This window comes from Anopheles nili, chromosome 2 (genome assembly GCF_943737925.1).
Source record: "Anopheles nili chromosome 2, idAnoNiliSN_F5_01, whole genome shotgun sequence".
Lineage (NCBI taxonomy): Eukaryota > Metazoa > Arthropoda > Insecta > Diptera > Culicidae > Anopheles > Anopheles nili.
This window is the reverse complement of record NC_071291.1, coordinates 14323698-14467876: the sequence shown is the minus strand read 5'-3', so window position 1 is coordinate 14467876 and position 144179 is coordinate 14323698. Positions and strand designations below refer to the sequence as shown.

Sequence of the window (144179 nt, the reverse complement as noted above, 5' to 3'; positions counted from 1 at the left end):
TCCGCGGATCGGCCCGTTTGCAATTTGTACAAGCCTCGGTAAAATTCACAATTTGTTTCACTGTCTTTGTAGTTGTTTTTTTTTTCTTCTCTATCCTCCCCATCCCCCCCCCCCAATTTCAATCTTCCCTTTCCTCCTCTCCCCTCACTCCTCCCGTCTTCTCTTATCCCTCATCCCTTGGGAAATCGATCCCTGTTTCCGGTGGCGAATACCGTGGTTCGAACCCGGCTTCGTTACGTTTCATTGCGACAAATCGCCAATAAAGTTGTTACGGGTGCTCGGGTAAAGCTGTCAAACTGGTGTGGATGTATGTGAGTGTGTGTGTGTGTGTGGACGGGAAAATGGAATGGGGTTTTCCAGCCGGATGTTGGTAAAATATGTACACAATAGAGAGAGAGAGAGAGAGAAAGTGTGAGATTGCAAACAGAAATGGATGAAAGGGAGCAAGACCCATAGCGAGCGTGAAAGCTGAAGGAACGGGAAGAACAGGTCCGGCGTGGAAAGTGAAGAAGATCCAGGGGAACTGAAAACGGTGGAAAAGGAGGCCGCGCTCAGAGGCACACCAATAAGGTTTAAAATGCCGCACGATAAACTATCGCGCAGGTCGATCTTGACAGCTTTACCCTACAGCTTTACATCAGCGCGATTTTCAAGCCCAGCCATAAAAAAGGATGCGCCTGTGCGAGGGTGGGTCCTGGGCCCGCTTTCCCCGGCGCGATACCGCGTGTCCGTTCCTCCTCACCACTGGGGCCAGTTTCTGCCTCACCAGCGAACGGTTTTAATGATTGATTGCGATGATACGAGAGTGACGTCGGGCCGGTGGTAGCACCGGAGATGGCCGGATTTTCCAGTGCCAGCAGCTTTCCACCATACATGGCGCTTGGCCCTCCAACGGCCTGCCACCCAAGCACGGTGCACTGGTTGCAGGAGGTACCAAACGGTGCGTTATGGTGTTGGTGGTGCTGCTGTTGCTGTTGAGACTGTAGATGGGGTGCGTAGTAGGCCGGCATAGTCGATTCCACCTTGCAGATGGTACCAGGACCTGGCCCAGATCCGCTACCGGACGGGATGCCATCGCTGGTGGCGAGAGTGATGGTGAGATTGTCACCCGGTGGCATCGACGGGATGGTGTCCTTAGGGCGCCGGTTAGACAGGGTACCCGCAACTGGACCCGCCATTAGGTAGTTCGGCAGAATGAACATGGTGGTCGAGATCTGGGACAGACTGCCGCGTGGTTCGGCAAATTTGAACGCCGGCAGGATGGCGCTGGTCGGCAGAGTTGAGCCAGTCGCGCCAACTGATTGCACGTACGTTTGTGGTGGCGGTGGTGGTGACGATTGCTGCTTCTGTGTGGTGAGTGATAGGAAAGAAGAAACAAAAAAGCATAGGAAACACACATAAAGAATGGTTGGCTGGAAGGCAGACAACGGCCGATAAGTCGGGAATTGGAAAAGCCTTTCCAGTTGACGGTACTAAGACTTGCAGGCGAACGAACACAGGCGATGGCACTGACAACGTGTCGCTGGTAAAAGTATGATTGCGATGCGTCTCAGGTGCTCGGTTGGGTCGAACAATCGGACAACCATGATGAACGGCCGTCGCGACAAGCGCTCGGAAATACGTAAACCTGATTTATGCTTGCGTAAACGCCACTTCGCCCATGCGCCATGTGCTGCAGCACGTGTCGGTGGAAATGAGCTTTCCCTAGGCATCGGTCGACACCGATTGTAATGTAAATTTGAACGCCTATCTGAGAGACGCATTCCACGATGCTGAACACGATGGCTACACATGCTCCAGTGGATGGGGACTATAAATTGCGGTGGACGATAGAATTAACGTCGAAGGTTGTGCTGTTTGCGCAAACACGTTTGTTTGTGGATTCGAAGGGTCCCATTTTGCATACATCGATTCTGGTACGTTCGCATTCGCCCACTATTTGTCCAACAAACAGCAAGCAAGGCTCAAAATTATGAAAAATGCAGATATGAACATGCTTCAACTAACGCGACCGATGGAGCGAACTTTTCGTTGTTTAATCACTCGTGCTCAGCCGTCAGCCGTCAGCTGAAGCAATCAACGAGAGTGCTAGCCAGCGGGCGTGACGCGGTCGAAATTAAATCCTGAACACCAGAGCAAAACCCTATTGGGACCAAATGGAGCCCAACGTGATGCAACACAATCACACCACGCTTACCTCGGCGGCCTTCTCGGCCATAGTGGCCGTGTCCGGGATGCATTCGACCAGATCGAAGTCCTCGCTCGTCGCTCGGTAGCTGGACGGTGTCGAGTGACTGTCCGACGATTCGGAGGCCTTGATGCAACGGTTGCTTCCCACCGGGAACAGCTTCATCTTGTACGCCACCAGTGCACCGGCTGACAGACAGAGGCAGCAGAAGATCAGCACCGCAACGCCAACTATCAGCAGGTGGTCGTCGGAAAGCAACGACGAGTAGTCACCTCCCGAAGGACCTTCACCGGCTGTCGTGGGTAAATCCGGAAGCCACCATGGGGCGAGCGTTAATTTGTGACAGAATGATCCGCGGTCGAGACTCGCCGGTACTGGCGGCCGTTTGAACTTACCGTCCTTGTTGAATGTGACTACATTTTCCGCCTTAACCGCGGACTCACCGGCGTACTTGTTGGTAACGACGGTGCTCTTGCCTACGGCCGAACCCTCGATCTGGTTTGGAGCAGGCGTCAACTCTTCGTCGTACAGCTCGTTTGACTCGTATGGCCGCTCGTCTAGCTCGTCCTCTTCCAACGGCGTGATGTAGCGCTCTCGGAACACGTTCCGCGAAACTGATTCCACGAGCCGGTGTTGAGGGTTTGAGTTTTGTTTGAGTTTGTGACCGGACGACGGCGTGCGAGAAAGTTGAGCAAAGTTAGTTTGAAACCGGCCCGCGAGCGAAGGTCCTTTCTCCGTTTCTCGACTTACCGCAGGCGTAGATCACTTTCAGATAGACGCGAGTGTTCTCCGGACACGGGTTGCCGAACGTCGAGCTTTCGACTGCCACCGTGCACTTACGCCGTCCCTGGCAGATCTCCGTCAGTGTGTGGCTCGTGTGCTCCGACAGGCAGGCTTTCGGAAATGGAAGCATCAACGTGAAAATGAAACCGGGCCCGACGGTTCGACGCGCTGATTGATATGGGGAAAAAAGCCCTACCACGCCGGTACTGCTTGGGGACTGATCTGCTTTCGGGGACCACTTACTTTGCTCCTGCGAGGCGGCTGTCTGCGTGCAGTGTGTGCTTTCGTATGCCGTGCGTCCGTATGTGGCACTGTAGATGGCTATCCGAGTGTACTGACCGCACGTCAACCGGACGATGTCCTTCTCGCATGAAATCAGGCTACGAAACTCGACTGCACCCGTGGAGAGAGATTCGAAGAAGCAAATGAAAGAAGATAAAAACACACACGCCCACACAAACACAAACGTGCACGGAGGTTAGTTGCAGCTTTTTTGCAACGCTAAAGAGCGCCACAACGGTCGACTTACATGGGCGACATTTGTGATTGACCTCCACGAGGCGGTGTATGCCCGCACAAGGCGCTGCTGGAAAGTTCTTCGGTGTGGCCTGTATCCGACAGCGGCGTTTTTTCTGGCACGCCTCGACAACCGTCTGCAGGATGGAGTACTGAAAGAGTGCGCCGAAGTGAGGGAAAGCATGTTTAATCGCGGAAAATGGCAGCCCTCAAAAGACGTACCTGCAGCACGTAGAGTGGGGTGCACTGGTCGTCCTTGGAGCGTTCCACCGGCGCCAGCGTGTCGTTTGTGGTCGGTTCCGTGGAAGCCGCGGGCGTAACGCGTGTGGTCGCATTCGGCAGGATGGCTAACGAGAAGTCGACGGTGCTGAGAGCGGGACCGGTGGGTTCCGGAGCGTGGTAGTGTGTGTCCGGCTCGCTGTACGCGCATTGGATCGTATCGTTGCCTTCTGCAGCTGCCATGAAAGAATCGCATCGAAACAAACATTGGCAGTGTGTGATTAAAGCGAGCGATTTTCTGGATTTTTTTTCGTTCTCTTTTTTCTCCGGCCCCGAATCCTACATACCCTTGGCGCCATACTGAACGAGCTCGACGGAAATGCTGGTACCGATGGGGCAGGACAAGCTGAGCTGCTCGTCGTCACAGCAAACGGTGCGAAATGCGCGCAGCGTGCTCGAGAGAAGTCCTGGAAAACGAGAATCAATGGATGGACGGTGAGCGCCAAATGGATTGGGTGGTTGGGCTTTTATTTCAAAGCTCAACGAAAGCGTCCTTTGTGACGTGCACGATGCGTCGACATTGTAACAATGGAAGGGAGAGACTTTTGCTTCATTCAAAGGACACACTTGATTGGTCAGTGATAGTGATGCTGCTAGCGAGATTTAAAAACAAATTAAATTAGAAAGAGAGACGGCGATTTCACGTTCAAAGAAAGCTTAATTCGTAAGCTCACTTTGCCAATCGACTTCGACCTGATTGCACATGAGCGTTTTGTTTGTGCTTAATTCTTTCTACACCGCACAACGCAACCGCACGAATGGTCATTTATCGTCCCGGCAGCTGCAAAACAATGAACAATTGAAAAAGTTTTGTCCCATTTCCGGGAACCAGGTCTCGGGTGCGCGCCCAGCCAGATTGAACCGCCTGCGCCTACTCGCCATCCATCAAGCCTGCCCTAACGATGCCGAGCGGTGGCAAATGGTGGGCTATGAAATTTTCATCCTTCTTCAAATTATTTCTTTCCGAGAGTACGCATATTTTACAGCCAGCCCTGCCCGCCGGCTAGTGGATGGCGATGGTGGTAATATATTATATTTATTTTGCCACCCGCGTGGTGGCCATCGCCAGAGCAATTCCGCAACTTTCCTGTGGCCCGAGACGGTCCCAACCGTGCGGCGGCGAACAGGGCTGCGAGCTGGATGGAAAACTTTTCAAATATTTACATTTTTTCCTCCCCACCCACCCAACTGTCGCCTCACGGTTTACCCTCGCGATTGCTTCACCCTGACGCGGAACAAGTTGGATGAATATATTATTATGCAATCAAGACCACTGTAAATGACATTAGGCTTGCGGCTTGCGCGTGGCGGGTGGCGATGATCAAATGCCGCGATGATGATTTATTATCGCTTGAGTTGCGAAGTTTTCCACGCGGCTTGGTTGGGAAAAATCAAACCCACTCGCACACCCACTGGTGAACGACGCGTCGCCGGCCGATTCTAATGAGCAAAATGTGTTTCTCCCACGATTCGGGTCGCGCGCGCACATTAACGAGCCGGGCTAGATGTCGCGCTATTAGCCGGTAGAATGGCGTAATTGAATAATGACCCTGCGCACGGTCGAGGGAATCGTTCGCTTTCCCTCGATTCCATCGATGCCGAATCACCATTTCATGGGATGGACAACCCATTGGAATGGTGCCGGAAAAACCACACCATCACGCGGATGATTCGCAAGAGGAAATGCGACAAATTAACAACCTTCTCCCTGGAGATTCGTTGTCGTATTCAATTACGATGCTGTAAAATTAGCTCTCCTTCTCGGAAGCACCCACGCCCCTAGTCAATTTGTTTTCACCACACACCAGACCCGTCCCGGGGCGTAACCTGATCGCAATGCTGGCTCGTTTCGGTAGGACTTACTTCGCTTCCCCATCGGTGCTACGACTACGGTGGGCACGCTGAGTAGCTACATTTTGATTGATATTTTGATATGATGCTTGTCACCACGATCCATCAGCGGACGAACGATACCATCATCCGAACATTACCTATACCGTGTCGTATCGTGTTCAAAGCCCACCATCCCACCACGGCCATTGTCAGTTTGGTTGGCCACGCGAGAGCGACGGTCCGGTTTTGTTGTGCCGTATCTGACAGGCAGGGTTTTTATTTAACCCTCACAGCTCAGCTCGGTGCTTTGGAAGGCTAGAAAGGACCTTCCATTTTCACTCGTCCCAATCGGTGCGCTTGTTGGTTGACTCCGCAACCGACTCGGGGCTCGGAACCTAACAAACCGTGACGAGGCAGAGGAAGCGCAAACAAACAAACAAGCGCTAAGTAAAGATACACCACGTGCGGAAATGGCAACTGTAAATGTGGCGAATCCCATCCCCATGGCACACACGGACCTACGGTGGGCTTTTCTCGCTCAACCCCATTCGGATCCAACGTGAGTGCCATAAACGTATCCTGTTTGTTGTTTTATTGCCACCCAACGAGCGCCCTAAAACGGATCTGGCTTTTCCGGCTGGTTCTGCTACCGATTGTTTCCGACCTGTTAATCGCGCGTTATCATCATCGTCACCCGTCTAAATGCGACCGGTTTCAGGTCCTGCGAAATGTGACCTCGTCGTGAAAGCTGCTCCGGTGGGTGTTTGTGTTGCGTTCCTTTTTGCGGTGGACGGAGGTTTTTCGCAACGCGCGTAAGTGTTTCTGAAAAATGCCCTAACGAGCTTCGATACATCATCAATAATGCAATTGCGTCCGGAGCTGGCGTGCCGATCGTGCCTTTCGTGCTTTTTGGCCGAGGTGAGCGGGCTGTTTGCGGTGTAAGATTCAATCTTTCAACCGTTTCAACTCGAGCTCGAGCGCCATTTCGTTGGCACAAAGCGTAATAACTCATGTGGGGCTGCGCTGCCAGCTGGGTGGGTCGAAAAGCGAAAGAGCACCAAGCAGGGAAAAAGGAAAAATCCAGCCACTCCATCATGATTCATTGAATGCGCCCATGAGCAAGACGATATCGATGGCTGGGAAAAGGCAGATTGGGCCATGCGAAGGATGGTGAGCCGTCGGTCGTTGGTAAACGATATCCTATCTTTCATTTCCGATACTCTTTGGGATTCGGCTGTTGTCGTTCGTTATTATGATTAACGAGGCAGGGAAAGGACACGAACGCCAGCCAAAGCCATAATGTTGCCTCTCGGGCTCAATGTTTCAATGCCGGTTGCCATTGATCGATCAAAAGCGCAGATGTTTGTGGTGAAACCGAACGGAGGCATATTTAGGCGGCTTTAGCAGAAGGTTGATTCTATTCCGAAATCTGATTCGCAGACAATTCGCAGACGTGTGGATAGGCGGGCGGGAGAATTATCGTCCTTGGCACGTTTTGGTTGATAATCCAATCGCATGCCGACGATGACGAATTCTCAGGCGTTTCTTGCACGAGGTTTCGCAAAGATTATTTCGCCTTTTTCTCAGCGATATGATACGCAATGCGTGAATCTTACCTAAATCGTCACCAGCGGCCCGTTGGACGAGAACCATAAATCCAATAAAAAGGTGAAACGTTTTGATATCCATCTTTGTACTCCTTCTGCTCGTCAATCCACATTCACGCCTCATTGGAGCTTTATATCACCTCCCGCGGAACACACTTGCCGGGCAGGGGATGTAAAACCAACCACCACTTATCAAAACTCATCACCAGCTAGCACCTGTTTTAGGGGCAATTTTTTAACCCACAAAGCAAGGGAAGTAAATCGTCACCCCGTCCAGTGCCTGTTTTTCTTTTCGTTTTTCTTCACTCGCTATCTTCTCCACATATCCTTCCGATGCCAGGGATGGGACGATCAAAGCATGCTTTAAAACACGTCTCACAACCGCCCTGAATGTCACGACGAAAGCACAACGTCCTGCACGGGCACACAGGAAGTCAACTTTAATTTACGACACTCCACACACCAGAATCGACTTCTCGAGCGCGCGTTTTGGCCCTTCGGTCTCGGGCCATCCGACGGAAACGATGCGACACTTTCGCCTTCTGCGTGCATCTCACTTCATCACCTCCGCCCGGGTTCGGGGTGTGGGTGTGAAACTGCGGCTGAAGCGGCTCCAAATGGCCATGCTGTTTTATTTTTCATAAGTCGTAAGGTGGGCCCGCTCTATGCGGGGCGTGAATAATCCATTACAGCCATAACTTGCCCGTTCCGGGGCGCATAAAGCTGGGCTCTTTTATTTTCTGTGCTTTATCGCACCACAAACGTCACTTCGTTCGAAGCCCTCGCAAAGCGGCCTCGCTGCGGCAGAACTTTCCGCACAATTTGACGCCTTATGGCAGGAAAGCTGAAAACTCATCAATCACTCCGGGCACGGATCGAGAATCTTGTGCACTTTCCGCATTCCGGCTGCTGGCTGATGAACCAAGCGTCGGTTCATCGCGTCTTTGGTGAGCCGGGATTCGGAAGAGGTTAAAACACTTGATACGACCCATAAAAGCGACGCACGTGTGAAACGTTCGATTCCAGCCGCGAGCCCCATCCGCTGGAGCGCGAGCGATCTATTCACCGAGTGCACGCATCACTTCCCAGCGTGGGGTCACTGTCACGAGAACTTTATTGCACCTTTTACTGTCTTCGCTAAAACGTTTGCGCGACGTGACACGACCCAGTGTCCCAGATTCCACCGTGACCCAGGATCCGGTTCCAGCACGACCGTTTGACACCGAACACTTCGCACGACTGCAGTCACAGGCAATGTCCTTCGATATGGACCACTGGGTGTTTCTCGTACGTCGGTTAGTCGTTCGATTCAGGCTCCGTGTTCACCCGGCACTCAGTCACTCACTCTCGACAAGATGCGCTCTCTGTGGAAAATTCGCTAGTAGAACTCACCGAAATGAACTCACACTGGGTGGGATGAACAAATTGCAGCTTCCGGTGCAACCGCGCGAAGCAAAAACGAGTGAAAACTGATTTATTTTTGGGCGATTTGCTGTATGGAGGTTGGAAAAAAAAAGATTCAAAAGCGCTCATGGCTTCACGACTATGTAACGGTGCGAAAACGAATGAACAGAGTTTTAAATGCAGCTTCCCAGCAGCTTTGTAGCGAATTAGGCAAACTATGTTGGTGAAGTTAATTTGTTCTGGTAAAAAGCATCGTCGCTCCTCGAGGTTTTTGTAAAGCGAACATATTACGTTCGCAACCGTTGGGTTTGTTTGCACAATATCAGTATAATTACACCGGCGCTGGGGAGAGTGCACAAATAAAACATTTCCAAGCAGGTTGCACGAGTGCGGGCCTGCATGAGTACAACCGATCAACTTACACCAACATCAAACCGGCGTGCGAATTTCCCCGTTCGATGGAACGATCCCATCTGAGGGACATCATAAAGCACGTGCACGTTAATTGCAGCTGCATCGATGGCGCAAAGTAATTGCTGCCGCCTCAGATTACACAGCGCTATCGATGATGCAATCGTTGAGTAGCGCAGCGCGGTAGAAAATGGAACACGGGGAAACGTTCGCCGTGCTCCGGTTCGCAGCGGGAGCTGAGCATTTAGCATAAACCGTTCTGCATGCAGCGTTCCACACCACCCGACAGGATATTCCGCCGGGAGCGAAAGGGAATACGGTAACGAAAGGAATAGGTCTGGGATTCGGGGTGTCGTTTCTTCCGTACCGTCGTGTCCCGACGAGCAGCGTAAGCCTCGGATGAGTGTCGAATTTTGGGGGGCAATATTTTATGTTTGCATCATTAAATTACAATCACGCGAAGCAATGGCACTACTGCCGCTGGGTGGCCGTACGTAGTAATGCTTATGCCCCAACGAGCGAGAGGTAAACGAAAAACTCGCTGCTGAAGAAGACGGACAGAGAGGAAAACCAACCCAACACCATGAAACAGGCTACGGTTGCGAGGCAGGATCACACAAATCTCGCAAACCCAGTGGCCCCGGCACGGCTGCAAGCCGTTCTTTTCCCGGTTCAAATGTGGGATGAACTGACGAGCAGTAAATCCGGGGTTGTATGCTCGGATACAATAATACGCCGGATAGTCGGATCGGAACGGATCTGAGCTGTCGCATGGCGCAAAGGCATGGCGAGAGCTTTGCGGGAGGCGAAAAAAGCACCGACACCGGGCGACAGTTCCGTTGCCAAACGTGCGAAGCATTAAAGCCAACTACGTGATGTGATCACCGGAAAATGAATATTGCTGCCATTGCGGGCACACAAAAGAGCGAATGGCGCGAGTAAAGCCGAAAGGCTGTGGCGTGGAAGTGGGAAAATCTCGAATCAGGTGTACGGCGTGGAAATAGTCTCGAAGACGGGGAGTATTATTTATGCGCTCTGAGGGCTCGTCTGTGACACGGTGGTCATGCTCGAGGCTGAGATTAAATTTGTTCGTGAAAATGTTCCTGCTTGCGTAGACGCCGCCGACAAAAAAAACCATCAAAAATTCGGAACAAAACCGACGCGGTTAAATCTTTACAGCAGCCCATCGCACGCGCCCTCGCGCTAGAAAATTTAGAATTTTCAATTTTCCCATGGCAAGCCTTAAAACCGAAGCTGAGCGGAAGCTAATCTTGTACTTGGTATTCCGGGAGAAAGCGGTCTATTTGGTGTGATTTACCTTTCGGCTAGCGACGGAGCGTCACCCAACGCCCTTCCAATCGGTTTCTCATCGGTGTGGGGGTGAATTTGGGGAATTTAATATCACAGCGTAGATTGGGAAACATGTAGCAACCGCCCCTAGAACCGCGCGTTACATGTCAGCGCCTCTCCAGGTCCTGAGACAAGCGAAATGAAAAGCCCCGTGCATCGTCCTTCGCTCGCGGTTCTTCAAACAGGCATTCCAGCTTTGGCGTGGCGTTCAATATTCGCGTTTTCTAAAATTTCCATGTCAATCAGAACAACCGCGTGATGCGCTGGGGGGGGGGGGGGGCGTAAAACCACCAAACATTACAGCACGAAACACTACTCGCTCGAGCGTTCGCCGGAAGAACTGTGAAACTTGTTGAATCCTGTTGGCGATGACGTGGGAAATAAACGCGTGGTAAACACGTTTACAACCGCGTAAGTGCTGGTGGCTGAAACGGACTAATGACTACGATAGTTGTCAAATTTTATCCCACGCTGTCGCTTTTCCGATGGGGAGGGCCAGAACTGACAAACACCATCGGAAATTGAGCCCACGAGCGGCTGGATGCGAAGGAAAGGCTTCAAACACATCATATATCATTGAATACCTCAAAACACGAACATGGATGGTGGGAACACATCCGAACGTTTATTAAAATGTTTCCCTGCGAGGCAAATGAACGAAACATAACACAAATTCTCCCGCTATCTGTTGGTCTGGCTGTTATTGAGTTGATGCGAGTGAACATGGAATTAATTCTCCTGAATTTCAATTGTATTGTTTTAAAATTCCGCGCATTTCATACGCCACGCTGTTGTTCTCGTAATAATTGAAACTATACACAGAATCGAACGAAAAATCGTCAATATCGCAACATAAGTCACTAAGATTCATTACATATGTTTATTTGGTATGGATATTCTAAGAACCAATATCCGCGGACCGAGTGATTTCGGTTCGGAAATCGATAATTGATCACTGCTGGTTTTCTAATGCAATAATCGCGACGCTACAAATATGCAGCAATACGCATACGCACCAAACAAGGGAATAAACATTAGGCACAATGGGATCAGAGCCACCACCAAACCACAGGGAAATCAGTGGCTAAAGTCATAAAGCTTTTTAAATTACTACGCCGCCCGCGCCATCCTCATTGCGGTGGAAGCGAAATGCTGTCAAGGGAAATGTGATCTATTCATATATTTTTTTTTTGTTTCCTATCCCAACGCTCCATTCACTCCCATCCGCATCCCGGCGGTGGAAAATCCCCTTTGCCACCAAAGCACCCGACCGAAACAGGGGGCGGTGGTCCCGATTGGTTCAATCGCTGGTTCGGCCGGAATCCCGGGCACACCACAATGTGATTGGAAAAGCCGGCTTACGGTTGGTTGGACTAATGTAATCTCTAGGCAAAATTATACGAACCGAGAGGTGCAGGCCTAACGAACCTGTACCAGGCAGGCATGCAGCCAGTGGAAACTACGCCAGCGTGCCGGTGCGGTTATAAGCGGTGTGCGTGGGAAAATCGAGGAAATGAGACGCTAAGTGGTAAGTGTATTTGAAAGTAGACGCACTATGCCACCGTCTGGCGCGCGTCGTCCTCCCAGGAGCAAATCCTCATTTCCCGCACGGCCACAGAAGCCGAACACAATTACAGACGTGGAAAGCGTTCGAAAGCAACACCACGCCAGCGGGTGCTTGAGTTGGTAGGTGGTTAGGTCTGTGTTTGTGTGTGTGTGTGTGGGTGAACGAGAAAGCGAGAAGAAGCTCGATGGAACCGAAGTGCTTAGGATTTTCAGCCACTCTTTGTGGAGCCCCGGGATGAACATGCAAACACGCCGACAGGGTGCCATTGAATGCGTATTAATTTTTCATCTCGTGTTAATTGAAACCAAATACGCTGAGCTCGTGCCATCGTGTCTCTTTTATGGTAAGCCGGCAAAAGTGTGAGCAAGAAACGAGCCCGGGCCCGAATATACCCAGCCAATAACGTTTGGTGGCCCTTGACTGATAGGGCTGTTTCGAGAAAAGCGAACATTGCTTAGAGCTTGAACCATCGTTTAACCTGCTTTGACTTGGTGAATTGTGATTGAAAATTGCAAATGGTATTGCTGTCCGGAATGCGACAGTTAGACATGTTTCTGTTTCATCTCCATGAAATCACTCGGAGCACTGGACTGCATTTAAAAACATCCCATGGCGAACGTTTCGTGCCGCTGCGTGTCCAGTTAAGCGTTGAATGCAATTTAAATTGTTCCGCATGCTCGTCGCACGTTGATGAATGCGCCGGATGGAAAATGATACAGACTCATAATTTATGTTCCACCGAACAACAGGCTCCGGCTCAATTAATCGGTTGCACTTTTCGCCGAGCATATTTTTGTCACTGCCACATAAAGGATAAATTGCTGCCCGCGTAGACCCGTTTCCCATTTTCAATAACTCTTAAGCTGAAAATTAATTAAAAACTGAATGAAAATTATGATCTATATCGTGTGAGTTAAGGCCAAGGCTATCACTGGTTAGCTAGCAGGGTGTACATGGTGCGTTTTCACGTGCGCACGCAGGATCGGCTTTGCTCGATGCATATGTAAAATGAGTGGCACCAACGTATAATAAAAGAAGCATCATAATAATCACAACGGTGCGGTAAGCACCGACGTGAATAAATTGATTAAACAGTGCGGCGATGAATGGATGCAGTGTGATCAATTGATAAAATAAGGTCAACCGCGCTGACAAATGATTACGAGGTACAAATGTGAGATGCTGCAACGCGGTGTGTGAAAGTTTTCGTTGTTAATAATTTTTAAACAAATTTTCATCCATACAATTTTCATCCATCCGTTACAATAAATGAAGTCTAGCTATCTTAAAGCAAACATTTTTGATTTGAAAACCGCTCTTTAAAAACTCCATTATTATTAAACTCATCCCTTCCACACGGTTGATTTAATAAATGTGTTGTCATCTTATTTATGATTTGTCATAAACAAAGCCTCGCAACGTACGAGCCGCGCACGATACTGTGGCCTGTAAAACCGCTTTCAAATGTATTTCAACAAAATCTTAGCCGCACATCAGCAATATGAGGCGTACGAATGAAGCATAATTCATGTCGTGTCATGGTAACCAGCTCGTGGTGGCCCAGGCAATTGCTGAACACGCGCTTGATTTGATATTGCTTTCGCTTAGCATTTGCCTCGAATCCTTCAGCATACTCCCATAATTGAATATCGGATTTTATTGCACAGTATCTGTTTATCTAGAGTATGTGCCTTTCCTGCCACGAGCGTGTTGTCTTCGAGACGTTGCTCTTGCGGCTCGTTTTTGCGTAAAATCTTTCGTCGATCAGCAGACCGATCGCGCTAAAAGCGCGAGCCCGCACCGAATGAAAAAGTCATAAAATTACCAAAAATAAATAGCAAATAAACAGGGCCCGAGTAAACCGAAACACGCTGCTATAAAGTATTTTCCCGAACGACGATGAAAGCTGACGTACGGGTCGGCGGCGCGCCGACAGAGCGATGGTGTCAATAAATTTTACTCTACCCTGTCGTTCGTGAAGGTCTTCGTTGCCGGCAACCTCGAACTGTCGAATGTTCGAAACTGCCACCCAAGTGCCGTCCCGTGCGAGCCAGATCACGGACAGAGTCTTCCAAAAATCGAGAAATCAACGCGCCCCGAAGCATTTCCATTCAAATCGTCACATTTTATGCACGGTTCGATGGAAATTGAAGCCCAAAATGGGGCATATTTTATTTACGCTGCACCATCTACCACACAGAGGAAACAGACCCAACTCCGACCCATGGGACTCATCGATGTCGAGCCGGTTAGTGACGAGTGATGGTTCCGAACAGTCGCCTGCCTTTTACGTCAATTAATGGGGGTTAACGAACGCACGGGAAAGCCGCGTAGCGAAGGCGGGAGAAAAATCAATTCCCGCGTCGTACGCTGACGGATGGACGGGCAGGATGGATTAATTCATAAAAGGACATGTGCTCAAATGTGCGTTGACTGTGCGGTACTGTCGTTCAAAGGAATCGATCAAACACCGTCCTCTGCGAGGGATGAAATCGGTTCCGAGAGCTACTCCAACGGCGACGGGATCCCACTCGTTTATCCCCGTTCGAGAGCTTTGAGCCTGGTAACGGCGTTCGAAATTGATTTCACCTGTTCCTCCAGACCAGCTGAATGGCAAGCTTGGTTTTCGATAGGCAAGCTACCATGGCCCGGACGTTAAACGATGATAATTTATGTTCCGAGCATCAGATTTAACGGACCGAGCACCGGACCGACCTTCGGTGCGATATGGGAGCCGCATTGTGAAAGTGATTTCGAGCCGTACAAATGGCTCCGTTGGACAGTCATTTCTTACGGTGCGAGTGGAATGATTTCTTAGGCGAAACATCGCCCTCTGTGTGCGAAATCAATCAGTTCGGCCGGCCGCTAAGCCGCTTTCATTTGCATAATCAATAATTTGGCCAGCATCGAAGGAAGATTCGGTCCGTGTGGGACTGTAAGTTTTTTGATTGCATGACGTACGATGTGGAGCAGCGGTATGGTAGCCTTTCAGCATGGATTGGCCATCAGTTATCATTCACAGTCGTAGTCCCGTCGGAGAGTCCCTTAGCTGCAAATTCCAGCATGCGCTGTCGCTGGACAGCTCTGCTCCAGGGAATTTCCCTGAGTGAGCTTTTGCTCATAAATATTTATGATGCCGGAAATGTGCTGATAATACCAATAATCGGTCAGCTTGGGTAATTTTGCTCCGAAGCTTACACGCGACTCCCGGATTATCATCCCACCGGTGAAATATGATTATTCGACCGAAGTAAATGTCACTTCGGACAGATGTTGCCCTTAGACGACCGGACAGATGTTGGCACCTAGCGAAGCCTAAAACCTCCGGTCGAAGCAGGGATCCAACGCAGTCCCATTTCCCAAATATCGTCTTACCGAATTTCTGCTTTACGATCAAACCATGCAGCATAATTTGAAGAAACGTGATTGAATGATTGATTAACTAAGTCATGTAAATATTTGATAGTCACCGAACGCATGTCAAAACGCTGCAATGTAGCCAAAATTCAGTAAAAGAGATGAACCTCCTCAACAAGTACTGATGCATCCTTTTTCTTCTACGTTCTCTTCATTTCCACAATAATGGGCTGTATTCTCAGCTTCAGTTTTTTTCAAAAGATATGTGACTAAACAAAATAGCTTTCACATCTTTAAAATTGAAAGCTCCCCAGCCAACATTACTGCATCATGAACAAGGACCTTTGAACTTTGGGCTGTCCTTATGCCGTCTCTTGGCCACTGACCGTGATCGAACAGTAAAAGGGTTCACTTAATCTTTGATGAAAAGCATACGGTTGCACCCCGGGTTGGTTGGGGTTTCGGCAACCCACATTCAAGGGCCCGACCTCGAACAATATCGGTAATTATATGAGTCTTGTATCAAACTTTGATAAAAATAATATTATTGCATATTTTATGCGCCTGCCAAACATCGACACAACATCAACAATCGCCACCGAGCGCCCTGGTAAAAGAAGTTGCACAAGTTTTTAGCCATATCGGCCCGGTATCGGCAGGCGTTCGATATGAATTGTAACACCCGCGCACGGTCGAACGAAGAAAGTTTTCGTGGATGCCGTACCGTACCGTTTAGCTCGCCGAAGGATTTCCCAATCCGGGCTTTGTGGCCTCGAGAAAAGGCGCCTAGCGCCCCGGAAAGCAAAAAATAAATAAATACAGCCGACCGCATGTCAAACTTTCGCTGGGTCGGAATAATCGTGGTCGGGTAATACCACGCCTGCAAATCTCTAATGCCACACCATATCGAAACAAACATTACGAACCGAGACGCTGGCAGGACACCCGACGGCCACCCGCGCCGGTACACAATCTGAATGACGAAAGTTTGACCGTTTCGGATATGACTTCGGTCATGGCAACGGCAGCATAAACCGTCACGGCAACGGTATCAACCTCGGCTAAGCAGCTTACCGTTTCAGGATTCCCAGTTGACGCTCGTCCTTGTCCTCGCGGCAAGGGCTACCAAACAGGGAACCATGGGACGAATCTTACGGCAATTTGATGTATCGGTGAAGTTGTACTCAGCAGTAACGCTGCAGGATTTTGGGCTCTTTACTTGGAGCGAGCCCAAAACCGGACGCCCGAGGGCTCGGTAATGGTGGTAAAACAGAAAGCAAATTTATCTTCTTTCTCAGTTCATTTAGTCGACGCTCTGGCTCGCCAAATGGAGGCAATAAAAACTCCAATCTAAATACGTGCCACTCTGCAACATACTACGCTGGTTGCGCGTGGTGAAGGAACGATCGAATCGTACCTAGCTCAAACCGAAGGAGAAGGATATATGGTTGCAGGTCGTTGAGCGCACGCCGGTTCGGAATGGAATGTTAAAAAAAGAAAAGGTTAAAACAAGTACCCAAGGGAACGGAGCTGAAACTGAGCAGAACCGCGTGGGATATGCCGGCGGGTGAATCAATATTTTATTACGGATTCATTTCAAACATTTAACTCCGAGCGCTCGAGCGGTCTCGGGTCACCTGTGTCACGTGTACGTGCCTCGGGCCAGTTTCAAGGAGAATCCCCGTGCTTTATTGGTCCCCACCAGAAAGTCACACCGTTCGAGAGACTCGCCCGTGTTCGAGTGGCGCGTGGCATGCGTGCCACGAGCGAAAGGATGTGGCGCCTTTTTCACTTGACAAACGTCACCCCTTAGTCATGCATGATAAAAACTCAATGATGCTGAAGCGAAGACCTCACGGCTCCCAGTAAGTGGCCCGAAATGGGTCCCGATTCCTTCGGGCGAATGGTGAAGCCAACCAACCCGAGTGCCAATAAGAGATCAATAATCCGTTGCTGCTCGGACCAGCGAGAAACCGGGGGCTGATTGAGTTGCTCGAATGAGCCAGCTGAAGGGCACCCTGCGATGCCTTCATTTTCATCATCTCATCCCATCGTCAAACCATGGTGCGACCGGACGGAAATTTGTGTGCCCACTCGTTCCCGCACAATAGCAAGAACCGCCCTCGAAGATGTGAAAGCACAATCCTCTTCCCACCCCAAAACAGGTCCGCTTCTCTGGGGAGCGCTCTCGGCGGAGATGAAGTTGGAAAAATTGCAAATACACAGACACAGCACGTGACCATAGAATTATCATAACACCAGGAGCCTGCGTTCGTGCAGCCTGGGAAGGATGCCATACGAAAGGATCCCAGTTAGTGGCGTTCGGGATGCTCGTTGTGTGCTGAAATATTCAACGGGTGATTACGGGCACGGTCGGTTGGAAGCCGAGGACGGGCAACGACGGGACCAAATAAACATAATTTTTCATTGTCACACTACATGGTCTCGCAAGCACGCGCACGTACGAGCGACCAGTAGGTCTGCTGGTGTAGGTGAAACGTGGCACACACTTTAATTTCCGCTCACAGTTTAATCCGTTTGCGGGATTTAAACTCCCTTTTTGTTATCGTTGGGGAAATTCATTTTTTAATCCATGTTTTCTTTCACAATTCGAACTCACGCTGAAGACACTTCATGTAGATGGTATGAATTAAAATGTGCGCCAATTATTAACGAGCACAATAGATTTCACCTTGCAAGTCATTTTGTACCATTCACTGCACCGGCCTTTCAGGGAAAAGCAGCTCGATTTTCCCACCCATGCAGTACGAGCGCGTCTTTAAGCTGGTCGCTTGCTGAAGAATCTCATAAACCGCCCAAATCGCTGACTCGAGCATTATGATTTTGACCACATTATGTTTGCCAACTGACCCAAAACGATAAGATGCGCGCCAAAACCGAGCAAACGAGCCTCGACGGTGCTGACAGCTCGAAAGCCTTCATTTCCCTACCACAGCTCGGTGCTAGAAAAAGGGGTCGCACTAATTCCCCAGCAACCACAACGGCTGCCGCAAGATAAAACACAACCGAACGGAACCGTTTGGCCGACACAATCATCTTAACTTATCGATTTGGAAGCATCCCATTGGCGTGGGGAAAGTTTCCGGGTTTTCTTTTAAAGTGCGACCCATCGAACCGGAAGCTCGGCCGCTCGGCCGCTCGGTTCAGCCAATCGTGCACGTTCGGACGGAAGGATTACAAAACAGTTTTGGCATGCACTTGTGTTTTCGCCTGTCGTTGCAATTTTTCTTCCGCAATAATCCAATTGCTTCCTTCTTTTTTTTTTTTATTTCTGTTTTAGCTTACGATCTGGCCTGACCACGGTCGGTCGGGGAGAAGAGTGGCCAGAAGGTTCCGGCAGTTGGCCACTCGCCAGCCGACTCAAGAGCTTTAAGAAGTGAAATTAATCACGGCGAAGGAAAAACGTAGATCGTACATAAAACTGTCAAGTTCAGTCAGCTACCGGTACGATGTTGAGTATGGCGGGCAGATTGGACGAGTGAATTTTGCTTACCGAAGGGAGCGGTTCAAAATGGACACCGTAAATTATACCGTTCGTTCTTGTGGTTTACAATGGCCGCCACAGGACCATGAACGAAACGGGCAGAAAAACACGCTTTACACGATCGACATACGGAGGAGATGAATAATTTAATTATGCTTTGAATTAACTACGGCAGCGCAAAGGACACCAACCGAGAAAAGCTCCGTCATCTAAGCGCACCGCACGTTAATGTCACGCAGCGTGCCGGAGCAGGTGTATAACAAGCCCGTTATTCATAGCCAGGCTGCGACACAAAGCATTCCCCGAAGGACAATCATCTTGCGGACTGCGGCGAGACTCCGGACGACCAGAAGTGTGAGTGGTTGGCTTCAAATACGTGACCTCATAAATCCCCCAGCGACCGTTTACGGTTATAATTAGTGTTTAAATGGTCCATCGACACACTCGACCTCGGCTGCGTACCTCTTCGCACTGGTGAGCTAATTGCCTCGGTGAAATTTTAATACAATCTTAATAAGAAGCTTTACTGCACGGGTCGCGTGGTGTTGCAGCAACGATAGAAGGAGTTTTTAGCACTTCATTTCCTTCCAGCCGGATGCCTTTCGCTTCGAAATATCGGAAAAACTTCCCCATTGTGACCATGCGACCAGGATCGGTTTTGGTATTAGATGATGCGAACTAAATCTGCGCCCCAGCCCGAGCACGCGTTGCGACTGCTGCTACTGCTAATGAGAAGTGGCACTTTACATCGCAGAGGGAGCTAATTGTTACGATCGGTGTATCAACTACCGCGAAGCTTCGTGGTAGGGCAAGCGCATCGAAAATAGATTAGAAAAGTTTGTTTTTTCCCTCGCCAAACCAGGCGCGTGTAAATGGCCACTGTTTTAAATGCCATCCAACACGATGGGAATCTCTTCTCCGGTTCGCTTTCCCGCACAGTTTGCAAACCTTATCGGCAGGTTGGGCCGGTTCGGTTCGGTAGGATTCTATTAACTACGGCACCTTGTCCGCGAGCGACACCGTTTCTAGCAAGGATCGGGTCGTGCCCACCGTTGGTAAAGTTTGTGCATTCGACCAGAATAGTATTTGTCGGTTTTTCATCCAACCGACCACCAGTTGGGTGAACCGAGCGAACAATGCCCCGCACATACACAACGCATCTACGCCGTACAAAAGGACCGACTGTGGTGGCAAAAGTTGTGGAAAAGTCATTAGTAAGTGCAAGGTTCAACGTGTTAATGCCAGGTGACATAACCATATTACGTTCTGTGCTACCGGCCCTGCCGGTCTTGCCAAGACTTCATTAGTCATTGACGTTAATTGCTAGTGACATTGTCCCTCCATCGGGGGGTTTGCCGACAATGAAATAATTAAGGTTTAAATTAAATTCTTCCATGAAACTATCATCCGCAAGGTATGATGTGGACCATGGTGCTACGAGGCGGCTTAGCTAATGGATTGGTTAATGATTGTTCTGCATGTTTGCATTAGCAATTGCAAAACCAGCTCTGGAAACAGATCGATATAGAATAATCAGCTCCGAGCGAGATCAGCACTGTCGAATACTTATTGTATATTCTCTAAAACTTCTTAGTTTGGAATAAATTTGTATTTCAAAACTGCAACATCAAAACATTAAAACTTCAGATTATAAACTACGGCACAGAAACATCGTATTTCCGGGTTCTGAAATACTGCCGGAAATATCTGCCCATGACTCAAAACAGGATATTACGGCACTCAGAGAGCAGGTCTGAATGTGTTGGACCTACAACGAGAGAGTGAGTGCAAATACGAAGAAAATGAACTCGACATCGATTTAACCAGAGAGGCTAAAGTAAAAGATGTAAAATGTGCACGAACTTCAGGAAAGCTGTGGTTTTTTTTTTGCCTTCATTAATTAACAACTTTAAAATGTTGTGATTTTGTTAACGTACAGGAGAGTTTTTCTAACCTTATTTACACTTTTCCAGACGCAATTTCATGTTGTATTCGATTCGATTCAGATTCGTGAGTCTTAAAGTTCAATTGGATTATTTATTTTGGTTAAGCTTCAACTTTGTATATTTTTGCTATGTTCGAATAAATTTTGATTCATCGTTGATTCCACGCGTACGCTTAGGTTCACTAGGGAGGTCTTGTTTGTCAGTCAAATTTCAACCTCCCATAAAACGGGGATGTTTGAACTTTTATTGCAACCGGAAGCAAAAATTAACGGACGACGTACGATTTCGTACGATGGTCGTAAAAAATCTTCATCAAACACGTCCGCATGAGAAAGGATTATTCATCACGTCGTGCTACGATGACAGGATAAACTAAGCGTTGGAAGATGCCAAGCAACTGATTAAGCTCGATTCCGTAGATTTTCCCTTTCGAAAACTCGGATTCAAAGCATTATTGTATGGGTGTCAAGAGCCACCCAAGCATTACTAGCTAACGATGGTAGGCCTTCATGATGTCTTTAATATTTTACAACCGCAATGTTCTTCTTATGATGGATATTTATGAAATTGTGTCAGGCATTAGATCAATTTGTCGGGTGATGATAATTATTTTATGACACACACAGCGTCCCATTTTTTGTCACATACATACTCTTGCACGTGGGAGGAATATGCGGGTTTTCCGTTGCGATTCGTTGTATCGGACCCCGTTCTAGGTGGAAAAGCCGGATTAACGTGTCATAAAAACAATCATCAGTTTTCATGGTTTCGACAAGCATGCCGTATATGACTATTAAAATGATTCATTAATAACCCTTCATTAGATTTGTGGTAGAATAGCATTACAATGGTGGATCATGACTTGATGTCAATGAGATTAAAGAAGTGGAACGAGGGTTACGTATATTAATTGATCATAGCAGATATGGTCTGAAAACAATGGACATACCCCAAACATTTGATAATAAACATTTATGAAAAGTTTACTTAAATTCGAGCCATTTAGCGACCAAACAGCGAGGTGCTTTGCAAACTGTATTGCAGATCCGGTAGGGTTCGGGCCAAATGGTTCATGACTGTTTGAGACATTGTGTGAGCAAAGCAATCAATCAATCTCGATATGAAAAACTTTTATTCCAAAACACGGTATGGCTAGCAAGTTGACGTTAACTGAACGTCTTACCTAGTCAAAACTTGTTTGATTGAAGTCCTGTCATGGTCAATAGCATTTTTCAACTATTTAAGACTTGGTATATGAGTTGGCGTTGTTTTTTTGTTTGATATTTTACATTTGCATTACCAACACTTAGCTAATAAAAACAAATATATGTTAAGTAGTAAAGAAACCACATAAAAATGCTTATACATTAAATACATTGTATTTGTGATCATGAGCTCAAGCCTATTTGTGCTTTAAATTTGTCCACAACAACTTGAACACACATCAAAAACGTTTGAAGATTCCACAACAAGTGCAACAATGATGCCAATGAACATTGCTCGAAACGCCTTATCCTTATCACATCCCTTTAAGGAGCACTTTTGTGGTGTAATATTTTCATTAGGTACATCGATCCGAACAATAGACACTTGCTTTATGCTCGAAAGACAGTGAGAGCTTTGTTTTGTAGCGAAACCGCTTGAAAAGTTGCTCCCTTCTTTCAAAACATTTGCCTATGAATGGGCTTACTTACGCGCAAACTTCGGCCAACTCCTTTCGTTTTTCGTCGAAAACCACTGAGGGAAATATCAATTCCCTCTTGAACGTTCACGCCCAAAATACGTTTCGGTTTCCCGGACCCTCGCCTTTGAAGTATGCCCACGATCTCTGGGAGATGATTTTACACTTCTTGCGATTGTGGCTTATCGGGGTGCTTCTTTGTGGGCAGCACTTTCGGCAGATACCCGAGCCTTTGTTGGGCTGGTTTGTCTGTTTACGTTACCATTGCGAAAAATTTGCATCAAAAAATGCTTTCAGGCGACCTTTTAGAACTGATGAGTGAACATTTCGTGCTGGTGAAATTGATTTTGGTTTCCCAGTTGGCATAGTTTTTAGGGGTAACAGTTAAGCGAAGGCAAAACGTCAAATGTTCATCTCTAGGGTAAACTAACCAAGAAAGCTTCTATTATCTGAGCTACTATCAGTTTGTATGTTTTGATTTCTAAATTTTACTATTACGACTACTATACTATTTCGATTTTAAATTTAACATTCACTTTACTAGTATAAAAAAAGATACACAAATATGATACAAAATATGATAACTTTTTTTACAGTTAAGACAGAAAAACAAGATTATATTGAATATGTTTGAAGCTTTCTATGTTCTACTCTTCTTCTTGAATTCACAGAAATATCTTGTTTATTTATTGTGGTCAAAATTTTATTTTATTCGATCTACTCTATATATTATTCATTCTTTCTCTTTCACATTCTATTTATAAAATCCAAATGTGTTCAATGCTAAATTCTCTTGGGTTGGTTTATAATTCAATTTCATAGCACGAAAATTACTTCCGTGTTTGTTGGTTCCCGAGCGAAGTAAAGCAAAAAGCTAACTACATAATTAACGCACGATACGAAAAATAAGCTATGCTACCTGCCAATTTGAAGCAAAATACCCTATTTACGCATGCAGGACAACGAGACGAAACCTCACGAGGGTGTACCCAATGAAACATGTAGACAGGATGCCCAAAAAAAAAGGTTCACTCATCGTACATCGCACATTGGTACATCCTGCGAGTATATGTGGTTGGAACAGGATGAACAAGAGTATATATAATAGCTCGTTTGATAATACCTGTCATGTTGCATAGAAAGAAGCATCCCAAGACAGAAATGGATAAATTTTCATCTACTCCATTTAAAGCTCATTGGTCCAGATAAATAAAAGTCAATTTCTAAAACACTAAAGGAAATTTAAATGTACATTTAAATTGTAATTTTAAATGTAAAAATTCTAGAAATGTATATTATACAAATACAACTTTTTTCATATTTACGCAAGCAGGTGATATTGATGTCGGACTTGCGCTGCATACGCGTGAAATCATCTTCTGCTAACATATCAAAATAGGTCATTGTGCATGCTTGTACTATTGGACAAAATTGACTGTAGCTGCACGTTTTTAGTACTGAACATGAGAAACAGAATTTTGAATGTATACCTATACATGGCTCATAGCAAACGCTGGCGTAAGAAAATAGAAAAAAACTGAATAGCACAGACTAGATGGAGCATCAAAGCTATTGCGTGGCAGCGTTGTTTTGTTTCAAACTCAAATAAACGAATTATAGTCAATTCACATCAATGTTCTCGTACATTTTTGGGTTCGACTAAAGCCGATACTGTTTGTCATCCTTCGCATGTGGCATGTTTTTTTTATATTTCCGGACTAATCTGCTCGCTACTAATTTTTTCTTCATGAATTGTTTCAAAAACTTGCATTCGTACGCGAACCTGATACAAGGAAAAAACCAACATTACGTTTTTCCTAACGTTAACAAAAGTTTTGCTTAGAATGTGCATAAAAGGGTACAAGCACTTTAGCATATGCACCAAACAAACCATCAATATTGTGGAATGATCGTACATAAAGATCCGAGGAAGCTTTGAATTCAGCTTTGAATAAGTTATTATAAAGAAAACTTCCCTCTCGGCTACATGCACAAACAAGAAAGCAGAAGCAATGCCAGAGCAACGAGCACAGTTGATGATTAATGTTAAGAAAACGAGCAAATCGTACCGACCACCATCGTCCGTGACGCAGTTCTCCAGCTGAAGACAAATGTAACGAAAAGTTTACCGTTGGTGATCGTGGCTTGGCTAAGCGCAAGGAAAAGCCACCCGAAAGAGGACGAGATGAAAACGATGCGAGGAAAGCAAAACGAACCACTGGACCACTTCGATCATTAGTTCTTTTTTTTTCTTCATCATCAAGGCATCGTAAGGCGTATGCCGTCGTGGAAGACAATTGGATTTTGTGGAAATTTTTCACCAAGGCTATTAATCATGCAGAAAATCACACCCAGAAGGTTAGTCGGTCGGCGATGAATTGGCAAACTGTGGCAACCGGTTCCAGCCATGGTGACAAACGCACCATACGTCACGTCATCGGCATCATCATCATCATCTCCATCTTGATCGCCGTCTTCATAATCATCGGCTTTCGTAATCGTCATTATTTGGCGTTCGTTTGAAATTTCGGTTTTGGGGCCACGGAGTTCGTGACGTTTGTGACGTTGACACATTCTGGAGGATTTCATTAATCACGGACAATCACCGTTAGTTTTTAAATTTCCTACTCCACTCGGCTCTGGCCGTTCCACGAAAGAGTTAACGTGCATTGCAACAACTAAAGCAAACTTAAAACTGCGGTTTAAGTAATCTTTTTCAATCATCAATGCTTCTGTATACCTTTTCCATGCTATAGCAAGAAAAAATCTTCATTAAACATTTTCAATCGTTTGTTCAGCTTTTGGCTTACATTGAAACGCGTGTAATTTAGTCTGTCATGGTTGATAATAAATTGCAAGCGCGTAATTCAATCTGACAATATCAAAAATATGCACGGATTTTCATTCAGTTCTCATTCTATCATCGCCACAAACAAACGAGCAGTAATTGTATTGTAATCTGCAATCGATGTTCTGGGTTCAACCGCTTCATATTCGAATTATGACAACTATGGTAACAATGGCTTACTGCCTGATGGTCATAAACGCGACAAAATTCCTCGCCTGTCAGCTGTGCGGTTATTTGTGTGGAATATTTAGTGGTTGCCGTATGAATGGGAAGCTTATGCAGGAGTGCAGGATGTGCTATGCAAATCCCATGATACTTTACTGCACATATTGAGTTGACGCCATTACAACTTCATATGGGTAATCATTGATGTGGTCAATGTACATTGAGCGTTTAGCCCATCACGGGAATCAGCCAGTTGCCACTAATGGTATTGCTATTTTGATGCTAAATAGAATTAATTGGAAGGTAATGGGAAAAAATCATACATTATGCCGAAAGGATTTTAAAATGAACTAACTGATAGATAATTAAAGTTAGTAAAAAACACAAAAGTTGCTTGTACGGGATTAACTTTTTATGTATTTACGAGCGAAAAAAAGCAGGTTATGTTACAATAAATTGGCATATTATATTTGCATGCATTTCATTTCATTTTCACTGGATGAACATGTTAACACGTGATGTAAACATTTACATCAATCAGCGCACATATAAGCGGCTGCTTCGAATAGAACCAATATACAGACTACATTGTGAAACAATTTATAAATCATGCATGTTTATGAACCTATTTGCTTACCCTCCTTACTAGCTAATCCTTTATCGTTCCTCAGCTGTCCATGAGAACTTCATTTACTCACCTATCCACCAACCCAACGCAATTGTGAGCATGTTAACCGCTCTATCAGTTTGCACCGTGATCCTTTCAAGGTTGGCCCATGTCTCGGTGGTTCATAACCAGATCTCTAGCGTCCGGTAATATTTTACACCGCAAACGATTGTATGATGAAATATTCCCCGCGCCTCGCAGTGGGCAGCTCTTCTGGCCCGGTGGGATGTGAGAGAGAGCATTTTCCGACGGGCGTAGGAAAGGCCATAAATCTGATCGAAGGTCGAAGGTCCGTACCTTCGAAGATGCTGTGGTTTAATTTGCAACATTTGCTTCAACTCTGGCGGGTTATCTCGGTTGACCGCCGAGTACGCAAATGTGAGCCAATCGAAGCAGGGTCGAGATAGCAGAGGTGTGGGTCTGAGAACTGGCTAACCGGAATTTCCGCACGGCCAGCATCGACCAGCGCACGATGGCAGCTTTGGTGAAAGGAGCATAATTCTATGGCGATGGAGCGTGCCATATTTGTTCCGGATGCGTCGATAAAACATTCCACATCATTCTTCAGACGTCATTATTTATGACCTGCAATGATTCCGGGATGTTTAAGGCTCAAATCTCGTGCGTGCACTGTTGGACGTTCCCTAATGCAAGACTGAATTCATGCAATGATTTATTTCGAAGAAAACTTCAGTTGATAAATGCAGAGTTATCTTGAATATCGATGGTTTCTGAAACGAACTCACTTTTCTCTCAACTATTCGACCAACAGAACAGAACAGAGTGTTTGTGCAAATGTGAAATGCTTGGAATTTGTCAAAGCAAAGCGATGCTGCCTCATGCAAAACATGAACGAAGGCTCTCCAGTTTCTTTTAATTACACGTTCGGCACAGAAAATTAATAGTTCCTCATGGTGAAACTTTTTCCATTTGCTTTTAATTTTAGCAATTACCTTTTGACCGGCTGCTGCCGTCTGGTAGTGGCCTTTGCCAACCGACCAGGATGGCAGGATGGACGAAGAAGAAAGAAAAAACATAAGACGAGACTTTCCAACAAAATTCAGTATAATGCATTTGTAATTAGCGCTGCGAAGAAACGATCGAAGCTAACTATGAACCGGAGCTAGTGCCGCATGGTGAAGCGCATGGCGACCAGACGAAAAATAAAAGCTAGAAAATGGACACACCGCTCCGCGTAGTAATTCAGTGTAGCCCACAGGAACTGCACCGGTCTACAATCTCGTACCGATATAGCATGCCCAGGGTTCTGAGGGTTGAGGCGCTGACATGAAACGAACACCACGAGCGGATCGTGCAGTTTGTTATACTTTTCCTCGCCGATGTTGGCTACGGTATAACATTTCAAGTAACAAGAACCGGCCTCAGACCCTACCTCGTTCGATGGCTAGCCGCATCGTCCTTTAGACTCTGATTCCGCATCATTACCCGTGGCTTGCCATTTTTTTTTTCTGTGTACTCGGTTCCTCATTTGGCCCTTTTCACTCCTTCTTCTTTTTTTGAGCGCGTACGATCATGGCGCACCAACACGGGGTCGTACCGGGGAAGCAAGCATTTCGCATTTATTACGAAACGTAGACCCCAAAATGACCCAATCTGTAACGCTGTCAGGAACGTTGAAACAAAAGGTTTTGTAATGCAAAGTGAACGTTCATCGATCGGGTTACGGGTAAAAAGTGTTTTATTTTGTATCGCCACAAGATGGAGGTTCAAGCGTTGTCGAGCAGTGTTTTTCATTTAGGTTTTATTTTTATTTTACAAAAAATGTGCATCGAAATACCCATAAACAATGTTGGAGCTGACAAACCTGAGATTTTTCAAAAGGGTAACACTGAAAATAAATAAATTGTTTAGAGAAAAATTCATCGTTCATCAAAGTGTTTCCGAAACGGAACGAATAATACGTCATCCGATAAAGAGGTTGATCATAGAGCATATAACAGAGCTTGTAACATTGAAAATGAATTTTGCATCAATTCATACATATTTTTGTGGCAATGGTGAATTATTCTCCAAAATTTGTTGAATTTCTTTTCAAGATATATTCTCCACAAAAATACCCTAAAAAGCTAATCTTTGCTCTGTAGTGTTTAGGTTATGCGAGAAAAACCCCCAAGTTTTCAATATTCATTAGGTTTTCATAAACGTGTGGCAACATGAAAGTATAAACTGGAATATGCATTTTGAAACATTATGGTTGTTGTTGATGTCGTGCATTTTACGCCGAGAATTTCCGAACGGTGACGATGGAAAGTTTTCTTCTGCTCTGCAAAGCCTTTCTTCATGCCACGAAAGGACCCTGTTTCCACGGTCTTCTTGGGTTCAAAAATATCAAATATTTCATTCTCCGTCTCCTGCTAGGGACAAACGGGTGGAACGCTTTGTTTGAAGATTATTTAGGTCTTATGTTGATAAATGGGAGCCCTCCACCGTCACCGGTTTGCTTGAAACCCGTTCCTATCTCGTAACCGTGCCAAGTTTTCAAAAGAAACCACATTTCACAGTGCTTGCGGTGGTGTGAGTGTCAGTACAATTTTTACAACGTCAAAAGAATGTTTTTATTAGAATTTTCGCCTGGTACTGAGCTTTCGCATCGTAATTAGTTTACGGAGCAAAATCAAAATAGTTAGCTCAAACTTGGTGCTGCATCTTCTTCCCACATTGTATGGTCGTACGCTGATTTTTCGTATGCTTTGCAAAGTCTAACTCTGGTTTGATTTACTACAGAAGGAATATGACAGTGCTCATGACAAAACAAATCTCTGGCTAAATGATAAACTTTGGAAGATTGTATTAACACTCCTTACTATAGTTTGTTTAGCAAACATCCATGTGCATGTGTGACCGATGTTTTCACATACGTTGGGCTGTAAACTTGTACGTTGTGGCCAACAATGGAGCAAAGTTCACATGCTCAACGCAGCTTCACATCAGCCATGACTGAAAAACTTTTTGCAAAAAGCATGCACAGGCGTTCAAGCTCATTTTAAAGTAAACATCTCAGATCATACCCGCTTGAAAAGTCCTTCAGCTCGAGAAGAACGAGCGCTGTGGGCTTAGAAATGATGAAGCAAGTGTGATAAGTATACAAAGACTGTTTAGCTAGGTTTCTGGTCAGTCTTCAGGTCGGCTTTATTATTAAATTTTTCAACAAGCCTCTACACAGCCATACGGAAGTACCACTGAGGGCACATACGGGATTAACAGCAAGAATGAATTGCTAGGCTTGTTATACGGATGGCTCATTGATGTTCTGAAAAATGTTAGCTTCCATTAGAGCATTCATGCTAATCATGATTCTGCCCTCATTGGAATGTTCCCTAATAAAAGTCTTTAAAATGTCATTGACATTCTATTTCACAGCTGACGCGTTCACGGATTTCAGAGTCCTTACCCCAAATCGATTTTAACAACCTCGAAGGCCATTAGCTTTACTCCACTCTCCGTACAAGCCACCCGGCGTCCACTGATGCTTTCTGCAGTGGAAAAACAAAAACTCACTTAGTAAAAATTCTAAGCCGATAAAAATACTTCAATTAGACCATAATCAGCAAGTTAGCGTGAAGCCTACGGCATGGTAGTACTGCCCCTCCCGATGGTGCCGGCCAGATGCTAAACCACGGGTTTGTCTGTTATTCCAACGCTCCAACGCCACTCACGAACGTCCTGGCAAAGAAGCCGTATTAAGAAGTTTAACTTTATGCTACAACGAGGGAATACTTAGGCCGATCCCTTCGTTGCCCGTTGGCAGCTCCGGTCGAAAAGAATCTTAACGTGAGTCCAAAACAGGCAGCTCATTGAAGCGGACTGGATTGTGTTTCGAGAGGATTATTTAATTGCCATATTTACGAGCTCGGCGAGGGCTTACGATCGCGGCAGAAGTTTCGGCACATTTTATGTGCAAATGAACCACCAACTGTCGGCAAGGGAATACTTACTGTGGTAACACTACTGAGCTGGGTTGGGTTCTGTTTTTCATGAACCTTAAGTTAGGTTTTGAGCAGCATCTCATCGGAAGACATGTGAAAACCTTTCACATAGCCGGAGAAAGAACTTTACGATGGTTTAAGTGCGACAATGGAATAACAATAGCTAGTCCTGTCGTTAAGTGTAGCACGTTATATTGAGGAGTTTCAAATGACAGTGAGCTGGCATGGTATCTCAATGTTCGTTGCGATGTGGGTTCTTTTTCCGACAGTCTTCTCTACACTTTAAATCATTAGATAATGCCTTCAGCTATGAATAATAGATGAGTATGGCATGCGGACAAATAGTGCAACTGCATTCGTTAAGTGTCCATGCTTACTGATGCTGAGTTAAAGTATAAACGCCAGTGAGTGTCCGATTGTCGTGATGATCTGCATGTTTTTTTTTTGTTTTATCATAGATCCGTTCCCACCCGTGCTAGCAGTAGCCCCGGGAGATTTCTGTTTTTAATTTTCCTGCACTAACAATAAAATTACTTATTTAAAGGCGGAAAGTCGTATCCTCCAAGGGCCATAATCCATCTCCCATCACCAAAAGGAACACCTGTTCCACGGTGACGAAAGGCTAGTGAAAGCATTCGCTTCCATCCGTGCCAAGCCGGCTGATGGTCACCATTCTTTCACCTTTTACCGGTGGCTCTGGCTGCCGCTTGTCACTGCATCGCTCAAAGGAATTCAGCCCATGTGCCATCGTTGCCGACCAAACCGGGCCATTTGCGACCGTGCTTAGCTTTGTGTTTTTATTCCGCTGCAGCTGGATAACTGTGATCATTGTGATGCTCTAGACGGCGCTTACAGCTGTAAAACGTTGGCCGTCGCCATTCGCCGTACGGGTTCACATCAGCACTGGGGTGTTATTTTCAGACCTTCGTGGCCCGAATGTATTTTTTCAGCTACATCCACCGGCGGCCGCTAGGAAGCCCCCTTTGATCCAGCCGGGTTGAGCGCTGGAAAATGGTGGGCAGCCTGTTTGTCGCTGGCTCCCCCATAAAAGTCCCATTAGAGAGCAAACCGTGGGAAAACCGAACACCGGATCTTTCTTTGCTCGCTACACCCACGGTCGAGTGCGGTCGACGTAGTGTAGTAGTTATAAATCTTCTCATCCCGAAGATATATGGCGCACAGTTTGCTGACGATTGGAGATTATTTCTTTCTGCTCGCGCGCACGACAAGCAGCTCACCGGTGAAGGGATGCATTTTGTGGCGAGTTCTTTGGACAGTGTACATATTGTCTGAGCAAGGGACACGATCATCAGGGAGGTTTTCAGTGCTGATTTTCTCCTCTTTCGTTTGGTGTTTTGCTCGCATTTAAACTGTGCAGTAATAGGCGTGCAATCGCGCGTGGCAAATGGACGTACGTTTTGATATCGTTTTTTCCGATGCGCAATGTTAGTAATACTTGGCTAAATTTTTATTGGAATTCAGTTGAAACACAACCATTCGTTTGAAAAGGTGCTGGAAGTAACTAGAAGATTCTTTTTGAAATACATTCCAGGAACGTACCACGTAGAGATCCTTCCAGCTAGATATAATACAAGAAGATTAATCATGATGGTTAGTAGATCGATGGATATTGATTAGAGAATTTTCTTTTCTTGGAAATCGTCGAGTGAGCTGTAGTGGAGATTAATTTTGGACTCAATAAGTGGGCACATTTCCCTCGAAACCAACATGCGCATTAGCGAATGCTCTTAAAAATATTGCTATCTAGCAATTACTCTCGATGTTTGCTCACAAATCAACAAACAACACAAGTATTTAGCAATCCCCGTACAACCGATGTTTGTTATTTTCATAATTTTGCTTTCATTTTCCTAGAACCGAGCTGCGGCAGTCATTTTTTATTTTGATTTCTGACTATTGACCGTACGCCTTAGCGTTTTTCACTTCGTTTGCTGTGCTCTGGTTGGAACTGAATACCGTGCGATCAGAAGGTTTATGTTTGCACTAGTCTCATGTTTGCTCAGACCCCATCGCGTTGGTATTTGGGGCAGTGCCGAACGAAATGCAAATCTGTTTTTCTTCCCTGAGGGAAGACTCAGGGCAGTAAGTTGTTAGAATCGGGTGGATATAATTTGGATTTGTGGAAAAGTTCTGCCGTAAAGATGAAGTACCCTAGCACCGATGCATCGTAATGTCAAGATGGTTTCCCCCGAATTGGGGCGCAGTTTGCTAAAGTACCGCTTGAAAATAAAACGATTTCATGGGTCAAAGTAACGAGACCAGCAATTAGAGACTGCTGAACGACGAAACTAGTCGAAAGCTGAATGAAGTTGCTTAAGCCGGGGGCTTAAGATCCCAAAAACATCGAACTTCAATTTGATTAACACGTTTCTGTTATTGAATATCGTGCTCGGCGAACTGTGCGTTAATTCAATTACAAAGTTAGATGCTTAAGAAAATCATCAGAAATTAAGCTGCTCACTATCAGGCAGTTCGTGAACTTAATGTTGAAACCCAGCGGCACTCGCTTAAAGCTGCCCGAAGGATCACATCATTTCCATAAGCCAGTCAGGAGTGCACAAAAACCGTCTCGAAATGCTGATTTTTCTCTCGTTTTCTCGTGTGTCGCTACCAAGGGAACGCTTATAGTTCGTTGATTTTGGAAACACGCTCACTTGTCATGCTTCGAGTATTTCGAATGGATGCTGCTTAAGCTTCCACCGAACCCGCCTCGTTCGATAAGGGATGACTCCGTTCATATTTTCTGTTTATGTTTTTAACCAATTCGCAACCGTTTCGAAACCGAATCGGACGTACCTCACACCAACCGTCGGTACGGCTTTCCCGCAGCTATAACTTTGCCTCGCACCATTCTGTGCGAATTGGGCAAGGAAATAAACGCACACAAGGCCACCAACATGAGCCAAAGCTGGCTTCTTATCTGTTCACTTCAGCGCATAAATACACAAGACGAGTTTATTGATACTGTTTCCAAAACTCGATGGGAAAGTCGATGCTTTTCAATCGGAAACTGTGCTATTTTGTGGAGTGAGGACTTTTGTTTCTAAGCAAAAGTGTATGAAGTTTTCCTGCGACTATAAAAAAGTTCAACATTGCACAAAAATATAGGTGAGTAGATACATAATTACACTTCTGATTAAAGTGCTTTTTTATCGATAAATGTGGCTGTTGGGGTCAACTCAGTAACACAAAGATACTTCTGGAAAATAATGTCACATTTAACAATGTATTTAAAGCGCTTTTATCAGCCGATCTGATCAAACGAGTAGGCGTATATCAATGTGCCAGTAATTAAGCGTATGGATAAATTCAAATGCTGTGCAAATCGAGATTCTGTTTTGTGGAATTTATTAACAATAGCGTGACGAACAAGCATGGATACAAATTGTAAAGAAACCATTACATCTATTGCAACGACGCTTTACAGCTAATTGTGGCAACGTGTATTTGCAAGGCACTCTTCTGAGCATTGAATAAACAAAAACCCCAATTTAATGCGGCACCTTCATTGAGAAAAAAATGTGGTGCAAAAACAAAACTGCTCTAGCACGCCCCATAGCCACGGGGGTTACGGTGAAAACATTTTGCCTGAGTAGGTAATTATCGTCCTTTTTTGCGGTCGAGCGCCGAGTCCTCAATCAAGCAAACACTTTTTGGGGCAGTTTTCGCTGCTGTACCTTCGGTGAAAGCGTGATGTCTTACCTGAACGCAGTGCTGGTGCGAAGTGGTTCTAAATTAAATTGAACCATCGAGTGAACCCACAGCGAACCGACGAGTCGTCCGATCTGTGCCCTTCGACCATGGCGTGATGAGGCTCACCGCAGAACGGCGGCTTGGTTTGCATCCCTTCGCAATCCTTTGATCGCAGCTGGGTCTAACTGGCTCACTCCCTCAACGACACGCTGAAAATGATGATTTAATTAAGCACAATCACGAATGCTAGCAATGGGAAACATTCCACAAATTGATTCCTTGTTTGTTCCGGCGTTCGTTGCTAGTAATTTTCCCCATTAACCCGTTTCGTGGTCACATGGTACGCGTTCGTCTTCGACCACAGCCAGGCCCCAATCAGGCAATCGGTAAATTGATTCATTCCATCGAAGAGCGATTTGGCAGGTTTTAAAGAGTGTGGGATTTACAACCGTCGGTCACTTCGGATCGATGGGATTGGGGTGCTTTTCCTCGTGCTCCATTTCTCGTGCTGGTAGTCTTTTCTGAGAGAAAGAGAGAAAATGAAAGCGCATTCACGAACATCACAGGTTAGAGTGGATGTCCAGCTGAACAATAGAACGGACAGGCGAACGGTGCATAAACCAGTGATGAGACGTAAAATCGAAAGTCCCATCTTCGCTTGGAATTCCGGTTCACTTTGGGCGCAATAAAGAAACTAATGTCGCTGAGCCATTTTATATCAACCGTCCACTCACGGGCACAATCTGCTTCAACCGATAGCCTAAAGTTTCCACCGTTTGACCACAACAATAGGGTTATTTCGACTTTATCGCTTTCGATGGTCTAGTGCGTTCTTTTCTATCTCACTCTTTCTCTCACTTTCTCTCTCAATCGTATAACTTCGATCCATTATCGTTCTCCATCTTCCCGTGCTTGGTCGAGGAATTCTCCATTAGAGGAAAATTAAGTTAATCAACGAAGTATACTAACCCACCACTTCCATTCCAAATAGATTCCTGCATCTCTAGCCAGGGCATGGAACGGATAGAGGACTTCAATTTGCACCCCCTTGTTTATCGATCATCTAAATTCGGCTCTAGTAGATTGATCGTGTTCTCTACACATGAGCAGGGTTTGGGATGTGGGCCATTCTTGAATTCGACAGTTTAGGTTCATCATCGTTGGAAAATAGACCAAAACTTCAACAACGAACAAATCCCCGTTGAAGCACACTCCACATTCACGCATATTTCCACATTCACGCTCGTTTTCTTTTCTCTCTCTCATCTTAAGAGTCCCGTTTAGGGTTAAGCGACTGCAAGTCGACGAAAACCCGTTGGTGGTTCCAGCATGAGCCAAAAGGTTAAAGCAATCGATAAAAAGCAGTAATTTATGGGTCAGATAAGCGCAAACTTTTGTAGTAGGCACTCCATTTTCCATTTTGCAAAATACATAAAGCTTACCTTTTTACAACGCGGTGTAGAAACAATGCGGTCAAGGGCCCTCCCCCAATCCAATGGGGATTCGCCTTGGGGGGAGAAAAAAATCTCTTACAACACGAAGCGTTCCATTGCTCACGCGGATTACGAGCGTCTGAAAATTTGCAAGATACTCAGAGGGTGAGCGCAAAACAACCAAAAAACCTCGCACCATCCCGGCAGGGCAAAATATTTTCTTTACGAATGAATTACGGATGGTCGTGAACATGGCAAAGCCCCGTTCTTACTGACACCTGGATGAATTAGGCCAAATAAAATGACGCTTCTTTGAAGGACACTTTACTAGCTCTCGCTTGTAAGCGAAAGGTAATCCAATATTGCCAACCAGAGCTGGATGAGTGTTCAGTTATGCATCCTGTAGGTGCCCATTCACCATACCCATCTGGTGTCGTTGGCGGGTGGTAAAAGAGTGATTTAATTTATGAAAATTCCCTCTAATCTTAGGTTACATTAAGAGTGTTTTCAGCCAGCTCGTCACACGCGTCCCCTCGGTAGCTGCACGCGCATGTGAACACACCGAGCACCACTCCGAACGGCTCAACCACAAAGATCCAATGACCCTCAGGATTGAGGAGAATTTTTTTTGCTGCTTATTTTCCCCAGTACCACGACCGCGCCGAGTGCTGACACAAGCGGTTGCTTTTATCCACTCCAATCCTTAATCTAAATTTTTCATTCCAACCCGACGGACGGGGCCGAGGGTAACAATCTAGGAGCGAAACCGCACGAGCAGGAAAAAAAAGGGGAACAACAACATCACCATGCGCCTCCACCATACGAGCGTATTCACACATGAGCCATAGGTCGGGGTAGATTCGGACGCCACCACCAGAGAAACGGCATTCCACCGTCAAGCCTGGCCGACCAATTCACAGGACTCTTTTGCTCCAAAAGCTTCACGCTTCACCGGCAAGGGGCTCACAGTTTCTTGTTCTTATCTAGCATCTTTTAATTAAAGGGCCAGACGGGGAATTCGCTTTCATCATCGGTTCCCTGTAAAACGCGTCCGCATTCGCCCGGCGTTGGCAAAACCCGTGGCGGGAAGGTTTTCAGGGCTTATTTCTGCTAAAACCCACCGTTCCTGGCGTTTGACGCCCTCACGGGAACGACGGGTGGTAGATGATTTTCATCATGATGATGATGATGATGATGATGATGATGATGATGAAGAAGGTGACGCTCGTTTGGAGCCCGGCATGCGTTAGATACTCATTAAGCGGCTTCGACAAGAGCGAATAAAGCACGGACGCGGCACAGTCGCCGCCGGAGCTTGTTAACGGCCTCGTGCATGTCTTATAAATCATGTATTGCTGCCAGAAAAAGCAGTAAAACGGCGGGTGAATGCGTGTATTTGCTGGGAAATGGTTAATCACCGCTCCGGTTTCATTTTGCTTCAACCGAGGGAAGCACGAAAAGCCTTGCGAAGAGCAGCGCACTTGCGTGAAGTGTAATTGGGGTGAGAATAAATGTACAAAAGAATGCTCATACGGTTGTAACTTTTCGTCCAATTGTTTCGTATTTATCAAAGCTGACTGTGCGAAGGATGCGCTGGAATGTTTCCCAGCACTTATTGACGTGCGATACTTTCCATTTTGACATCAGGCACAAACGAGTACGCTGAGACACATCAATGCTTTTATTACACCGTTGGTTGGGGCTGACGATGAGTGGAAAGGACTCTCTCACTCCCTGTAAGGATCTCACGTAACTCAGTTAAGAGCTTTTCGGCCACTGAAAGCTCTCAGTTCACTCACTCTCACTCTCACTCTCCAGTCGATTGTTGGTTAAAATGTTGCGTGAGATCCGAGCAGGCCATGCGTTCATTAGATTGTGGAAATTGTTTGAGCTGCGTAGCTGCGTTGTAATGCAGCATCTTGTATTTTTGCAAACATAAAGCCACAAAACACCCTTTGGTGAGACAAAATATTAGCATAGTATTAAACCCATCGGCTGCCGTGCGTGTCTAAGACGTGTTGGAAAATGTTGAAAAACCCCTTCGTCATTGACTGGTGACCGACACATCGAGAGCATCGGTATCATTTCGCCAATTGTCATGGGTTTTGAATGAAGGGATGATAAATTTCTCTACCCCGAAGCCTTTTACCGGGAGGGCTGCATATCATCACGTCCACAAACGCTGCTAACAAAGGGTCAGCATACCGGGTCCGTTCCGTGAAACTACTCGAACGTCAGAGCCGTAGGATGGTGAACCGGATTTATGGTACCGTTGCGAGTTTGGGAATTGATGAGTATATAGCTGAAGCTGGGAGAAATCGAGCGATAGCCCACGCAAAGAAAATAAGAAATAACTTGCGAATGGCTCTCTGGCACTATCAAAAAGGCGAACACACACGCAACGTATCCAGTTGCGTTTCATCAGTTGCTTACATAAGCACTATGCTCGAGACGTGTGCATGAATGTGGAGCATTATGTGATGTATGCATCGAAAGCATCCAAATTGTCCAATTTCTAATCACGAATACTAATGATTTGTAGTTGAGGTTTGTTGGGCACTGTTGCGTTATGTTTTTAATTATGCACCATGCCGTTTTAAACATGCAGCCCAGCTACATTGAAACGCTTCTGTATGATTTCAGCATGAAAATGGAAAGAATCATTTTTTTATGCACGCATAAAAGCTGAATCCACTTGGCCGTTCCCTTTTCGTGCCAGTGAAATGACGAGCTCCAGAATGGTTGGCTCGTAGCCTTGACATAATGCCAAACTGATGACTCATATTCGAATCTGCAGGACGAAATCCCTCCCCCAAATGGACGTAAAAAGCAAACAACCAGGTCATATATTGTATCTCCTCTCATGTGGTCATCGTTCGGGTGCCATTGAAGCACGAAATAGTGTCATTCAAGCATCAAATGTACCCCGATTGTAGTCCCTTTTTGGAATCATTTTTATTGAGCTTTTTTGCTTTCTTTTGGCCCATAACGACTGAGCTGCATTATCCGGCCAGCGGTTGCATCGAAAGCAACGAAAAATAAATCCAAATCCATTTCGAGTGATACAATGCACTCACATGCGATCCTCGATTTGAAAGCGTGCAAATGGATTTTTTTTGAACTCCATACTGATCCAATTCGTCAAATCGCAAGCCAAAGTAGCTCCTTATGCTAGAAATGTGTTAGAAGAAAGTTGCTGACTGACAAGTATGCTGTTGCAATAATTGAATAATAATTTCAAATGGTTCTGTGAATCAGACGCATGAGGAATTATCATTAACAAAATTTTAACATTCAATATTTACATTCCGCGAATGTTTCAACTCTAATACACCCAACTGATTGATCGCAAATGTGATTTCTATATTGCATAATTTTGTTTATATCATTCTGTTTGATTTGAGATGCTATTTTAACATAACGCATCGTGTTTTCATCGCAATCAGCTGCAACCCTTGCGCCCAAGCGCCTATTGAGTCCGTTCATTCATCCATTTACGTTCATAAGCAATTTAAGAAATGAGCACAAACAAACATTCACCTTTCCAGCTGAAAACCCCCCATTCCCAGCATTTATCGCGTTTACCCAGTGCAATATGGGAATATCGAAAAGTTGATCAAAATGAGCCTATTTAAACAACGGTCCCCGTCCCCGTGAGGGTGTAGCATGAGCAAAATATAGTGCACCGTGATAAAATCGAATACCAATGGAAAATAAAACTCACGATCGCGTTTACCTGACCGGCATAGAAACACAGATAATAAGCCCAACGAAATGCCAACCCTCCAGTGCTCCAGTGGGCACCTTCCACATATTACTCCCATCCCATCCCGAACCAGTTCACGAGAACGGTGCGGTCCTAACGAAAACCCGTACATACTGGTGAATACGTTAATCACAAGCGAACTGCTGGGTTGCACTGCTGGCTACTCCGATTTTAATGAGTACATATTTTATGCAATTCACAGGCCAAAGCCCACGCAAACCGAATGGTGTGGTGCAGAATTCGAGGCGAATAAAAACACACACAAAAAGTGTTCTGTGACTCACATAAGCCACCACCGACTGATTGAGTTTGAATGTGGCCAGCATAACAATAATCGAGCGGACGTTACCAAACGCGAGTAATCCATAAAAATTAAAAACCAAAATCGGATGAGTTCGCAGTTAAATGCATTCGCAACGCGGCGCCATTTTAATGCCGTTGAAATTCGAGCTGCACACAAATTCCTTTTCGCAGTTTGTTGACTATTTTTTTTTCTGTGTGTGTGTGGCTCTGCGCTCAGTTTCCAATGGTGTGAAGTGCTGTTAACGCTTCGTTAGTGTTGTTTGCCAATTAATGAAGATTGCTCATGATCTGATGCAAGCGCAAACGATCGAGCACTGGCGGACTTATCTCGCCTGGTTTGAGTGCGTACTTCTGGCGCCTGTTTGAAGTGGCGGACAGTAATGAGCTTTATAATGTTTCATATCACACAGCCTCGCGTTGTGTCAGGCAACGATTACATGTGTTCACGTAGAATAGTGACTTTATGGTGCTGTTTAAAATTATCCAAGCGTTCCATCCAAACTCCCTTGCTTGAAAAGCTGTTCGACATCGCATGCCGAAGTAACCTGCCACGTCTCGGTCTTTGTAACAAGTACCCGAACAGGCACCTTTTGGAACCGTTTCTCCTTCGCGAGTACCGCTCAAGTTGATACCGAATTAATTATAGTTTCTAATTCTAATCACACATTTACCACACATGCCACGTATCCATTAGAAAGTTTAAGGTAATATACCAAGTTTCGCTCGATGCAAGACACTCCATACACCTAATGACTGCCTCTGTTTGGCCGGGGCAACAAACTGCCTGCTGTCGTGGTGAAATACACATTCTCAAGTGTGTGGAACTGGTAGCGTACGTTTTGCTAGACGCGGGCTGAACCATCGCAGGGTGGAAAGTTTTAATAACCCTCTTCCGCAAAGCGATAAAAAATGCAACAACGAAATGGCGCTGGTTGAAGAGGAAGCGAAAAACCCCCCAAAAGAAAAAAACGAAGAGAAACAATTCTCCCCATCACGGAAACCAAAACGCGAGTGAACGCGGAAAAAAGGAAACCTTCCAACGTGGAGCTTGCCGGGAAATCTAAGGAATATTTAACTGCTTTTCATTTTCGGGTAGTGACGGGGTTTCTTTTCTTCAGACTCAACCCCTCAGTTTTTTTCAGTTTAATTTCTCATTCACGTGGGCAAAACCTGTGGTGAGCATCACTATGTTGCGTACCTTCGTAGGTTGGTGGTAAAAATGGGAAAATTCCATAAAAAGCGTCCCAGTCAAACCGCCTTTATTTACCATGGGTTGACTCGATAAGCCGATTATGGGAACCCTTCACTTTGGCTAAATTTACAATTTAGACGCGTCATGCGAACATTTAAAACATCCCGAATCACCTCCACGCCAGTGGCGTATCATAAAAATAGATCAGTTTTACTTACCCACCCACCGGGGGGGCAGAAATTCGCTCTACTTTGGCGCTGAAATATTCCACCCATTCATTCTTCATTTCATCGCCCAGCAATGCAGAAGCGAGTGTTCGTGTTATTCCTGCACTCAAACTCGTGCTCACTGCTTTAGTTTAGCAATTTATATTAATTACACGAACAAGATGGAAAATACCATGCCGGGTTTCCGTGCGCCACCAGGCGCCTCCATCGGACACCGGGTGCCGATGGTTTTAAGCTCGTTTTCGCTCTCAAAGCTTCACCACCTTCGTTTGGCTCATGCTCATGTGCTCATGGGCACCCCTCGAGAAACAATTTTGAGGTTATGCTTAAGCGCCGAGGGGTTTACAATTCCTCTCAACGAGCTGTGGCTAGCAAAAAGGAGAAAAACAAAACTCCCAAACCACCAGGAACAAGAACGCTGGTGTAAAACGAAATCTTGTTAAATCCGGTATAATGTATTTGTAATTAGCAAAAAAAAAAAAGCTCCCCAAAAGCTCACCAGCCAAGGTTTTCCCAAGCGTCTTGGCGAAACTATTTGACCGATCCCGCGTGGCCACTGCTTTTCTGCTTTTCTCGGCAGCATCGAAAATGCGTGCTCTCCCTGCTTCCATCAGAAAGGACACGCGAGAGCCTTACGAGAGCCTTCAGCCCATTACACTGGACGGTGTCGGAACGGTGGCGCTTGGTACGGTGCAAAAGGCAAATTGTTCGCAGCTCCAGAAAAGAAAAGCCAAACGAAAAGCAGAACGCAAGCAGACGAACGCGGAAATGGAGCGCTATTAAGGCGCCTGGGGGCACGGGAAAAACGACGATATTTTGTATTGAAAGCTGCGCCAGAGTACTTATTCTCTGTGTGTGAGTGTGTGTGGGTGTGCGCCGTTGGCAGAGGGAAAACTCCCGCCCCCGGAAGTGGCCGGTTTCACCCAACAAAACCGAGGAGTTTCCTTCAGCCAAACGACGACGACGACGACGACTAATTCCCAGTTCGGACTCGGAATGGTTTGTCGCTGTTTCCTGCCACGTTGAGTGGTGTTTGCCTATTTGCGATGACGTATGTGTGTGGGTGGGTGTGTGGGGGAGTACAAGAAACGCATCCTTAAGAAGGGAGTCACCGGGAGTCAGTGCGGGTTTTTGCATACTTTTGCATACTTGAACCTGTGCGCCTTGCGTTGGGAATGGGTTTTGTGCATTAAAAGTGCTTCCGATGGCTGGAGCTGGCGAAAGGAAGATGATATTCTCGCACAAGGACACGAACCAGCCAGCCGGAGAGTGAGGGAGTCAAAATTACAAGAAACCATACCGATTGATGTGGTTTGTGTTTGGCCAAACGACGGTTGGCTGGGTGTGGGTGAGCATTTTGACGACTCCGATAACAATTATGGCTGCAGCCGAACTCTGCGCCACTCGTGAAGGACTATGTTGTTTATGATTTACTGCACCGGAAGCAGCAGAAACAGGATTGTGTTGAGATGCACGGAGAAACAGGGCGCGTATGTAAATGATATTCTCGACTGCAAGGACATTTGTCGCAAAGGACAAGCATCGTAGCGCAATAACAACAGGAAAACAGAAAAAAGGAAAAAGAAAGGAAGCTCCTTCCGGTCGACGAGAACATCGCTAATAGGAAAATGTTGGTGGTGAAAGTTTTGCTCGAGACAGCGCGATTCGGGCGTTTTACTAAACGAAACACACATAAAGTGTGCGTTAAATGCTCGCGGTTATCCGTACGCACGAGCGAGTGGACCGGAAGCAGTGCTGGCGTAGTCAAATCGAAGAAGTTTCGCCCTTCAAAAGTTGTGCCACACGAGATTTCTGGTACGTACTGCATGGTACGAGAATTTATTGGCTAAATATTCTACCCTCAAATTGGTGCGGCATAGTCCAATGCACGGTGGCAGGAACGTGCCCGGTTAATGAAGTGTATCGTCAGCCAGTTCAGTCTGTATGTGAGGCTAATCGGAGGTTTAAACTAAGGCGAAATCGTTGGAACAGCGAGAAGAAGCGAGCGCTTTTTTTGCATCAAAAGCATCCGAAGCAAATCATACGCTGGCATTGTTGGGAAATGTTACCTCGTGGTTGTAATTTGGTAAGGACCTTGCGAGTAAAACGGGAAGCGCAACGTTATTCTGCAACGTTCATATGCGTTTTTATTTCTGCTCACGCTTTGGAAAGCTTCTCGTACTAAGCGAGCACGCTCAAGCGATCACGCTGGATGATTTGGAAAAATAAAGTACGATTGACAAAATCATTGCCTTTTGTCCAGATAATCAGCGTACAAAACATGTACATTATCAGCGAATACATCAAAGTGAGCAAAAACGGCGAAAAAAAATAATTGGGAGCAAAATATTTCCGCTCACGAAACCAGCAAAATCGACAAAATTTTTAGCAAAAGTAACAGGAGAGCATACCAGCTAGGAGGTGACAATTTTGTCGAAAATTTTTTTAATCGCCACCGAAAATAAAGTTGAAATATTTCATAAATAGAAATATTTCACATCAGCGCCATCTATGAGTGAAATGATCTTTTCATGCGAAACGTTTCAATAGTTGAAAAGTTTCAACTAGTGAAACATTTCACGGATGAACGCCATCTATTGGATGATAGACAAACTTATTTTAGTACTTTTGAAACTTTTCCGTACATGAAACGTTTCAACCGATTTATTTTTTAAATATTTCAATGTTTTGAAATATTTTGAAAAATTTCAACCATGAATTTTTCATGCGCTCCTGTTACTTTTGCGACAAATTTTTGTGTTTGGCCCGTACGGCAAGCGGGAAATTTTTATTTTTCAATAATTTTTCCGTTACTTACGCTGTTGTTCGGAATAAAAGTGCGAATCCGTCTATCGATTTTAATGCTTGTTAACATCTTTTTGATTTAAATCGTACGATGTATTTTCACGTGCTGAAACTTCATCGATAAGAAGTCTGACGCGCAGTTATAGTTTACAATTTTAAATGAATTATCAAAGGATTGACACATTAGCCGAAAATACCGGTGTTTTACTCTATTATTACTCCATAAATTAAACACCTGCGGCATTCTTTTGCGCACATAACGCTTGATGCACATAAAACCTCCTTTTTCGTGGTTTCATTGTTCGAAGGCAAAGAAAAGCGAAGGAAACAATGCAAAGTATAATTGAGCCACTCGCACATCAACTGACAGAGCTATAACATATATTTATCTGCCTCTATGCTTCTAATATTTACTTTTGGAGCTTTGGTGTCACACGTAGGCAAATAAAAGAAACCAAAAAACGATAGTTAAGCCAACACGAGTTTTTTGAGCACTAGTGCAAGAATTTTACTATTAGATCCTTCCGAATCTGACGCGGGAAAGCAGGCTTTTAAGCCACCGTGGAAAACTATTGCAGCAACGACAAAACGTCACTAACGTCAGCTGCACGCAACCATCCAAGCAACCTGGAAAACGGTTTGAATTTCAAAAAAACACGCGCGTGTCACCGTTTCCGTTTGCACGCTTCAATTCTCAACCAAAATCACATTCTACCAGCAATCTTAGTGGCGCAAGAAAGTGCGTTAGTTGGCGCATAACAACAGAACATGCCATCTACACCGATTTAGCCCAACAAACCTTGGGCTTCTAATCGAGTTCAACGCGTTCACTAATCAAGCCATCGCGACGGCACGACCTAAAGCGCCACAAAACAGGGTAGGCTCAATAAAAAGGGACCAACGAAATTTGTCCCTCGCCGCTCATTCTCGTGAATCATCAACGAAAAACACAGTTGTCACCGTGCCCTTTGTCATGTGTGCGCTTTTCCTTTTTCCGCTAAAACCAAGGGTGCCCCTAAACAAAAAAAAACAATACATTGAAGGGAAAAAAAGGCTCGCACCCACCCACCCAAGGGGTGGGAAATCTGCAAGCCAGCCAGCCGGACTAACGGCCACACGTTCATTAGCAAAGCATAAACATCGAGCACGAAACACACGCTAACATGCCGTGACACTTTCGCCACGAGGACGAATCGTCCCCGTGCGAAAGGATGAAAAATTAACGGACACAGCGAGGACACGGCGAGGAACATCATTACATTAGAGGAGGACGGGACGAAGCGACCATTTTTAATCACTTTCCTGCGCTGTTGCCACGTCCACGAGCCGCTTCCAATTCGCGCCGTTTTTTTTTTTTTTTTGGGGGAGCCCAGGAACACGCGAACACACTATGGGCTATTTAAAATGGCGTCAGAAAGGGCGTGCAATTATGGCGAAAAATAGCACCGACCCCGGTGTTAAACTGTAAGTAAAAAGGGGAAAACGAATATGGGAAGGGTTGGAAAAGGATGAGCCTTTCAAACAAAAAAAAATGGGGGGGAAAGCTTTCAAAGGCGATCGTGCCCACTGTGCGACACAAGGATACAGGCAGGAGCACAAGGATACTGACAGTATCGTAAATTATGATACGCCATACATGTCACCAGGTGCATCGGTGTTAGCTGCGTTGGCTGGAATGCTGATGAGCTAATGGTGCGCGTACATGAGTGTGCGATGTTGGTGCGTAATCTGGTTATTTTGCATTTTCGAGTGCTTTTTTTTTCATGCAGGTCCTTCCATCGTGGGTGTGATTGTTTGTTATGCCAAGGATATGGCGAACTTTAAGCGATGATGCTTTAATAGTGCTCATTCAAGGCACTGACGAAGATCGAAACGTACATAGTTCAGAGGAGTATTAAACATGGTTATTTTTGTGAAATATGTCGACACTTTTTTAAACGCATAACATTGACATTTTCTCTTCTGCTCACCTCAAAACGCGAGCGAAACGAGTTGACTAATAACGATGTAAACCCCAAAAGCAAACCGAAGAAATGGCGAAACCCATCGGTCTTGAAATGAATTTTAATTAGCAGATATTTGATCGCTCGCAGCTCCCTCGGTTCCATTCGCGAATCTTCTTTCCATAATCATCCCCACCCAGGACCCCCGGGTTTTGGGGTTGGTTTTTCTCCCGAGAATCCTTGAGCCCATTGCCCATTGCACCGTCCGGACACAATAACGCTTGGGGGGTTTTGAGTTTTTGTCAAGAAATTAAACCACGCTCGAGTGAAGGAGCCCCGAAAAAGGGAAAAAGGGTGAGAAAAACCATCCCCCACTGGGCTGGGGAAAGGAGCCATTATGGAGCTTAAAACTGTGCCCAAACTATTTTCCCCCGACAAGGACGATGAGCCGAATCAACAGCCCGGATGGTCCGTGACTCGAATCCCTTGCCCCGACTCGACACCGGAAGGACATCTCAGAGGCCAGTTGGTTTGGCTTACAAGTTCATTTTCGTGGCACTCCGAGAACACTCGAGATTGAATGTTTATTTTTCATTCTCACTAAACAAACTCCCTGTCGACGGGCGACTGGGCGAAAACGGGAAGATTAAGACGGTAGTTTTGCTGTGAGCACCCCAAAAAGGGGAGGACGTTTAAACAGACGCCTGGTTTCGGTGTCCCGGAAAAAGGGGTTTTTGGAGAAAAATCACTTCAACGAAAGTTTACCAACTAAAAAAAAAAAACCCTCCCCCAGTGGGTGGTGAGTATAATTTACCGAGTGAGAATAATTGATGACAGCACCAAGGGTTGGTCCATCTGAGGTGCCTTTTTTTCAAGACCCTCGCGAGTGCTGTCTGGTGTGTGAGTGTGAGTGTGTCCAGAAGCAGAAAAGTGTGAAGTAAAAGATGGAGAAAAAGCGAACGAACACACGGGCAATTTATTTATAAGCCTCGATTTTCCTCCACTCGAACCCAATTTAGTGTTCGCGTTCGAGCCGCAGCTCCCGGTATATGTGTCCCTCCGGGTTGGTTTCGATCAATTTGGTTATGGGACATTGAAAGTTTATAAATTTTTGCGCGCATTTCAGCGGCTCTTGTAAGGGGGCTCACATTTTCATTTCCACCCACTCGGAACGCGGAAACCGCTCCCTTTTGGGCCGTTTTAAAGCGTGGTGTTTTGAATTAGCCGAAGCCGATGTAAGGATCAAATTTCCCGACCCGAGACTAAAGGAAAAGTCCGTTCGGTGATGAGCATTGTGAGAGGGTTTTGTTTGCCCACCGCGTGCGTTAAAGCAGTTTGAAGAGGCCAGCAAGCGAAAAAGAACTCATTCCAGGGCGAGATTTTCGAGAACGAAACCTCGTACACTTTCCCTGAAGCGATGGCCCATGTCATGATGGTCATGACGGCAAAGGTGACACGATCGATCGTGAACGCGTAGAACATGCAACCAATATCGGTGTTACATCAAAGATGGTTCGATGGCTTTCGAATCGTTTTTCATCCCTTCGGATGCGCCAGTGCTTCGGATGGTGCTGCTTCATTTACGGTGCTCCAGCAGTAGAAAAGGGAGGAAAATGAACACACACACGCACCCCCAACGAGAACGGAATGAAAGGAGACGCTTCTCAGAAGCGATCGGTCGACTTCGAACAGGGTGCTGTCGGAGAAACCCTGCCCAAACCCGCGCGAGATATCAATCATCGGAACAATCAATCATAGTATTTAGACGGTGCGGAGTTTGAGTGCATTCGATGGGGTCGCTTATTGCCGCTGGAAGGAAAAGAAAAAGGGATGCCCTGCGAGCGAACTGCGGGGTCGTGTTTTATTTACACGAGCTGAGATGGAGATTTAATGCATGTATGTGGTTTTTGTTTCATGTTTGCTCATAAAATATCCCTCCGTTTGGGATGGGGGAAAAAAGAACTGGCCTCTCTGAGATGCTGGAGTTTTCCATCGCAGCAGGGTGAGTGCAGTTTTTCCAGGAGTATTGGTTTTTTTTCTTATCATTCTTCGACGAAAAAAGCAAGCACACGAGACGAGATCAAACCGATGGAGGCGCGTTTCGATGAATCGGGCAAGATTAATGGTTCACGAAAAAGGATGTGCAAGAGAAAAAAGAATAATATCCTCCCCCATTCACGGGGGCACTCGCAGGATATTAAAACGAGCGTCCACTTTACTAACCACCACTACCATGACGACTATCCACAGATACAAATTGATCTAAACGAAAGCCAATTCAAAACCACGGGGTTGGTAATTTTCCATCCTGGTTGCGAGGCACTTTCCACGCGCACGATAAACGACCGGAAAATGAAGCGACTCGAGGTGTGTTCCGTTGGCGTTGGCTATTTTCCCTTCCTTCCGATGGGGGTGTGTATTTTTTTCCCTTGTTCTCTCCCCCTGTTTGTGTTTGTGTGTACCTGTGAGCGTGCAGATAGGACACGTACGCGTGCTCGTACAGGCGCAATTAATAAACAACCGAGTGAAATCTCTTCCATGTTTAGCGTGTTTACAAAGGGGGTTGAAAAAAAGGGGTTGCGTCCATCCGTGGGCGTGTAATTTTTCCCTGGCCAGCCATGGTCCCGTACGAGGGATGTGAGATATGTCGAACGAACGCGCGGACCGTCCAGTGTTCCGTGATTAATTTAAGCCCAGCACAGGGCCGTCGATCCCCGTGTGTTCCCTGTTTGAAGCTTGCCAGGACACGGCTCAGGCCGTCTGAGGGGCCACCAAGGGAAAAGCCTAACCACCGGTATGCAAATAGGTTAGCGTACGAAACTCGACTCCAAACAATATTAACCTCTCCCGCCGGAAAGGGCTGCTGGGGCCGCTTGGGGCGCTGATCACCCACAAAACGGCCCACGCAACAGCCCGGTAATGGGCCATTACAAAGAATCGTCGTTCACCCATCGGCACCCTTTTTGCCAGTGGGGGCTGGCAAACAGAAAAAAAAACACCGCACCCAGCCCAGGGTAGTGAGCACCAAAGTAACGCAGTATGTCTCACTTCTCACACGGTCACCGGCTGGCTCTCTCTCTCTCTCTCTCGCGCTTTTTCCCTTGTTTTTCCTGTCGTTGCTTGCTTTATTTCCTCCACCCTCCTAAGGGGGGAGGGGAGGATCACAGGAGTGTGGGTGGAACTTCAAAGGCGAACCTCAATGGCGGACACGAAACTGGACGAAGGGATTCAAAAGTGAAGCCCATGAGCGCGGCTGGCGTTCGAGCGAACGAACGACGGCTGGTGTGCGTGTGTGTGAATCCGCGTCCTTGGTGAAGGGGAAAGGAAGGGGGTAAAGGAGGGACCCCTCCCCCCAAAGGGGGTGGGGGTGGACAACGTCACCCAACCACTGACCTGGAACCGGACCGGAGTTGCGGAACGCTCGATTCCATCCATCCGTGGGACCGTCGAGGGCTTGGCCGGCTTTCAGGGCAGCTGTCCCTGGGCCTTTTTTACTCCTTTCCGGGTCTTTGCACCCCCCCACCCCACCCACCCCACTTCCCACCCTTTGGTAACAAGCGAAACGTTGGCACGCTCGTTGAGCGGCTACTTCAGAGTTTGTTCTTTTTCATCACCTTACTCTGGTGCCCGTGGCCGTGGCCAGCGCCAGCGAGTGTGTTTTCATAATTGAACATGAGCTTCCGGCACAAAAAAAGGGTGGAGTGTGTGGGTGGGATCGAACGGATGAATGGTTTCACTTCCCCCCCCCCACACACACACACACACTCACACCCGTTCGTTCGTCCTTGTTTGGTCGCTCATTTTTGCCTCGCTACCGGCGGGTTTTTACTTCGATTGCCATTTCCGCGGGCAAGCTTCTCGGCCGTGTCTCGCCTGTGGAAAGCAGGTACTTCCGGAAGGCATGAAGGCTTCCGGATGGTTTGAACAAGGGGGGGGGGGTATCGTAACCGTTTGGGAGAGAAAGGGGAAGCTGGGATGGTTTTCCCTGGGTGGTTTTATTTTATTTTCACCCACCGCTCATAAATCGATCCCTCGATCCGCCGTGGGTTGTTTTTCCAGCACATCCATTTTTCAGCAGCATCCCTTAAGGACTCACGTGCGCGTGTTTGTGCCCGGGCATGCGTCGTTATGGAAAATTAAATCTCATCTCAATAATTAACGTTTGCGGACGGACGGGGACGTGTTTTACTTCACCCAACGGAAGTGTGGCTGGGTTGGTTTTGCGATTTCACCGCGTGTTACAACCGATCAATGATAATGGACAACAATCGTTTTGGGGTGGCGTTCGTTTTGCTGCCCATCGACATACACAAAATGGCGGTCAAAGTGACACGCTCATGACATCCTTTGATGAAACGTCACACGTTTGTGACACAGGAAAATGGCGCGTCTTTTAAAGCTGAATGCAATTGAAGAAGTGTCGTTCGTTCGCCTTTTTCGCGGCTCATTTGCACTGGAGAGAAGTGATGAAAGCGAAAAAACGAATCCGCTTTCAACGGCTTGCTGCCGTAGCGAACCGGAACACGTGGAGCATCGGAATTCAGCTCACATCAAAGCTTCCCGGGCGGTTCATGCGCTTGAATGCAGCCATTTCGGTTCATACTTTCGACGCACCAACCGCGAACGATCCAGAAATTAGCCTCCCCCAAGCCTGCGACATCGAAAGAAACGTGCAACACCAGCACAATTTTCCAAGTGCGTACGAACCCGTTCGTGATGAAAATGCACACACTCAAGGCGCACTTAAAATCGCCTCCCATCGGCTACGGTTGCCGATGGGAATGCTTCGCATTTTATCTGCCCATCAGCAACCGAGCGCGTCACCTTCATCGGTGGAAAATCACGCCCCAATCGATCGGGATCACGACCCAACCCACCCCAAAAACCGGGCGGGAGAAAAGGCCACAAGAGAACATCGTCTAATTAGGGAAGCGTGCCCAATTACGGGTGGCCACGAAAAACCGTTCCGGCCGTTCCGAGGTTCGACAATCTGGCATCGTCTATTAAGCACGCGTGCCCGTGGCGGAAGGATGTGTGCACGTTTTTCCTGCGTTCGGCAACGCTTTTCCAGCAGCCCCCGAGCTGCCGGTGAGTGGAAGAAAAATGAGCCAATGAAAAATCTATTAAAGCTAAATGTTGAACCGATGTAAGCAGACCATAAAACTACTTATTTGACAAGAACGACATTCCCCCGTGGCCTCGAGACGGGATTGTCTTCGTGTATGTGTGAGAAAGAGAGAAAGAGAGAAAAGAAAAACCGCTTCCAGCGAGGGCCGGCGCCTTCAACGTTCCGTCAAAAAACCGGCACGCGATAAGTGCGATCGAGAAACCGGAACGTGCGTTTTAAAAATAGCCTTTAGCCCCTCTCGATCGCTCGTAAAGACGGTCCCCGTGACGGTGCCCGTGAATGATTAAGAACACATGTGTGCGGCATCTGGAACATGCGCGTCGGCGATCCTTTTCCTTTTCTGTTTTTTCGGCAGCCGCTCGAGCCCACTGGAAACGTGGTTAACCTTTGCGCCATCGGCCTCCGTGACCGTCGTTGGCACCACCGAAAATTCTCCACACAAAGCGTTCCCCAAGAAAAGCGCGATTCCAGCGAAACGAGGCCCATTTGAACGGCACCTTCAAATCCACTGATGCAAGGGCCACGAGGTTCAGGATACTCGGGTTGAAGTGGATCATTTCGCTGTTCGCCTTTACGGAGAAGTGATGCATCGGTGCACGTCACTCGGTCGAAGGGTTCATTGCCAAGTTTCCCTTTGCGCATTGCCATGGTAACGCAAGGGCACCGAGCTCGGTTGCTGCGCTTGAATCCTCGAAATGCATCGTACCGTGCGCGCGCCCGGTGCGCATCAGTCGGATATTTGAATAGCCCGCGTGGCGTCTCGTTGCATTCCCTCGAGAGATTTCGCTCACAAGCCAGGATAGACAGGTTGCCCGTTGCCAGACATTGTGCATTGAAGCACCGTTTTCTTTGTAGCGATGCTGCCGTTCCTCGATGAGTGATCCCTTGGCCAAGGGATGCACCGAGAAATGGGATGCAGTCCCGCCTGATCCAGTGGCAGCGAAAGTGGATGCACATGGCACGATGCTCTATCGAAACTTGCCTCACAGATGGTGGCGATAATGCGAGCCGTCGCTAAGCGGCGAAGCGTTGCCATGGAAGCGTAGCTAGTTATGAGAAAAATGGATACGCGTAACTCGTGCTTATCCGCCACATCACCGTACAAGTGCCACAAGACGACGGAATTGTGGTGTTCCTGAGTCGCTCCGTTGGTAGGAGCTTGTGATAATGAAATTGTGCCCATTTTCAGGGCACAGGTTTGTTGTAACCGGAGCTTGCGCTGTTTACATTGATTGCCCGATGTGTTGTTATTTTGTTACAGGAAAATGTACTTGCGCTGCGAGAAAAATCCTCCGTGGTAACGGATTCGGACACACGAAACGCCCTGTTCCGGTTACTTTGTTTTCCGTTGTCGGGGTCTCCTTTTCGCTGGTCTTCTCACACGCCGGGTATGCTGCATCTGCACTCGGATGCATCGCTGGATGCATCGTTTTGTCGTCGAGTCGTTCGTACGACCGATACTCGAGAGCACATTTGTCTCGATTGCTTGTCCCGGTAGCCGGCAAACATATTGCCGCCACCGCCGGGATGAGTGTATTAAATGGATTTTGGAACTCGAAAGACCCGCTTCAAAACCGTCTGCGAGATTGCTGCGGTTTCGTGGAAATTCACTTCGAAAGGATGCTCGTCGGCGTTTTGATGAGCATCCGGGAGTACTTTCGGCGTGCGTGGGCCACCAAAGGACCCGTGTGTGAAGGACGTTCAGTGGCACGAAAATGACGGAAAGCCAGAGATCCTTTCGAATCTGGCGCCGGTCAAGGCCATGGGTCGTGGAATGGTGTGCCGTGGCAATGGCAAGCTGGATCGCTCTACATTATAGGCGAGGTTTTGATGGGCTCGACTGAATGCAGGAAGACATGCGTGCGCTACAGTCAGCATTTCTTCGCAGCATCCATTCGACAGCCCGGCGAAGACGGAGAAGGCTATAAATATTAATGAAAACACTTAACCAGTTCACGGTCTCGAGCCGGGGAGTGTGGTTTCGAGGACGCGTTGTGAGAGAAAGAAAGAAAGAAAGAAAGAAAGAAAGAAAGAGAGTAAAACCATGGCCTCGAACGTACGCCAAGATCGAACGTCTGTAAGTAACGCTTCATTTTTCAGTGGGCCGATCTTTTCCGGCCGTGGCTCCCCAAAGGAAAAGCCTTCCCCACTCAAATTTGTGGCCCTCGTGATGATTTTTAAATAGACTTATTGCGCTGCCTCTCAATCATCGTTGCGTTCAGCTCCCGTACCGTAGTAATTTTCTTTTCCGACTTGTTTTTCCCAGCATCACAGCTCTGGTACGCAGATGTTTCGTTGCGCGAACTGGTTTAAATTATTCGAGGTTTAAAAACAGCTCCATGTTTGCTTAGCAACTTTGCGTACGAGGGTTTCCAGAGCTCTTCAGTCCTATTTAATAAAGCGTGATCTGATAGCGACCTTCATGAATAAAGCATGCCAATTGCGTTTACTTCCTTTTGCGCGTATGTCACGCGATGCTCTCCCGCATGATAGGGATACGTTTGAAAGGAGTGTAATTCAGCAGCTTACAACAGGAGGATATATTTTGGCACTAAAGCCAGGCCTCCAGTTTGGTTTCCACACCGATAGGAGATGCATTTTGTGAGCCTTACAGCTAAGGACAGTGAACGTGAAAAAAAACCACACACTACCTAAAGCGATTCCACCTCCAAAAACTCATCTCACTCGCAAAGCACTCGCCTTCCAGTGAGAAAAAGCTTGTTCCAGTGAGTGCCCAAACCCGTCGGGAAACTGTGTACCACGCGCGGCAAAGAGAGAAGGCCCGAGAACGTCAACACGGTGGGAAAATGTGGGAAATGCGCAAACAAAGCGCACGCCAACCCTCGAGAGCGTGGAGCGGGAGCAAAGTGAGCGAAAACTCACGTACCCGACCGCTTTTCCCCGACACGACGGAGAGCACCGGAATGTGCGCCGCGTTCGGTCCCGGCAGGAGTCTGGGCCCACCGTGAGGCCGTGATTGCGGAGCGAACGCAGCGAAGAATCACGGCGAACACCGGCCAACCATCAGCCAGTCTTTCGGTGAACGTACGACGGTTCGGTTCGTGGCACGTGCGGAATTGCCTTTGCGGGAAATCACCTGCCATTAACGGTTGGTGATCGACGAAGAACGTGCGTGAACAGCGACATGATCACGCGTCCGGCAACGCACCCAGTGGCTGACGGCGTGTGGTGAATGGTGGTGGAAAAACGCTCGGAAAATTCTACCCCTCAAAGCGCTTGGCAAGGATAACGTCCCCAGTGGAGCCATGCAGTGGCATCGGGGGTGAAACCGTGCCGTGGGCATTGTGTGTGGCTGTGTGTGTGCGCAGGGGTGGGTTTGTACGTGTGATTGTGCGTCGTGTGGTGTGGAAAATAAATACGTAAGTGTGAGGTAGCGCGAATCATCGCTTAACTTCCTGGGCCATACGGCACAATATCGCCTTCGATATTCGCTTACGAATGGTGCTGTGAGTGAGAGAGAGAGAGCAAGAGAGTGCGAGAGAAAGAGTTTGTGTGAGAGTAAACAAGCAAAAGAAAAAATAGAAAAAAAATTAGTGATGCTTATATGCTCGGCGGCATCTTCTGCGGTGCGATCGCATCCACCATTGGGCGCAAGAGTCGCGTGAATATTGCAATGTGTGCTAAAAATAAATGAAGCAGAAGGAATTCCACCCCAAGCCCGCGTCCCAAACGCACACGCAGGAAAACCCGTCGGGACAAGACGGGAAAAGGAAAAGTGAATTTTCATCGGCCATCCCTTTTTCCCGGGGCTCGGTGGTGCGCGAGTAGTTGCGGTAAACAATATTGCCCGGCTTCGCAACAATAACACGCTGACGTTCCGGTGCGGTTAACGATGTGTGCGCGAAAGACGACCAGGACGTGAGACGACCACGACCCCAAATCCGGTCCCGGTTTTTGGTCGTCCACCCACAGGACCCACCCGGTTTAAGGGGTGGCAAATGCCGGCGAGGTCAATAAAAGCAGCACCCATAACGACCGCATAATAGAACGAGCCCGAAATTGGATTATTAATCTGCAAACAGGCGCGCTCCATCAAGCGGCCCGAGTGACAGTGTCCTTGTTGCGAGAGGGATGCCTCGGTTAATGATATGGTGAATGTTTTATTGGCATCCGAGCTAGAGCGAACGAGAGAAAGAGTGAGAGAGAGAGAGAGAGAGAGAGAGAGAGAGTGGGTGTGCGAGTTAATGCAATCACTGTTCTAGGATCTAAAGCTGCCTTTTTTTTTGTTTTGAAGATCATCTAGCGTCCGAGGGTGGCTTTGATGTGGTCTAGGCTCGATGGTAGAAACTGGAGTTCGTTCGCGCAAACCGGATGTAATCGGATCGACAGGTTTACCCGCGTGGTTGTTGGCTTGTATTGAAGGATTCACGGGAAAAGCGTGAACACGGTTTTATTACTTTGCAGCTCAGTTTGCTCCGCGCACGCGAAGGATTTTTGTGTTCGACACCACAACCCGTACAAAAGAACGCCATCGGAGCGCTTGTTGGTTTCCGAGATACTGTCGCATGCGGACGAGTGATAGGGAAATGAATGTTTCATGGCATTTTCGTGCACCGATACCGGATATGGATACAGCGTTGGGTATCTCATCAAAGTGTAATTACTCCCACAGCTTCATCTTCTTGGGCTGCAGAACTCAACACCAGCGAGATTGACGGGTTTTGATCATCGCTTGAATCCCTGCCCGAGCAAAAAGATCCTTGCCAGTGTGAATGTGTGTGTGTGTGCGTGTGACGGGGCAACGAAGGATATCATGCGTATGTTGATTATAAATGTAATTAAAAAAACATTCCATATTTATATTCCATCCCCTTAAACGAGCCGGATAAGGTTTGAAAAATTGGGTTTACCTTTTTCGGGTGCTTATCCGGCCACCCTTCGGTGGTGGGAGTCGGGTTTAAACGGCCCGGAAATGGGTGCTCGAGTGCGGAAAAGCGGGAAAAGGGCGGCGCGTTCGTAAAGCTGACGATAACCGTAATGGCGCAATAATGCCTCCACCGTCACACCGGCGCCCGGTGGACGATTTCTGATGACGTGGAAGGATCATGATGCGAATGATAATGATGATGCCGAAGCCGAAGCGACACGTAGGCAAACAGTTTGAAGACTAAAGGGCGCTCGCAACGCCCGTTGTAACCGTGTAAGGATCCCTTCTCGCGGATCCCTTTTCCCACTAATGGGCTCTCATTCTGCGGTGCTTCTCGAGCAAGGGACGTTCGGGAGATGCCCTGGAGACTCGAAGACTCTGACTGAACACGGCAACACGGCAACACGGCGTAAGGAATGCCTTTGGAGGCATGCCGCGTACATGTTACGCCCGTTTGTTAACCGCTGCCTAGATTTTTCGCATGTCAAATATATGCGCCTGAATCCACGCAAGATGCTGCTTTTTCGTGTTGCCCTCGGGGTCCCGGCTCGTCAGCTCGTTGGCAAATGGCTCACCAGAGCTCGGAGCAAATTTGCTTTGATTGACTTTGAGCAGTCTAGACGGTGCAGGTTTTGCGCGGGGTTGAATAATTTCCATTCTCTTCATTTCGTTGCTATCAAAACCGTCGGGTTGGAATTGAATTTCGCAAACACGTGGGCTGCTGGCGTTCGTGCTTTAATAGGATTCTTATTTAATGCTCGAGCTGGGCTCGCCGAGCGGTGGTTAGCCAATGGTAGCATATTTGCGTTCGCTATGGGTGTTGTCGGTGGAAGTTTACATGATTATCTGCTTCATTTGGGGGCAACGATCGGTTGGTTTGAGAATTTATATTGGTACCTTCTGGCACCCTCGTCAAAATTAATCCCAAAATTTCATGCATCCAGTGCTCATGTTGCTAAAAATTAAGCACGTGATTAAAGAACGCTTTCGTGAGCTTTCCAGACACACTGCATTTGAGATTGGGATAAGGAATTTCATGAAAAAGGTTATTGATGTATACTTTGAAAAAATGCAATGGAATTACCGACCGATGCAGTTGAAAAATTCTTTGCAATAGAATATGCAAGACAACGTTTTTGATGTACTTTTGACTCTCAGCTTTTGTCGTTATTAGTTTTGTCAACATCAACATCAAAAATCAAACGCACTCTGTAGTTGTATCACCAAAGGAAAACATTACTGAAAACAGAAAAATACCAAAAACATGAGACATTTCATGGAACTATTTGGATCCATGGATGAATGATTAAACTTTGCGTGTAATCAGGCGTAAAGTCCTTTATCTTGATTCCAACGTGATCGTTCGATCCCATATGCTCATTTCAATACGCATCTCTCTGTCGCTAAGACACTTCATTGCAATCTAAAAGCTTTCCCTACTTGCTCCGTCTTTGTGGTGGCTTTTCTCAGGACTACCATATCCAGATTATAATCTCAGAAATTAAAACTAAGAAAGGATGAACTTTGAACCGAATCCATTCGTATTTCCAAGGCGCTTCGGGTGGATCCGCTCTCAAAACCACCCGTCTGCAGGCAGAAATCCGATTGCCTGCCCCATTTACATGGCCACAGACGGCAAGTTAGCAGCATATTCCGCTTGTCCCGCATGTCATCCGTCAGGGTTTTCAATAGCGCACAATTATGAAACCAGTGGAACCAGTTTTCTTGTGCCGTATCCTCCTCCACATCAACACGAAACCAACTGTTGAAGATGGCCGGTAAGCTCGAACCATAAACTTTAATTGAAACGGTAATGGAGTTGAAGAAGAACGTCCCTCGAAGACTTGCGGCTTGGGCGACTGGTTTCGGTAGCCTTTGGATTGGTTTGCGGTGTGCAAACTTATATCCGACCAGCTTTGGAGGCTGCTCCGTGGCTTTCGCTCTCGAAGGGATTGCATGAGATCCATCCCAGGGAGCATTGTTCCATTCCTTAGAGGTTTGACCATTCCCCAGACTCGATCGAGTCAAGAGCGGCCGTTCGAACAGCGAGGACGTATTCCGTCGAGAGTTCAACTGCAAACCAGTGACAACCAATCGATGTCGTTCAATTGAAACCTGCTGAGTTACCCGTTTAGACAGCGGTGGAAAGTAAACATATCGAGGTATGATTAGCGTTTGAAGCGATCCGGCAAATTCGGCTGTGGCTTAGGTTCCGTCTCAATGTGCCGAGGCGGTGATGGAAGTTGGAATCAACCACTAGCGCGACTAGCGCTTCCAAAACCACTTTCACGAAGGCTTATGATAAGAGGCTTGCGCTGTCGCGCTGGATCGAGCAACCGCGCCCGGAAGAAGCCACGATCTCGAGCATGGCTTTGCTGTCCAAATTTGTGTCAGCAGCAGTCGGTCGACCACAGACACAGAACACCATTGGCGTCTTCGAGCGGAAAGCTAAACAAAATGCAAATCATTTGTTTGCTTTGTTTTCCACCGGCACTGTGAGGCACTGCGGCTGTGACTTACTTAGGTACCGGGCGCTTGTTGGCTCAGCTGAACGAGCACTCATTGGGCGATAAATCGTGCACGCCGGCAGGGCTCTCCAAACACGGTCTGCTTCGAAAAGCCTGGCCTACCAAAACAGGTGGACGGGTCATTGAGCGATACGACCCGACCGATTCACGACCGTTTCGATCCATTTTCCCAACCGTTGACAATGGCTCTTCGCCTTCGTCGGTCTGCGGTTCACCTCCACCTTCATCAACATTAACCACTTTGAATAGCAGGCTCGTTTGGTTGGCAAGGACTTCGGTTCAAGCGTTGCATTATTTTTCTTGCCATGCGGCCGTTCTTCTCTCTGTGCCTTTCTCGACCACAGACTTCTTCGGAGCTGTGCTGGAGTTCATTCCGTTCCCTCCCGGACAATGGCAGAAGCCAAGAAGTTCGCCTTCAATCGCTCTCTTCCGGGACCGGGACGGATGCGGCCGAACCACAAACAGACTAGACTTCCCGAAAACTGAAACGATTGAGCGGATAGCTGCCCGACCGGGGCCTGCCCGGTCTCTCGAGGACGATATGAATACAGATAATAATGACTTTTATTGTGCTTCAAACGGGAGCAGAATCTTTATTCATACAAGCATCATAAACCTGCCATTGAGATCCCAATGGCCGTCCGTTCGTACGGTGTCCGTCCGAGGGCGATCAGTTAAGAACGGTTTCATTTCGCATCGTCTTTTCCCAGGAAAGGCAGCTCCCGGTGTCTCGGCATATTGTGTTGTGTTGTGGAGCCGTTTGCCGGAGGCTCACCGTATTCGTCTTCCCAAGGGCCACTGGCTCCGATTTCGATAGACACGAAACGCCTCGAAACGCCATCCCTGTGTGGCTTGGCAACCCGATAGCAAGGAAAAGGTCTCACCATTCCACCGGGAGTGATCCGTCCCGGTTCCACCGACCGGCTGGCACAAGCAGGTCACCGGGCGTACGAACGGAAGCGGAATCGATTGGGGTAGGAAGCGATTTCCAGGTTAGTGTCCCAGATATGAGGAATCATCATAAATGCACACAGCTCGAATGAAACACTCCAAAGCCGTGCCGCCTTGGCCGTAGTCTTTGGGATTTTCATTTTTATGTCCCGTCTCGTCCCACGAATGCGAAACGGCGCGGCTGCCGATGGAGCGCCACGCTCTAGATTGATGATTCTTGTTCGGCAATAGGCTTATCCGTGACATAAATGCCTAAACGGGCCTAGTCTAGGCTTTGCTCGAGCGTCTCCACGTCTGGGTAGGACGCGACGCGCCGTCAGGTGGCGCCATTTTGTTGTGAACTGTTTTCGTTTATTGTGCTTGCTGCCGGCAATGGCGCTGCTGGAGAGTCTCTACGTTATGCCGTCAGGGCGTGAAGGCTCTGTAGGAGCCATGTTTCAAGCGTTTTCGAGCACGAGTCGTTAGCGGAGTAAAAATACAACTCTTGGAATTTCCGCACGAGCCAATGGCGGCGATGTTCGCTAAACGAACGGGAAGCATTTAATGTAGAGCAATGGGCCTGGAAATTTGTTGGAACGACGGTTAAAATATTATTTGGATCTGTTCGCTGTCGGTGTAAATGAAAACGAAACATAATACATTTTGGAACTGTACAGCGCGTTTACTGTCATGATTTATGACGTTCGGAGAACATGTTCGTTTGCTATTTGATTACATTTCATCGTCCAATCGAGCAATCATGGATGGTTCAGTGGAATCACCTGCTGTATTTACAATTTCACTGGTAATTAGTAAATGATACGAGTGCACGTCATATCGCGTATCATATCCTGGAATTGATTATGTCGCTCAGTAAACATTTGCTTCAACAGTCAATAGTTCGCAGAGCAGAAACTGATTTAAGCGAATAATTAAAAGTTAAAACAAACCCTGCTCAAACTGCGTGAGAAAAGATTTATTCCATTTTACCCCTTAAAAAAGCCAGCCTTCTTTTCATGATACAGCAAACAATTCATCTCCCGCGCAGCATCCAAACGAGTTTTAATGAATCTCAATATCGAGCCACGGGTCTCTCCAACGAAGACAGATGGCGGTTCGCCGGAAATATTCGCCACCATTCGTTTCCTGGATCAAGATCGGAGAGAAGCCTGCCCAAAAGCTGCCCCGAGACCCACCCATTAATGGCTTAAAACATTAGAATTGCAGAGTGCCTACGCTTGGGGAATAAATTTCCGCCCTAACGTGACGAACTACCCGAGGAGTCAAACCGGACGGACACCGCTGGCAAGTACCTTCTGGTCGGCGTGGACTTTGCCCCTGGGTCTGCGAGAGAGTGACCCCTTTTTGGAGGCTGTTCCGGTTCGCCGTCGACACGCCAAAGGCTCTTGCGTCCGCGCGTCGAAACCACCGCGAGGCATTGCGCGAATCACTCTCCGCTGTTGTGCTTCCGGAGGGCATAATGTCACGAACGCGATATAAATCAGCATCGCATCCGGTGCTGGCGCTCAATTTATTTTCCGCGACCGGGTGGCAGATCCGTCGCTTTGGGATCGTTTCGGCTGCTGGCGACCCGTGCCAGCATGGCCGCGTTGGACAAATTATCAATTTTCTTCCGGTTGCAGGCGCTTTTCGTGCCGGTGGGGATTGTGCGAAAAATACACCAAAACAAAAATCACACCGTCACCGAGGGTACGTCTTATCGGTACGCTGTAAGCAACTGGGGTCGGTTGTTTGTTTGTTTATTCGTTTGTTGCCCCATTATAGGCTTTGAAACAATAGCACGTTTCGGGAAGGACACGCAACAGTGGTTTTATGTTTTCTCTTCACTTACACCATTACTTCAAGAAGCGGTTTATTTCCATCCGAGTGGTCGGAGAATTTGGTAAATTTTGTATCCTTTCAAAGCTACCAGCTACTACCATCTAATGAGAACTGGTGCCGAAACCGGTTACGGATGACAACGCGTGTTGCGCTGTTTTGTCGAGCGTTTTTTTTCTGCGTTAAATTTAACCTCAAAAGAAAGCTGAACAACCTTCGCAGCTTCTCTTTAAACGAACGCAGCTCGCTCCGTAGGGCGTTAAAGGATCAGTATCAATTTCTCATCCCGAAAGGCGTTCCCAGTAGAGCATTTGATCCATGCCTGCATTTCACCAGAAGCTCGTTCTGCTCGGGCTAATTTTATTTATCTGCGCGCTTTTTTTTTTTCTTCAGCCGCATTACCACTTCCGTTTGGAACGGATGATAACCGTCTGATTGTGGGAGGGAAAGAAAATCGAAAACTTTCTTCCCTTTGCTCCTTCACGCTCTCGCTTGCAAACTTAGCGCGCTTTTAGCGCTATCTCTTACTTTTCCAGAAATTTTCATTCCGATGAAATATAAACCGCAAACGGATGTTTTTTCCACGCCATTTTCTGCGGTGTCCTTTTTCGTCCTTTTTCGAACGCCCGACAGAATGTGGCAGCCTACGAAGGTGGAAAAGCGGAAAGCATGACGAGAAATGTATGCTAACGTCACGACCAGAAAAGGACCAAAAATTGTCCCTTTTGCGTTCCCACCACATCTCGATCGGTCGCTGGAAACCAACCGGACGTACCGTCGTGTCTGGTGAAGATATTGGAGCGTCTTTTCTCACAGTCCCAGTCCAGCGGTGCACCAGCTGATTCACCACGTGGTTCGCTCTTCAAACGATGTCCCTCAACACGGCCGTGGCTTTTCCATTCGAGCGATTGTTCCTCCCATGACCCTTTGCCTATTCATTTATTCTGGGGCGGTTTGGCTTTCGCTACTTTCAAATTCAAATTTTTCCCAGCACTAGAAAACGTGACGAAGGTTAAAACGAGGGCCATCAAACGGGACGGATTCGCTTCGGACGGCGAGCCAAGCGGACTCACCGGCGCCAAGCGGAGCCTGTCAAGAATCCTTTTCGTCGAAGTTTATGTGGCGGTTCGCGTGCGTCCTTTCGGGTGGTAACGGACCGTTTTCTGCGAGACGTCGCTCGAATAAATTAAACTGTTTTAATTAACTTTAAAACCGGAGGATCAATGACTGGGCAGACGGAACGGTCACGGCGAGGATTGGCTGAAATGGCCCTACGCTTTCTTTTTTGGGTTTTTTTTCCTCCAAGGATCCAAGACGTTTCCAGCGCAACCAAGCGAGTGTGTGAGTGTTGTTTCGTTCTGCATCATCTAGGAAAGGCACCAAACCTTTGCCAGCACGCCAAGGATATCGTTCGGGCGCCACGCCTCGATCATGACTCATTGGAAACGATTTGCTCGGGCAACGGAGCGGCCGAGGTGAGGACGAAAACAATAAGATGACAGACGGGCGTTCCGTTGGAAGTCAGAAAGGACACTTGGTTCAGAATTAACCTTTTAAATTAACTGAAAAGAGCAGCGATAGGATCTTAGATTAAAAAACCCGACGAAAAAAAAACAGTATACACCACCGTTTCATTCCGTGGTCCCTTTGCCAACGGTTCGAGATTTGTGGCCAATTTTGCTTGCCATGCACGTTCTCGAATTCGGAGCGCTCCTGTGCCTTGTGTGGGTTGGCGTTTGTCCTTTTTGGCACATTTTTCCTTCTTACTGCCACTACCCACAACAATTTATTCTCAACGACGGCGACAGGGAGCGGTTCGAAAGTGAAACGGTTCAGTTGAGAGACGGACAAATCGTGCGGAAGAGATTAGTATCGTGGAACTTAAATGGTTTCTAAGGGGTTCTAAGGCTTGGTAGGAGAAGGGATGAGTTTTGCATGGACTGCAAATTGGAGCTGTTGGATAAACAATTACAGCGCATGACAATTAGCTCTGGCAGTGATATATCGTGGATCTCACGAGCGATAAGACGGGTGAAATTTATGTTTTTTTGTTACTAAAACCGGCTCATGCTTGCTTTGTAAACCCCACGCGGAAGCAATAGCATTTTAAATGAAAGCTCAACATCGTGGATCATTTCCATAATCGTTGGTGTTCTGCATAATCATTACTCAACGCTAGTTACAAACGAAAAACATGAACAAGCCACAAACAGACAGCAACATTTCCTGGTACAGCGCGAGTCAGCGTGCAACAACGAGCAGGAATGCAAGACGGCAATACGCTGCGTGTCCGGTTGCTTTTATCCCTGATCACGCTCCATGACCTTGGCTGTTCTCTCTCTCTCCTTGCTTACGTACGAAATAAAAGAATAAATGAGCAAAAAATGTGAGACAGCGCAAAAAAGAAGTTAAGCCCTGAGTAGGGCTCGTCGTGGCTAAAACGCGGTGGGCTCAAGGCATGAAATTGAAGAACAGCGGTGGAAACCTTTTGGTCTTTGCCTATTAGCCAAATTACATTTCCGTGTCATGTGGTGGCTGTTTGAAGTCGAAACGCTACGGCACTGGAAGTCGACAATTTTAGGTCGTGGACGTGTCCTTGATTTGGTCACGATGGTGTCAGCTAGGGATGAGGGAGAAAAAAAACCGGGCCAGCACGTGCGCCGTGCCAGAGATCGAGTTCGCTGATACCCGGCAAATGCAGCGAGCGAGGCGAATCCGAAAAGAGTCCGCGCAATAGATGGGCCAAGATGAGCGAAAAACAGTAATTAACTTAATTAGTGAAGCATGGCCGACTTCGAACTTTATTTTATCTTCTCCGCCCGGCCATTTCACTAGCCGGGCCGCTTCCGCTATCGTTTTTAGCTAACGGTTTCTTCGCGGGTCCTCGAGAATTCCTCTGATTATGCGTCTTTCGAGGCGCGATCAGTGCTGTAGGTAATGGAGCTTGGCTGGCAATAAGAGCTGGCATGAAGAGGATGCTGCTAGCGCTGGCCACGCTGGCAGAAAACTCGCCGTAATCCGGTGGCTCTGGCGAGTAAGTCCGGCGGAGAAGCCACCGTGAGCTGTAACGTTCATAATAAATGTCGTCTTTTATCTCATTCCCAACCACTGCCCACGAGCGGCTCGAGTCGGCTGGTGGTTGAGGAGTCATAACGAAAACGCTCGCTATGCGCGCTATGAACCATCTCAAAGCCCATTGCAGGAAGATGAGAGTTCAAAAGCAGCCCGTCTGGGTTGCGAAATTTTTCAAGCGAATTCGCTTTGAAACCCTCCTCGCTTTTGGTTTCGATTGGAAGCTGGCGGAAGCTAGCATCGCGCAAACGAATGATCCAATCGGCAAGTCGACCAAACTCGAGCTCCGAGGCGAACGGATTATAGCTTCCGTTCACGATGGCAGCCTCTGCCATTGAGGTGGTGATCAATTCTAGAGAGTAATCTAATTTTCATCAACTTTTAAAGCCATCATTTGTGCTTAATTTGATCGAAAATTAGCGTTCATTTACGCTTGCTGCTCACCTCGTGGAGTTGCCTACCGAGCCGCCAAGGTTTACGTCAGATGGCCACAAGGCAATCGTGAAATTCGGTCAACCATGGAACCACGTCAGTTTTTGCTGGTTAAGATTTTTTGCGCTTACCATAACGGCTGCCCACCATTATTGTTAGATTTATTCGAATCACGAGACCAAGACACGAGTGACGTGAAATGAAATGAAGATATTTGATTTACTTTTTTGCAAGCTATTGTTCACGAGAATTTTCTAAAGCTTCTTGTAAAACCTCTTAATTTGATTCCACATGGTATTTTAAAGGATACGTTTTTCTCATTTCGCTCTTTATTTATAAAATTCAACCGAACTAAGAATCATCTGTCCAATAAATGGCAAATTTAAATTGATATTTAACTTTGAAAAGAGGAAAGTTTTTTTTTATAAATAACGAAACGCACGTTAGGAATCAAAAAGATTACCGCAAAGTTTTCAGAACCAAATAAAAGAAATGTTTATTGGTGTAGTATAGACGCGTACCGTGGCCGTTCCAAATATTGACGCACGCAATGGATTTACTTTGAGTTTTCAGCCGAAATTAATTTTGTCGAAGCCAGATTTAAGCATAACTCGACGCCTACACCCTCCAAACATGCGATCAAAAAATGATTCTCTCTCTTTCACGGCATGAGCGTCACGCTGGAAGTTTTCAAAATTGTCTGTTTTTGCATGACAAAAGTTTGAGAGCCTGAAAAGTAGATAAGAAGGGCTTTACCAAGGATTGAACATTGCCGCTTGTAGCATGTTTTGAAAACTCTTTTCTCAGAATCCCATGAAGAGATTTTTTGATAAGCCGACATTTTATTTTCCAAATGGCGTGTAAGATTTTGCAGTGCATTAGCCATATTAAAACTAATAATAACGTTATGGTTCCGACATGCACTTACAATGAATGAAAAATACAGCTCAAGCAATAATTGAAATTTGATTACATTGATTCAATAATGGCCAATATGAACGAAGCATTCGCTCTTTGAACGCACGTCATGCAAGGATTGCAGCCATTAGTCATGATATATGTAGAATACGCGCGTTGTGTTAGACAACCTTTTTCCTCAATTCCATATATTTTAGTATCTTTACGCACGAAACGTCTACTAGGAAGCAGATCGAAACCTTTGCTCGTCGAAAAGCTTCAATGAAATAGAGACGAAATTACAAGTAACGGTTTATACGTAATTCTGAAGAAAGCATTAAAAAGCATTTTTTTCGATTCCTGTAAGTCATGCTTTCCACATTTCTATTACGCTATCATTATTTGGATAGCTATAATTTATATGACTTTTTTTCATTCCCTCTTCTCTTATTAAGTTGGCTTTCTTCGGTTTCAGTTCCATTTAGCTAACATAATCTCACTGCGGTGCCGAAACACCATCCCACCGGAGTCACAATGCAATTCCGAGCAGCCAAACCCATCCTTGACTGGAACACTACCCTAGCTCACTGCTCGTTACCGTCAAAGTCACGCACGATTTTCATGATCATTTCACGGCAGAACGAGACAAATAAGGCAGCTTCGCGCCGGTATCATAATGAACGAAAAGAAGGAGAATGAATTTTCAGCCGAATACGATTTCTGCCTTCATTCGCTCTGATCCTATTGGGCGGGAAGACATCGAGCTGTCGGCCACATCGCAAAGTCGTTTGGTTTTACGTCGGGTTCTCATCACCACATTATCTTTATTTGCAATGAAAGCTTTCTTCGATTCGCCGGTTAAGAGAAAAGGCGAACGTAGAAAAAGTCAAACATTTTGACGGAGGGTCCCGAGACCGGGTATTTTTTTGTCTGACACATCGATGACAGGCATGAGAATATTCTATTTATATTCCGTAGATGAGAGGTGTTTCCTCTCGATCGATGTCCATGATCTAGCCATTTTCATTCCGATTTTCACGAGTTCCATAAAGCTCCCTCGTCTTTTAGAAGATGTATTAAATTTTACGTCAAATTAACCTGACGAAGGTTAGCGTTTACGAGTTAATTGCGTGTGGAGATTTATATTTCGACTGAACAGAACTTTCTGTTTAGTTGTCTGGTATGAGAACAGGAAAAAATATTTCACCTCAACAAATGACATTCAAAAAGCTCTATTTTTCATCTTGTGGGTCTATGCCGTCTTTCATAAACAGATATGTATACACACAAACAGCTCTTTTGAACACTTTGTTTGCAAAAATTGTGTCATTAAAAATTCTGAGCAAATTTATAAAATGTATTTTGTAGCGTTTCGTACGCTGCACTTTCGCATTCGTCACATTTTCAATTCAAGCTGTTTGAGAGCTTATTAACTTTGTAAACTACGCAACAATCGTACTGCCAGTAAAGTAGCTTTCGCAAATTGTACTGCCCCATTCTCGCACTGTGCAAAGTCCACCAGCCGCATGGGCTAATAACAATTTAATTACACTGCTACACGGTGCCGCTGGTCATTTGCAGTCATTAAAATTGCAAACCTGAATATACTATTCACCGCTCGAATGCGTGGCCGATGTGGATTTTCAGCCCTGGGGTTTATTTTTCCCACACTGGAAGTGCTTCAAACAGCAGCAACCAGGCGGCAAATGGCATCCGACTGCAGCTGGAAAATTGCATCACGCCATGTTAAGCTCTGTCGCAGCAAAGAGGGATTTGATATTAGTGTTTCGTCGAAAATCCCTGCAGGTCGGGGTTCGGGCAGGCACTGCGCCGGGTAGGTTAATTAATGTCAATCAATAAATGATAAGCGGCCATCAAAAAAGGGGGGAATTGCTGCGTGATTCATTAATTATTCATCACCGATTGGCAACAAACTGAGGGTTAGACGCGACGTGGCCTGTTTGTCGAAGCTGGTGCCCCGCGTTGGTAATGTTGTTTGGTTTTCGCAAAGCGGTCTCATTTTTAGTTGGTTGGAAACGGCTGTAGAGCAAAAGTAATCCTACAAGCCAAACCGTGGGAAGCCCGAAACAATTGGAGCTATTTTGCATTGCTCCGAAAATCAAATTAAACCTACATTCACCGTCCGGATGAATTAGATTTTATTTAGCGCCACTTTGCGCCACTAGCAATTTGTATCTTTCTTGCAACGGAAAACTGCATCAAAATCGATTTGCGCTACGCTAATCACACTCGTACACGGCTCATAGCACACGAAAAATCCGTGACAGCAGATTGAATTCGGTTTTGCTCTGAATGCTGTCAGAACGCATCCAATGAGGTCAAAAGGGATGGCATGTTTTTTTTTCGTGCAACACTAATTGCCAAACGATGAGATGGCAAGTTTGCTCATAATTGCACGAGACGTTTGTTTGATGTTTGACGAAATTGATCATATTTTAGCCGGCCCATACACGATATTTACCCGTGCTAAGCTAATCGTGGCGTTTTCGCACAGTTTTTACTTTCATCTCGCCGGCATTCGTCACGAGCCTATTAATTTGGGAAACAATATGCGACCCTTCCCAGTTTTGTATCGTCGATCTTTCACGAAGCGCTAGAGAGGAACTCGACGGAATCACTGAGAGTAGATTGAACGCAAATAAATGTACTCTAATTTCCATACATTATATTTCATTAGAATATTTACTCCTGGTTGCGCCAGCTCGTCGGAGGCCGGCGAGGAGACAGCTCGCGCGGAATATTTACCCAAAGCATCGACACCAGGAATTATTAATTTTGGTCACGACTTCGTTAACTACCGCGGCGCGTCCGTTAATGTTCCTGTCGCAACAGAATCCTTATCAATCTCGGTCCGCACGCCCTGGTCGTGCCCCGCGTGCTGGATGGGCGTCGTGCAAAATAATTAATTCATAATTTACAGACACTTGCACGCGGAGGCGAGGCAGCCGTTCCTTGGGCTGGCAGAACCGGCACGTTTGTCACCAGGAACCGAGCTGGCTGGGCTGATTTACGTCACATTAAAATACCACTAACTTGCTCGGTAGAGCCCGTGGTATAATCATCCAACTCGTGCTGAAGCGTGTCGGGCACAATGTTTGTGGTAGGCGCGTGTGGTGACACGCGGCTTTCCATGGCACCGAGCGTGCGTATGTAGCTGCCGACACATGAAAGTACATCTGGAAGGTCCTTTCGCCGCTGCCGACAGTGAACGTACGCGTGTGTCTATGCTGGGCCACCGAGTTTTCTGCCACCACACGCAAACACACGCAATGCATCATCCTATTATTTGAGAAAGTCCTCGCAAGGTCGGTCCTGCGACAATCCGGCTCACACTTGCTGACGGTGCTGGTCTGCTCATGCGTGATGACATGAGCGACGAAGAAACAAAACGCAAAATAATCCATTCTCCAACAATGGCAGCGATGTGCCACCCGGCATTAGGCATGCAAATACCAAGTGCCTTCCGCGTATACGCATTCGCGCACTGTGCTTTCAATTGGCGTAAATCATATTTCACCACCCACATCCACGCAGGGCGGCTCGGTCGCCAAATCATAACCAACGGGTCGCCAAAACAGCATCCTCATGAGCTCCCAAAAGACTAATTCGTCATACGCACGGGGTGGCGACCCTTCTGGTGCTTGGCTGCGAGTACATTGAACTTTTTATTCGAGCCCTTTAATGCTAACCGTCCTTTTTGCCTCCCAAACAGGGCTAAATGGCTACCCGTTTGGAGGTTGGAGAAAAAAAAAACGTCAGAAAACGAGCGCGATGCTGAACGAAAATGGGAAAAATGAATTCAAACTCATGCTCGCACGTTCTTGAATCGGTTGATTATATTGCGCTCGTTTCCGTTTTGCCCCAAATGGGAGCATTTTTGCGTGCGCCGCTCGTTTTTCTTGATGAAATTTGGGGCTCTTTTGGTGCGGCTTAAACGGTTCGTCGCAGGAATTCCCATCAGGGGAGGCACACGATTTGCATGGTTGGTTGATGAATTCGGATAAGACACTCAAGACGTGATGCAAAATTGCGTTTGGTGGCGATTCTTTTGTTTTCGCTTGCGATACTCAGCTCGAAGCGAAGCTCATTTTGGGTGCTCGTGCCGGTTTTGAATATTTGACCTGTGCTGCTTTATTTCCCTCAATAAGGCGGCAATCAAGACCCACGATTGGATGAGAGCGTACTGTGTTCAACTTACGGTTTTCTTGCTTCTTAAACAATAGCTCTCCCTATAGCGTACCTTTAAATTCGTCCGTAGAGTAGCAATGCTTGTTCCCGGATTCTCTGTATCCGGCTCATCCGATAATGGCTTAATGGAAGGTTCAATTTGCACAGAGTTCCTCCTCTTGCAGACACGACTTGATCGATTAGTACAACAAAACTTTTGACAAGCTCTCCCACACCGATAAGCGTAAGCGTGAAAACAAAACCTTGTTGATGCGAATTTGGTGGCCATTTGACGAGGGCCAATCAAACACAAGCCCAAACGCTCGAGAACCACGGATGAACGTGCTCCCGGTGCATGGTCAGAGGCGTGAGTAAATAATTCTGTTAGCACAGGACACTGGCAGCGTACGCTACCGATGATTTTGCTGCCAATGTCGATTTTGTAAATAAACAGCACCCCATACCAGCCGGCTGATTGCGCTGCTCAGATAATCATCAAGCTCCGGCGTCATCGACGTCATCATCATACGATGCTGGGCGCGGCGCTAGTGCCGTAATCGCAACGGCTCCATTTTCGCCTTGACACCCCATTACGCAGCACGCCGTCAAGAGCTAATGCGTTTCCCGCATTCATCCATCTCACGGGAGCACGAGCTTCGGGCATATTCGTTATCCCATTTTTACTTCCGCCATGGGAAACGGAAAAACGGAGCCTTTAACTTAGATTGTGCCACGGCGCGAGATCCGGCCTTCGAGCAGGCGGCAAACAAAACTTTTAATGACGATCCCCAACCATCTTCAATCAAGCCAATCATCTTTCGGAGGTCAGGTTTCTACCCGGGAGGCCTTCTCCTTACGATGTTCAGTGAACGATGTCGCTCGAGCGCAACCAAACCGGGCCGGGCAGGTCCTTTGGACGTGCGTGCATAAGTGCGTAAGGAGGCCGGCGCGCCGAAAAACACGCACGGTAAACTAACAGAAAACAAAAGTGGAATGGAAATACCGGCACGACAAGAGTCCTTACGGTGCAGCGTGCTTGGAAGCGAATAGAAGACAAACAGCTTCGACCACGCCGCACTGGCACGAGACTTTTTATGTTCGTATCATGTTTGCTTATTTGAGGTGTTTCCATGTGTTGAGCAGCGAAGCGAATGTTTAAGCAAGCAGAGCTACATAAAAAGACTACACGTTTCTCGGCATAACACAACCGAAGCTCAAACGCCTACCAATCGCTACAGCTTCGAGCTGAAATCGTGGATATTTTCTTTTTCTCGAATGTCGTTAGGATAGAGTTTGCCATAGGAAAAAATATGCAGATACACGAAGCGCTAAGTTTCGAAGCACAATTTTGATTTTCAAACAGCAAACTATTTTGGGTTCATTTAATCGATTTCCGTATGTTCCGCTATGTTGCTTATGTTGCATTAACATTTAAAGCTAATTTAATGGTTTTCGATCGCCATAAGCGAATGATTCATTTTCATCCGCTGTAAGTTGCCGTTGTAAGATCCGCGAAAGTTGTGTTGAACGTGCTAGCAACAAAAATATTAATAATCCGATTAATGGGAAACTGTACTTCCCGCACCCAAAAAAGGATCAAACAAAAAGGAAATTAAATTTCATGCCAGAACGCACGGTCGTTTCTTTTCTAAGCGCCATCTTCAATCAAGCATACAATAGGATAGATTTCTCAGAAGGAAGCATTAAACGTTGGCTTAAAAGCTTCTGCACTGCATCCGAGCGCGGCCACGCCTGGCTAATGTGTTAATTAAATTGTCATACCCGTCGTTGAAAAACAAACAGAAACGGAAGAAAGCGGGCTTCAAGCACAAGTATTGAGCGCAAAATGTCAAATCATCACCGTGGCGAAGAAGAAGTAATTATAGATAATTGTGGAAAAAATCCGTTAAAACCAGCAATCAATTTTTCTCTCTTTCGCTCACAAACACTCTCTCTCTTTTCTGCCTCCCAGCAGCCCTCAATCAGGGGCGTCCGTTTTAATCATCCGTTGACCGTGCCCGGGTAATACGATTTCCATTTCGCACCGGCCAGATATGGCGTGGCGACACGGATCCGTTGATGGCAGTGACATTTAATGTGGCGGAAGTGATCAAGAAGCATTAACGGAATGGAAAATTAAAACCCATCCAGCGCACGGTGGTTGATTCATTTCGCCGAACGAAGAATTAATTCGACCCGCACCGTTCGTGCGAATATTCGAACAGCAAACAAAAGCTTTCCACGGTGGTTGCGTGGGCGCTGCAACGCAAGGTGTGCGCGTGACGAGGCTCCAGAGGACCGGAATTATGTAATGAAAATAAATATTTAACGTTGGTCTTAATTCCACAGAGTTTCCCGAGTGCATGGAATGTGAACACCGTAATTCATTAAAAACCAACAAACAGCCCGCGGGTGTGGAAGGCTGCTGCAGATTTGATCCCGGTTCAGTGGTGCAGCCTTGACACCAAATAAAGAAAGTGGAAAAGTGCTCGGTTGGGGAGTGAAAATGCTGCCCAACCAAAGGTGCATATGGTGAATCGGAGAGAACCATCGCGAGGAATTGAAAAAGCGTGCCATGCCTAGTGTGCGGTTTCGGTTGAGTCCCGGATATGTCGTGTGGTTTGGAAAAAGCGCCAAATGATATGATTGCCATTAAATAGCGAAAAGTGGAAACGAAAGGAAAAGTGATTGCCCCAGGCGTGCGAGTGGTGCGTATATGGTTCGCGTGCTTCTGTTTGCTGATCGCGTGTTACGCTTGGGCGATGTGCACCGTTCGTGTGGTTTGAAACGTGTTTGCTTTCTTGAAAATTAATTTGTATAAGGTACATGCGAGTGCAGCAAAGTCAACACCTCTCTTCCCACCGAACCACACGCAAAGCAGCCGGAATGGAATTAAGGCACGTCAACTCGATGCATCAATATATCGTTTACTGGATTACGGTGCTGACGCTGCTCACCAGCTTGCCGCGATTTCTGCGAGCTGATCCCGAAACGCAAATATTTCGCGTGGACCCACTAGGTAAATATATGCAAAAGTTTATTGGAAACCGATAGCTCCTTTGCACGAAATATTATTTCACAGTTCAATAAGCCTTCCCAGTTTTACTTTTATACTTCAACGAGCAGCAATGGTTGATTGGCTGTTACTTCCTATTTGCTTGGGAATATATGGCAAATAATATCCATTTGATGATAATAATAGGCATGCTTAACCTTAAATCACACGAGGTTCATTTTATATACTTTAGCTAACATTAGTCGCATTCATTCTCGCTAGAGCGCCTTGTAGCCACCATGTTTCTTATGCGAGAGCTGTGCGATGAATGGAAATCGCAATTCCGAATTCGTCAGCCGACGAAACCGGCCATAGTGGGCATGATTTATTGGGGCATCAATACACAATGATAGATCGGGCTATACATCATCGTCATTATCATCATCGCTTTAAACGACACACCGGTGGTTACGAAGTGAACTTGCTGACCCGACCCGAACGTGGTCCTTGAGCCGGCCATCCATTATATATCTATCAATTATGCCAACATGCACCCAACATTTTGCCCTCTTCCTCGTAGCAAATGGCGCGCTGGTTGAGGATTACGAATCTGAGCAGCATAGCATTGCTTAATACCATTCCGAGCTGTACGGACTGATGTTTGTCAAACAATTCTGCGAAAATTGCAGCATGGATTGGGTTCGGTGAACGCAACACATAGTTCACATATATTCATAGCAAATATGAGCAATTACTTGTTGACTTAACGAGCGTATACTGAGTGATATTGAATGTAAATCCTCTTATGGGAATGGAGCAAAAATTTAGCTATGAGCGTGCTTTTTTTTATATAAAACCTTACCATTAGGTGGTAGAAACGGAAAAGTAAATCTCACACTAAAATCAAATTTTTAGCTAGCATATTAACATTTTATTTTTCTATAGAATTAAGTCTATTGTTGTGAACACTGATTTATTATAATTCTATCGAATGAACAGTTGGTTTGTAAAACAATCATTATTCATTGCTAGCAAAACCCTAGCAAATTTAAATTGACTTTAATTAAAACAACCCAAATCCATCGTTTTCTTCTGTCTATTGAGGAAAACTGTTTTGTTTGATTATGTTAGTAAGAGACGTCTAGGAATGCGACAAGACATTTTTGGAGGTGAAATATCCCTCTTGGACAATGGCCACAAGCGCCCTTTTCTTACATCCTAAGCTAACCCAATTTCGCTGAACCGAAGCCCATAGGATTGTAACTTGTTGAGGGGTTTGCAAGGCTGCGTTGCAAACTTCAACTTGTAGATCCGGAAAAGGACCCTCCCGAACCCTCGGAATGCTGCGTTTGCAAAACTGATTTCATTAACTGACCATACCGCTCGATCCGAAGCTGCTGAATCGTGTTCGAGAAGTTTTCCCAAGTGCGGGCGGGCGGTTTTGCAAATACTGATTTGCTGTTTTTCCACCAATGCGGCATGGGTAGGGCGTAAACTTTTCGTGCAAATTTAAATCATTTAGCATTCATTCCGGGAAAAAAATCTCCATCGAATTTGAGGAAACTTCAGATTCGCACAAATCTGATTTCAAATTCATTCCGGGAACCGTGCTGAAATTTCACTATTTTTTCACCCTTCTAGACATGGCCCGTTTTGTTTGCAAACTATTATCCGAACCCTCGCGTTCCTGAGCAAACATGTGATCCGACGCATGATTTCTCAAACACGTGTATCCCTCAAGCGGTTTTGTGCTGGTGTCGGTTTAGGAGAATGTTGCTGATTTCAGCTACAAATAAAAAGATCCCAGCGGTCGTGACGTTTTCTAAAATATGTTTACTAAGGGTTCGGCATTCAAAATCATTCGTTTCATTTCATCATTTTGTTTGGTGACGTGCTCACGTTGGTGCTCGTGAGAAAGGGTTGCATAGGTGGTAAGTTTCGATGCTGAAGCTTTTCATAAGAACGAATACTGGAATGTTAGATGAACGTTCGAAACACTGAAGCCTATATTACAGGAAGAAATAGGAAACCATTTTGCAAAGCGTACTAATTTATGTTCAGTGAAAATTTGTTAACAATAGTTACAAAAAGATTTTGTTTTAATACAAATTTATTTCTTTTAATGAGGCATATTTGTGGCAAATTGAAATAAATATATGAAAGCTTAAATTCGCGGCGTTATGTACATAAAGCATTCGCAGTGGAAATTATAATCAGTAATCCCCGAGGTACACTCCCCACTATTTTCATCGCCTGCATCGTTGTGCAATTTTCGCTCAATGGTTCTCGTGAGCGGCTTATGTTCAATTCCAAAAATATTAAGATCATTTTTTGCACATGAATTTTTTATTGGCCCTACCAAAATATTCTCATTGCGTTGCCGAAACGGGACAGAAATCTGCCGATGCATGAATAAACGATACAGTTAAAGGTTTCCTCCCGCATTCCCAGTGCTCGTTTGGGGCAATCCAATGTGGACATTACTCATCCAGCCGTAGCTGGACTCCGACAGTGGGCCGGAAAGGTCTGACGCTGACCAACGCAACCAGATCGCGCCAGATTCTCGTGGAATTCCCGGCACAGTGACTGTCGTCCCTCACAGCACCGGTGCTTGGTGAAATGAGCGCAATGTGCGAAAGGACGTCATTATTCAGGGGAAGACCGTAGAAACCGGGTTCGCATGATATATCTTTTATGTGCCTGGGTTCGAAAGATGACTTTTTATTATGTTTGAACTGGCCGGCAGCATAAAACACAGCGAGCGGTGTTACCAGTTCCATTCGGGATGAGCGTTGGGCGATGGCAAGGGCAAGATTTTGTCCTTTCCACCGCAGGCCTCAACTAGCTGACCCAATCAGTTCCCTTCGGTCGGTACCGGACGCCCCCAAAAACCATCCCATTAGCCCCGTGCCAGCACGGTGAAGCGCGACGAAACGGACAAAAAGTTAAGCTCGGATGAACAAGCGAACCCGAGATGGGTGGGAACGACGCCTGCGATGGCAATCCATGGACCCATGGAAATGGACGGAGAGGATTGATTAAATTTACGATGCCATTCCAAAACGGCAACACCCACTGCACTACGTCCGATAAAGGATTATGGATTAAATCTACTGCCGCCACACATTTTAGCATGTAACTGAATTATGTAAATGGACTCTTGCCGTTCGGGCTCGCTGGACTGTGGTTCGAGACGGGCGAGAGTCGTGGAGACAAACAGCCCAACCCGCCGATACCGCTGGTAGTGGGCAATTCTTGTACTAGGGGCATTATTTCCGCACCGTATGCTAGCCGGAAAAACTTACCGAACCAAACTAACTCTGACACACACAGTACCTCGATGGGGCGTCAGCGGGAGCATTTGTAGAATAGTCCACCGGCGATCGTTTTCCTTTTTTTTTTTACGTTCTACCGTTCCATCTCGTGTTCGTAGACGAACACCATTCTAAATGCTGCTTCAGCTGTGTCAGTAATCGGAGACCGGATTACGTTGCTCGTATAATTCAAATATTGTTGGCAGAAGCTACTCAAGCGCGCTAACAATAGGATTACAACATAATTTTGCGTTCGTTGAAGTTTTCTTCAAACGTCCAGAATGTTTTTTGCATCCCCTAGCTTCCACAAAGTACGAGCATGAGTTTTATGCTATTCTGAGATATCTCATTCTTATCTATTCTATTCTATATTTCTTATCTATTCTTATCTATATTATGCTATTCTGAGATATCTCATTCTGAGATAATCTCATTAACTAATATCAATATAACAAGAAACTTATGTGATTGAGGGCATCTTTTCCCAGAACTAGAGAGGATTTTCCAAATATAACCAAAAGTGCCCAGATCGTTTAAAAACTTCGAACAGACCTCAAAAAGTCATGTCTTTGGCTGGAATGCGGAACGATAAATAAATTTAAAAATATTTTACTTAATGCACGCAAAAAATGTGACATTACATAAAACATTCGTTTTCACGACGCTGTGCCAGTAATCGGTAGAGCCTCGCAAGAGAAGGGATATAATAAACGACATACTTCTCGGAAGACTGATCGTAAAAGTAACAAAAAACAACATTGCGAAGGAATGCACTAATGGGAACGGTCGCCCAAATTGGGTTCGTGGAGCAGAACGTGGCAGATAAACTTTTGCGCTTCGAATCACCCAAACTCCTCCCGGACGTTGGGAAGAGTGCGTATGGAAATTCGAGAAAAATGACGATAAAAACAATCCTCCGCATCGTTTGGAAACAATTCATCCGTCCGGGGAAAAAAAAAGCACCGAAATTATCCGACGATTTTCATCACCGGCTCGAAAATGAAGGCAAAGGGGAAACAATCACAGAAATAGTTTTCCCACTGAAAGCCGGAACTGTCGTTTCTCGTTAGCGTGTCCGGGCAGGATACATTCTCCGAACGTATCCAAAGGATTTTGGGGAGTGTTTTTATTGGAATTTGAGCAACCAGTCGGTTTCAATTTATTTTCAAACCTGTGAGCCAAAAAACACAACTCTGTTTTGGTATCCATATTCGAGACAAGAAAGCTAGTTTGCAATGTGAGAACTGCAGGAAAAAGAGGTTATAAGTGCATGTATAAGTGTAAAAATGAATATTACTTTGTCTCATATTCTGGATACATATATTATGATTGTAATTTACAACTTGACAACGTGTAAATCCTCCAATAGAGAAAACAGGCGTGTGATGGAAATGGAAAAAAGAAGCTATGTTGTATAACTCGGTAGAATATATAGATAGCTCTCAAGTAACATAAAACTTTTTTTAAGTTGACTGAACTGATAAAACACCTACTAGATAGATCCTCCTACGTAGATTGAAGAGTTTATCCGGGTCTTGTTCCGTGTGTAAGCTTCGTTGTTTAAGCATCGCGCGTATGCTGGATAACCTTTTTTATTTCATTAAACATTCAACAACACGATGGACAACGATTGTTTGCAGGGCAGAGTACCAGAAACACCATGTGTAAAAAATGCGCACGCTGAATTACTGTATAACCTGCGGAATTAGCGAGCGCTTCATTAACGATGTCGATTGCGTTCGCTGGCTGGCCGTGGTAAGCCGCGACCGTAAACTAAAGGTGCTAAACGAATGCGGTAATAAATTTCACCGTACCGTAGTTGGAGCAAAAAACGAAAGCAAAAATTAGCTTGTTTCCCCGGAGAGGAAAATGCAGCATTAAAAAATAAATTGAATTGAGCGAACATGAAAACCACGCGACGTGTTTGCTATCGTAAAGCCCGCAAGCCATAATCTTGGTCATACGCAACACGGCAGGAAATCCGGGACCGAGGAGAAATCCGTCAAGACGCTCCGATACGAGTCCCCTCGTAGGTGGAGAGCGGTTTACGTTGTTTATATTGCTTCAAAATTGTGATCCGTTAAAGAATACGATAACGTTGGCTTTTATTTTATAAACATAACATATTCCCTGAATTATACCATTAGAGTTATGATTCCTTTCCTTTATATGGCTTTTTCAAACGCAAGCGTGTAGCGTTCATGAAACATTTAATACACCGAATTTCCCGGGGTATTCAACCTGTTTGCGTTTGGTTGCACAAATTGAACAATTTGACGGCCGATCAGGAACGAAAGCAAACATTAGCTGCTGGGCGCGAATTTTCACGAGAAATAATAAAATTGAAAACCCATACCGTGAATAGTTTTTATTGCTTTGGTATTTCATAGGGCTGTGTTCAAAACAGTTCGAACATTAGTCACCAGGCAGGGACGGTTCTCTTGAGAACGAGCTAAGTGTGGCCCTGTTCAACCCACCGGCACACGGAACAAATGGAACGTGCGCGGTTGTGAGCGGCCGTAACGAAAATAGCACAACATGAACCGATGTGACACGGGCGAGCGGACAGACAAATTCTAAAATAGCACGAGAGCACGGTTGCTTTCTGTTCTTCTTCTTTCGGTCGCGAAGGCAGCGTGATTATGTTCAAACGTAAACAAACCGGCCCACAACAGCAGAGGCCCACGAACGATGTAGGTGGAAGTATTTGCAAGATTGCGAGCACTGTCATGGATAGTGGGAGTTAAATATCTTCAGCAGATGCATCGCTTCGAATGGTTCAAATCCCACTTTCGAGCTCGTGTTATTAAGGTCCACTCCAACAAACTAATGCTACTTGTGCTATTCAAACAGCTTTGTATCAATTGATGGAATATGGCGAAATTAAATTAAAAAACTCTACAAAACGGAATGATGAGACCTTCAAAATTTGAGCACGACCGTACTAGCCCTGTGACATTGCTTACACGTCAGCACATTAGTTGTTAGTTTTGTTGCACCCTCAAGAAACGCTAATTTAACACACCACGGTGATCTATTTTTGAAACCGGCTCCCATTATTCAGCTCCCTCGATCAAAACATGGTGGCCAAATTTACCGCTCGGTTGTTTCATAATGCAGCAGATCATTGCGATTGCCTGCACGTCGATTCGTGCTATTTGTGCCAAAGCTACCGTTCAAGTGTCACATGCAACGCGGGATGAAATCTGTTGACCTGGTTTTACCATCAAAACTGCTCTGGCGATCATCGGCGATTCAAATTTCGTCAACTCACGAGTGGATGACCAGCGAATCAAATGATAACTCTAGATTACTGCTGAAATTCTTCTCTCCTGACAACATTGAATGCAATTTGAGTTTACATAACTTTAGGAAGGTCGTACTCCACATCCAATGTAGAAAATGAGCCATCCAATTGTGCAGGTACTTTATTTTTTTAATTCTTAAAGAAAGTTATTGAAGATGAGATAGTATTGTGTACTGCGTCTGTTAAAGATTCAACAGTAATGCACTTTAAAAAGGAGAGTAAAGAAAATTTTCTATGAGTGCCATTCGCAGAGTGCACTGAATTACAATTAAATTCCAACGAGTAAGTGCGGCTGAGAAGAAGGTCTCTTGCGCAAACCACTATAAAGCTCCACGGGTGGCCAACGTAGTGTAGCCTTTTGTATTTGCCATCGTTTGCAGTACATCAAGCATGGCTGGATGCGAAGTTAAGCTGCTGCCTTGCGCTTTTTCCGCGTTTTATGGCTTCATAATGAGGAAATATTGATTGATTATTCAGCCATCTTCATTCGGTGGCGTAGAGTGCTGAATGATTCCTTTGCTTCCTAGTGTTCTTTTTTGCTGCTTCTTATCATTGTAGTCTATTTCTTTGTCTAGAAGCCTTTCTGTCGAATCATCAACTAACATTTCCTGCCGCATTACGGTTCTTTGAACGTTACAATCCATGGCAATCACTTTGCGCATGAATGGGGCTCAGTTGAACCCGTGCAACTTTACTCATAATCATCGCTTGCTGAAGCCCATCGATTCACGAATGGAAGTGAACATTTTTATTTTCATCATCATGCAAAAATATAAAATTAATCATTCGGTCAAAAGGGTTTCTCTGTTGTTTTTTTTTTTGAGTGGCATCTTTGATCATACTGAATGCACATTCGTAACATGAAGAGCTTAAGTTTTAGAATGTAAAAATTATTTATCATTGTTTTATTAATCATGGAAACATACTGTTTGTCACCGATGTACTTTATTCCATGTACGTACGGTTCGGATGCCAATCGTCCGTCATTCCTTTCATGCATCCATCAAATAGATGAAAATTTCGTAAAATTTTTAAATCATTAACACTTAAAACGCTTGAAATATTACGACTAAAGTGGGGTAGCGAGCTTTCATTAGCCCACAAATTCCGATTATCGTCCCTTTCGTATTGATTCCTTTTTCCAAGCCATTTAGCACAAAGTGCATCATTGACCCTTGGCGAACCGTTCAATTAGGCTAATAAAAATCCACCAAAAAGCGCTGATCATCTCCACTTTACTAGGTGCCGGTGAACACTGCCCTAGGCACACGTTGTACCAGGACCTGCTATCGGCCCTATCGCTGTGAGTGCGATCGTCCGGGAGAATAATAATTTTTATTGCCGGCACTCTTCCTATCTCGGGAGTTATGTTTGCCATTACCGTTAAACGTTGACCAAAGTGGCGGCAAGTGAAAGTTTTCGTTACCGCTTTGGACGGCAAGTGCACCGTGTTGGAGGGAACGCGCTCCATCAGCCTAACTTTCCTGCCGCCAGAAAAACGGACGTCGATAATTACTTGCATACCAATCACTCCGCCACTTCCCGGTGGCTAACGAGCGGGAAAGCTCTCGAGGGAAATGCTCACGGGTAGCAGAGCCGACAATTTTATGGCCACATAAGTTATTCGATGGTAATTTCGCAAATTTTCCGAACTGCTGCTGCTGCTGCTGCCACCAATGGCTATGCCAGCGGAACGGAACGTCCACGAGATCTGGATGGGTTCTGCAAAAAAGCCTCATCGAAAAAAAAAGTAGCATCTCACTAGCGGCAGCAAAAGCGAAAATATTTTTTTGTGTCTACCTACTTATCCACAAGCTAATCGCGGTCCGCAACGATGATCGTGGTCGTGGTAATGAACGGTGGTAGCGCTGTGTGGCGAGAAAAATTACGAACATTTATTTCAATTTCGAAAACAAATATTTTCCATCGCCACGGACGTTAGCGATGGCGGACTGGGAAGATGGCTGCATCGTCGAAGACGTGCCAAGGAAGCACGAAACTGGCCGGTACCGCGAGGTTTACCGAGGGTCGTCACGCAGCGTGTTATTATTATTAGCCGCCAAGCCGTTTAGCACGGCCACAGTGGCACCGTTAACGGAGAGTACGATGTTGGTGACCTGTTTTTTGGATGAGTCGCGTGTAGTTGATACTAAAAATGTGCGAAACTGGTAGAAACTGAACCAACGCACATCAATGAGCGAGTGTGAATCAATGTTTGATACTTTTTAAATGTAGTTTACTGCTGCAGATGCGCCAGACCATGATGTAGTTGAATTTGCATAAAATGTGGTCCTATTGGCCCTTAAATTATGCTTAACCAATCACCAGTAAAGTTAGATGACTGTTAGCTGGTGTTCACCAATGGTTGATGTGCGAGATATCCAAACTCAACATAGGATCATTTTTAAGAAATAATCTAATACTTCCAATGTACTCCACATCATCAGGATTCAATATTCAAATGAACGCAATCAATATTTAAATGCGTAGCGTGCATTAATGCGAACGCTTTGTTTTGTTGCGTAGCTTAGCCCACACGTCACCATTTGGGCTTTAGGCTCCGCAATCTCGGTTTCGCTTGGCAGAAGGCTACGGCTAATATGATGCAACCATTACGATTTATTTATGCATTAGAAGACGACAAGACGATCTGGTGGCGGTGGTCTTGGCGTGAGCTTTAAGCGAAAATCTATCGCCCAACCCATCTATGAAGTCTCACTCAATCTCCGCCACGCTACTAGCTTGCTCATGACGCCGGAGGCACAAGTGTTACTGCAAAATCGAATGAATAATTTATTTCCACTTATCCCGATGCCGACAGATAACCCTGTGTGCTTTACACTTAAACCCGCACGATAGCACATCGTCTTCGGCTTCCAAAGGTTCTTGTGCGTCTGCCATCCCGAGGCCATCCTTTTGTCGACTGGAGAGGGTTCGACCGACGCTCCAGAGTCGTTGTCGAAGAAGATGTAAAATTGTCAATAACGAACAACCGACGGGAATGTAACAAAAAACGGGGGGAACGCTACCTCAAAGAAAAGCGAGAGCGTTGGGTCTAGGATCGGTTCGTTTATGCGTCAATGGGAGAGATTTGCAGGCAACCGAGAACTATTGCTTATCGAATTTGTACCGATAGCGATAAGCGATCCGGCCGTGCGTCGCATTCGGCCCATTGAATGCATTTTCCGCTTCGCTAGGAACGCTCACTCGTTTTGGACCGGATTTGGCAGCTGGCAGATCGGAAAAATTCTGGCAGTAGAGCCGGGTTGAGCTGTCCAACACACAGGTTCCACACAGGTTCGCATAGACCCGATAACCAGACGGTTCGTTTTCCTTCCGTTTTCGTTCGTCCTACGTAATTCCTTGAGAAGCGTCAGTTTCGTCGGCTTAGCCCCTTGGAAAGAGCTTTCCACCAATCGCTCCATGGAAAAGGCCGGGATTGGTTGCACAACGAGAGCTCCAGTGCCATAGGCAGATAAAAACCTCCCGTATGCATCTGGTGTAATCCAGCCCGGGAAAACGGAGCGAGCTTTGCTCGAAAGGAGACATTGCACTTTGGCGCACGTGCTGCACATTATTACAGTGGCAGATCGGTATGAAAAGCAACCCATTGTCACTGGTGCGCACGTTCGGCGTTCGAATTTTTAACGCACCACATGAAGAAAACCCTTGCTCCGGGAATGGCACACAAAAACGATCCCAACGATAAGTCCTGCAAAGCGTACCAGGTGAAGGATGAAATGTGGAACCAACGAATGCCGACACATGCAGCGCAGGACCACTAGAAGCGATATTCGGACCGAAGACTACGCTAGCTTCACTGAAACTTCCGCTGCGAATTTCGTGAAACGGGGAACGGGACTGCCAAATTAAATTCCACTTTACCTTGCGTTCGGCCATTCGGCAGCGTGAGTCATGCTGCGTTGCCTGTCGAATCCTGTCGAAGAGATGCTTCCTCGCAAAAAAGCTGCAGCAATCTGACGTCTCCGACCAGGGAACGCTAGGTGCATAGTGTGCTATTCAATTGCATTTTTCATTCTACCTCTCGACACTTCATCTTGGTCGGATTAGCGACTTGCATGCACAAGCAGACCGGCAGCGATGGTTACTGAAACATGTTGGCCCTCATCAAAAAGCACGTCCCGACCAGCTGTGCGATTTCGTTCTTTGTTTTGCGAGATGAAATGCATTCAATACAGCATTCCGGCATGACGCAGTTTCTGTGCGATCGAAGCCCTGTAAGCTGTGAGTGGAAGAAATAAATTACGAGTGGATTTGTTAATTCATCGTGTAATTAATTGAATTACGTCGAATCCACGTACTCGCTAGTGGATCTATTTATCGTGACAGTTCACGTAGCACGTCAGTTCAGGAATGTTGTGTTATTGACATTATTAAATTCTTTTCAAACCTAGCGCACGTTAAATTGAAACGTTGATATTCAACGCCAAAACTTTATCCTTTATCGGAGTTTGAAATTTCGTATAAATTATAATAGTTTTATTTTACGTAGATCAAGAATTTTCCACCTTTCGTCGTATTCTAAGTGCTTTCGCCTGTTTGGTGACAATGTAGACTGGGTGTTGGGAAGAGTGATATCAAACGGGAGCGTAACTATATTAAGAACTTTCTCCGAAATTTGTCACGCTCTGCTTGCACTTGGTGTTCGTCCAAAAATTCTGCAATAAAATTCCCATCCGCCACCAAGCGTGAACATGGTGATGAGCGATTGACAGCGAGAGCCACATAAAGAATCGTAGGGAAATGTAATCTACAAATAGGTATCGGACGACTGGATCAACTGACGAGCATTGTTGTAAAAAAATAATAATAAAAAGTCAACGGACAGGGAAATCAAGCTATGGCAGAAAACTTTTCATCTGAAAAAGTGGATGCTGTAACGAGAAAAGAAAAATCGGGTTTAAGGGTAGAAAATCGAAGAATCAGCACGCCGCACCAGTCAAATATAGAACGTGGAATATAGAAGATGCTTATAAGAAAGGGAAAAAATAGTAGCAGACCTCATTGGAACGAACTTTTCCATTCGATTTGGTCGGAGTGGATTTTTTCCTTCGCAAACCAAGCGGCGGTGGGATTCTTCGAACCAAAAGTGACCGCACAAGTTTCTCGTCCCTTTAAACGATGTACGATTCGAATATTTCAAATGCAAACCCGAAAGAAAATTGTGCGCTCATGAATCTGAAAGGAGCTCCTAACGAGCGCATTTAGCAGTGCATGTACTCACACAGAATGTTGAAATAGTTTCCTCTCCCTTAGCTCGATGACTAGAGCGGCAACGTCTTTGAAGAACGTTCCCCGAAAGCTGTTTGCAGACTCTTCACATCACATATAAGAGTAGCTGTCGCTGTTCTAATCATGAGATAAAATATTAGAATATAAACTACTCTGCGGCTGTACGCTTTGGTACGCTACATATGTCACGATTCATAGACATTTATTTTATCTGAAACCATTAATATGTGTAACTGTTCCAATCATTGAACCGACGATGAATATTTCCAAATAGTTGGAAATACTTTCAGCTGCATGATTTATGAGATGAATTGGCTCGTGAATTGATAAACACTATCGCAATTTTCGTGCCAGCAGTTAGTCCTTTTTGCAAATAAACTTGAAGAAGAAGACAAAAAATGATACCGAAAAAAGCCACAGCTTGGCGGTTTTTTGTTCACTTTCGCAGCCGTTTGTGAAGGTGAAGAAGAAAAATTGATCATTTTCGCACATCAACCCACGCACGGTACGGTCGTGTCAGCTCCTTCTCGCTTTCCACACCAGGCGCGTTGGCGTTGTGGCACCATTCGACCTCCCACCGTGGCGACGGAAAACGCGTCTTCCGTGCTTTGCGGGCTGACTGGTAAAATCGAAGACGTAACAATCTAGGGCACGTTTATGCTCGTTGAACAAAGGCATCAAAGTGATTTAAATTTATCTTTCATCGCTACCGCGCTGGTACCGTATTCATCGTGCCCGTGCTGGGAAGCGTCCGTGACTGCGTGGAAAGGCGGACACACACACACGGAACAAAATGCTACGACATTCCGGAATGGAGCAACACGACTTTTGTGTCTTTCCGAAACGAACAGATGAAACAACAGGCACATAAAACGTTTACCGAAGCGCGGTAGCATTGCGAGACGAAAAAAAAAACAATTCGAACCACCAACAACAATTCCGGAGTAAAGTCCACAAGGGCAGTAAGGGGTGGTGGACTAACCTGGAGCAAATCTAACCTATCTCAGGATGATAAACTTCTTGGTATAGTCCGATTACCTCGGGTGCGGAAGAAAGGGCGTAGGCTGGGGCCTTCTTGGGGGTTCCGTGAGAGAACCAGCTACAAGCAGCCATGGCAGATTACCATCAACATCGTTGCGTCTGCCCGAAGGGACGAAGGGCCAATCGATGCTTCTCATGGGGTGAAGCTGAGCGGTGCACATTTCACTCACCAGCCAACCTCGAGTAAGCCGCTGAACCACACGGCTTTCTCAGCCCCGAAGCCAATCGAGAACGATCGAACGTTTTTACGACAGTTTTACGTATTGCCGTGATCGGATTAAGAATACTGTTAATTCTTATCTCCTTGGTGCGCTTATGCCCACACATGCCGAATTCCTGGTAATCGGGACAGTTTCCCATCGTGATGCTTAACGCACGTAAATTTAAAGCGAGCGAAAGAATTGTACTTGATTTCGTGATCATTGAAATCATTGCCTTTAGGTGTTTTTCATATCCTTCATTTCGCAACTGCTACAGTTTGCTTCGAACGCAAGAGTAAAGAAACACTGTTCTTTCGTTTGCTTTGTGTGTGTGTGTGTGTGGTACGATCTCAACCGTGTCCGGAGATATGTTTGAAATCACCCAAATATCCGGTTCACTTTGCTACACCGCAAGCAGCGACTCACGTTACGCACATCATTCCCTTCAGGCGTTTGTGGTGATGGACGAAGATGCCAAATATTTCCGCGTGGTCCAACCGGAACGGTAACCGGAAACCGATTTTTCTCCTCGATTTCAGGCCACCGATTTCAGGCACCGAGCGCTCTAGAAAACAAAGACTCCGTCCGGCCGACGTTCCGTCCGGCTAGCGCCTTACTCCGAGGAAACGAGCATTTCCGTTGCACGGATGGAAACGCAAACGATCGGTACGGGCAGCCTCTCGCAGAGTTTCCGCGATTTTGCAATGTTTGATTTATGCTTCCATTTTTCACTCTTGGCTCTTGTTCCAGCGTCTCCGCCTTATGGGCGTTGCATAATCGACACCTCATCCGTTTGGGCTGGATGTGGATAAAAAAAAATGTTCCCGGCCCGGCGCACATCGGAAGAGCGCGTATAATGTGAAATCGGCTACAGGCGGATGTTTTCGCCGTCAAGACGTTCGCTAAATTGATACATTTCCGCGCGAAGTGTACGCAAACCGTAAATCGTATTTCACCACGCGCTAGCGGGGTTGAGTCTGGTGATCAGAAAATTTATGAATCAAACCCTGCGAATAAAACAAACAAATGCGTGCAAATGCCGTGTTTATTGCTCGACTTATCAGAGAACGATATTTATCCGGTAGCGTGAAATTATTCATATTTATTGGTGGTAAATCATGCCGTAGGTGTGTTTAACAGCTAACGCACTCTGCGGCAACGCGCATTTGAATATAGCAATTATGGCCGTTTATGCACGGTGGCTTGGGTGGTTTGGGATGAAGATATGAGAGTTGAGAGTGCAAAAACAGGAACATTTTAGAAAAAATCTGCTATGCTCTCAAGGGTTGCTACAAGGATTGTAATCTCAATCGCATTCGCTTTTGTCGAAATGCGAGAATAAACCTTCCTGCACCTTCTTGGGGAAGCAATTTTTCCACCCAAGCTGACGCCAAGCGCCTGATGGCGGATGCGAATAAGTGGCTCACAGTGATTCATGCGCAAAAACGAATCTCACAAGCATTGACAATGTGCATATTCATTGGGCGTAGAATACCAAAAATGCTCACTGCTATTTCTTTGGCTAGTGAAAAAGTAATTTTTCGTGCAAAGCAGTGGAGAAACTGTTTTCTATTAATTCATTTTAATAGCGCTGCTGCCATCGCCTGCAAACAACAACGCAAGCCATATGGCAGATATTAATAATGCCCTTAAATGGTTTTCCCATTGTGCCAAATGCTCACTTGATGGCCTATGAAATGCGACCATAGTCGGTGAATTTTTACTGAATTTCATTACCAACCGTTGAGCATGTTGAGCATATTTTGACGACAAAAAAGTCAGTGCTGACTCATTGACAACAAACTTCAAAACGCTTCCTGACGGCTTGACACGAGTGACAGCGAATTATTTCAGCAGTATTCCATTCAAGAGGAATGTTAAAAATTCAATCAAGACACAACCATGACGCGGTCTTTCCATCATTGTTCATACAGTGAATTTTCGCTTAGAAATATCGAGCATAAACATGGTGTTTGTTACCAAATGGTGCTTTGAGATGCTCTCAATGGATGCATAATAAAAAAAAAACATCTCGTTGTTTTTCACAACATTCGAATTGAAATTAAACGTAGAATAACTTATATCCATTTATTTGAGCTTAACTGCACTCTTTAGGCGATGTATTGTGCTGTGGAAGATACCTAAACCACGTTCAAAAGACGCTCACCGGTGCCAGGGGGTCCATTTTCTTAACAAGTGCGATGTCAAAGTCCTCCTGGAAAGTAATTGGCGCACAGTATTTTATGCTATCACTTCACGCGTACGCAAACCGGTATGCATTATCGTATATAAATTTACTTTCACACCCAATCAACCATCGTCCTTCCATCCGATGGCTCGTCCTTCGGCACCTGCTACCAGCCTGGATCCTTACCGTTCTCAACGAACTCAGCTTGGTTGGTGCTACCTTTCGCCGTTGCTGTTTGCGAAACAATTTATATTGGAATACTTCGGTCAACTTTTTGTCCGTTTTCCACCAATCTCGCGATTGAGAGACCGCGCGGGAAGGGCATGAATTTTCCCGGCAACCGTCATGGGAGGGCGCACTCGGTCGCGATGTTTGCGAGATGACACAGCTATTACTGCTTAGGAAGGCTCCAGAAAAGATGACTTTCACAACTTTTTCCTCTGTTTTTAAAGCGTTTTTATTCAGCTCTGTTTTTCGTTCATTTTTCTTTTGAAACACTCCCCCGCTCCACTCGCCGCCAGCGTGCCTGCCCATGCGCCTATATATGCGTGTCAAAAGTGTCCGTCCACTTTTTTGGAAGCACGAAGAGCAGCGATTTTTTCTTCTTTCATTCGTTCGTTCACATTTCCATCTAGCTGGGGTTTGCCTTTGTTTTGCACATTTTCAGCAGCTTCACCAGCAAGGCTCGAAAAGCGCCACCACACCTCCACAGGTCGACAGTTGGCTGCAGGAGTTGTGCGAAATGGAGCATATAATTTACAGCGTCGTCCGACTCGTTGTCGGTGATTTATCAGCGATGGCGCGAAAAACTTACACCGTGTGCGAAGAAATAAGGTGGCTCTTTTTTTCACGTGCGCTTCTTTTGGTTTGGCCTCCCCACGCAGGTTTCTCCGGGATACAGGCCATCTCGATGTCCCTTTGGCCGCTCGAGTCGGAGGGATTTTCGTCGAGTATGTATTACCCGTGTAACCATCAGCGGAAAAGTTGTAAAAATTTAATTTCCAGAATAAGCTGTTAAGTATCGCAATGATTTGTAGTTAGCATGGAAGATGAAAGCACGGAGGATGGTCCTTGATGGTCCTTCAGATAGCCTGTCGCTTGTCTTCGAGGTGGTAATCGAGTTAAAAAATTCAAACGGACCTGTAGCATCCAAAGGTACCGAAAAGTACGAGAAGGCTAATGTATAAACTGCACGCCATCCCTGACATACACACATGGACGAGATATACACGACTAACAAAGCAGAAGACTGTGAGACTTAAATTATGCATCAAACACTCGTCATGGGGCTTCAATTAACACTCATTTCATTATTTTGCACTCATTCCATTCGATGGCGGTCGAAAAACTCTAGTTAGAGGAAGCTGAGTCTGCATGTTCTACAAAACCGTCCCTCAATAGCCTTTTGAGGGTGTTATTTTTCTCAATTCCCTTGCATAACATTTTCGCGGCGTTGCAGCATGCGAGGGTATTTGTTATGAATGGGAACGCAACGGAAGCTAAAAAGCTTTCGTCGAGTGATTCGGGGCTTCCGAGAGTTTTTATCACAATTTCTCTTCTACTCCATCTCCGTCTATTGATTGCGATGACCGGTGTGTGCCCAAGAAAACCATCAAGCTCTTGTCCAATTCTTGAGAGTCATGAAAAATTTCTAATCCTCCCGAAGAGCACTTGTAGGGATTTGAATGAAAAAGTTAGCCGTTTGGGCTCAGCTGAATGCCCTTTTTTTTCGTTTCAATATAGCGGCCGTTGTATGAGTGATTCTCTTATATCCTATCTAACGAGAAAATTCATTCTATTAAACCAAGCCTTCATGAAAAGCAAGAAAATTACCATCAGTGGTTTGGCTATCTTTTGCTTGCTGTCAGATATATATATTATAGAGCTTCCTGTAGAACAAATCAAATCGGGAATTGCTTTAAATGTCAGTATGAACTTTTCCGCCTTCGTATTAAAGTCATACTAAATTTCTGGCCTATGCAAAATGGTAGAAGTGAGAGTAGAAACTAAAAGTTGTAATGAAGAAAACTTTTCCCAAACGCTAATTAATGGTTGGTTTGAGATTACGGCAGCCAAGTGAATGAAAGTTATGTTTTTTTTTAAGTTACCTCACCTCATATTGTCTGTAAAGCAAAATACAAGCCAATGATATTTTATTTTTTTTCATTTTTATGATTCCGATGGCAGAGAAGTTGAAATAATAGGATTTCAGAATTCTTCGTTTTGTTATCAGTACCATTAAATATCAAATAAAACCTAGATCTTTAATTGGTACGTAGGATGTTTAATTTGAACAATTGAATCATTATGAAAATTTCAAATTTTAAATAAACGAAAAGCGTTGATAATGTGATGATGATTGTGATAATTTGTATGAATTGGTTTGGTTGAATATGAGACATGAGTTTACGTATTGATAGTTGAGATGTTAACTTCATCGAAACTTAGTATCAGTATTGTTAGTATCAGTATCAGTTTCCCACTTGCAGTTTTGCATATTGCTCCGAACTGAATCGCAAATTCAGACCGCATTCCAGCAAGCGGAAGCATTCATTTTGGATTCAACGTTCCAGCGAAGCAATTTTTGCTACAATGGTGAAAAATTGTACATGCCGTTAGTATCGCGTCTACCTTGTGATGCACTATTTCAATGAGCTTCCAGCATAGCAAAATTACGAGCGAAATGCCATTCCAACCGCAAGCGCAATCCCAACATATGGATATCGGTCGTAGCTCGTGGTTACAGCTAACGGAGTCGGCGCGGCTATCTCATAGCTGAAAATGGAATTTTTGGCATTAAATCGTTGAAATTTAGCTAGCCAGCTGCTGTGCATTACTCAACAAATATTTTGTAAGTTATCACTTTGGAAGAAAATAGTTGCATCTATGATACGGAAACGGCCATATCTACTTTCCAGATATGATTCATTGAATATATTTTGGGATATACATTTGATAGCTAAATCATTAGCGTACGCCATAGACACACAACGAGTTTTAGTTCCAATCTCATCTGTATCTTTCGTAAGCGTTTTCAGTTACGTGGAAATTACAAGCTCTAGACAGAATTACAAGAAAATTATCATGATAGAATTCAGTCATACCTGACTGCAAAATGTCTTCGTTGTCGTTTTTAGCGCATGAATTCTTTGCTCTTATGGTGTATTATGAGTGTCAATAATTTATTACCGTGGATTGAGCAAAGCTTTTCGATGGAAAAACACGAAAAAATTTTCCTTTTTTCAACGATTTTGTTTAACACAAGTTTGTGTTACAAAGACGACTAATTCAATTGGCGCGTCCATTCGGAGAAACAATCATTGGTCGTTAAACATCAAGTTAAACTGTTCAAGTAAGCTTATAGAGCTGCTATGAAATTCTTGAATGGAAACATTTTGCTCTTTATATATACTTTGATCACTGGGTTGATCGTTTTTTAGATCAGTTGAAAAAAGCTTTAAACAGCATTTGTGACACTGCGCAATTTTCAGCACTTGTTGACATGAATTATTCGATCGGATACAATCTGCAACGAGATTATCAAGAGTCTGTAACATCTCCATCCACATGCTGCACCCTCTGGGCTCATTGTAACAATCTGTCGCTGGACTCGAACCGAAGGCGTCAGAACAAACTAATGTTCTTATACGACGGACCGTATTTTTCTTCTCTCGCTTCTGGCGAGAAACTCGCACTTTTCTTTTCACGCATTTACCCTCGCACTTTCACTCTCTTGTTCTCTCTTTTCGCACTCTGGTATGCGAGTCTTGTAATTTTTCCTGCACACGTGCCACTGTCTTAGCTCAAAGTACAGCTTCACAGAACATCACCCAACGGTTTCATGCCTTGGTGCGCGTTGTTTGTGTATGGCGTGCACATATTCTGCCATGGCTTCGAGCCAGCCTGAATGATGGACGTTCGCATTTTTGTGCTCGCTTCTGGTGCGTCCATCTTCTCCACCTACTGATTCTTATTCCTGCTACGTACGATTCATGCATTTCCTGACTGTTTCTTTGTTTTCTTTTCTTTTTCATTGCAGCACTGCTTTCGGGAACGTTGCGCACATATCAGCGGGCCGGCTGTGATCGAGAGCTTGTCACATTAAGCTGTCCCCGTGGAACGAGCATCTCGATCGAGATAGCACAGTACGGTCGAAGTGGAGGTAAGCAGATACGATCTAGCAAATAGCAGTAGTGAGTTCATTTGAAGGCGATGATGATGTTCAAGATTCGTGGCGCGATTCTCGAAGTCTAGCAACACCAGCAAGAAATACGAAACAATTTTGTATGAGAGATATTTTAATTTCATCTTCTAGAACTGCGTACATTCATCCAATAACTAGGACTATTTCAAATTACTCTTGTCAGTTTTTAACGTCGACTGGAATCTATTACCACACATTACTATTTGGACGTAAGGTTATGTTTCACATCAAAAGCTGCAACTTCTCTTTTTCACTTCTCAAGCTGCTACTTTATCATGTCAGAGGAGCTCAATTAACGAAACAAAAAAAAACTTGACGTGAAACCTATTGAATAACTTTATCAACTTTATCGTCCTCTTGTTTTTCCATGCGTAATCAATCAAATTTCTTAAATATTCAAATTTCATCCATTCACCACGCCATTGTTTAGGTTAAGCATTCGAATCAGTGGCGTTGAAAGCAACATAGAACGTAGAAAACACTCTCTCTATTTCCGTGATGTAGGTCTTCGGCTGTGGCGGTAGGTAGCAACGTCTCACGGAGTCAGAAAAATCGTCTACCAATACATCTCAACGGCTGATTTTCAGACCACCATTGAAACTTCTCGTTGCGAAAACAATCCGAAACACTGAATGAATAATGGGAAATTAATTAAAAACTTATTCGTGCGCGAAGTGGCAAAGTTCGTTGACTGCTTTCATCGCGCTCTTGGTTTCGAGCTTCTCAACGCAGGTCGCAAAATAAAAGGCTTACCATATTGACCTCCGAGCGTGGCGCGAAATTGTCATTATCAGCAAACCGTAACCGCAGCGGTGGAGTTTCACGCGATGAAGAGCTCATCAGCGACGCTGTATTTCGGCCGAAGCGATAGTGAAGTCGAGTTTCAATAAATCAGTCAACACCAACGAAGACTTTTCATTCCGTGTCGTTCATCCGGGAGCACTTTACAATTTGAGTGAACGGCGATACCAAGAGTTTCATCAGTCCGGTATCCTTGAACGGAGTGGAAACATATTTACGAGCACGACCCACTGCCGAAAAATTCCGCGGAAAATTAATTTCTTTAGCAATTCTCGCCAACTGTTCCGGTAGATTGGAGCGCGAGAAAAACTGAAAGCAATTACTTTTCTTATAAAGCATATTCGAGATGTGGATTTGCTAGTCGAGTGCTTTGACTACTTGAAACATCTTGAACGCGCTTTTCCTTAGCGTATAAATAGCTTGGAGCTTCTAGAAATATGATTGAAAATTCCAAGAAAATTTCATTTAAACCTGCCTAAGAAAGATTGATAAATACCACTCAATTTTTGATCCCAATATATTGCTTGTATATTGTGAATTGCAGTAAAAATAAAATAAAGCTAGAAGTTCACATTTTAGGTTAATCAGCCACATAAAACAATAAACATTGTCATTCATTAAAAATGAACTTAAATTTTATACACATAAATTTTCTTCAGAAACTGAACATATTTTGCCATCTACCAATTTCGTGGCCGTTGACGCATATTTTCCATGTGTTGGCATATTCCATTAAATGACCGTCATTAAAATGCAACAGAATCCCAAAACCAGCGCCTGTCGTAAGGCCACTGGCCACCATACGAAGCCGAAGGGCGTAATATAATAATTAAATAATCCTACTAATTATCGTTGTTCATTTTGTGGTACGATCCGACGATTTCATGTCTCTTTCTTTCTTGCTGCTTTCTGCTCCGGTTTTTTGCTTCCTGCACGTTGAAGCTCCGATTTCGTGTTGCGCGTAGAAAGTCTAGCGGAAAATCGGCTCTGCGTCGGAAATTAATTTGCAGCAATCTTTTTAAAGGAACATTTATCACCATTTACGTATCGATAGGATTGTATTTCAGCCGCCTCTGGCGTACCGATCTGAGGCTCCGTGCACCCAAATCTTACGGCAACGATTGGTCTGGTGCGGATGTTCGCAAGGACTTGCCAATAGCGTCTCGCAGACCAAGATTTTGGCGATCCCGTCTAACGGCACCGAGCGCTCGTTATCGGATTTACTGGTTTTGATTTATACGCCCGCTACTGTGGTTGCTACGACCATCGCTCCGATGGGCCTGCCAACGATGCCAGCGTCAACGGCACGGAATCGAAAACCGATCCGGAAACCGTACGTGCGGAAACTAATTGAGAAGCATTAACAAATTATGGCCATAAAGCTGCGATGCAGCGGGCCGGAAAGCAAACGGTACCATGCTACGGACGGCTGTTTTTTGTATTATTTCATTTCTCCACCCCACACTTCTTTTTGGGAACTTCGACGCAGCTCATGAACTATGTGCCTACACGCATATAAAATATGACCGAACCACATATACCGCAGGGCCGATATTTCGTGGCTTTGCTCGATCGTTTCCTGCGCTCGTCAGGGTGCTTTATTGGTTCCATGTTTGGTTTATGTCACTCGTATGTTTCTTATAATACGAGCGTAAATATTGTAATATTTTATCATAAAACATTTGCACATCAAGACTCCTCAAAATCCAGTTCAGTTTCATTATCCGCAGAGTCGACCTTTTAATAAGAACAGTTTCAATATTTACAATACGCATTTTGAAATTATTCCAAGAAACACACAATATTTGTCTAACCAAAGCTCTTGTTCCCATAATTTCAGATGCAAATGAAAGAAACCTGTGCCCAGCAAGCACCGAAGATGCACTTGACATCAACATTCCTGGTACGGAAATCGAAATAAAAGCACCAGAAAGCTGCACCTGGCCGAACGCATTACAGGTTTGTTTGTCAGATAGTGTTTTCCAACTATTGCATAGTGTCTGTAAATAAAATTCTAGAGAAAGAGAAAGAGAAATGAGAGGTGATGCAAAAATATATATTATAAACCACAATGACCATCGGGTTAAGGCTCCAAGTGACACGTGGCGCTGAACTTTTCATTTCGTCCTTATGCTCGAGCTAAGGGAGAATAAATAAAACCGGCCACCTTCTCAAAGTGCCATGAATTTTCATCCCACGCAAATATTGCTTCCCTCCAGTGGACGAATGCAACAAAGCGTGAGGTGGAAAAGCAGATGCCTCTTCGCAAGCAAACAATTTTCTGCGGTGACCACAATGAATGCATACGATATCAAGGGCACAAAAAAGAAATCCGGTCCAATCCGTCCTAAATGAAAGCAATTAACACAGAGCGCGATAAATCATAATTTATGCTAATTAGCAAACACTGCCGATGTCAGAATGCATAATTTATTTTGCGCGTTCGGTACCATCGTCTGATTTCCACAGCCACACCAAGTGGCCCAAGCTTCCCTTAGTACAGTTAGCAAAGCGTGCAAACTTTCTGCGATCCTGCGGTCATGGTCCCACGCACTGGTCAAGCAATGGCTTGTTGGAGCGCTGATAACGGTTTTCGATTTCATGCGATAATGAAACAAACAGAAAAAGAAAACCTTCAATTTTGGCGCGTTTTCAAATTACTTCACAACAAGGGGCACTTCTCGGATGAAATTTAATTTATTTTGACCTCGGTGAACTTGTAGATGGAGCGCCATCATTGGGTATCTCTTATCGATGCCGTCGGAGGCAGTTATCGGTCCTGTAAAATGGTAGGAAAATTATACAAACCCTCTCGTTGCGCTGGGCGTTCGACTGTTCCGCCTACCGTCATTGTGATGGGAAGAAACTCATTTAACTGCGGTTATCATCTCTTTCGTATTGCCCTCGCTGTAAGATACGAATATTGTAAGTGCGGAATTTTATGCTTCCGAGCTCGGTTTTATTATTTGCCCCACTTTTTGCGCCAATCTGTCGCAGCGAGCGCAATGAATTATGTTGCTGGTGCCGGGCGGCTAATATTCGATAATGGTTTTCACTTCTTAGTGAATTGTTTTTTAATGAGTATGGTCGTGCAAACTTTTCACCAGCCGTTACGGTTCCTCCATAGCTGGCTTGCTTTTAGCTGTCCATCCGGCATGATCTGACGCCAGTGACTGTCGGAAAAATATTATCGCGAGGCAAAAGCTATAAAAATTAACGATCACATCGCGCTGCACAGAGGAAATTGATTTTGCAGTAGGGCGCCTGGAAAAATGCAAAGCGGATGCGAGAAAGTCGGCTCTTCAATGAAGCGATAAGCCATTCACTAGATTATTCTTATTAGATACTCTATATTGAGAAACGTTGTGGCAGTAAAAAACCACATGGATCAAATTTTTCATTCATAAAGCAAGGAAGTTAATATTTCAGCCAAGTCTACTTGCCGTAAGTGTCAATTCTTTGAAAATTAATCATATAAAAGCAACTGGAACACGATGGTTAGCAGCTTTGCATACCTTGCACGGTTGAATACAGAGCCTTAATCACTCACCGTAATGCATGATAAAATAGACGGTATATGTCAGGTCTCTCTACGCTACTGATCTCTTCATTATCTCTCAATTCCCCAGAGAGGATATCTGTGAGGGGCATCTAGAAGGTTGTCTCTGAGAGGATTAGTGCTTTGGCATGTTCACAGCGTCCTATCAGCATCCATCATCGTCATCATCTTGCACAGTGTACACGATAATGCGCTTACGCTAGATGACGTCGCTCGGTGACGACATCGTACGTGGACGTGTTCACATACGCACATGAACTGAGGCACAGCTACATTCCTGCGTCAAGTAGGAACTCTTGTTCGACTGCATCAAAACAACAACATCGGCATCGGCATCGTCATCAACAGTACCGCAACGCCTTGCAATCTGAAAGTGTTGCCACAATTACTTCTTCTGCGCCTGAGTGCAAGAAAATATCGTAAGCACTAGCTCTTGTACCTGGGAATCTGTACTCTTGTTAAAGGCAAATTTGGGCTGGCAAAATTTGAATAACAACCATGTTTTCAACACCCTTTTAATGTCGCTCTCTGATCACTGGATTTTGGCAAACAAACATAGGCAGGCCACGAGCAACAACCGAAACTACATGCTTAACATTGTAGGTTATGGGTTGCCAAACACAAAAACAGTATTATGTATGTGACATTCTTGGAGTTTTTTGGAAATACCACAACAAATAATACACTTTGGAAATAATACAAACGGTTTTGTATTAATTTAGTTATTGATTTATCGATACTTCAGCTTTGAGTAGTGTCATTATAAAAAATAATCTCCACTCATTTATTCTCAATCCATAACCCAACATTAGCAGTTATTCATAGTTAATTATTTGTTTCGCAATAGTAAAAGCTGTTTTAAATTAATATGGCAAAATATTTCAAACAGATGAGATTGGAAATGCATTAGATTGAATCCAACATTTATTCTGGTAACGTCACAAATGTATTACTCCCACTACTTGAAAAAAACTGTAAAGAAAAGAATCTTCTAGTGCTCCAATTTATGTCCTGTGCATCTGTGTTCACCAACACATATACAACACAACATAGGTATACAGCACATGGAAGCACCGTTGAGAATCATGCACGAGCATCCTACTCGGAACCGGCTTGCTAGCCCATGAGACTTCCTGTGCAAAGTGCCCACTCCATAGTGGCGTCCAAGTGGACGAAAGCTGTCATAATCCTTTTCTGAAACATTAGCTCACCCCTGTCGAGACGTCGTCGTTGCTTTATCTGCATCCGGATTTGTGGTTTTCCCTACACTTTGCTCGCAGAAAAGGAATCGTTCTCAGCTCCTTGCCCGTTTCCTTCACGTGCCATCAGGACGACGGACGTAAGAGATGAACCGAGCAGCAGTGAAATCCGCTTCTCTAACCAAACCGACGATCATTTCTACCTCGGCGCTTACCGTCCAAGGACTGTAGGGCTATGTTTAATCCTATTATTACGCTCGAGGGCAAAACAGATGATAATAACCAGCAAGAAGTGGCATTCCTTCCAAAGCAGAGCAAAAGTTTAGCCTGAAATAAACTTCCATAGATTTTATAGCTCAAGGAGCGTAGTCACCAGAACCCAAACTTCTGATCTAACGGATTCGTTACAACGCTCGCAGTTGCAAAACTCCCTTCGGAGGCAATAACAATCTGCGTGACCAACCGTGTAACCAACTGATGCTAGGCGTAGCCTTACCAACATGGCCAGACAATATATTTCCTCCAAGCACTGCTTCGCAATAATGTCTCCCGAGAATTTTAACTACGCTGCTGAGCGTTATTTCGGTGTAAAATTAAAAGTGAACAACAGGTGCGTCACAGCCATGACGGTGATTTTTTTTCCTGTATAGTCATTGTACTATGCATCGCCTACTATGTTGCTTAAGTATCCTTCTAGAAATTTCCATCATTTCATTAAGACCACACCGATGCTCGAATATCATAGCCTCTCCTGCCTTCGGATGACGAACGACATGCTTCTTTCTCAGGAGTAATCGTTGTAGGACGGCGCACATTAATTTCACCTGTAGCCTTTAGAAGCTATGAGTGGGTTCAGGTGTAGAACACTTCTACCTTACGGTTTGGGATACTTGAAAACAAACCGTAGTCGAAACGGTTATTACTATGCGCACTAAAATTTACTACCACCAAGCCACGCTGTCATCAGTATTGCTAAAAGCAGTGATCAACTTCACATTGGTGTAAGGAGCACACACATTATTATAAAGCAATGTTTGTCAATGGAAAATTCTTGCCATATCTGCTGGGTGTGTATATAATTTCCAGTTTTGGGGGCTATACGAACCTGAGCTCAAACAACAAAAAAAAAACAAACAGTAAATTCTAAAACCTTGACCATTTTAGAAACGTTATTTGTATCATTTTTGTTTAAAAGTCTGTAAAAATATCTGACTTGTCATTCATAATGGTAAATATCAATATTTATTCGTCTTAATTGTGTTGAAGCAATAAGCGCCTCCATGAAGTCTTAAAAACACTGGGCGTCTCCATCGTTAGTGAATCCATACAATTATTTACATGTACTATCAAACATCACTGGTAATTTAGAAAAATACTTCTGAAGATAAACAGTCACAAAAGAAAGATAGTATAGTCACGAATAAGTAATTTAGCTACTTAACCGTCAGACTTTCCTTCCACCTCTACTAAACATCAAAACACTGGGCGTCTCCATCACCAATGATTCTTTCGCCAAATTCTTCATCGAAAAGTTCTTGATTGAGAAATGATGGAATGTTAGTTCCTCTGACAAGCAGTAATATATGATCATCAATATTTGCATAAGGTATATTAGACAAACGAATGATATAAAATTAAATTATCACATGTTTTGCAGTAGGCATCACGCAACTTCTGTCAACAAATATTACCATTATCCAAAACATAACAGAAAATCAAAATAATTCCTCGATTATCACTATGAACAAAACAATATTGTATCATAAAAAAGAGTGATCATTTGTATAATACATTTCGCTTTTATTACAATTCTGTTCACACAACGAACAAAAATTGAATGAATTTTCTAGGAACCGTTTCAGCAAAAAGGACATGAAATGATAAGTTTTTGCAAACCTTAAAATATGCTGCTGGAAGTCGATATTGTGGAATTTATTTTTTCACTTTTGATGGACGTTCTTTTGTACAACGAACGAAATGTGGTCTTTCGGGATTTAGAGGTTTACCCTATTCGATTTAACCACACCCTCCGAGTCACTGTTGAATACTAGTGCATACCATTTTTGAAATGGTCAAAAAAGTAGAAAGTGTTGACATGCTGACATTTGACGATTATAAATTATTAACAACAATAGCGACGATGATGATAGATAATGCTTATGCAGCAGCATTACGCATACAATTTATACCACAATAATAAAAGCAAAATTTGTATTACAGCTTTGATAAGAGTTGATACTAAAGATTTTGTTGTAAAAAAGCATTATTTTCAAGTCATTATTGTTATCTTTCTCTATGTAATAAGAATTAATTGAAGGTTATTATAAAAATTTGTTTAATTTTCCTTGTTTTTGCTATCAATTTATAAATGAAAAATCTCAAAGTTCCACAAAAGCATAAGGTGATTTATGCCTTTGAGAAGCATTAAAGGCATAGTTTTATTTTCCAGCACAATGCTGAGCACAGTATTGAATTGTTGTTAAAGTGTCAGTAGAAATTTTCCCACAACGATGTCTCAGATTTAAAGTTCACTGCTAGGGCAAAGTAGACGGCTTCCGCGTGACAACGATGCCACGTGTCGCCTGTAAGGACAATTTATTTCTTCGCACCGGCTACAGAAGTTAGTGAATCGATCCCGCCGTGATAACTTCTGAAATTGAGAACATCTGTCAGCAGCAGTGCGAGTCTAATCGAAGGAATTTCTTTCATTCCTTCATCCTATTCGCCCGATTACCGCGGGGCTGGAAATTGATGGGAGGAGTTTTTTCTCTTTTGCTTCATTCAAGCCCAAACGACTTCAATTTTATTTCCCTTGGTCTCACTTGCACATATTTTATTCGGTCTTGACGTGGGCTGAAGTAACATAACACATGAAAAAACGGGCGCAATATTTCTATCTTACTTATTTTACCACATGAGCAAACATTGACACTAATTTATTTATAGCATGAAAGGTTTTATTTTATTTAAACAATTATGACACAAACGTAGTTTATTTGGCCTTCATATGTGGTTAATTTACTTTAAATTGCTTAAATTCAAATGTTGTCACTTATACAAAAGTAAGCTTCTTATCTATTCTACTGAATTTTACAGTTATGCTACATGTTTGAGAAATTTTTACACTTAAAAGTGTTACATATCAATCGTGTAAGCCATATTGTAAGCGAGATAAGCCTTGCGAACTAATTGCGTACATTTTATTACTCTAACTTAACTGGTGAAGAATTATTTCTTTATTGCTACTGTAAGCCATGGCTTAACCCGTTTGCACTTCGGCAAATTAAATAATCTCGCAATCACACCAAACAGATTTTCATTTAGTGCTTTACAGCCAGATGGTTTTGTTTATCACCCTGCGAGATACAACAAGGGCAACCGTAAAACGAGTCCAAAAGCCTTCAAACAACTAGCAGCCATGGAACACTTTAAGCAGGCAATCTCTGAGAGTATCGGTAAAAATTCTGCTAAATTACTAACGCTCAAGATGCCCAGGTCCATCGCACCACATTGCCCGGAAGGCTCTTATTCCAGACGCTTAACGGTTCTGAAGTTTAGTTCAAAGCTTCCAGCGGCTTTTTTACGACACATCATGATAGGTCGGTTTTTAAACGAAGAGACATTTCACACCATAAAACCCTATAAAAAGCGATATGTTGTCAGTATGGCGAGTTGAAAATGAACACCCAGAACAGGCATTATCGCATTGAGACGGTTCTCCACCATCAGCGTTTTGGGAAGAAAAGATTAACCGCCATTCATATTCGTACTGAACATAATCTTTCGTACCAATACGCTATCGCATCTTTTAGATACTGTAAAGCTCAGTCACTCAATATGCTTAGGGTGAATAATAATATTCTCACTCTCAGTGGCGTATCGAACAATTGGAAAAACACGGCGGGACGATGCTACAGTTTCAGCGCAGGGCGTAAAATAAATCATCGAGTCGACGTGTTTTTATGCTCCGCACAAATTTGCACGATCCGCCAACCCTCGCTAAGCTTCACAAACACCAGACTGGTCTCGTGCTTACCGCTACCGCCAATTTGCTTCCACTCTGCCCACTGCTACCGTCAGGGGCCCTCGAGCAGTCGTTGGGCACTGCTGGAAATATACTGCAGAGCATTTTAAATGAACTATAAAATATTAATAACCACAACGGGTACCTCAATTCAATTAATAAATTTATAGCTTGTCGTTTGCTCAGTCACTCACTCAGTGGCCCCCGTCCCGGTGGGTTCGTTTGGATACAATACCACTCCTAGCAGCGGAACGAAAAGTCACCGGAAGGGCGCTCCTGAAATTGAAAGCATCATTTTCTACGTTTTTTGACACACACTTTTCCTAGTCAACAAGAGGTTACGTAAAACTATTGCAAACCAAACTGTTGGTTGCTGTTGGCATAACTATATTAAATTAGTGATTCAAGTGCGAAAGGATATGTGGAAATTTGGTTGAATACACTATATTTTCTAGATTGCCACTATCCAACAATGCATCATATTCATTTACTGTAACGGGAATTTATGTTAAAAAATAAATTTTATTTTGTTAGCCCTACTGTAATAGCTCTGAAGTGATGTCGATCAAGCTCACTTGCTCGGTGTTCAAGGGCGTAAAGAACGGAGGAAAATATGTTTACTCTAGTCCGCCGTGCCATTTGCGTCGGGCTGCCGAGACGACCGGGTCCGTGTAATATATAATTTCATTATTCCACCATGGCACGGGCAGCCCCACCAGGGCACCATTTATCTTCCGGTACATCCCTGTCCATTCGCAAACGTTGGTCAAGCTTCGCTGCCTGACCGCAAATCCTGTCCCAAGGTTTTCCGCTACCAAAACACGCGCCGATAGTACCGCGCCATGGAAAGGATGCCCGAGAAAAAAAGCTGCTTGAGCTCGGGATCGCAAAACATCCGACGCTGGCCACGGTGTTGTCGTACCCAACATGGTCAATGTGCTGATATTTGTTTGAGAAGAGCAAGATCCACTTATTGGATGCGTTGGGCTATGTTGCTGGTTTGTTGAAGGTGTGACACTATTAATTGTTTTATATAATTTTGAACATATTGGAATTGATTTGTAACCTTGTAATCAAACAGTTTTAAATACGCTGTATGTAACGTGATACTAGAGGGGAAAAGTTTAAATGAAAAAAAAAAACCCCGCAGCTCGATTCTTAAGGCAGATTAAATTTATCACTACTTTGTTGATTGCAAAATTTATCTCATTCAGTTCATGTTTCGCCTTTCGTGTTGGAGAACATCACTACTAAGGGCAAAGACCGCTTTCCTTCTAACAGTCAAGACTGTTCCGTCGAGTGCCGGCAGCTAGCTGATAATTTTAAGTCAATTATCTTTTCAATCTATTAAAGTAATTATTTCCCTAATGAGTCTCGTCAGCAAAGTCATTAAAGTCACTTGTAGCCAAATGATTTGAATTTCGCGTGGCTGCAATATGCTCGTGCCGGAGCGTTGAACGCTACGCTCGTGAGATTGAGCCGGGTAAGTTCGAGAGGTTTCGGTTGCAAAGCACCTATTCGACTACTTGGGCGCCCGAACGAGTGCAGATTATTCTTTTTGAAGTGAGCACCGGGAATCGCACCACCATTGATACTTTGAAGTGTTTCACAGAGCCACGTTTGGTGCTATTGGTAGCTGAATATTTCATCATCGTGCTCTGATGCGCAGTTTGCTACACGTATAACGAGCATTGCCCTCTTCATTCGCTATCTCACGCTACAAGTGTTTCCAGTTTGTAGTTGAAAACTTTTTGTTACTATGAGCTCTCCTAAGGAGTGGTAAATTGACGAGGAATTAATTTGATGAGATTTTTTAATTCACCGAACGGAATAGTAAGCTATATTTCTTGTGATTTATACTAAAAATGCTCGCCATAAAGCTGACTACCGTCATTGCCTTAAATCCCCATTGAGGAAAATTTCTGTAAATAATTTGACCCACCTGGTAGCATATTTACATCCAATCTAATAATGAACTCTGATCAAATCTCGGCCCCATCTGATTAACGAAATTAGCTATTTTTCCAATCCCAAAATATTTAACTAAATTACCCGCCAAACACCTCACGTTCGCTCTCGCCTGCCTGAGCCGCTTATTGATTGTAAATTAGAAAATTGATTATCATCTCTCGCTACAAAATTGACCGCACTCAGATCACGGTTGGTAGAAACCGAACCCAGAGCTCGAAATGAAACTTGAACCGGTAGAGAGATATCCGGTGGCTCCGTTTGGTCGCTTTCCGAGCGTTACTTGCAGTACGGCAGACGTTATTATGTCGATTTCAATTTTTTGCATATTTCACCCTGCTCACTTCACGTTTGCTTTAATTCGCTATCTTCCTGCCGCTCCACAAATGCACAGTTCCTAAGCGCTTAAATGGTAGAGAAAAGAAGAACGTATTCCCGTTGCAAGCGATAAGCTAGCTAACTGGTCACAGCCAAATGAAATAGGCCACAGGAACAGGCAGGCGACCACCAGCCGGTGGAATTTTCCCCCGGAAACTCGAGCTTCCACGAGCCAACGAAAGCCACAAGCATCCGATGGGAAGACTTCCCGGACCGCGGAACTCAAGCGCCCCGAAACGCCCGGGGGCTCTGCGACGTTTGCCATCATTTGCCACTTCCAGCATTCGACCATCCGTGCCGTGAGCCACGTTTCCGCTTCCCGAGGCAGTGTCCTACGATCGCGTGTGCTGTTTCTTCCTTTGCACTCGCATCTAATGCCGCCTGCCGCTCATAGAAAATCCATTCCCGTATAAACAGCTCATTCCGTTGCGCGCAGTTCGGAAAATAACACCGGGGCGCAATAATGTTAATTAAACGCTTGTGCCCGGGCTTGGCACAAACCCTGGAGGCGTTGGCTGACTGATACTTGCCCAACCACACCCGTCGCGCTGCAATGGCCGCCCAGGACGCGACGGTGCGACACAACCGACCGGTTGGAAAAGCGGAGCACAAAAATGGAATTCATTACTCTGATTAAATTAGAATCCTTTTCGGTATTAACGCCCCAGCCTCCACGCGAGCCTTTGCTCCTCTCATTCGTTCGTTCGTTCGTTCGTTCGCACGTTCGTTTGTCGCATGCTCGCAGAGTGTAGCGATTTCTAAATTTCGTTTCCACCCGCGCACGGTTCGAGGCGAGCTCCGGGAATATATCGCACGATCTATCTCCCTTGAGCGATCTGCCTGGAGGGCTTGGTGGCGAAACACACGTCGCAACACGCGCATGTCGTCTCGCTTCGATGTCGTACTCCGGTGTGGTGCTCGTTTGCAATGCGCTGATTTTGGGACGCCCACCATCGCACATGCCTATCTAAGGATCCGTTTCGTTACGCTTCGTCCGTTTCCTCGATGCCTCCGGTGGCGTTTGGTCTGGCGTGGGCACTAAAAAGCATCCCCAGGGAAAGTCCTCGGCACGATTCAATCCGTTAAACTGGCACACTTTCAAGTGCTCACTTGTGGGTGGTGAAGATGAGCGGGAGTTTATTTTTTTCTCCCACACCCAGTTCACCAGGGAGTGCCGCGAGAAGATGGTGGACGATGATTGCACAATGTACAGTCGGATAGGATCGCTCGGAGCCCGGTGTACAGCTGCATCGACGCGCTGCAACAGAAAACATCTCATTCATACTGATTGCTGTCACAAGACGTACAGCGGCCAGGCGTCTATTCAAGGGCTGTGAAGGTAGCAAGCAAAAAAAAACGGTACTCTCAATCGTCGTACGAGATAAACAGAGCAGACCATCGAGCTAAAGCATGGTGCTTCGCTCGGAAGTGTCCCCTCGTGGACGTTGTGCGCTTGGGAAGCTTCAAATGAAACACAAGAACGAATGATACGCTGGAGGCAAACTGATTCATGATGTAAATTCAACTTGCTTCACGCAGATGGAGTCGCTTTGGAATGTACCGTCCGTTTCGCCTTCCATTCGATAAATGAAATTGGCAGAATCGGGCAGAAAAACATCCTTCCAAGGCCAACGCATTTTGCTATGTGCGAGTGAAACAGGGAAGCAAATCAAGCGGAAATACACGCAACATGAGCACGATGAGCACAAGCTAGCACATAATGGCTATCCTTTTTCTCCATTTCGTTCAAACAAAGCCTGAAAGTGTGAAGGGGGAAAAAAAGACGAAGCTTACCAATTGCAATGTACAAATGCAATATCCCATTGGAAAATTAGCAGTGGTGCGAATCTACAGAAAGACAGAATGCTCTCTTTAGCCTGAGCTACTCGAATAAAGTGCGTTTAGAATATTATATTCTTGGAAAGGTGGCGAAGCTATACGTGAAGTAAAACAAAAATAAATCGGATGAATGAAACCAGACGCAAATATACAGTAATTGTTTTCCGGTCCCGCACGCAGAATTATGGCGCAAAAACCAAACGACTACGAAACTCTGTGACTTAACTAAACATAACCTCATCCAGCATAGCATTGAAAAACGCTCGAAAAAGAAAACCATCACCGCCAGTTGCCGAAGACAAAAATGCATGCAAAAAATAGATATGCAACAATTTTCCTCTGCAAGTCCTTGCGTCCTTTCAGTGTCGTTCTGCCCTTCGCTTATCCTGCCGCTTTGCACACATTCTCGCATCAAGAAGTGCATTATTATATTTTTTTTCACCTCGACGCGCTGGCAAACCAGCTTCTTCTTTTTTGCTTTTCAAAATTACAAACACATCGCCGCGGTATGCCTTAGCCAAGCAAAGTGTGGCATAGAGCGAGCGCTGAGCGTGAAACAAGCAGAATATTGAATTTTTTATCGTACGGCTCCCATTTGTACACGTTCGTTCCGTTTGCAACGCTTGATTGCACTCAAGGCGAGAGCTGTTTCGTTTGGTTTGTTTTTTTTTCGTGTTCATGCGGTTGAGTGTGTGTGTGTATGTGTGAAAGAAGCAAACAGCTTTTTGAATAACGAAACAAACTACTGTACACCTAGGCCGTTCGCTCACGTACGAAGTTGGGTTGGTTTTTTGTTTGCTCAAGCAAGGACGCACGAATGACGGCCGAAGTACAAGGGCGGAACAATCCTTCCCTCCGGTTCCAAGGGCGGCGTATTTGTCGAGCAGAGGCAGCCAACCATCGCAAGCCTTATTGTTTGTTTGCTGTAGCAAAAAGCTCCTACAACTGCCTACTTTGTGTTGCTTCGCCAAGCGGAAGAATCCAAAACATTTTCAATCATAAACCCATTTCCGAAGCAGGGTGGGATTCTTCTCGGATTCCGGTCACAATTTTTCACAACTGCATGCCTGATGCAAACTGGATTCACACTGGATTCGACAACAGAAGTAACCAGCATCCCGTCCCATCCTCAGCACCAGGCAAACAACTTGTTGATGGGAAGCAGAGCTCGAAATTGAATATTGATCAACGCGTTGCCAAAGCGGCAGTAGAGAAAAAAAACTCGATACAAAACGACCGGCTAGTCGCAGTGTGGTGGAAAATTTATCACTTCCCATTCTAGCTCGATATTCAGCGTGCCTTTCTCATCATGCAAATTTACGCACTGATCCGCATTCTCATCACACGTACCCGGCGAGTGACGAGCTTAGGAAAATTCATTTCGAAAACAATAATTTCCCGGCCGACCCGTGCGTGGTGCGTTTCCGGTGCGATCACGTTTCAAATCCTGATCAGTTTATTTCATCTCGCACAACCACCGAGACCACTCACTGCAGCTTACATTAATGTTTTATTCAAACGCAAGCAATATTTCCGGCCGAATAGTCGATAAAACCGACCCGGTCCGCTAGCGTCAAGTTGTTTCATTTTGCAGATCAAAAGCTCGCCCAGAAGTGGACCCTCTTCAAACTGACCGCCGCATTACGAAGTGGGCTTGCGTTTGTTTTTTTTTTTTTTTTGCTTTCGTCTCCCAGCCGGAGCTAAGCCGGGCAATATGATGAATGCCGAAAAGATATTTCAAAACGACCAACGATACCACTTGTAAGTGACGTGCCGCTAGAGAGCCTGCCAACTGTTAGCACCGGAGATGGACAGGCTCAGGCCGAAATCCTTGTGCGGATGTTGTGGGGTGGAGATCGTCTCCTGCCATGCCGGGCTCGACTCCAAACATCATTGCCGCATGTGTGAAAGCGGGAATCGCAAGGATCGAGCTGCCAGAAAGCCGCGCTTGGGCAGCACTGCAGCAGCAGCAGCATGTAAAGAAAAGACAGTTCGCATCTGCTCGGTCGGGCTCGGTTTTATTCTAACGTCCATTTTATTGTTCGCCCAAATGGCATTGCTCGTGAGCTTACATTTTTTGTGAGCAATTCTTCTCGCTCACTCTTTCACTCTCTCTCATACGCAGGAAAGTTGTCGCTAACGCATATTCCCAACGTACAGCAGCACATCTAATGAACGGTTCTCGGGAGGGAATCGGATCCGGACGTTTTCCACCCAACGATAAAGCACAAAATAGGAATCTCCCGTCCATATTCGTTTTGCTTTTTCCTTGCAACCCGTCATCAACCATCATGGGATTCACAAACGATCGGTTACGATTCATACGGCGGCAAGGCATCGTGCACTTTTATTTCATCGTCATGCTCATGTGTCTTTTCGGAGGCTTTAGCTGGCTTGAAAACCGAATGATATTATCCCCCCAGGAGCACGGTGGTTTGCTCGTTCTCTCTTGCACATACCATAGGGGGGTGAAATTGTTTTCATCTCCCCACTCGGTTTGTACGCGCGTGTGTGTCGTATCCTTCAAGGCGCCATGCTCGACCAAGGCTCGTAGGCAAGTTCATTGCCACCCGGCTCCGATACCCGGCTCCCGGCGTCAAAGTAGGAGCCGTTTTATGACGATGGATATTTTTTACATTTTTATAGGACAATGCTACATATTTCATGCATATAAATGACTGTTTAGTATTTCCCACACGCACACGCACACCCACAGACACACGTCCGTACTGAGGTTCCTTCGTTCTTCGCATCACACCCGTGCCACGATGAAATGCTGTATGTAGACGAATTTATCCTTCACAATAAAACTTCACATTCACCAGGGGCGGTTCCGGCAGACGGTGGAGTCGCAGCCCGAAAAGGGGCGGTCCTTGCACGTCCTGTCGAGACCTTGCCCTGGGTCACTTCGTTTTTCCGGTTTCGTCCACCGACCCGGTACTGGGAAGCCCTCGAAAAGAACGGGAAAAAGATTGTGTCCTGGTGGTGTTGGAGTGTTAACTTGAAAATGGTGTAATTTTGAGAAATGCGCCGTTCCGACCTTCACCCGCTGGCAGGCTTAAGGTGGGCTGGCGTTCTACTTCAACCATGCAGTGCACTAACCATGGCATATTGCAGACCCTTTCTGAGTGTTGCCGCAAATCATTTCGTTTTCTTTTCCACTTCTCAACGGGTGAGCCCATCTTGTGGCCTGTCTCGAACGCGGCGTAGGAAACTGAACCTCGTGGTTGTTGCATTTTTAGCTTGGGTGGGTGGAATTCAGTTGAAATATATGCCGCTAAGTAATGTGAGCATGGTTACTCAGTAAAACGCGTAGTCTGTAGATCACACTGTAACTGCAATCATGTGTTGTGATTAAAGTGAGCTTCCTTTCGTTCGTATTCCTTGCTAGATGGTTGAAAAACGAACCCTCGTGCAATAAACGAAATATACATCTTGCGTAAAATTGAGCGTACCACGTTTTAATTTGATAAAAGACCGTAGGGCTGTTGTTTAAAATGCCACAAATTCAATATCAACCCACCGACAGCGAGATAAACGCTTGAGACGATGAAGTGAAATGGAACGAATCCAAGATATACCAATGGAAGAGACGACTTGGGCTGCACCCAACCATAAGCCATGAATTATGTAACTATCAGCAAATGTGACACTTTTATCTTTCGTTTTTCGGTTTCGTTAGCCAACCGACCGGGACCTGGTCCCTTACTAACTGTGCTTCCACCGCTGACTGCTCCATCGGGACTCGCGGGATCCACTTTCCAGGCGCGCATCAGTCAGACCCCTCGAACTGAACCGTGCGCTGTGACGGTGACGTTTTTCGGGCGTTTCCGACCCTCGCTGCAAACGGGGTACGGCCCGCCCACCGTGGCTTTTGCTGAAGAAGATTAATGGGCTCGTGTGCAGGCGAAAACTCGGGTAGCTCCAACAAAACAAAAAAAGGGAAAAAGGACTCCCGGACGAGGGATCGCGAATCTCGAAAGGTTGTTAAATTTGAGGGTCCCACTTCGTCGCGCTACCTGCGCCCGGGTCGAGTGCTGTGTGTTCTTTCTTTTTGCTTACTTCAAAGATTTGGTCCCACCATTTGATGCGGGCTCGCGGAGAACCCAGGTTTTCCTTTGAGCTTCGTGTGGCAATCCGTCAACCCTCGGGTGGGTGTCGCTGACGGTCGACAGGACGTGGGAAGAGCAATGCTAAATTTCGTCACCGTGTCGTCATCGTGTCGCAACCCAAGGTACCGTAGGGCTTTGCTTCAGGCTAGCCGCCTGCCGAATCGCGTTGCACAAAATGAACGATTCGATTTAACGCCTGCCACCCTCGGTCGACGGAGCAACGCACCAGTGCGTTGCCATGGCAACGAGAGAAACGCCCGGTCGCTAACGTCAAGTTCCGCTGAAGTCAATTCATTTTATAACGCTTCAACTTTACAATTCACTTTTTTATGAGACGACCTTGCTGGCGACGGTTGTTCTCGTGGGAATGAATTGAATTCTACCAAAATAACACCACGTACTTACGTCAAATCGGTACCATTGCAAATTAAGAGCCTTCACGCTCGCCTGTCTGCCTGTTTCGTTTGCACCATGTTGTTGAACATGAACAATTTGAGTGCGTAAAAAATTCAGTAACACATCGATGAATTCAAACGATACCTTCTTTGCCGAAAACGGGGTATGCCACGGTTTAGATTGCTATCAGTGAAAACGGAATGAGAAGTTGTTCTCGCTGTACGAAAAATGTGTTCTTCTGAGGTAAATATTGCATAAGCAATCTATAAACCCATCACCGTTCGCTTGCTCATAGCGATCAACACGCGCACACAATGATCTCACAGCTAATGCATAGCATAAAGATTATTGCATTATTTAACGGACACGTTTACGCCCGATCACCGACCGAACCACCACAAATGCCAGCTGCGCGACTTCAAACGCATTCCCTCGGCGCGATAAACGATGGAAAATTATTTCCGATTCCGGATGAAATTCAATTTGCATCCATAATGCGGCTCGCAGAATGAATAGAAATGTGTACTTTGCGGGAAATTGCACTCGCCATCGGTCTAGAGTTGTGTGCTCGTCAAATGATTACGTTCCTGCAATGCGTCTAAGTACCTGAAGCAATTAATCTAGCTCCTCCCGACCCCTTAAAGATCCCTTCTTTATGCTCGCAGCGTGGAAAATGGAATCTGATAATGATCATCTAGATCGTAGGGGTGATTGAGGAAATTTCACCAGCAAACGAAATTCATCACAAAACGCTCGCGTAAAGACGACCGAAGCTCTAAAACCGCATTACTGGGTAGGTTTTGCTTTAAGCACATTATCCTCCATCAACGACACTTCAACGAGCTCCAGCTGTGCTCGGGGGAAAGTGTCGCCGAATCATTTTCTTTTCCTAGCCTCGCATGATCCCTATCCGCTCAACCGGGTGTCGCTTCTTCGTGACTAACCTTACGTAATCGCTTTCTCGACATTCCCGCTCGGTTGTTGTGCGCTTGTTGCGATGCAAAATTGAAAGCGGAAGAGAAAATGGCTCGAAATCAACTAACCACATCCGGACCCGGGCAGGCGAGGCGGAAAATTGAATGAGTCTGCACGGGAGCATAAAAGCTAATGTTTCAAATCCTTTTACTCATTTTTTTTTTGGTCTCATCCATGCACGGTCGTACGTGTGGGTGCAGTTTCGTGCGCTTGTGAGCGAGAAGAGTGTAAAAAGGACATGCATAAGAGAAAAGAAGAGGACTACATACATGGGACGAAAGTATGTAGTTACAGTTAAACACCATACCGTGCCCGGAATCGGAACGGTTGCTCTCGTGGAAAATGCCCCTGGAATGGTGTGCACTCGCATGAAAAGCGTCTCTTCCACTGCTGCTGCTGCTACTGCCACCGAAAGCGCACCGGCAATTGTAGCTCCTCGGGCATCTTAACGACCCATTCCTGTCGTTGACTTCTCCTTGTTTGGTTGTTGTTTTTGGTGCTGCTGCTGCTGCTGCTGCTGTTGCTGTTGCAGCACCATCATAAGTTGTCCCGAGAAGCAGGTTTAGATAAAGTCACCGTGAACAATATCGTCGCCGGTGATTGCAGTGGTGGTGATCCTGCCCGAGGTCAACGGTAAACCGTGGTAAACTGTTTGAACTGTTTTCGCTGTCTACGGAACTTCCTGTCGGTTGCGCGAGCTTGCGTTGCATTTTGCTGCTTCTGCTGTCGCTGCGGCTGCTAGTGCCGCTTTTGCTGCCGGGCGCTACTAAACGATTGTTGTAGGTGGTATTTTTTTTGTTTTGTTTTGCCTTTGCACTCCAGCAACCCCCATCGATTTGTTTACCACGGCTGTCTGGCTGCACAGTCGATGCAAACGAACTGGAGGACGGCATTCAGATGAAGCGAATGAACTCGGCATCGGGTTTGTCACCCAGAACAGCGAAGTCGGTCTGTTCCGACTCTAGTGGTTCGACTAGGCCAAACAAACACAAACAAACCGCGATAGGCAAGCGATGTACTGACAATCGAAAGATGAACGAACAATTCGTGCTACCAAGGTGCCCGTTGGAATGCCCCAGGGTGGATTGCTTTTTGTGTCGCTCCGTTTACATTCGATCCGAACGGGTTGGCTCGTCGAAACGGTTGGCTTCCGGGTCTGCTACAATGTTGATGAACCACTCGCCAAAGAAGAGCACACATACACGCATGCATCCATCGGGGGGCAAGTCGAATACTGCTACCGACCGGCTCCTTCCGGTGGAGGCGCCTGTTCGCCATGGATGAAAGGATCCTTGCCGCTCGAAGACGATGGAACGTCGACGGCTTTGTTGAGGCTTCTCCAGCGTGAAAAGTGGTTACGTGAGATGTAAATGTAGCAATTGAAAGGCAACGGTCGGCAGCAATCCCAAACCGTGCACGATTTGTTCGCCCGTATGCATGGCCACATTCGTGTCGGTGGGCATTGCACACGCGTCCCGGTAAAATGGCGTTTCCCGATGCCCGACCAAAGCAGCCATAGCGCGGCGCTCTGCAGGAACGTCGGTCGTCTCTCGCCACCGATCTAGCATTCTTTTTGGGCGCGTTCCGCAATCTGTGTATTAAAATTTTATGGTTTACTTTGTTGGGATTTTTCACATACACGCACCGTACGAGGATCCTTGCGGTGGTTTCACCATGAACATCCACGGTGGCTTGGTTTGCACTGGCTTTTGGAGCAGCTTTCCAGAAACTAGTAAGATATGGTGACCGCGTGCCAGGCATACGGAACGTACGGGAAAATTGCATACCACACCCAGTTCAGGAAGTGCGTGGAATGATTGTTGTTGAATTTATGAAAGAATATTTTCGGGAGTACAAACGCTAGATATGCGTTTTTGCTCATATGTTACGTAATGGAAACATTCAAACAAATGTTACGTTGGGCTTTGTGTGTTTTTTTATATGGGAGGTGTATGGATTATCGGAGCAGGGAGGGTTTGTGCAATATATAACAAGAACTTTGTAATGCGCAATATACACAAAGTTTTCCAATCAATATGAGTTTTGGATTTTACGGAAATCATCGGAATTTTCTTTTTTGTTGTTGTTCAATAGTACATTATAGAAAATGTATGTATGACACTTGTAAAAATACCGGAAAAGTAATTTTATTATCTTGTATTTGTGTTGACTTATAACTTGCTCTAATTTATCAGCAACATGCTCTCGCTGTGGTTGTAAAAACCTTTCCTCTGCGTTACCTTTGGATAGCTTACCTTTGCAAAAGTTCCATAAAAATAACCTTACCTTTAGACCCGTCGTTCGTACACGTTTTTATGCCTTTCATCGATGTCCCGGACGACGACGTGAGCTAACATGAGTCACCATCAAGCCATTACTGAATTACGAAAATGTGACCCTGGTTGAGTTTGCTACGCTCGCTATAAAACATTGTCCTGTGTGTTTTTTTTGGCATGGCTAGAAAAAACGTCATTCACATTGGCAATGGTTCGCTCGCGAAAAGTTTTGTACGAAAATGCAACCAATTTATAATACATTACAGCGATGCCCTCGCGGGGTTGGTACGAAACGCTGGTTTGCCAAACTTGATCCTGAATTTGATTCACCATGTTCGAAAGATGAAGAGCCGAAGCAAGCAAAAAAGAAATCTCTTTACTTTCGTTGCGCTTTCGTGTGACCGTGAATACGAAACCCGTGCCCTCCTTATAAATCCCATCGGCATGATTCTCGGCCAGAAAAAGATGATGGTGCGTTGAAAAGAGTTACCCCTTAAGGAGGCGAAATGGATAAAAGGAGTTCCGCTCCGCGAGCACCACGGTTCGTGCCGTTCCTTTCGCTGCGCGGGTGATTCCGGACCCGTACTAAATTTATGTTGATCCCGTTTGCAAAAACGAGGAAAAACGTTCTCTTATCCGGGTGGGGCGTGGGCTGGGTTCCTCTTCAACATCCTTCCATCCATCAGCACGGTTGCCCGTGGTTTTTATTGTGTTAAAAAGAACCTCTAACAACCGTAACGCATTCAGCAGCGACAGGCTGGGGTTGCTGTAGCGGACATCAAAATCTTGGGCGCTGGTGTTTTGGCGAGAGAGAGAGAGAGAGAGAGAGAAAGAGAGAGGAAAAATCAGCCCACTTCCGTTCCGTAAACCATAAATATGCAACACTTTTATCAACCGGTTCTCCCCCGCGACTCGCACGTGCGCCACGCGTTTGGTCCCTCGTCGAGAAGGACGAGCGCGTAAATTTTGCTTACCCATTTTCTCCCGATCGGTTGCGATTGATCGAAGGCACCCGGTACATGGATGCCGATCCGCGATGCCAGTGATACTAAGCAAGGTTTCGATATTTCAATTTATTTTTCCCACCCTTAACCAACCCTCCTCCCCACCGTTCGCCGCGTTACCCAGGATCGGAGTGAAATATCGACGGTAAAGTGCACATAAATTCGTAACTGCTAAGCACCGTAATCCAACCAGGAAGCAGATTTAGGACCCGGGGATTATGACTCAATCCTGCAACAGTTTTGTGCGCAAAATGCAAAACGTTCAACCAGCGGACACCGTACGGGAGCACTTGGAAGGGATATTGGCAGACGCAGCAGAGCACATCAGGCGGGCAGGAACTACTTTTCACAAGCACTTTCGATATAATCGATCGCGAAGACACAAGTTGTTATGTGTTGCCAAAGTTGAGGTTGCCCAGGTGTAGCAGTAATCTGCTTTGCTAACCAGAATCGGTGCAACCAACGCCACCATTCGCCTGGTTGGTGTAGGAAAAGTTTCTACATAAATAACGCTCAGCGTTGTAGGAAATTACTTTTCCCTAGCTGCATGGAATCTAAGCATTTCAGTTTCTGTAATAGTAAGTTGCATTTGCATGTAAATGCACTTCAAATTGGCATATAATATCGATGTGGTGCTTCGATAGCATAACGAAACACTAACGAATGAATTTTGAACAACCATAAGCAAACATTCATGCTTGCTGGATAGTGAAGAAAATAGACAAAAATTGTTCATTCATCAAGACTACTGGTGTCCAACGAAATTAGACTTTAAATTGAGCAAAAGAGCCAGAACGTGTGCAATATATTTCAGCTGATTCCTCAGCTTTGGTGTACAAACAACTGCACATATCAGGCAATAAAAATCGAAATCAATCTTCGCGAGTACGGCGTCGTTGCTTCAAACAGCGCAAAAGGCAGTATTATTAGATTCCCCAGAATCCAATAATACTAACCAAATTATCGTCACGATTTGACATTTATCCATGGTCCGTGCGTCACGTAAAAAAGTGAAGAAAAAAATCCTCGATTGCATCGCTGCATCCGAAGGGAAATTACTACTCATCTTTCCAGGCGCTCCCGTCCAAGCGCATCCCCAGCTCTTTACGTGCCCGGGCGTTCAGTAAGTGTTTTCATACGCCAGGACGAGCATTTGGTAAACTATGTCGAATACGATCGAATCGACCCGCCGATAAGGGGTGTTTTCGACGATGTCCTTCTCGTTCGTAAAAACGGCTCCGGGGATCGATCGTGGCACGAAGGACGATCCATGGCCGATGAAACGGAAGTGTCCGATTTATGACAAGATTGTGTTCTTCGAACGTGCCACCAACCAGTTTGAATCATTCTCCTCCGCTGTTCTCTTTCTCTCTCGTTCACACATGTACGCCAGCCTTGGTGTTCATGTCAGCAAAGCGAAAAAGCAAAAAAAATATACGCTCAAAACCGTGGAATAATCCGGGCGGTTCGCCCATTGACCAGGCTACCATTTCCCGTTCCGGTTCTTTAACGATGTACCCTTGCGCTATCGGGCTTTGACGTTCTTTCATGAGTCTTTTTGCCTTCGGTTTTGTTCGCTCTGCCATCGAAGCATAACTTTTCCCCCAACGAACAGCGTAAACCCGGGAAAGCGCATTTTAATCGGATAACTCTCCCTACACCCAGCGAACGTCGGTCCCGTCGGTGGTGCGTGGAACCGAAGCAAAATTGCATACGACCTATCGTTACCCGTACATGGGGACCAGGGCGCACCGCCCGGCTTTGATGAATACCAAATTAGACACTTTCGTTCAGCCGGCGAACAGCATCGAACGGGAAAAGCGGTGACAACAGCCGCATCCAGCGGGCCGTCTGTACCGATGGGAAGGATCTGCTCGTCATATCAGTCATCCGTTCGAGCTTTTGCTCTACGTAAGCCCGGCTTTCAGTCGTTCAATCGGCGCTCTTTACGCTCTCATTGACAGTCGTTTGTTTTAGGGGCTGAGAAAACGCTCGTCGCACGATTGAAGCGCAATCGTTGGTGGAGCAGAAATAATTTGATTCTTGTTTCGTTACCCGTTGCTCCATACTTTGGTTCCGTTTTTTATGTGCTCTTCTTAAATGGAGCAGATTTCGTTTCGCTTTCTCTTCCATGCTGTGGATTCGCGGTTCTAAATGCATTCAGTTTTTGGAAAACCCATACCCTTTTTAAGAGTTGCTTTCGAGCGTCAATTTCCGACTACGTCTATTTGTCAATCTTCAAAACGCCAACGAAATAAAATCACACAAGCAGACAGGAGTTTTCAAATTCAGGATATGGCGGTAGCGTGATGGCCGCGTGATCTCTCAGAACTTCGTTTGCAGTCATGGTCGCGGTGGTGGTTCAATGTAATTTCGTTCACACACATTCTGTTTTATTCATCACAAATTGAGTGCCAGATTTACGCTAGAGATAAGCCTAATACTCAAAAGATAAGCTAGAGATACTCAAGCTACTTTTGCAGAGCTCGGTTGGTTCTCTTCATATTCTAACATTTTTTAGTCTTTAATTGAAAAAATATGGTCAAGGCGTCAATTTAAAAAAAAATGCCATCCGTAATTTAGATTAACATAAATAAACATTTTTTGTACTTGGATAACGAGTTTAATGGCATCATTTGCTATATGTTGTTTAAATGAAAAGTGAAACAATAAGTTTGTTTAACTAAAGTTTTTACTCTAAATTCTGAGCGTTTTTCCAAACAATGATGTACATTTTGTGACCTTAATGGATCTTAAAAAATTGTTGTGTGCAGGCTTTATTTATCTAATTTTGTCTCGAGTTTATGCAGCTTATGTGATTGTTCATCGTTACGTTCTGAAAATGCTTAACTTTTTCGAAATTGAGTACATTTTCTTTATTTAGTCAATTAAACATAAAAACTAGCTTCTCAGCGTACGATGCAACTCTAGCACCCCTGTGGAACATACCATTGTAGCTGCAGACACCGAGCCTTCCAGAGGAAGATGTCACTTTATTCCCATTTAGTACCTCGTTAGACAAATCCGTTCTGCCCCTGACAGCTGGACCATGTTGGCAAAAAAAGTTAGCTTTAGAAGGAACATCAACCTTCTACCACCGAAGTGACACCGGCGCACTCTGCAAACAGGTCCAAACAATCGTTTCACCACAGACACGGAAACGGACCTTCCGGAGCGCTTTCCTCAGATATGAAATTCATGGTGACCTGCCCAACCTTGCCACGTTGTCATACGGCCACACAACCGCAATGACTTTTCTGTTCCACGTATTCTGCTATTTGCATGCTACTTAAACCGGCAAGAGGGATAGGGAAACATTATCCGCCCAAACCGCCTGGAAGCACGGTTAAACTCTTCACCCCGGTGGTGAAGGCTACTCCCAGAAAATGCACAAAGTTTGGTCAAATCACAACAGCGTTAATGCGCTTTCAGAAACTGTTAAATTATGCACAGCTTGTGTGCCATCCTCTCAGACGCTGCACCATGAGACTCGCTTATATACCGGAAACCGGACGAGTTACTTAGGCATCTATACGCCTGGGAGATGGAAAATCTCGGCTACCAACCAGAGTCCAAGGAGCACAGGTTGCACGAGTTGTTTTATTCTACACAAAAAATGCTTGATCGATAAAACTTAAATGCATTAGAAAATTCCACTAAAATGCCAAATTCAATACTTTATCGACCTTCCAAAAGAAGTTAAATTGATTCTTGAAATCGATAAACCATTCTACAAAAAACAATTCCTTATCACAGCAATTTCGAACTTCAGAGAACGACGAAGATAGGAACATTAGAAATCAAATCGCGTCTTCGCGGAAGCTGCAATACATTAGAACAAAAACTTCTTTAAGGCGCGTAAAAGTAGAGAAAAAGAAATCTTTAGCTGCTTATTGCTTTCATGAATTTCATTTCAGAGAAAAATTATCAGTAAGAAAGAAAAATATATATAATAATATGCTTCTTGTTATTAGTATTTAAGGCATCGGGTTATTCCAAGTCACAAAAAACATACCATAAGAACCATAAGCTGTTTTTATTTCAAGTAAAAGCTTTTATTTTAAGTGAATGCTAACTGAAAAACATTGTCATATTTGGTTAGGACGGAAAATTTCAGAAAAAATTGCAGTCTAATCGCCTTTGCTGGAAGAAACCATAATTATTATCCTGAAAATCAGCGCACTACGGGACTGAGCATTACTTAGAGCCTGCGAGGAAAAACATTTATCTCAATTAGTACTATCCTGTCAACAGCTGGTTAATTTTGTCCAACGGCAATGTTCACCACAAAGAATCCTAGGGCTAAAGAAACAGCTTGCTGGGGTGCCGATCGTGTTCGCTTATGTTGTAGCAAAACGAAGATATAATAAGCACGCTTCTAGGATTTTCACAGTGCTCTGCGACGATGGCATGCTGTTTTTGTTTTTTCTTCTATAGTAACACAAACCTCACACTGTTATACTTTTTATCGCGAATTAATTGTTGCTTTACGTGCGTCTTCAGGATAGCGCAACGTTACATAAACTGTTATTCTTTGGGTTGCGTTTCAACAACGGCGAAGAAAGTGATTGTTCAAAGCTGAGAGAGCACACAGTGGAGGTGATTTGCAGATTCAAACCGCTAGATTTTGGCACAAAGTTCTAGAAGCTGAATACTCTAAGTACGAGTTAGGTAACACGTGCCCAGGGGTTTATAGTGCCGGCGAAAGACGAGCAACGGTTCGCGGGTTTTGTGGCAAGTCGCTACATGAACAACATAACAAAAACATGCTGTTCAGAATGTACGTGATTCTACAAACAGCGTGTCATCTGTTTGCAAAGGCAGGATTCACAGAACATCTAAAAGATGACTGTATCAGCCATACACGGAAACACTTTTCCGTATGTTGGTGGTGTATGTCGTTCCTTCCTGGGATGGTATTATTTGATGAATACCTGCTAGCGGCAACATCGTAAGAAAACAAAATATTGTTAACGAACCGCACTTGCTTTTGTCTTGCATATATTAAGTGAATCACAACGAATAAATACAAGGGTGAAAAAAAGCAATCTTTTGACTTTTTAGGAAAAAAGAGAAGCACTTGTACTAAATTGCTTCAAAAATACATTACAGAATCACATTACAGAAATACATTACAGACCATCAAGTACGTCTTTCAGAAGCAGTAGTCACTTTATAATCTCAACTTCTTCACGGGCATAGCTAATAGAATTTTAATGTTCATTCGGACTTATTGTTACAATTTCAGTCACAACTTTTGTATGTAAAAAACATCTCTTACTTAAGACATGGAAATAAAAAATGGACCTCATTCTATGCTCGGAGTTTCATCGCGAATCTCGCTTATAAGTATAATGCTTCCCCTCGAGCAATGTAGCTGTTTCATTCTTATTTTTTGAATTTACTTTAATGACCTGACCCTTACGGACCTAAAAGGATCGTCAGTTTACGCGAGAAAAAAAATACTTCGCCTCCATAATTCGATATTTCCTAGAAGGGCAATTTTGAAAACATAATAGCTAATGGTAAAGTAACAGGCTTAAGCTTGCGTAAAAAGTTTAATCATCAATGCTTCAAGTTATTTTTTGAAAAATAAAGCATAATATGAATAAATTAAATACATAATGAGAAGAAAACAAATAGAATGAATATCTTTAAAAATTTAATAAACGGAAACATTTCGTTAATATGATATTTTTCGCTGATCATAAAACACAGCTACCATGAAAACCGAAGGGATTCTCTCTTTGCATTATGATTGATTGAATTGGACTGTTTTACTAATATATATATCGAGAAGAAACAAAATTCTTCCTCTTAAGTTCACAAGTTAGTGCAACTTAAAATTCCACTAAAACTGGAAAATTAACGTACAAATTATGCTAACTACAACAAAAAAGGATGCAACCATACACAAACTTTAATTTTTACATATTGATCACGGAATTTTTAGTTAGACTAATACTGTTCAACTCTGTACACATTTCCCAATTCTTTCGGTACCGGTAAATTGATCTGTGAAAACGGTTGGTAACGTGCCAGTTCGTAACGAGCGAGGCAGCTAATGGCATAGAGGACGCGAGGAGAAAAAAAAACTTCCTTTTGAAATATATGAGTAAGCAATTGCACCTCCATGGGAGCAACGATGAGAAAACGTTAAATTGAAAGCGACATAAATTTCAATTTTAAAATAACCGCAACGGGAGCAGCAACCGTAACGCTGCGTCGTTTTGTTAGTCCTGCCAGCGAGCTGCCACCGCTGCAACTAATGCATCCGTGTGCGTGTCGAAATAATACCAATTTTCAATTGAAGCTCACTTGCCTTTTCTCTTTCACACGCCCAGTAGTCAGGGCCAGTTCGTTTGCTGTTCAGTCACATTAAAATTCACTCCCTTTCGTTCCGTGCTCTCATTACAGTACTCGCTGCTGCAAACGGTCGTGGAAGCATGCCAAAAGAAGCGCCACTGCAAGTTTCTCGCGTCGCCGAAAACCTTCGGTGGCGATCCGTGTCCGGGCCAGCGGAAGTTCGTCGAGGTGGCCTACAAGTGCCGACCGTGTAAGTACACCTATTTTGCGCCATCGCAGGCTCAATAAATTTCACACACGATAAAATCTCGAATGCATTCCCGAGCGTTGGAGGAAAGCCACCCAGCGGGCTGAGTCTCTTTCTCACCTATCCCGGCTAGTGCTGGAAGCTCGGATGTACGGAAAATTCAGGTCAATTCGAGTTCTGCACGTACGTCCTCAAGCACGAGCACAAAGGAGCTGATCAGATTTATGCTGACCAACAAAAACGTCGCGCTGTCACCAGCCGGTATGCCGTGTGTCTTGGCCCGTGGGCGAACCTGCCAGGATTAATCGTTTGAGTCGCCGTTCATCTTACGGCGCCACCAGCGGCAAGATGTTCTTATCAGTTGTCATCAAGTCGTGCTCGTAGCCGTCCTTTGCCTGAATGGGACGTGACGACCCATTACGATGGGTCGCGACCCAACGGATGGTTATGCAAATACATATATCATTTCCTTGGTCATTTGTGCAGCTTGCGCGAACCTAGGGATATTATAATTTTATTCATTTACACCAACCAACGGGCATGCTTTTGAAGACATGCAAAGCATAAGCTGAGCTAAATTAAATATTGCATCAAGAAATAATTTTAGTAATTCATTAAGTAAATTTAAAACTTATCCAATGTTCCAAGATTGCTTGTTTTGTTGATATCGTAATGACGCTCAATGTATAATAGAAAATTTTGTTCATCGGAACCGTATTGCTCTGCATCTACTCAACCTTTCAGATGAAAATCTCTATAAATATTAGTATAACGCACACCATCAGTATGAGAAAAGCTAACATTCGTGAGCTTGTTGAATGAAATGTTCGAATACCCTGTGCATCCAGCAGATTAAGGTTGTTTAATTAGCTCAACGATGAAGTGCATCTCACACGTGCGATTTTTGTTTCTCGTGTGAGGGTTGTTTTTTTTTTGTTCTCTCACATCCTCTTTTTCTCTTGCTTTGGCTTTGTATTCTGCACACTAATCAGCTGCCAACCACATCCTCACGTCTTCAATTACAGACGAGTTCCGGAGCAAAATCGCCTGTGAAAATGATGTAATTCAATTAATTTGCAACCCTTACTCGCGGATAGCGATCTACAGCGCGAACTACGGTCGGACCGAGTACGAAAGTCTTCAGTGTGCACAGCCACAGGGCGTCAAGGAGGAAAGTAAGTATCCCGATCCCTCGCCCGGTTGAATTCCGAGCGTCCCATTTCAAAAGTCAACCCTCCACCATTGAGTTCCCCGCTCTAATCTAGCACGCAAGAGATCGCTGGGGGAACTGTTTCTAGAAAAAGAGAATCAAAAAACCCATAGCGTACGTTACATTCAGCGAAAGGCGCCGAGCTGGCGTTCGAAAAGCACACAAAAGGGATACCTTCCCCCGGGGACCGTTTTCACACCGGAGCTAATCGGAAACGAAACACTGCTGCCAGTTACCGTCCTAAGCAATGGCCGCCGGTCAAGCTCGCTCTCGTTCCATGGTCGATTCGGAAGGATCGGTTGGTCCGGTCCGGTGCTTCCGAAAAGGGTTTTGAAACCAAAATTCGGGCGGTTTCCCGCAATCCGATACAATTAATGGCAACTGCGCCTTGGAGCAGGCACAACATTCCCAACGGGTGCTGAAACTGCTGCTCCATTTGTGCGGGAGAAAATGGCGCCTGAAAGCGAGCGTTTCCTTAACGCGATTTCCTCTCATTCCAGATTGCCTCGCGTCGTACGCCACGGAAACGGTGATGCAAAAGTGTCACGGCAGGCGGAAATGCACACTTTCAGCGGATAGCACTACATTCGGCAAGCCGTGCCGGCCCGATTCGAGGATGTATTTAAAAGTTGTTTACACATGCGGTTAGTATATGGGGTAAAGCATCGCCCGCCGTATGGCCCTACTGCCGCCTGTGTGGGTGGGATGACAGCCGGGGTGCCCGAAACCGATCCTCCGGGATTGGCTTTTCATGGAGGTGGGTCGGAAAACTGCTGATAAAACTTCGGCCTGTCCAGCGCACACGGTGGCAGCGGTACAGGGGGCTGTTCTGCGATGCAAATGTGAACTGGATCCTGACACAGCGTATGCTTATCGCTCGTTTATTTCGTCCTTTCTACCCCACATACACTCACTGCGGCGCTTGCAGTGCCTAGGAAGGTGCTGAAGGATCGCTTCGAAGCGGCACCGGAACCGGACGAACCGCTACAGAGTGACCTCGAGCAGGACCAGGACGAGCTGTACGACGAGGATCAGTTTTTCCGCGAATCGGACGCTGCACCACCCGGTCCAGCACCGAAGTTGCAGGGTGGTCCAACGAACGGACGGGCGTCGGACGTCCCGATCTACGTCGGTCCTTCCAGCAGTACGGTCGCGTCACCACCACGATCAATCCACGACATCATGGACGATAGTGATTTTTCGTTCGGAGGTAGGTGTGCATACGCACATACATCGCCAATGGTACAAATGCTTTAACTTCTTGCGGCGGTCCGCTTCGAATGGGCTGTTGAAAGAACCAATGAATAGCAACTCAATACGTAACTGTTCGTTTGATTTGTTTGCATATTTACATCACCACAGTTTTATTTTTCATCCACTGCAATCCTTTTATGTCTACAATATTGCTGCACCGCACTGCAACGCAGCCCACTTGAGCTCCAATGACAAACTCAAATCGTACCGCCAACAAGCGATAGTACAAAGATCGATGCTTAGTTTTAACGAGAATTCATTTTAATAGCTTTCATTCACCATAGCACAGAAAACAGCATAATGAGAAGTTTCATAGCTACATGTTATCGTTTCATTGACTAAGAACAAACGCTTGTATATACTCACCATTGAAAGAAAGATGCACACAATGCGTATCCAATGGATGGAAACAAAAAAAAACAAATATAAGTCCTCGTGCTTCTGACGTTGTGAAGGGATATTTCTATGGACATTGTCTATTTCTCATTAAATACCATTTCTCATATCAGTTAGTAAAAAAATCTTCGTATCAAAGTAATTTAACATAACACACTTTGATCAAAACGGTGTGGTTCGTTAAGACTCATTATGCAACTGCTTTTCAGCAATTTCTGTGTAAAACACCAGGCGTCTCCATTCATACGTGCCAGCCAATGGAGTGTGATTTGTTGCAAGGGTGATTTATCAAAAGGTTTCTAAATATAATTAAATCCCAATTAATTTTATAAGCAATTGTTTCTCACAAGAAATTTAACGAACTGCAGAGGATTTTGTAATTTAATTAAAAAACACCAGGCGTCTCCATCACTAGTTCACCCATAGCGACGAATGTTTTATTGCATGCGATATTCATCAAATTTTCCCACAAAATGATTAAGAATTGTTTCAACAATTTCTGACACAACTTTGACGTCTTCCACGTAAAAATGCAAACAACAAATACATCAAACTTGAGCTATATTACGCCACTCTTGGGTTTAGACAAATTAGTCTTTTCCCAAGAAAGGAAAATAAATCATGTTCAGTACTTCACACACTTTTGCGTTGCCCAACCTCACGGGGGATCACTTTGCGAAGCAACTTCTCGTTAGCATTCAATTTACCAGTGATTGACCATCCACTCCTTGAGCTAGCGCTTCAATTTCATTATAAAATGAGATTGCAGTGAAGGAAGAAGTCGCAACGTTGCTAACAAAAGGTTGAAACGGAGTTTTCAGTGAAACATCCTTCAATCATACAGCTTCCATTCCTTTGACGGACGCATGGATTGCCGTAAACGTTTCTTCTGAATTACTTCCATTTCCCTATCGGCTGCGACGCCATTACGGCCAACGGCAGGGAAATCAGATGTAGGGTCCTACCAGAGATTGCGCTGGCTGGATAGGTAGAAAAGGATGAAAATAAATCCCGATTGCATTAATACTGTCCTCTTCAGGCAAACGAGTGAACGTTCACCAGCGATGAGTCGGAAAGCCCAGAACGTGAACATACCATGCAAGAGAAGGCAAAAATGAGGGAAGCACAGCACTTTCAGCTGGAAACCGCAACATCCGACCCACCCGCTAGCAGTTCGGTCAGCTATTATACAGCGCAAAAATATCCATTTTGCTGTGTGCTGCAAATTCCCAAACATGCCGTTAAAGTCGCTACCGCCGGTGGCCAAAATAAATTGTCTCATCCTGTGTCACCTCGCCGTGTGCCGAACGGTGCGGGTTCCGTAGGATGCGCCATCGCACTGGGAGGGTGCTCAGGGATACGAAAACAGGCGGCCGGAAAACCATTTATCCTGCCAGCTTCCTGAATAAGGTGTGGTCTCACCATTCTCCTACTCTTTCAGGCAAGTTTGTATTAGTTCCTGGCTTGGTTGTGGGCTCAAATAGGAAAAAAAAGGTACATAACGAAGGCATTATTACGCCCAGAGCCACGTCAGGATGCACCGGCTGGACGAGAAAATTCAACCCCATTTGGATGCTGTCTCGTACTCATTCTCTTGCTCTTTTGCCTTTTAGTTCCATCTATCTAACTCATCCACTCTATCCGCTCGTGTGACAACGATGTTGACGGTTGGACTGACCGGTTGGACGGCTGCTTTACGATTCCCTACGGGAGCAAAGACCGCGTTTGGAATGGCTACATTAACAGCTGCCATTAGCAATGCCCTAGCCAAGAGAAATAGCCAGCCGTTTCGGCTCCCTTGGTGCATAAGCCATACTGGTACGGTGGTACTGTCCATTGGCAGTCTTTGCACCAGGTACTACCAACTCCTGTTGCAGCACAACAAATAAAGCTAATAATACATACATTTTCACAGCTAGTGCATTCTACTACCTCTGCCACTCGATTTGTTCCCAAGTTGGTAGAGATTAATGCATCGTTCTGTTTAAGAACAGTGCCATTGCAGGTGTGATAGGATTAATGATAGTACAGAGCTGCAATTCTGTTGCAATCAGTTCAACAAGTCATGAAAGAATACGTACCATCCCAATATTACGCTCTCACTACCACAAATATGGCTAATAGGCTAATGCTTTTGCACGAAGGAAGAATAGATAAATTGATAAAGGGATTGTGATTAACAAAATAGACGTTGTTTGGTTGCCCAAATGATCATAAATAATTAAAAAAAACATAACAAGACAGTTTCATCGCTATCCACTTGCAAATAGCAACCATACCGTTGGCAAGGACTCTAAAAAAAGATCTGACCCTAATAAGAGATATGCGGATAAAAGTCAATTAAAGTTGTTTAATGTATGGAAAAGTCGAGTCTCACATATTTAATTGGTTATTTGATCTAACAACGAGCGTGTTGTTGCTACACGGGCTTGCACCAAAATACTCCACCACGGCCGCGGCCCTGTCTTTGTTGACTGAAGGTCAACCGAAGTGTCTGTGCGGAAAGTGTGCTCTACGAAGAACGGTAAATAAAAAGGCACTTTCCACGCGAGACCATTCGAGGCATGCGCTTTTCCGCATGATGCTCGGCAACGCGCTCCTACTGACCGACACCACCGGTCAACGTTGGTGAAGGACCCTCGAAGTAAGAACCCTTCCCGGAGGCTCTGTTACTTCCCGACTAACAGCTGGCCAACCACGGTAAAACAGTTACCTTTTCTCGTTTCATTCTTTGTTGCTTCGGCTGCGTTTCCCACCGTGCTGCTCCACATAGCCTCACCCGAGGCAGTAAATTAACATTCTCCCGAACCAACCGTGCCTTGGAAGAACGTAAACCAATTAGTGCCGGTACCGCGCAACGAACGCACATCGCGGCGGCTCGCTTCCGGGTCGAGTGAAATCCAGGCTAATTTCAAGATGTACTACGTGACAGGTTACGTAATGCCGTTATGTATTCTGCTAAGTGTTTCCATCACGGGTGCGGCTCACCCACGCCACGAACAACCGGGCGCTAAAATAATCAGTTGGTTGGTGTGAACTTTTATTCCAACGCAGGCAAAAAGTTTCACTCGTTGTACGAAAACCTTGCACCAAGGCAAGAATATATGTAACCAGAGGAAATGTGCCCAGAAAAAACACCATACACTGTACCGCTTCCAAACACGCGAGCTGCTGCGTGTTCTAGACGGATTCCACGAACTTGGGCGGTCGTTTGATGCAATTCAGGCTAAAAAGTTAATTTAGAAAAATCTCTCACACTTCTCTCAGCAACATTCGTGGTTGTGGCGCACGTATACTTTAAATACGGTTTCCAGGAAGTATCAGACTTGCATTCGGGGCACGTTAGCATCGTGTTTTGGTTAGTACGTGTTCTTGTACTGTACACTGTATTATTACTCAACTCTAATTTTATTCCAAGGATTAGAGTGAAATGCAAAAATGAAAAATTACTTTTTCTCCAATTCAACCTTATGTATTCCTTCGGTTCTTTTATGTTGACATTCAAATTCAATAAATGATCAAAACCATCCGTTTGTGACACTATTTACAACAATGATGTTAATTAGACATTGTGTTGTAAAACTATGCTTCAAAATGCAAAAAAAAATCATGCAAATAATTTATCACACTTGTATTTGCTTTAACACACCAACTTACACAGTTGTAGGAACGTTGCTTACCGTGTACATATGATAAATCCTGATGCAATCCTGTACCACATCTAGATCGAATCTAATCGATTGTATTCTCAGCTCAGCTCAAATATTGTTCATAACACCTACCGTTGTGTTAAGGAATATGAAAACATTTGTCTATTGAATCACCAGCAATCATGTACCTTTGAAACATTCGGAAATACATATATCTACGCTGTTGCGGCTTATCACGCTATTCACCTTGTGGTGTCGTTCTCTGTACACCGGTTTCGTGGTAATAACCCACGCCCAAGATCACGCACCTCGCACCATCCATCGTCCAGACATATCCGTGTGTTTGCTGTTGAATTATAACTCTCTCTGTAACACAAACATGCCCTCACGTACCAGGACAATCCACCAGATTAGGCTCCTTCAACGGTGCGAACGGTAGGGTTAGTACTTCTCAACGAAGCCGCACCGTTTCGATCGAAAACCCTAATGAGTCGAATCGGCCGGATATGAAATTAGCCCGCCCTAGCATTGATGCCGACCCAAGCTCTGGTGCGGCTGATTCTCTCCGCTCTACAAATGAGCAAAAACTTAACCACACTGGTAGAGTCTTTGGAGGCTCTGACTCACGACCAACCAATGGAAACCCAACCACCAGCGATGGAAATGATTATTCGTTTTTGTTTGTATGGTGGCACACTCGTCTGTTTTTCCAACGTAAGTACTACGAAGAAGAGAATTGAATCTTTCATCACCAACGGAGAACGTGTTTGCACAGTGACAAAAACGAGAATGACCTATTAAACTGGGACTTTTTAATCGATGAAAATGACGCAATGAATTTAGCGAAAAACAATGCATTCAATTCTCGTAGCACACTCTGCCGAGTCGTGCCGATGTACTAAAGTAATCACAATAGTTCAACATCGCTTTTCTCCTAGGCACACGTTTGTAATTGCTGTTTGAAAAACAATTAGAGCATAATGGTACTGAATGGGAGAAAAAATCCTGCCATGGTAGACGAAGTTAAACGAAGCATCAATGCCACCATCAGTCAAGGACGGCTGGACGACATTGGCAATCTGCTCTCACGTTCCACGTTTTAGAGCTCATTTATAAAACACCTGCACGAGGCAGTCGAGTGAACGATGGCGTCTTGTGCAATTAATTTGATCAAATGGTTCAATAAATAGACGATAACTCCGTCAGAACCTGACAAAAACATGCCTCAGGTCTCTGGAGGACGTTTAAGTTGTGTCGATTAAGTGAGGCGTTTATTGTGTTACGAGGTATACTGATATTAACATGAAGATAATGACAAAGAAGAAAAATGTGAAATAAGCTTTCGGCGCATTTTTTAATACTTTATAATTGATTTGAGGCTATTATCATGACGCGATAAAAACATTCCTATAGCTAGACAACAAGGCTTTTCGAACGAAGAAAATTAATCCAGCCTTAGCGATCTCCGATAATTGATTGCATTTGCTCCCTTTTATAGCAGATTTCTTCATTTTTACACTCAATTTCTCGCTTTGCTCATTCGTTTCACTTTCATGGTACCATCTCCGTCTGCTGCTGACTGCTGCGACATAAATTTTCACCTCCAACCAACCTGTGCCGCCATAAACCGCCATCAAAACGAGCAGAAAATCAAGAGAAATTCTACCTGTATCTCATCGTGGCCGTTACGGTGGCCGTGCTTCTTTGCGTGACGATCGTGATCGGCCGACTGGTGATGCAGCGGCGCCGTACCGCAAAGGACGGTGACGATAAATTCCAGACATCCAACACCGGTGAAACCACGCTTCCGAACGGCTTCACCGACGATATATCGGAAATCGATGCCGATATCGACCTGCAGACGCCACTTCCGGTTCCGAGTGTCTCGCGCAGTGATGTAAGTACGATTGCGAACGCGACAATTGCCATCTGTAAGCCGTCACCCGCCGGCAAGCACTGAAGCGGCACAACAAACGAACTAATCGAACTGTCGGCGTTTTCGTTTTGTCTCTTGACGCTCACCAACTCTCGCCACGTTCATGCTCATCCTGTTCGCCTACAACGCCTCGATGGACGCGTTAAATCGGAATGATTGCCGGGATGCCAACGACAGAGCTACGGACCTTACACACCGTCACCGGGACCGTACGGAAACCTTGGGCCGTCGAACATTTCGCACACCTCAACCACGATGCTTGTGCCACCGTGCTCGGTGGGTGCCATCATGAGCACGTCGCAGCCACCGGGATACCTCAGCGGTCCAATCAACATCATGCCGTCGCAGTTGGGTTCCAGCATAGGTGAGTAGTTTGGGTTGACGTCGATCTGCAACTCGGTTCTAAAAGCCATTTTTCGAACCGTGGTCACATCGTTTAGATGCGTTTGTGTGTTCGATCTAACCGCTGAAGATCCATCGCTGGGTTATGGACCTGTTTCATTCATTTTTTTTTTTCGTTTGTACTATCCGAAAAAGCGTCTAATTAAACCGTGAACACAGGAGGGCCGGTTGCAAGGCTCGTTGCTTCCATAGAACGTTTGTTATCTATAATTGGTTGCTGCCCGAGCATCATGCACTGACGAACGCACGCTAAAAGTTATTAAACTTTGCATCCGCTAGTTCGCACAACATTTTCGTTTACTTTCGTCGTGTGCCAAGCTCATCTGCTTGTCTCGTCAAAAAAGATATCTAACATACAGCAAGCGTGCGGCGGACTACGATAAGCCAACCCGATTAACAAAACATACCCTTGGAAGCTACAACAACACATCGCAAAACTTTCGGGGCCCTTTTTGTTTTGCGTTAATATTCAATGAACACGGTCCCGGGCTCCGGACCGTCGGCTAAAATGCAACGGCTCTTCTGTTTTCGCATCCGGGTGTGGAAGGCATACGCTGGAATCAATTCGACTCCCTCACTTGAGTTGGTAGGAGATTAAAACTTGCTAATGAGTTGCAGATAATCGGTGTACCCTGGCCGGTTCAATGTAACTATTTTGCTTGAGTGCGATAAATTATGCACATCGCTTGCCACTACAAGCGCCCGGAGCGACGAAAGCCGGCACATTAACCATTTCGCTCACATCAAGCAAACGATGTTAACCGGCTAACCACTTTACCGAAGCCACACCGGAAAACCCGCCTCAAGGGCCTGTGTTTTCTTCCCAGCACACATTTCCCGGATTTTCATTCGACGGTGCTCAAAATACTTTAAAGCTCTCGACAAGGCTCAGGCCCTTGATGGCTACCGAGAAAACAGTAAGCGTCGTGTTTTTCTTGCCACCATTTATTCGCCAAATATTTCCACCACGATGCCGTTTGCCCGGCCTCGTATCGATCGGATTGCTTCACCCTTACAGCAATATTTTAATTCCCTTTTGTTCCTATTGCCCAAAGAAGCATTGTTCGCAGGCGAGAATGAAGCAAGACGCAACCAAACTCGCTCATTAGACTTGTGGTGTCTCGGAAAGTTGATGCGAAAACAAAACCCTTCGCGCTGGATACGAGTGTGCCATAAGCACCATCATAAGTAGAGCGCACCGTAATGCTTTAATTGGCAGAAAATTAGTGTATCCCAACCCATCGTTACCGGTGGAAACGATGGGAGGAATGTTCGCTTGAATGGTAGAAATTTGAGGCATTGGAATCTTCCCGAAAAACCTAACATTCCAAGCCCGCTGGCTCACGGATCCGACCCAAACGTGCGGCTTGTTGGCATGCCAATAAATAGATAAATTGACCTTAAAGAGCGGCTTGAACGGCCGCTCAATGGAAGATCACAAGTTAATTAATAATCGCTTGAAAAGCATCATTCTAGCGTACGATTCTCAATCGAAATTCTCTACCTTCTTTGGCAACGGCTCTTTCTCTTCGGCAGGTGCGATAAGAACGCCGCTAGCGGCAATGACGACCCTTCCGAGGCCACACCAGGCATCCCAACAGCTACCGCCAGGATTTCTCGGTGGCTCAGTGATCGGTACTCAAACGCTACGCCGTCTGTCGAACGACCACGACGGTAATACGCCACGCAGCCTCAGTAGAGGAGCTACCAACGCGCAGTACTACTACGGATGACATACGGTTCCATCGCAGCCTGCCCTTGTTGCCGTATCGATGGCGGGACCAGGTCCGGCAGCATCGCAGCACCTGCAGCATCCATCCCAGCTGTCCACCCCCACATCCACTTCCTGCATCCCGTCCTCGTCTCATCTAGGCCAGCAGCAGCAACAACAGCAACAACAGCAACAACATCCACAGTCCATCCTGAAGAACAAGGAACCGACGATTAGCGAGCTGGAGGACACCATCGTCATGTGTCCACCGAATCGAACGTACTGTTTCTAGAACTCGTACAGCATAATCCTGCTAAGGAAGCATCACACTACCACGGCCACCACTACCAACACTGGTGGTTGTGTCGTTACTCCCGCGGCTAGGCCACTGCTGAACCGCGTGGCAGGCGCGTTGGACAAGGACCTGGTGTATCTGTGAGGCAAGTTTGTAAAAGCTAATTAAACTTCGTTCGTGGAGTGCGTCCCGTGACTGGCACGCGCTCGCTTTTCCAGCGCTATCAATGGTGAGTGCCACGTTGCGCTGGAGCAGACAGCAATAATCCGCGGGGTTTCTGTGTCCGCAGTTGAGCTTGCAGTGAGCTAGGAATGCTAAAGGAAAACCTCTCCACAGCAACAAACAAAAAATATATACCGAGTGAGATAGTGTGCTAGGTCGAAGGACAAAACAATACAAACGCATTACATCTCATGCGCCAACCGTCAAACGGGGTGGGGCTGGACATTGTGCTTGCGTGCCGGTCTGCAAGCGATTCTTCGCCAGATGTTGTCCGGTTGCATACCCTCCAGGCGCTTGGTCGTGCTAATTGACTCGCTTCGCAAGTAGGTTGCGCGCAGCGCGTCTTGCGAAGAATCTCTAGTAGGATAAGCTGATATCCGTTTATGTTTCCGTGTGTACTTTCCTTCCGGCCCACGGTCCATGGGGTGCATTCTAACTGGGCAGGCAATCGAGCCTGCGTGACCTGTTGTATTCACATTGTTCGAATTTTATCGTAAGCCAAACCGTAACTAAAGGAATATGAGATAGGAAATTCACAAAGATGCCAAGGAATAAACCATCCAGTGATGGGGCATACGATGGAAGAAAGAGTTCGTTTGAATCGTCAAACCACCACGAGTAAACTCCATGGTGCCAATTGCCCAGTCCATAGCTGCATTCAGCAGGAGGCAATTATTTCAGCTGGAGCGAAAAATACTAGCCGTAATAGGAAAATGAATAAGAGATTGCGTCAGCTGAGCACAAAAAGAGAAGAGTTGACAAAAAAATCGAGGTAATCTGTTGTGTGCAATTTGAAACTGTTAATTACAATCTAATATGAAACAATACAGCAGCACCGGCCAAGTTGATGTTGGTCAATACAATTTCAGTCAAAACGTTGTTTTGCGTTTGTTGGTAAGGCAAACCGGGCTCAAAACTGTATAAATGTGGCGGTTATAGGTGAGTGTATCTTTGTATAAACCAAACAGAAACAAATCTTTAAATCAAATCTACGGAAACATGCGAGTTTAACATTAGGAAAATGGGTAGGAAAAACTTTTTGTTAAGCTCACACTAGTCACCTGCATACGCGTTTGTGCAAGCAGTGCGTATCAAAGACAAATGAGTAAATCCAGGAGCTCGAGACACTAGTTTGATAATCCAGCCAACCCAAGGATATGGTTGTTCAGGAATATTTATTGTAATGGATTTCTTTTTAAGAATTTTTATAACAAAGAGAACAAACGATTGGAATTGTGTAATAATGAAATGAAGTAATCGGTTAGGAAAATTCGACATCGTGACTGTAGAACCTACAGTATCGATCATCTTCATCATCAACAATAGCAATTACTGTATCATTACCATTGCTCATGAACACTGCACTCAAAAACGTTGTTGTGAACACAGATTGTCTGTTAAATTAACCAACCGTTCCAACAACCCTGTGTGGGAGCAGTGCGCCATGATAAAGCACAAAAAGCTTAACACGTCCATTCAGGAATTAAGTTTACCGATAATTTTATGATCTACTCTTGGCAACAGTCGGCCAAGGATTAAAACCGGTTTTTTGACCATCATTCTTGAACAGGGTAAAATTTGCAACAAAACAACAGTTACACATAACCAATGTGACATAATGCAATCGAGGGCAAAGAGTGTGAAATGTATCGGTGAAACAAACTTGCAAAAGCAAACAATATTCGTTCATCTACCAGAAGGGTTCATTTAGATAGAGCACGAATACTTCTTGAGTATGAGAAAATCCTTTTTCAAAGCAATTTAAAGCTCAATTTGTTTAAATTTTCTATTTTCGCAAAAATGTTACAACAATATTGCAATTTGATTTTTCTTAGCTCTTTACAATGAGTTGTACTACAGTTTCATTATGAATATGGTTGCAAATTCACATGTCAGTTTGTTTAAGTTCTTTTTTTTAAATTCATCGTACATATCTTGTGCGACACATTGCCACACATTTTTTCTTAATCTGACAATATTCACTTTTGATACTCTTTAAGCAATCCACAATATGTGAAAGGTGAACAATTGTTCGAGTTTCTTAGAAAACCATCGAATTCCGACTCAATTGTCGAAGAACAGGTTGGGTGCGTAAAAAACACGTAAAATCGTAGTGAAGCATAAAACATGATGAAAATTTAGCCAAATAATAAAACAAATAATGTAAGCTAGAAAGATGCGGGGCAAGAACGATCTCTATGGGAACATCACAAGACGCACGGTTAAGTTTATTTATTTACTGGAAGTATAGTATATTTGCTTTCAAACGGTAGTGACGAACATACGGAAACAAGACGTCTTTTCCATTACTGTCAAACACTCTCGAGAGAAAGCAGTAAGAATCAAAACCAAACCTGTAAATAAAGTATTTTAATAAACTTTTGCTTTCACAACTTATTGCTCACACTGATGACATTTCACTCCGTCTGTGTCAGAATTTCGAATGTAATGCGGGTTGCATAATCGTTCAGGCGCAACGCTTTTTGTATCAAACCATGGTGTAGCGTGAAATAAATAATACCAAAAAATATCAATTTTTAACCTACCTGCCACCTTGAATTGAAACTGTTGAAACGATAAACAAATTTACAGCCATCATTCGGAAAACGTAACAACTACTGCAACTCTTTTATTAAGCACACTTATATAAGAAACGAAGAATAGAGCCAGAAAATTGAACCGTCTATCAAACCGAAAAGCGTGCTATCGAGGAAAACATTTGCACTGCGGGAGGTAAATAACGTTCGGTAACCGTTGTATTGCCTGCCAGTCCTAGTGAGTGAGCATTTTCTTCAGATTTTCAATCAGCACAGCTGCTTCCTGCTCGGTAATAGCGCGTCCACGCAGTCGCGAGTTCATGTCGTCGATGGTGGCCTGAAGGAAGTCGTGCACTCCGTTTGACACCACGTTGGTGATCGTGTTGCGGAAAACGGACGTAACGACGCTCACGAAAATGTTAGCCAGCCAGTCCACCAGGGCATTACCACGGAAACGAATGCTTAAGTTGCTGCAATCGAAAAATCGTTCGCTAATGGTTAGTAAAGTAGCATTTCATTGAAAGCCCGCGCACGGTCAACCCTGAATGGAAACACACAAATATATGAATGAAAGCTTTCATTGAGCGGGCAGCTGCTATTCGAGAACTATTCATAGCCATTTGTTTTAATCTACGAATCTATTGAACGAGGGAGCTTTTCGTCTACTCAAAAGGGTGGGCGTAAGAGTGCTATAAAAATGGCTCCCATCCTCTCTCCGATCAGCAATCACGAACCAGTTGCGATATGACAGACTTGTGCACACGACAACCAAGGTAAAACCGAAAAGATGACGATTGCGATTGAGACGATGATTTGTCTTTTATGGTTCCCGTTTGCTATTTGGTCCATCGGCTTTATCATACAACGGAATCAAACCATACAGTCTTGGTCCTTCTCTTGGTGTCAGTCGGCACAGGCGAGTGTTTCTTGAGCGAGCCATCGCAGGCTTGTTGGCCATCACTTCATGTTTCTTGACGGTCAGCCTGGTCTGGGGTAATGAAAATTTATGACGGAGAAATCGGTATCGTTTTGAACCAAAACGTTCGTTTGATCGTAAAGTTGGCACACGATGTGTGTATGTGAGTGATTTTGTTCTTTGTTTTTGCTTTTTACCAGGACATCTTGTGCCTGGCTCGCTTTTGGGGCCTCTCAGGATTTCCCTACCAGGAGAAGAACCATCGCAGCGGCACTTTGATGCCCTGGACCATCCGTCCTCTGGTGGGACAATGAAAAGTAAATAAAACGAACGATAAAATAAACTTCCTCGATAGGATCCGGCCAGCCAAGCACAAGGATCACACTGTCCACGAAAGTGTACACTTCCATCAGTGGCGATTCCGTTAGCCGATAATACGGAAAGTTCCACCGAGTGAATGAGTTTCCGGAAGTTTTCCCACCAGCATCCGCCAGGGGCCAAACCGAACCATACGTGGCGTGGGCTGGTTGGAAACTTGTAATTCAATGTCCAACGACAATTTCGAGTCGATCCACAAAAAACACACATATTTTTAGCACTATAAAAGTGTCGAATAGTTATTTAACAAGTGCCATAGCGGTAGACACGTTCATTTTATTGTACTTAAAGTAAATCTGCCTTTAGCACACAGTAAACACGTTTTCACTTTGTCGACGATTCTGGCAGACCCAACTCCTATAAAAAACTTCTCGATTCTCGCTTGGTTGCAGCTTTTTTTGTCAACAATAGAGAATTGTACTTCTGAACAACGAATAATATATGGGAGTACGAACCTTTTACAATTCTATTATATTTCAAGAGTGAGCGTGCGTTCATGTAACTACAAACGCGAAAAAGCCACTCTCAACAGTATCAGTTTGCAGTGTGTGGTGGCACAAACCAACACTTGCTTTTGTTCCGGTGTCAAGAGGCCTTAAGGGAATGTGTGCTGCATAACGAGCAGCATAAGTGCTATCGGCAAACGCATCGCCTGTACACAACACCGCGCCGAGCAGTGTCTTTAATGCGTTCCGGATCAGCCGGCCGTTTTATACCCATATGCCGACAGATGAAGTTTGCGGTTGCAATAAATATGTTATTCCCATACGCTCACTTTATGCCGCCCGTAACGAATGTCCAAAGCAATTGACGGCAGCATCGAGCACTATTTTGCAGCTTGCATCATCGACATGAGTGTGAATTATGGATGAGGTTTAACGGGTGGAATTAATCAATCAAAGCAAACACGTTTCACGCACATGTCATCCGTAAAAAAATAAACAAAAGCTCCAACGCAGCCAGGCTTTGAAGAGGCTTTTTTTACTCTCTCTCTCGCTAGTAATCAAGGATGCTTGATGTTTTGCAATCATAAAAAGGCTTACTGAACTTAGTTTTCAACATACAGCTCGTTGCACCGATGCGTTCTGCTCCAACGGTGGGATTAATGAAGCACATTCAGCAAGAGCTTTAAAACGTGCTCGCTTTCGTGCGCATGCAACAATTATAGCCCCGTAAACGGCTGGAATCGGTGACATGCCGTTAAGCCATTAATTCAATCGTTAAAACTTGAAGCTTTCCACCCGCTTAACATATTGCAATCACAATAGATCGCTCGTTCCGGGGGTAATATCGTTCAGATTAATCAATTTGCTGGAATGATGTATCCACACCCACTCACCAATCGTCCCACACAACCACATACTAAAGCAGCACGGAGCACACCAGCGGAACGGCAACAATCATTGCGAATGAAAACGAATGCCAACTAGCAAGCGCGTACGCCCATTCCGGATAACGACACCCAGCACCGTGTCCTATATGCCGACTGTATTTCGATTTTTTATGCCAATTTGTGCCCCGTTGTATGCTGCAACGGAAACGCGCATTCATCCACCAAAACATTCCTAGGCGTTGGCGTTCGAAACCCACCCCGGTCGAGAGATAGAGCGCGTGAGTTGGGTGGCAGCAAAAAGCAAGAATAAAATAAAATAAACACCCCACCGTACTAATTTGATTGTCACCCGATGTCATCACACGGCGGCCCGCTGAGGGAGTCCAGCGAGCGCGTAAGGACATTAGGCAGGATAGGAACCGTTCGGCGTGGTTTCATTGCCTTCGCACGTGTTGTGCTCCATCGGTGGCTCAATACACATTACGCTGCTTATCTTAACTGTTTTATGCTTGTTTATTCATTCGGTTTCGCGAACTTTTCCCATCGGAGACACAAACGCAATCCCAACGATCGGATGCGCGATAACGCCCTGCGTGGCGTGGGAGTTCGTTGGCGCTTGGGCTAACGTGCCCGGCGGGCGGAAAAATGTCGCTCGAATTCCGAACGAAGGTCACGCTCGTGCTTCGACCACCCGGCACCGTTGGGATTAAATTGACGCAGTAAATAATGGCGGCAAATTTCAATATTGAATTATATGCGAAAACACCACCGTCCGGCCCGGCGAGGGTTAGAAGTTGGGAAATAATCAATTTAAGAATGCCTATTTACCACTGCCACTGGCACAGCCGAATGCTATTCTATTTCGATTCTTTTCGATGCTCAGATATTCCGGGACATTCTGCGACACAGAGAGTCTATTTGAAGATAGTGTGTGCGACAATTTCACGATTCAATGGTGCTCAATCATCGGAAAACGATTACTGTTATGTTAGCTGTCCAACGTGAACGAATTTCGCTACTCGCTACTGGACCCGAACTAGACGTATAGCACACGGTAGGATGATCCATTTTTATGAACATTAGCGTGTGGTAAGCTTTAGAGCTTTGAACTCCGCTAGAATCTCATTACACTCGTGGAAGTGTTGCTCGAGGCATTCAAGGGAGCGCCATTCCAGAGCTTTCATCGCCCTTCAAGTCGTTACCATGTTCAACCATGTTCCAACCGAATCCATTTCCAATTTCTTCAACGGCCTGAGGGAAACGAAATTGCACTCAAAAATCGCTTTCATCGCTATGTGCGCAAACGATACTCTATTCCGCGAGGCTCGGCCGAAGGATCATCTTTTCCACTCGGCAGAGACAATATTCTACCGGGGCAAATATTGAAACCCATTGTTTCCATCAAACCGAGAGCGATATTCCGATATTTGAGCTCAAACACGGTAATGCACGAATGAAATCCGTAAATTCATATTGCACAATATCACCAAGTAGAGCGCTCCGACTTCAGCTCTCCAGCTCAACAGGCCCAAAATTGGCAATCAACGGCGGGGGAAAACGCCAACTTCAACGCCCAGCTTCAAGCAGGTGGGTTTTGCTCCCGCGAGCTTAAATCATGCCGGTGGAAATGTTTCCTTAATCTACCAACCGAAAAGCATACGGTTAATGGCTCGTGTGTGAGCGTTTTAATGTGATAAATTGCTCCACTTCCCGATGGAGGAAGTTAATTTGTATCGCACTGTGAAACTTCCTGCAGGACGGCTTCCTTGCAATGCAACCGAGCGAGACGGTAGTCAGCGCAAACGATACGATGTTTCTACCGTGCTTACAGCTCGCCCGCAACAAAAACTTCTCGCTTATAATTAAATGCTTTCGCTGCAACTTTTGCGATCAAATAACTCACACTCGTCGATTTCACGTGGCGCAACAGGATGCGGACGACGTGCGTGTGACTGTGTGTGCGCGCTCGCGTAATGTGAAACATGAAACGTGATCAAAGGACGACGAGAAAGAGAGAGAGAGAGAAAGAGAGAGAGAGAAAGAGCGACGACACTTACCCCATGTTGGTGAGGCGGAAGTCCTGCATCCAGATGTAGAAATCCGTCATGTCGATGATGAGCTCGATGTTGAACGTCATCGTAGCGACGTCGACGTCGACGAAACCGGTCGGTCCGAGGTCCATAATGTGGGCGGAATAGTCGTAGGTGAACTGGAATGGAATATCCCCATTGGAACGTGACGAAACGAATCGGTTAGAGGCAACTCGGGTAGCAAAGTTCGCGAAAGTGGGTGAAATAATTCCACCTGAAGCACGAGCAAATATTCTCTCCCTTTCTGATGGCAGGATCTTCCGCCCTCCGGACGATGGATGAGCTCAGCCACGGCTCAGGGTGAGAACTTTTCCGGAACGGAAAGTCCCCATCGAGGACAGTCGGGGTTGTTTTGGAGAACACAGAAAAACGCCCCTGTACAAATCGAGAGTCGGTCCCCCAAAAACAACAACAATAATTGCCCCGAAAGTGTCACACCCGGTGGCGATCGTAGAAGGCGAGCTTTTTAGCCTCGGCCCGAGTGGGGTAAGCCAAACTGGTGGCGTAATCAACACCCCTAGGGCGGGGGCGAAGCAAAACAAAAACATCACCATGATTTCGCCATAAGCCAAGTGCACGGCCAACTCTTTTTATCCTTTGGGCATGCGAACCCGGCTCTGTCCATTCCATGGTTTACGGTGGCTGCTGGGCGGTTAGCATGTCTTCGCCAAATATAATCCACTCGCTTTCGAGCGCGGCCCGTTCGAAGAAGAAGTAAGAAAAAAACGAACCCGAGAGCGGTACACCTTGCGAGTATCCCACCGAAAAGGATCACCTTTTAATGGCGTACGGCTTGGTCGCAACGGCAAGGCAAACTTTCTTCGTTACCGGTTTTTCTCGCTGGCGGCTGTTGTTGGTTGGTGTTGGTGGGCAACGTCGCGAGCTAAATCCTCAACGTTCACCGCAACAAAAGGTGAAGGAACGGTGCGAAAAGCAAGACAGCGCTTCCTTGTGGCACAAACACACCCATACTCGTACGCAAACACGGACGAGACACGATGAAAAGCAAATTAAATGTGACTCGTTCACGGTATCGCATATCCGAGGTAATAAATTTTCAAGCATTGTTTAATCACACGGTGCGGTCCCAGGGAGCGTTTTCGTGAGGGGGGGGGGGGGTGGGTTTTTCCTCGTCATCAACCACCCCACCCGGGAAAGCCCTTTATGGCGTGGCCTCCCTCAATTCCGGTTCTCGCGGGGAAAAACGCGACCAAAACCGGTAATTTCGTCGCGCGAATGCCACGCTCGCGAATGCCCTGCGCGCACCTTGACGCACTTTTACACACCCGACATGACACCGAACAAGACACGGTACAAGCTGGGAAAAGCGGGATATCAGCACCGAAGTACATCTGCCACACACATATATTCACCTGCGCGTCTCGACACGCAACGAGGCTCACGCTCCCGGCGGCGAAAGTCGTTAGAATGATAAATTTAGACAAATTCATTTTCCAACCTCCTGCCATCAAATAGGGTGGGTAGAGCTGGGAAAAGCTTCTCGCATGGCACCAGAAGAAAAACACATCAATTCGCGTCCCACTCGCGTGCGCCCGCTCTGGGGCCCCGTGGCCCTCACGACACCCATAAAACGTCACGCCCTCGCCGGGACGATAAAGACGAACCCGTTACCGCAGGAATTTTCTCGAATCTGGCAAAGAAAATAGGAAGTCATCTCATTCGCATTTGACGAACTGTTTGTCATGGTGCAGGTGACTCAATTTCTCAGTCCCGAGGCTTCCGGCCTAACGAACGAATCGTCCCGTCGCTGCCGCCCCTGGTTTGGTGAATAAATCACACTCGGGTGGTCCTTCCCGGAACAGCGCCCAGGATGCTCCCCACTTCGACGATGCCTTCGTGATTCCTTGCGGTCGGCGGGCAGGGCCCACACTCTTTGGGGAGGAATAATTTCTTGCCTTTTTGAATAATTCATTTCGCCCGCGCGATCTCACCTACAGCCCGGCTAACGAGACGCAACCGAGGCGCGTTGTGTGGCGATGATATTGAATCTTATTTTACGCTTCACCGAAAGCCTCCCCTAGGACGACCACAGGTGCATCGAGTGCGGGCGTCGGTTTGAATTTCGGGAAAACCGCACGGATGCTTTTTTTTAATAATTTGCGCCTTCGCAATCTCTGACCTGACCTGAGTGGTTTCGGGGCCAATGTGCGATAATTTCGACCCATTTCGTATCGCCTGCAGTCGAATTCGTTGCAAACCGTTGCAGCACAATAAGGCGTTCCCCGATTCCGAGCTCTCGGTGCCTTTGTTAGGGAAAACTCGCGCACACGCTTTGTACCTTTCGGTGTATGCACATGCAGGACTTTGCTCACAACCCTAGCGGCTCATTTTACCCGACTGATGGCCCCAAAAAATCGCAAAACATTCGCTCGCATACTTACGCCCAGCTGACGGATGTTGGCTCCAAGCGAAACGCGCAGCAACTGACGGTCGTAGTGCATCATCGCGTTACCATTGCGACCCACGCTGTGGATCGTGTGGAAAACTCCGTTCGTCAGGGCCAGCTCACCGTGGTAGGTAATCAGGATCGGGCGCTGAAAGTATGAGAGTCGGGCGGATCCGATTGCAGGATGGAACGTTTCACGGTGCGCGAATGGAGTTGACTTACGTGCTCGAAGCCCTCTACCACATCGGGCAGTGCCATGGGAACCAGGTGCGTGTTCATCCACGGACCAACCTGGATCATTACCACATCGATGTAGTTGTTCATGTTGGCCGACAAGGCGGTGTTGCGTTGGCTGGAAAAGTGGTCATACCATTATTGAGCTCTTTAGTTTTGATTTCCAAACAAAAAAATGAAGCAATCGAAAATGCTTCGGGAAAACATATCTGTTGACAATTTTGTCCCTTTCATTTGCTGGTTGATGTTTTATACAAAACCATGTGATTCGATCAAACATCAAAAGCTATGAGATACTGTAAAAAGTTACCCAGCGAATCACCCTCATTTTTTGTTCAAATCCAAAACAACGTGGGACAAAAAAATACATAGCTAGCACCAGGAAATGTTGACCAGATTCGCTTGATATGCTGTTGATTACGGTGATTGGAAAAAGCGAAACTCAAAGTTCAATCTAAGCTAATGAAACCAACAATAGCCGGCCGGACAGGGGCCGTAAATTCGCTGGCTAATTACGCCTTCCCACAACAGGTGCCCAGCGTATTAATCCGTCCCGGTTCGAGCTGATATTCACGCAACAAAGGCTCGTTGGCTTTATCTTATCGGTTTAATTTATCATAGTACGTCGTTCAACGGGCAGCTGCGATAGGTACGCACACTATTCACACGACCGACCGAAGGGTCGTCCATGATGCTTGTAATGAAAATTCCAAACCCCCTTGCACATATGCTTTTAGGATGTTCATGTAAAGCAGGCAAACACGATGAATGGTACCGATAGGCCACGGCAGGCACATTTTGAATGTTCAATTTTATCAATCTCGGCTCAATTTAATCAATTTCTAATTTAGGCACCACCTTGGGATACTTTGAAATGCTTCGAATTTTTCACAGACCCTAAAAGTTGGGACTTTTTCTTTAGCTTTCAGCTAATTTTCCCAGAATAGCCTACCACCGGCTATCAGTGCACTTTTGCCATTGCTTTCCCCGGACAAAATGGTCCACTTACGTCTCATCCTTAACCTCCGTTCCGATGGCACCGACAAATGCGACGATGCACACCAACCCCAGGGCAGCTAGCGAAAGGATACGCATTTTGTGGCTTTAACTTGCTTCGACGCACTGATCACACTCGTATCGACTCACTGAAACCCTCGCAAGACGCTCCGGCGATTATTTATACAATTCCAGCCCACCAGCCTCGACAACTGGGCAGAATTTGTACGATAAGTTCGATAAGATTCCGCCAGAAATTGAAACCCCAAAGCCAAGCCGTTTGTTTGGCCACCCGCAGAGCAGGTAACTCGCAAGCGCTGTGATAAGACCATCATCCTTGGCCTATCCCGCAGAGTTTGGCCACCGCGGAAAGGCCTCCTCGGTTCGCGACTCCTTCTCAAAACACACACACACACCCCGGCAGAAGATTGGCCGCTTGGGGCGAATTCACTCTATCGCAAAGCTCCCTCCCGACCGGAATGATGCGTGATTAGGTTCGGGCAATCAAACTGGAACGGCTGGTCGTCTGGCAGGGTGAAACGGGCAACCCTTCGAGATTATAAATCGACGGCTTTATGTCCACCCCGACCGTCTGCTGCCGTGGCACGTTCGATTGGGCGATATCAGTCGGGTTTGTTGTTGTGCTACGGCAAAAAGCATTGATAAGATCGGCCCACACCGGCTTTCTTAATCGGTGCCAAGCTCCCGATTGCTCCCGGTTTCGATAAGCGCCCAACTGCACGGATCATTTCTTTTTAAAGGGTCCCCTCGATACAACACCAAAGTGGGTACAACGCGTGTTTGGGTCCGCGAAATCGCTCACATTGTGGCTGGTGTCTTTGCGGCAGCGAAAACTGGACAAAGTTAAACCGGCAAATCGTTGGAGAGGAAAACTTTCCTCAACGACGAAGACGCTCGCTTTTCTCGGTGTGTCACGTGACCCATTCGTGCTGGCTCGCACGAATGTGGGCCGTGATTGGAAAAGTTTTATTGTCCCTGACAAAGCAACCCCGTTCCTGGGAAGGTGTGAAACCCCGGCGTAATGTCACCATCGACGCGATAGCGTCCACGGAAAATGGGATGCCCATTTTGAGTAACTACTTCATCGCCCGCAGACTTGCGCAATTACTCTTCTTTGGCCGCCGGTTGAGCGCCGGTGATGGTTTCCGCCGCCGCTGGGCAATGGGCCGTAGCGCAATGGCAACTCCCATCGAGTCAGCTTAAATACTGCTGCCGTATTAAACAGGTCTCCCAGTTGTCCCAGCACGACGCCCTAACGCCCGTCAA

At 45.5% G+C, this 144179-nt stretch overlaps 3 protein-coding genes across 3 annotated transcripts; 1 reads left to right on the top strand and 2 right to left on the bottom strand.

Annotated features, from left to right (window-relative positions):
• Window positions 1-146: 146 nt before the first annotated feature.
• On the bottom strand, window positions 147-7288 carry LOC128732145 (uncharacterized). Its single transcript, XM_053825314.1, has 9 exons — window positions 7216-7288; window positions 4054-4173; window positions 3710-3942; window positions 3501-3639; window positions 3215-3364; window positions 2939-3082; window positions 2584-2802; window positions 2198-2481; window positions 147-1343 (listed from the first exon to the last, which is right to left on the bottom strand). Exons 1-9 carry the CDS (start codon window positions 7286-7288, stop codon window positions 633-635), a joined length of 2073 nt encoding a protein of 690 aa, XP_053681289.1. The 3' UTR covers window positions 147-632.
• A 64937-nt stretch (window positions 7289-72225) lies between these two features.
• Window positions 72226-131506, top strand: LOC128732013 (protein eva-1). Its single transcript, XM_053825171.1, has 10 exons — window positions 72226-72358; window positions 91677-91799; window positions 94483-94601; window positions 120790-120928; window positions 121951-122100; window positions 122636-122779; window positions 123064-123345; window positions 129082-129332; window positions 129549-129735; window positions 131310-131506. The coding sequence occupies exons 1-10, from the start codon at window positions 72226-72228 to the stop codon at window positions 131504-131506; spliced, it is 1725 nt and encodes a 574-aa protein (XP_053681146.1).
• A 3267-nt stretch (window positions 131507-134773) lies between these two features.
• On the bottom strand, window positions 134774-142991 carry LOC128720969 (mite allergen Der f 7-like). The gene is made up of 5 exons (XM_053814671.1): window positions 142906-142991; window positions 141885-142014; window positions 141658-141810; window positions 139223-139374; window positions 134774-135008 (listed from the first exon to the last, which is right to left on the bottom strand). Exons 1-5 carry the CDS (start codon window positions 142989-142991, stop codon window positions 134774-134776), a joined length of 756 nt encoding a protein of 251 aa, XP_053670646.1.
• Between the last annotated feature and the right edge of the window lie 1188 nt (window positions 142992-144179).

Coding starts and splice junctions, on each gene's coding strand:
- LOC128732145 (XM_053825314.1), bottom strand. CDS start 7,288: ATGGATATCAAAACGTTTCACCTTTTTATTGGATTTATGGTTCTCGTC. Junction 3,640..3,709: donor CCCCACTCTACGTGCTGCAG/GTACGTCTTTTG, acceptor GCACTCTTTCAG/TACTCCATCCTGCAGACGGT. Junction 3,365..3,500: donor CAATCACAAATGTCGCCCAT/GTAAGTCGACCG, acceptor CCACGGGTGCAG/TCGAGTTTCGTAGCCTGATT.
- LOC128732013 (XM_053825171.1), top strand. CDS start 72,226: ATGGAATTAAGGCACGTCAACTCGATGCATCAATATATCGTTTACTGG. Junction 120,929..121,950: donor GGCCTACAAGTGCCGACCGT/GTAAGTACACCT, acceptor CTTCAATTACAG/ACGAGTTCCGGAGCAAAATC. Junction 129,333..129,548: donor CGAGTGTCTCGCGCAGTGAT/GTAAGTACGATT, acceptor TGCCAACGACAG/AGCTACGGACCTTACACACC.
- LOC128720969 (XM_053814671.1), bottom strand. CDS start 142,991: ATGCGTATCCTTTCGCTAGCTGCCCTGGGGTTGGTGTGCATCGTCGCA. Junction 139,375..141,657: donor CCAACATCCGTCAGCTGGGC/GTAAGTATGCGA, acceptor ATTCCATTCCAG/TTCACCTACGACTATTCCGC. Junction 135,009..139,222: donor TTCCGCCTCACCAACATGGG/GTAAGTGTCGTC, acceptor TTTCGATTGCAG/CAACTTAAGCATTCGTTTCC.